General features: G+C 55.7%; 9 protein-coding genes and 1 long non-coding RNA gene across 20 annotated transcripts; 5 read left to right on the plus strand and 5 right to left on the minus strand.

Annotated features, from left to right (window-relative positions):
• Positions 1-13,299: 13,299 nt before the first annotated feature.
• On the minus strand, positions 13,300-23,732 carry CASP9 (caspase 9). The gene is made up of 10 exons (XM_068915880.1): positions 23,573-23,732; positions 21,872-22,085; positions 21,233-21,313; positions 20,470-20,507; positions 18,841-19,017; positions 17,791-17,880; positions 16,808-16,955; positions 16,025-16,204; positions 15,347-15,456; positions 13,300-13,784 (listed from the first exon to the last, which is right to left on the minus strand). Exons 1-10 carry the CDS (start codon positions 23,702-23,704, stop codon positions 13,692-13,694), a joined length of 1,263 nt encoding a protein of 420 aa, XP_068771981.1. The 5' UTR covers positions 23,705-23,732; the 3' UTR covers positions 13,300-13,691.
• A 44-nt stretch (positions 23,733-23,776) lies between these two features.
• DNAJC16 (DnaJ heat shock protein family (Hsp40) member C16) lies at positions 23,777-37,335 on the plus strand. Of its 4 annotated transcripts, none has more exons than XR_011135858.1 (15): positions 23,794-24,074; positions 25,064-25,130; positions 26,091-26,427; positions 27,322-27,506; positions 28,837-28,941; positions 29,585-29,743; positions 30,138-30,268; positions 30,545-30,728; positions 31,041-31,223; positions 31,503-31,579; positions 32,079-32,159; positions 32,262-32,360; positions 33,005-33,175; positions 33,625-34,532; positions 36,257-37,335. XR_011135858.1 is itself a non-coding variant. In XM_068916397.1 (14 exons), the coding sequence occupies exons 1-14, from the start codon at positions 23,905-23,907 to the stop codon at positions 34,019-34,021; spliced, it is 2,343 nt and encodes a 780-aa protein (XP_068772498.1). In that variant the 5' UTR covers positions 23,777-23,904; the 3' UTR covers positions 34,022-37,335. The 4 variants fall into 4 exon arrangements, 2 of the variants coding, with proteins under 2 accessions (XP_068772498.1, XP_068772497.1); XR_011135859.1 differs by having other exon boundaries at positions 23,795-24,074; positions 33,008-33,175; XM_068916397.1 differs by having other exon boundaries at positions 23,777-24,074; positions 33,008-33,175; positions 33,625-37,335.
• On the minus strand, positions 37,328-42,075 carry AGMAT (agmatinase (putative)). Its single transcript, XM_068916399.1, has 7 exons — positions 41,550-42,075; positions 41,130-41,332; positions 40,508-40,556; positions 39,870-40,065; positions 39,500-39,679; positions 39,171-39,255; positions 37,328-38,265 (listed from the first exon to the last, which is right to left on the minus strand). The coding sequence occupies exons 1-7, from the start codon at positions 41,918-41,920 to the stop codon at positions 38,192-38,194; spliced, it is 1,158 nt and encodes a 385-aa protein (XP_068772500.1). The 5' UTR covers positions 41,921-42,075; the 3' UTR covers positions 37,328-38,191.
• A 377-nt stretch (positions 42,076-42,452) lies between these two features.
• On the minus strand, positions 42,453-59,062 carry PINK1 (PTEN induced kinase 1). The gene is made up of 8 exons (XM_068916398.1): positions 58,749-59,062; positions 52,444-52,755; positions 51,183-51,286; positions 49,142-49,324; positions 48,075-48,238; positions 46,672-46,799; positions 45,253-45,489; positions 42,453-44,892 (listed from the first exon to the last, which is right to left on the minus strand). Exons 1-8 carry the CDS (start codon positions 59,025-59,027, stop codon positions 44,632-44,634), a joined length of 1,668 nt encoding a protein of 555 aa, XP_068772499.1. The 5' UTR covers positions 59,028-59,062; the 3' UTR covers positions 42,453-44,631.
• Positions 59,063-59,443: 381 nt separating this feature from the next.
• On the minus strand, positions 59,444-60,796 carry CDA (cytidine deaminase). Of its 2 annotated transcripts, XM_068916402.1 has the most exons (4): positions 60,340-60,796; positions 60,088-60,199; positions 59,859-59,916; positions 59,444-59,710 (listed from the first exon to the last, which is right to left on the minus strand). In XM_068916402.1, exons 1-4 carry the CDS (start codon positions 60,485-60,487, stop codon positions 59,597-59,599), a joined length of 432 nt encoding a protein of 143 aa, XP_068772503.1. In that variant the 5' UTR covers positions 60,488-60,796; the 3' UTR covers positions 59,444-59,596. The 2 variants fall into 2 exon arrangements, with proteins under 2 accessions (XP_068772503.1, XP_068772502.1); XM_068916401.1 differs by having other exon boundaries at positions 59,680-59,916.
• Positions 59,527-61,896, plus strand: LOC138061873 (uncharacterized). Of its 2 annotated transcripts, none has more exons than XR_011135861.1 (3): positions 59,527-59,662; positions 59,881-60,362; positions 60,793-61,896. It is a non-coding gene; the product is annotated as an uncharacterized lncRNA (long non-coding RNA). The 2 variants fall into 2 exon arrangements; XR_011135862.1 differs by having other exon boundaries at positions 59,549-59,686.
• Positions 61,897-63,593: 1,697 nt separating this feature from the next.
• Positions 63,594-64,715, plus strand: FAM43B (family with sequence similarity 43 member B). The gene has a single exon (XM_068916400.1). It carries the CDS (start codon positions 63,724-63,726, stop codon positions 64,618-64,620), a length of 897 nt encoding a protein of 298 aa, XP_068772501.1. The 5' UTR covers positions 63,594-63,723; the 3' UTR covers positions 64,621-64,715.
• Positions 64,716-66,609: 1,894 nt separating this feature from the next.
• Positions 66,610-71,266, plus strand: MUL1 (mitochondrial E3 ubiquitin protein ligase 1). Of its 2 annotated transcripts, XM_068916404.1 has the most exons (4): positions 66,766-66,984; positions 67,073-67,160; positions 67,313-67,433; positions 69,105-71,266. In XM_068916404.1, the coding sequence occupies exons 1-4, from the start codon at positions 66,868-66,870 to the stop codon at positions 69,832-69,834; spliced, it is 1,056 nt and encodes a 351-aa protein (XP_068772505.1). In that variant the 5' UTR covers positions 66,766-66,867; the 3' UTR covers positions 69,835-71,266. The 2 variants fall into 2 exon arrangements, with proteins under 2 accessions (XP_068772504.1, XP_068772505.1); XM_068916403.1 differs by lacking the exon at positions 67,073-67,160 and having other exon boundaries at positions 66,610-66,984.
• Positions 71,267-75,106: 3,840 nt separating this feature from the next.
• CAMK2N1 (calcium/calmodulin dependent protein kinase II inhibitor 1) lies at positions 75,107-77,155 on the plus strand. The gene is made up of 2 exons (XM_068916149.1): positions 75,107-75,310; positions 76,293-77,155. The coding sequence occupies exons 1-2, from the start codon at positions 75,142-75,144 to the stop codon at positions 76,361-76,363; spliced, it is 240 nt and encodes a 79-aa protein (XP_068772250.1). The 5' UTR covers positions 75,107-75,141; the 3' UTR covers positions 76,364-77,155.
• A 4,629-nt stretch (positions 77,156-81,784) lies between these two features.
• On the minus strand, positions 81,785-118,278 carry VWA5B1 (von Willebrand factor A domain containing 5B1). 5 transcript variants are annotated; one of them, XR_011135810.1, is made up of 26 exons: positions 117,932-118,278; positions 117,661-117,842; positions 117,023-117,131; positions 113,216-113,395; positions 107,861-108,046; positions 107,338-107,499; positions 106,823-107,045; positions 106,219-106,361; positions 105,692-105,823; positions 105,287-105,411; positions 101,924-102,100; positions 98,762-98,872; positions 98,475-98,677; positions 96,864-96,978; positions 95,235-95,420; positions 94,697-94,892; positions 93,422-93,579; positions 90,533-90,758; positions 90,041-90,355; positions 89,486-89,623; positions 88,980-89,105; positions 87,470-87,544; positions 86,758-86,827; positions 86,356-86,479; positions 83,525-85,971; positions 81,785-82,581 (listed from the first exon to the last, which is right to left on the minus strand). XR_011135810.1 is itself a non-coding variant. In XM_068916134.1 (22 exons), exons 1-22 carry the CDS (start codon positions 111,017-111,019, stop codon positions 85,213-85,215), a joined length of 4,140 nt encoding a protein of 1,379 aa, XP_068772235.1. In that variant the 5' UTR covers positions 111,020-111,127; the 3' UTR covers positions 81,785-85,212. The 5 variants fall into 5 exon arrangements, 1 of the variants encoding a protein (XP_068772235.1); XR_011135809.1 differs by having other exon boundaries at positions 117,661-117,758; positions 117,833-118,278; XR_011135808.1 differs by having other exon boundaries at positions 117,661-118,278.
• Positions 118,279-119,061: the final 783 nt, after the last annotated feature.

The raw sequence follows: 119,061 nt of genomic DNA on the forward strand, positions 1-119,061 counted from the left end.
CAAGGCCCAGTGCCCAAGATCTTCCTCTTTCCTGCATGTGTCTTCTTCCGGAAAAGCATCTCTGAGAAGGTACATCCCAAGCAGGTGGAAACAAGAGCTGTGGTTGGGGCCTCTTGTGCCCTTCCCAGCACTGGGGTTGTGTGTACTCACCTTCCTAAGATATGTGCTGACCACATGCTGTCTTCTGCTTTGGCAGACCAGAGGCTTGACAGCAGCTCTCCACTCTCCCCGTGACCAGCTGCTTAGTGGAGGCTGCAAGAGCCTGTGCTGCCCCTTCTCGAAACCGCTGTCTCCTGCTTGTTTCCAGGTTTGTGCATACGGATGCCACCTCCGAGAAAGAAGTGGCTGCGGAGGCTGGCAGAAAAGGTACTCTCTTGCTGCCCAGAGCAATGCAGGGAGCCAAGGGCCCCTCCGTGTGTTCCCCTCATAGCACTTCATGCCTCCCGTGACAAAGAGCCTCTCCCCGGTGAACAAAGTGTCCCAGCTGGCTCCCTTTGCAGAAGGTGGCCCCCAGAAAGGGGTGGCACACGAAGCCCCCAGGGAGCACTGTCTCTCTCGAAAGGGAGGGTTGGACAAGACCAGGTGTCTGAAAGGACCGAGGAGCGCGTAAAAAGCTGGACGTGGAGGTTGTAGGAGTCCAGGCTCAGCCCGCAGTAGACCCCGGGGTGAGGAGGTGTCCTTCCTCTGGGAGCTGTTGCGGGGATGCAGGTGTGAAGAGCTTCTTCCTTTTGGGCTTCCAGGGTGTCTCGCTGGCAGGCATCTCCTTCCCTGCGGGAGGCCACCAAAGCCGAGCCGTGATGCGGAGGTGACGGGAGAGGGGAGGGCAAAGGCGCGGGCTGGAGTGCGCAGAGTGAGGTGGGACTTTGGGGGAAGTGGCTTTGGGAAACGCTGCGCTCTTGGACGGGTGCGAGGGAGGCGTTTCCCTTGGTGATGTTGCCTGTATCGCTGCTGGGAGGTTCTGAGCGTGTTCTCCAAGCACTTAAGTCTTCTGGTCTGGGGGAGGAAGTGCAGAGCAGGGTTTGGTGAGCCTCCGCCGTGAGGTTTCATTGCTGTGTCCTTCTGGTTTGCAGGTTTGCAAGTGAGCAAGACCTGCGCAATGCAGAGCAGCAAGCTGCCACCAGAGCTGTCCAGCACGCACAGATAAATGTGTGGGGAGAAGGCAGCTCTGGGGAGCCAAGAGGCATAAGAGGTAATGTAAGAGCTGACCTCACTTTTCAGCCTCTGGAGCCGAGAAAGCAGTGGGACAAGATGCCTCCGTGGAGCACTGTGGCCCTCTAGAAAGGGTGGGTTGGACAAAATGGGGAGTGGGAAAGGGCCAAGGACCTTCTTGACAGGCTGCCTGGGGGGGAGGAGATGTGTAGTAAGGCAGGCGTGAGCATCCTTCTCGTGGGAAGTTCCCCCGAGAGGCAGGTGTGGAGGGCTTCCTTGCTTTGTAGTTGCCGGTGGTCTTGCTGGTGAGCGCCTCCTCTCCCAAGGGAGTCTTCCTGCCCAGCAGAGGCGTGACGGGGAGGGCTCGAGTGCGTCGAGCGAGGTGAGACCCTTGGAGAAGTGGTTTGGGGTGAGCCCGTGCTCTTGGACATGTGCGAGGGAGCTGTCTGCCTTGGCCTCATTGCCTTTTTTCAGGTGGAGAGATGAGGAGCCCCTGGCCCGAGGCGGCTAGGTCTTCTGGCTGTCTGGGAAGCACGTAGCAGTTTTCAGGGAGGCTGCTGGAGGGGGGTTTCATTGGTGTGTGCTCCTGGCTTGCAGGCGGGCAGCTGAGCAGGTCCTGGGCAACGCCGAGGCAGAACCACCTGCGTCCTTGCGGAGGCAGAGGCAGGGAGAAACCCCGCTCAGAGCCGTTGGTGCCGCTGGGAGGCGCTTTCCCCATGAACCCCACTGCTTGTCCGCAGCTGCAGTCTGCGGTGCTGTGTGAGGGGTGTGTTTGTGCCCCCTCCTCCTTGTGGAGGAAAGAGCTGGGCCCATCCCTGCGCACTCTGCAGTGCAAGCGTGAAGAGCTTCCTCGTTTTGTGCTTCCAGGGCGCCTTGTTGGCGGGCACCTCCTTTCGCGCAGCAGTCTTCATCGAACGCCCGCCAGTGAGGTTGGGGAGACAGGATAGGCACGACCTGGAGCGCATAGAGTGAGGTGAGAGCCTTGGGGAAGCAGCTTTGGGCAACCCTGTGCTCTCAGACGCTTGCCCGCCCTGGGGTAAGCGAAGAACGAAAAGGGCGAAAACGAAGCTCTTCTGCTTACCCAAAGGCCAGCGCTGGCAGCCGCCCCCCAACAAGTGCCCGTGCCGGGGCTGCCTCCCTCCCCTGTCCCCTGCAGGCTCTGTGCCCACAGCCACAAGCGTTGGTGCGCAGCACCGGAGCAGGAGGCTCCCCCAAACCTCCACCTCGGCTCTTCCCCTCTTTCCCTTCGCTGGTTGGCAGCAGCTGAGGTTAGGTAGGTTATTCCTAGTGCTTTGGTTTCCCCGCAGCCATGAGCACGGAAGCGATGCTGGGAGAAGCTGCTGCCCCTTGAATGGCCTTTTCCCAGCGGAGCCGTGCCCTGGGAGCGCAGCCCCTTCAGCAAGAGCAGGTTGCTGCCTGTTGCCCTCCCGCTTTGGAGGCCCAGCGCGCCAGAGCCAGCGGCTGAGCCTGCGGCGGGGTGCCGGGGCACCCGTTGGAGCGGGGCTGCCCAAGGAAGGGGTGCGGGCTGCAAAAGGATGTCTCCTTTGAGGCCTTTCCCCTGTGTGCTTTGGAAAGGGCGTCTGAGCTGTGGCTCAGTGCATGAGCAAGGTCTAGAGTTAGGGTTGGGAGATGGAGAAACATCCCCCGGAGCCCACGGTTTGCCTTTCGGGGCACCCAGAGCCCTCTGCTGCTGCCCGGCAAGTCATTTTGGGGAGCTGCCGTGATGCCTGGCTCCTCCACGGCAGAGAGCCAGGTCCCGGCCAGCGTTGGTTAGGCTGGAGTTTGCAGGGCAGGAGCCCGGGCTGGGAAGTGGGGCGCTGGGGAGAGCCGTGATGGTCTCCTCTCAATTTTGCTCTCATTTACTCATGAAAACCTTTGTTTTCAGCACGAGCAATGCCTTGTTGATGCGCTGAAGCACCAGAAGGCCCCAGCGAGCAGCACAGCGCTGCCGATAACAGGGAGCGAGGGAGGTTCCCTGCGCAGGAGATGTCGGGAGAGCGCCCCAAAGCGGCGAGTGACCAAAGCTAAACCCCGAGGTGGCTCTGGGGACCCTCCAGTCCCCGTGAGGTGGGGGGAGTTTTACCGCCGATGCCCTGCGCTTTTTGGCAGGGCCGGGAGCGCTTTTGGCCGGCCGGGCGTGACTTGTGCTGCCCCAGGTTAGCCAGCGCGAGGAAGGGACTCCCTGGGCCCTACCAGCGCGGCGCGCCTGCCCTGCGGGGGGAAACACAGGGCTGAGCCATAGTGCTGAGAGCGGGAAAGTGCCTGGAGTTTCCAGGCCTGCTCTTTATTAAAATACATATTGTATTTTCCTAGGTGCTCATTGCTGGGAAGAACTGGTATTTCATCTCTTGCCCATGCCTCCTCCAGCTCTTTGCAGCCACCATTTCAGACTCCAGCTGCAACGAGGAAGTGACCTTTTTTTCCAGGGAACTCGCCCAAAGGAGGAAGAACTGGATTTTGCCTTCATTTTCCCCTCAAGGAGCTACCACACTAGAGCGTTTTGGCTCTCAGAAATAAAAATTGGAGCAAGTACAGCTGAGCCAAGGTGACATGTGATTTATTCTGCATGCAGTGTATTTTAATCCCTGCTAACAGCTTGCAGAAGGATGCATGCCCTTCCCGCCTCGGGAAAGAGCTCATTGCTGCAGCGCTGGAGCTAAGACGGGGCAGGTAGCAGCCGTCACCGTCTCACAGCAGCTCTTCTCCTGCGCAGTAGGTGAGAGCTCATGTCCAAAGGGGCTGTTTCTCCTCCCGCACCGATTTGTGCTTTATTCTAGCGTGGGTCCTGCCAGCACAGCTCCAGCCCTGCCCTAACCACTTCCCTTCCGCGCAAGAGGCAGCGGGGAAGGTCACGACGCCAAGGGAGCAGCGAGCGCTTCCCAGCCGAAGCACTTTGTTTCCGGCAGACACCGCGCAGGGCTTTTTTTTTTTTTTTTGTCCTCAAAAAAGGACAAAGGTGGTGGATTGAGAACTGGCTGGATGGCCGAGCTCAGAGGGTTGTGGTCAGTGCCACAGAGTCCGGTTGGAAGCCTGTAGCTAGCGGTGTCCCCCAGGGGTTGATGCTAGGTCCAGTCTTGTTCAATGTATTCCTTGATGACCTGGAGGAAGGGACAGAGTGCACTCTCAGCAAGTTCGCTGATGATACGAAACTGGGAGGAGTGGCTGACACAGCAGAAGGCTGTGCTGCCATTCAGGGGGACCTGGACAGGCTGGAGAGGTGGGCGGAGAGGAACCTCCTGAAGTTCAACAAAGGCAAGTGCAGGGTCCTGCACCTAGGGAGGAAGAACCCCACGCAGCAGGACAGGCTCGGGGTTGACCTGCTGGAAAGTAGCTCTGCAGAGAAGGACCTGGGAGTGCTGGTGGGCAACAAGTTAAGCATGAGCCAGCAATGGGCCCTTGTGGCCAAGAAGGCCAATGGTCTCCTGGGCTGCATTAGGCAGAGTGTTGCCAGCAGGTGGAGGGAGGTGATCCTGCCCCTCTCCTCAGCCCTGGGGAGGCCTCACCTGGAGTACTGTGTCCAGTTCTGGGCTCCCCAGTACAAGAGAGACATGGCACTACTGGAGAGAGTCCAGCGGAGGGCTACGAAGATCATGAGGGGACTGGAGCATGTCTCCTGTGAAGAAAGGCTGCGAGAGCTGGGCCTGTTCAGTCTGGAGAAGAGAAGACTGAGAGGGGATCTCATCAGTGTATACAAATATCTGAAGAGAGGGTGTCAAAAGCATGGGGCCAGTCTCTTCTCCGTGGTGCCCAGTGACAGGACAAGAGGCAACGGGCACAAACTGAACCACAGGCAGTTCCATCTGAACATGAGGAAAAACATCTTGACTGTGAGGGTGACAGAGCACTGGAACAGGTTGCCCAGAGAGGTGGTGGAGTCTCCTTCGCTGGAGATATTCAAAACCCGTCTGGACATGATCCTGGACAATGTACTCTAGAGGACCCTGCTTGAGCAGGATGGTTGGACTAGATGTTCTCCAGAGGTCCCTTCCAACCTCAACCGTTCTGTTGATTCTGTGAAAGACTGAGGCGGGGGAGCGCGGGGGCCTGGGCCAGGCTGGCCCACCGCTCCCTGGGGGAGCTGGTCAGGTGGAGGCTTGGCCCTGCGGCCCACCACTGCCCTTAAAGGCAGGGTTTAGAGACTGCAAGAGTCTTCAAGTCTCTGGGTACTCTTAAAGTAACTTTGAGTTGCTTCACTTCTTCCTAAGCTACGCAAAGTAACTTCAAGAGTAACTTAAGTGACTCCGATTAACTCCAAGAACTTCACTGTTAAGTTCTTAAGGTTAGTCTGAGTCCCTTGGTTTATTCTTAAAATAATCTTAAGAGTATTTTTAGAATACTCTTAAAGCAGGAGGCTGCTCTCCCGCCCCGGCTCCGGGATTGTGTCCCTGGGGCAGGTCCCGGCAGTCTCGCTGACTCTGCCTTACGTACCCCTCCCCTGCACCCTCCTCCGAATGCACCCCCTCTCCCTGACGCCCCCCCCGCCACCCAAAGTACCTCCTCCCTGGCGCGCCGGAGAGGCTGCGCCCTGACATAGCCCCTCTTCCCTTCCGGTTAACAGCCTTTCCCAGCCCGCCTGCGCTCAGCTTTGCTGCCGCCCATCGCCGGCGGCTCCCGCGGGCCAGCCGAAGCGCCGGGAAAAAAAGCCGAAAAGGGCCACGCGCCGCCGCCTCTCATGCCTTGAAACTGTGGCTTGTCCCCGGCTCTGCAGCACCGCTTCCCTCTCTGAACCCCTCCGCTCCCCGCCGCGCACCCCAGCGCTCCTTCCTCTTCCTTCTGGGCCTGGTCTCGGCAGGGAGAGGTGGGGATCAGAGAACGCGTAGGGGAACTTGTCCGTTTTTTATGCACAGAGAGGGTACTTTTAGGAATTAGGAGGCATCGGAACATGTTCTTCACCCCCTCCCCTCCTCTCTCTTACTGAACTGAGCTGTGAGTTTCCACCACCGAGGTGGATGTGTGAGGACACACCCCCCCTACAGCTGGGTAAAGTCAAAAACAGCCATTGAAGAATTCAGTTGGAAAACATCACCAAAAATCACTGCACAGGTCATCTGGCAGTTCTTGGCATCCTGTGGCAAGGAAAGGCCAGCCCTTGCAGACAAGGGTCTTCCCCGCTTAGAAGTTCTCAGAGCTGATGCTCTCACTCTCCTCCTGCGCTTGGGAGGCTCCGGGGTCCCCGGGTGAAGTTGCGCTTAAGCACCCGATCTCCAAAGGTTGATAAGGAGATAAGCAAAAGGAGGACTCCTGGCTTTCAGCTCCTCAGATATCATCTGCTTACTTCCAGGCATGGCAGATCCCTTCCATTTCCCATGGTGACACCTCAGGGCTCCTCCCTTGCCCTCCCCGCACGCTCGCATCTCCTCCCTTTCCAGGGCCTCGGCCTCGGCTCTCCTCCATCGCCCCTTCGCTGCACTCACCTAGCCCCAATTCCCCTCGGGGCATGCGCTGACCCTTCATTCCCACCCCTGGACACTCGCATGTCCACCCTCTCCTCTCTTCCCCTCATGCCCACTCAAAGCCCCTTTTGGGCAAGAAAGGGGTGAGCTGTGTGTGCTCACGGGGCGGGTGCTGGGGGCAGGCGGGGGAGCACACGCTGCGCTGCGTCTGCGTTAGGGTCAGACCTCCCTTTCCAAACTCCTGCGGGCGGACGCACCGCGAGGCCCAGCGTGGTCCCTCCAGCTGGGAGCGGGCACCAGGGCTCTTTAACTTTGCGTCTCCAAGGGCACGGCAGCACCTGCAAAGGTCCTGCTCTGCTAAGGGCGCTCCGGCCCAGAGGAAGCAACGGTGGCAGCGGCGGTGGCAGCTCAGGCACCAACACGCCTGCACTCGTCAGCGCAGACCGTGGGGTTTCTCCAGGCCCCCTCGGGCTTCCCCCTTCTCGGGGGCGGCACAGGTCTACGCAGCCCGCCGTCCTGCCGGCTCATCTGCCGCCCCACCACGACGGCCCCGTGCTCTCGGAGCTCCACCTTCTTCCCAACACCACGGGGAAAGCAAAAGCTGTTCAGCCTCGAGAGCCCGCTGGCCGTCATCCCACGCGGCTCAGCAAGACAGTCTCGCCCCGGGCGCTGCTGTCTGGGCAAGCAAGGAACGTGCCGCACGGGGGGAAACGCCACCCCAAGGTGGAGACATTTACCAGAGGAATGGCTGCTGGCCCATTCTCCACCAGCCGTTAACCTCCAACCACCTCCACTCCTCCCGGCAGGCTCCCGTTACCTTTGCAGACGCCGGCTGGCTCGTGATGACAGGATGCTCCAACGGCGGGGACTAACTCCTCCTCGCGCCCTGGCCGAGTCCCTGCCGGCCCCTGCCCTCCCCCAGCCCCTGCATACACACTCCCGCAGCCACCCACCGTCTCCTTCAGCGCGGCACCCGCGTCAGGCCCTCGCTGGGGGCTGCCCAGAGACCCCACAGCACGCCGGTCCCTGCCGCTCGACTCCCTCGGGCCTCGGTGGCAGCTCGCACACGCTTACTCTTGCCGCGGGAGAGAGAAATCGGAGTTTCTGCCAGCTGGTCCCGTGGCTTCTTTCGCTGGCTTTCCACCTTGCCACCAGCTTTCTCCGGCTTTCGGCCTTCTGCCTCCGGTCACAACTGGAGCACAAGGCTGACAGAGAGGAGGCACTTCAGATGGACGTGAGCCCAGAGGCAACACCGCTCAACAGTCCGCGAGGCATCTCCTGACTGTACAGCTAGGAGCATGACATTCAACTCCAAGGCCGCCTTCTTCCAACCATGGCTACTTTCAAGGCTCCAAAAGTCCTTCTGACTCCTGTCTTGCTTCCTCTTGAGGGTAGCGTGCTTGCGAGTCAATCCTAATGCTTCAAATACAAATCTAGACTTCCAAAAATGTGTCTAATTTATCAAGAGAACGTTACTACTCCTGCTGAGAGAGGTACAGCAAGTAAGACCAGCACCGGGAGCTCCTGGCTACAACTAGCTCCAGCCACTGCACTCAAACAGCCCAGCTCCAACTCCAGGGCAGGCACTGCCGCCAAAGTTGGGCTGAGCTACAGGACTTAGGGGGAATCAATCTATGCCCACCCCATGGCACCGCACTCGCTTCTTCTCTCCTTTGGCTTTCAGGAGCTCTCTCCCTCATGATACCGAGCAGGCAAGCAGGAAAGACAAGTTTAAAGATCGGGAGTCTGAAAGGTGCAGCAAAAGAAGCAAACGAAGGAACGCATCTGAAGGGATCCGTCAAGCAGTCGTGGCCATCCAGCCATGCTCTGCTACACTGAAGGAGGACACCATCACGTTCTCTCACCTGCCCATCCAGAGTGGGCAGTCTGACACCAGGAGAGTCCTTCAGATCCAGTTCTCCTGCTTCACCTGAAGAGCTCTCTGCAACTGGGGGCAGCTCACTGCAAACGCACCACATGAGGAGCTTGTATGAGCTTGCTGCCAGTTTGCGCTCAGGGGCCAAGCCCAAGGGGAGCCCAGGAGCACGGCGTTACACAAGTGCCTTGCTCCAAGAGCCTCACCTCACCGCATGCTCTGCTAACCCCGATTTCCCAAGCCTCTTTCCCCTCCACGTCATTGGTGACGACTGGAGAAACACGTGCTTGAGTGAGCAGGCGCGTGCCAGGAGGACCTTCTGCAAGTACAGAAAAGGGAAGCTCTTCCCACCGCCATCTCTACAACAGCTTCCACCAGAAGCACAGGCCAGCCTGCTCACGCATGGGCTACTAGGGACTGAGCCTGCACTCCTCCTGGCCCTTGCAGATTCTCCTTAGTGTCCAACTCTCCCTTTCTAGGGCATCACGTTGCTCCCTAAGGTCTGCCGGTCCCACTGCTTTCTCGGCTCCAGACGCTAAAAAGCGGGTGTAGCTGTTACGTTACCTCTTATGCCTCTTGGCTCCCCAGAGCTGCCTTCTCCCCACACATTTATCTGTGCGTGCTGGACAGCTCTGGTGGCAGCTTGCTGCTCTGCATTGCGCAGGTCTTGCTCACTTGCAAACCTGCAAACCAGAAGGACACAGCAATGAAACCTCACGGCGGAGGCTCACCAAACCCTGCTCTGCACTTCCTCCCCCAGACCAGAAGACTTAAGTGCTTGGAGAACACGCTCAGAACCTCCCAGCAGCGATACAGGCAACATCACCAAGGGAAACGCCTCCCTCGCACCCGTCCAAGAGCGCAGCGTTACCCAAAGCCACTTCCCCCAAAGTCCCACCTCACTCTGCGCACTCCAGCCCGCGCCTTTGCCCTCCCCTCTCCCGTCACCTCCGCATCACGGCTCGGCTTTGGTGGCCTCCCGCAGGGAAGGAGATGCCTGCCAGCGAGACACCCTGGAAGCCCAAAAGGAAGAAGCTCTTCACACCTGCATCCCTGCAACAGCTCCCAGAGGAAGGACACGATCCATCCCTAACGATCCATCCTAAGTGCATTTCTGGCAGGCTCTCTAGAGCCCAGCGGGAGCAGCAGGGCACCTCTTACACCACCCACAGCCACAACACCCAGGAAGACAGCCACACTGCTAATTCCACCCCGCAAAAACAACCCATCTCATTAGGCTGCTCGGGCATCTCCTCCCCCTCACCACCACAGGAGACCTCAAACACCCAGGTCTTCACCTCAATCGTGAAGAAGGTCCCCCCCGCACGCTGATGTTCTCGCCTCCGCCGCTGCACCGCACAGGCCCGGGGCACCCTCGGGAGCCACTCGCTGCCACCTCAAAAAGCAGAGGAGCAAGGCCATCAGCAGGTGCTGCCAGGTCCAACCCCTCAAACAACTCCCAACACCTCCCTCTACCCCGACGCTCAGAGACATTTTGGGACACCCCACGCCACCCTGGGCCACGACAGCACTGGGCCCGCACCAGCACCCAGGACACAAACCCAAGCCGGGGGGCCTCCCTCCGTGGCCACCATGACGCAGACCTCGGTTGTCAACCCAGGCAACAGCCACAAACGCCCGAACCACGGGGACTAACTTCCCGGCAAGAAGGACAAACATCCCGGCCTCAAACTCACCCAACACGGCGCAGGGATGTCAACGGGCATGAGACAAAGGCCACAGGCAGGCAAAAGCCCTTGCTTGGAAACCTCGACAGCACTCCGGCCATGGATGCGGCTGGCAATTCCTCTCCGAAGTCAGTCTCTCAAAGTCTCCGTAGCAGAAGGACACCTCAAGAAGAACCCTGGGATGGAGGTTACTCAACGTGCATGAATAAAACAACATAAAACCACCACCCAGCCTCTCCCCCCTGAGGACGGGCACCACCAGATCGGCCCCTGCTCGCAGGCACCTTGGGCCACCCCATCACGGCCCTGGGATGATGATGACACTCGGCCCCGCGCCAGTACCAGCTCCCTCGGGTGCTCGATGGCCTCCTGCCCTGGCCACCCACGGGCACGGCAAACCCTCCCGCCGGGGAGCAGCCCCCTCGGCTGCTTTGCAGACAGCTTGGCGCAATGTTGCCGCGTGGGGCGAAACAACCCAGGTCTGTCGGACCTGTATGTAACCAGACCCCAGACGCGGGCGCTCCACGGGCTCGGGGACGGGTTCGGCTCTCCCTCGCCAACGAGGGGGCTTCCAGCCCTCGGGAACGCTATTGCTGAAGAATTCCTTGTGAAGAGGGACAGGGCAGAGGCTTCAGCCTTGTTTCACCTTCTCAGTTTCCATGTTTGCCTTTTTCTCTTAGGTCCTTTTTCACATTTCTGTTTCTTTGCTTCTTTCTCACACGTCCTCCTTGGAGCCAAATAATTAATTTCTACATACCTCTCGTTTCTTTGTTGTTTTTTTTCCTCTATAATTCACGTTTTTTCTATTCAGTTTTCTCTTCCTCCTGTTCCGGTTTCTGACAGCTGGGCTACGGAAAGCTCTCAGACAGTACGTGCCGTTTGGAGCGTGCCAAAAGGCACAGATTCACTTACCGTGTTCACCAGACAGCGACAGCGCAACCGCTAGATGAGCCTCTTGGCCAAGCTGTCAGGGCGAACCCCTGAGGCATGCAACGCTCTGGCTCCGGGGCCGTCAGTGACTTCAGCATCCACAGGGCCCTCAGCAAAGATGCGGTCCTCGCTGGGATTTCGTCTGGCTTCCCTGCTCCGCTCAGGTAGCGCCTGCACGTCTCCTCCGTCGGCAGCTGAGCTGCTGCTGCCAAACCGCGGCCCCAGCTCCTGGGATGGTTGTCTTTGCGCTTGCTTCTCCCTTTAAGCCCCTTCCCAGCGCAGCTCAGCCTGAGCTGGTGTCCAGCGCAAACACGCTCCCTTCTTCCTCAAGGCTTTCCTGTTCCCTTTGTGACGAGTCCTTGCTGTGAGCCATCCCTTCGCCCTTCTCAGCACAGCTCCCGAGCCCCCTCGGTCCCTGCCAGGCCTGCCCCGGCCCTCCTCCTCCCTTCTCTCAGGGGGGTTTTTGCTCGGTCCACCCACATCGCCTATCACACCCCTCCTGCCCTGCCAAGTCTCTGCTGGAGGAGGGCACTTCCACTCCCCCTCGCCCTGCGCATACACCGCTTCGGTGTTTGGCACGCTGGTTGGGCGCGTGTCCCAGCCCCAGCTCTGGGAAAGGAGATCCTGCTGTCACCCTGCTACCCCTCCAGCCCGGGAAGGGCGCTCCCACGATCCTCATTTCTAAGACCATCGCCAAGGCAAAGCACAGCCAAACGGGGCGCTCCTGCTGCCCCCAGTGCCACCTCCCCAGCCCCGAGCTGCTCCTGCTTCAGGGTACCCGGGGGGGGGGGGGGGGCCGAGCCCCTCTCCAGCTCTCTGGGGCCCTGGGGAGCCCTGCCTCGAGTTCGCACCCCTTTGGGGCCTCGCAAGTGATCCTCGCTCCCCCGTCTCCAGCTTTTCAGCCATGCCCTTCTCCCAAGATTACCGCTGTCCCAGTGGGTCCTTTTACCAAGCGGGGAGCTCAGGCAGGGTGAATGCCACAGCTACCCAAGAGAGATAAAAACCTCTGGGGGAAATGAGCTCCCTATTTTTCTCTTGCCCTACTTTTTTATTACTTATTTCCAGTCATCTCCTCCCTTTTGCCAAGGATCAAATGCTAGCATGCTCAGAAAACCGACGAAGCCCAAACCGCCGGCTGAGGATCACGCTGCCAGCAATGCTGAACTGCCTCTAAGCACTTGAAATATGAGGGGACTTTTTTTTTTTTTTTTCCCCCTCTAGGTAGCCCAAGTGTCATTTCTAATGCTTTTACATCCTTTTAGTATGGCTAGAGCCCAGAATACTTCTCATCAGCTCAAAATCTTAATCTGAGAGGAGTTACTTCCGTCAGGACGGCCAGAGCAAGGACAAAGCCCATGTTTGTTTCCCTCCTGCTACTGTTCTCCACAATCGCACGGGGGTCTGTGAAACAGGGCAAAGATATAAAATCATCCTCTCTGCCTTGAGCTTTTGGACCTAACAACTTGCCAGCAAAAACCTGCAGCATGGGAAGCAACCACGTACAGCCACAACCCTTAAATCAAACGCTCCTGACCAAGGAGCTTGGAAATACCTAGTGACTGTAAGGTAGATTTGTGATTTGCAAGTTCCCTGATTAACTGCAAGCATCCCTTGCCTAGCAGGGCAAAGGGAAAGGTCACAGAACAAGCAGTATTCGTAGTGCTGAAAAACTTGCACGGTCTCTTAAGAGAATAAAATGCCCCAGGCAAAGGGAATGAGCTGTGAAGAACAGCCTAAGTGCTCCAGCTGCGCAGTTGCCTGCACAGCTGTCTAACTTTTCCTTACTCCGCCACAAAGATCGCACAGAGAGCGCGACAGCTAATCAGTATTTCCCTTCGACAGCTACTCTAACGCAGCTCCGTTTCCTGAAAACAAGACCTCAGCTTCGCAGTCTCCAAGGATGCGTCACCCACGCAGTCTCAAATACATCCAGAATGCCTAAAGTAAAAATGTCATCAGTTGCACATAACATTTTATAAGGGCAAACACTAACTCAGCTCTAACTGATGTTCAAAGAAATCCTAATTGGTTCTTTGCTAAAACTCATGTTTAGCAGCTGATCGATTCTTTCGTAACCTTTCAGATGTGATCTGTGCTCCCAATATGCTTCAAAAACTGCATGAGAAGTACTACTGGTAACAATAGAAAATAACAAATATTTGAGAGATTTTTTTTGTCGCTCTTCTCTTTACAGAGAGGCCCTTTACAGATCCTGTAATAGAATTCATGAGATGGAACAGATGAGGAAATAAAAAACACAAGGCATTTTCTTTTTTCTGTTTTATTGAAAAAGAAATATTTGTTACAAACGATTTCTTCCCCCCCAGGCACTAGACTTTGATTCAGTTACCCAGGCTAGAGGTGCTCTCCTCTGCAAACAGGGAGAGAGGCTCCAGGCCAGCACATACCCTAGCACAAGGGATTCCTCCAAACGTCCCTTATCTGTCCTTAAGATTTCCCAGCAGGACGCTGACAGTCCTCACCTTATTGCTATTTCACAGGAATAACAGCGTTCACAAATCACATTACTCAGGACAAACATCTCCATAGACAAAGGCCACCAGAAGCATTGATTCTGAGTTATGGCAGGTGCAAGTTTCATCCGGCCTCGGGGAAGTAATTCTCATATTTGGCAGGGACCTCAAAGCCCAAAAGTCATTTGCACATGAAGAAGAATTTTTTACGGAGGAAGTTGAAACAGCCCGGGATCTGCTTGTACTTCCCCTTGGCAGATACGGCATGTGCCACCTGAGAACAGAGGACAGCAGTTGAAGAGCTGGCTGCTTTTCCAAATCATGAATTCTGGTGCAACCTTTTGGAGGAAGGACAGTGAATAGGACCATCCATCTTAATGGGGACGGGACAGCAAGCAGCTCTTCCGAAATGAGATCATTTTCGCCAGCAAGAACAAAGGAGACTTGAGAAAGGGGGGGGGGACTTACAGGACAAGAGACAGCTGCAGATCAGATCTGGCAAGAGTCCTCTTGCACTTCTCCTCCACAGAGGATGTGCTACAGGTTGACAAGAAGGTATGCACGACAAGCCTACTTCTACCCTGCTCCCTATCAAACGCTCATCAGGGGAAACGGCCTTTAAAGCAACCCTGCCTGTACCAGCTACTGCTGCCTCCAGCGGACGCTTCTCTGCATGAGCCACAACAGCCTCTCCTCTGCTTAGGAGGGATCGTTTCCTCTGGGTCCCACTACATGCAAATTCCCCCTTCTACCCATTTTCTTCCAGGAGTGCCTGTCATTTCCCCAAGATTCCTTCATTTGCACTGAACAATTTCCAACCATTCCCTTTTCAAACAAGCCATTTAATGAGAGTGAGTCAGACTCTACCTCTTTTGAATCGGTGGCTGCTTTGCCACCAGATGCCCAAGTAGAACAGTTACAGTGGGAAAACTAGGGGGAGGAGGGACTCCTCTATCTCCACCTTCACCTAAGAGTTTCTTCCTACCTTTGGGTAAAAGTCTGTTAAACTAAAAGTAGCTAGGCCTAGTTCTGCAAGGGGAAACAGGCTAAACATTTTCAGCTCAGTACTTAAACTCTGTCAGGCCCAGGAGCACTGTCCAACGCCAGAGAGACAGCAGGAGTGCGATGTTTGATCACAGCCCATTCTTGGGTGCTGTGTCCTTACAGACCAACACATCCGCAGCTCTGAAGGATAATTCTCTACATTCTCCAAGTTTAACAATCTTCCCTACTTAACAGAGCATGCTAATCAAACAATTTACTAACTCGTTGAGGAAGCGTTCCCTACACGCCGCTTGCCTCGCTCACCAGCAAACGTGAACACAAACATTGGTCCTATCACCCCAATTGCAAGACGCTCCTCGAGACTTACCGTGGTGTCACAGTAGCAGCAGAAGATGCAAAACCCAAACAGAAAAACATTTGTGGAGATCTCTACATTTTAGGGACCCAGCAGGTCTTCCCTGGCAGCGCTATCTGCCTGGACGTGCAGTAGCATGCTTACCGCGGTGTCTGCAGCCCTGCGCTCTGACAGCTTGGTAGGTAGAGCATAGGACAGACAACCTACACCTTGGTCTTGGGTAACTTTATAGCAATTTCTTAGGGAAAGATTAAAGTGCCTATTTCCAGGACTAATTCTCATCAGAGAAATCTCTAAGTGATTTTTGGCAGACAATTTCTTAACCCAACGAGCATCTGCAAACTGAACGCTCAAAGTCATTACCCTTTTTAAATGTAGGCCTGAACACCTCGACCGAATGCAGCTCAGAATACTTCCTTCATCACATTTGTCTCTAAAACAAAAATAAATAAATAAAAAGGAAAAAAGATATTTACCCGCAGTAACATGTTTAGCAGGTCTTCAGAATGGGCGTACTGGTCCAGTACGCTGTCCAGCGTTTCCACATACCATGAGCCACTCAGTCTGTCCCTCCAAGAGACAAAACCTTTGGAGAAAGACCGAGAAAATTATTCCTGAAGTCAGTTTTCTGAATTAGTGAAACTCCCTCCAGTGCAATCTCCAACAGAGACAGTCCCATAACTTTTCCTGCAGAGCACGGCCTTTTCTACTCAATTACCAAGTCATCTAGAATAAGTCAAAGGCTCTTTAAGCCTCAATTGCTTTTATCTCTAGAATAACATTAAAAACCTCCATTAAAAACACAAGAAGGGACTCACTGTTAACATAGGGCTACCAAAAGCACAGCGAGCGTGCAGAACACCACTCCCCTTGTAGTATGACTAGCAATGCCTAATAGCAACACATAAAATCACAATACAGTTGTTCAGCTGCAGCTGTCTCCTACAGCTCTGCACATCATTTACAAGCAGAAGACATCTTAACTCACATTTCACGGGCAAGGTGGGAAAAACTGAGGTACAGCAAGGTAGTTCTTACATTACCCAACACACTAGGGGCAGAACGAGGAAGATAGCCCAAGCGCAAGTCTAGCGCCACTGCTTATGGCACAAATTACTCTTTACCAGGCAAGTGATTTGCACAGCATATCTCACCTGGAAAAGTTGAATAGGATACCAAGATGTCACTGGGTGTGGGCAAACTGGCTATGGCATCCGGCTCGTCTAAAGCGCCTGACGGAGCCTGAAAAGGAGTTGCGTCTGATTCCATGGAAAGTCTATGAGCTTCGTCTCCAGGTGAATCGGATTCCACTTCAAATCCTTGATCTTTTTGCTCTGCAAAAAGTGGCAAAAGGAAAATCCCACAAATTCATCTTACCCAAATATTCAACAGTCATAAATCCTTCATTCAAAAAAAAAAAAAAAACAAAACCACACACACAAAGAAAGAAAAGGAAAGAAAAGAAAATCCCTCCAATGAAACAAAGCTTTTCTGCTCTTTGGCTGCGCTGGTTGAGTCAGAGCCATCAAGCAAGCCAGCATTCACATGAATGCCCTCAGTCCGTTCTTCATAACTAACCTCATGGCTAAATACCTGGAACAGACAATCAGCGTGGTCAGTCTGGACATCTGCTGCAACTGCTCCCTGCCTCCTGTCCCACATCCCCTACAATGCAATCAAATTGTTCCAACACACGACAATCAGTAATATCCTCCCATCAGACGCTTATGCGTCAGTGTTTAGACTGAAATCGTGTTAGCAGTAACAATATGTGGCCAAGAATAAGAGAAGACAGCTGGAGAGAAAAAAACAAAGAACAGCAGAAGAAGAACATGCCAAAGCCTAACCAAATCTCAAAAACCTGCTCGGACCTTCGTGGCTACACCGTTGCTTACACTGACAGCTTAAGCACTACCAGAGCTAAAACAAAGATTCACCTCCACCACAGGCCTGGATGAAGAAGAGTTTGGGTTTTCCTCTCAGACTCGGGCAATGGGACCCATTGAAATAGTTCACAATCTTTTCAACTGGAATGGCTTTTCCATCTGTTCCATAAATCCCTCCAGGAAACTGAATATGGCTTGTCTGCAAGAGCAAAATCCAATACCTATTAATGCAACAGGACAGGTGAGTTCTGAGGGAACCAGTTTCTGATCGAGTGCTCTTTCCTCTGTCTCCTTTTAGCATAGTTACCAGAGAAAAATCTCAACTCCCGATATTTGCGAGGATTCAGGGATCAAATCAAGGCAAAGGGATGCACAGGAGACATTTAAAATACATTACATCCCAGAAATCCAAGTTCCCTCGTTATCCAACTCCTATTCCACCTCCTCCTAAAAAAACGCCCTCCTCTCTTGTACTACAAGGCCTCCAACTTGTGATAAATATTCTTGACTGCTACTGATGACTTCTTCATGTCACAAATCAGGAAAGTCAGAGTTGGAGAAAGAGGAAGGACTCAATGACTATGCTATGAAGGTTAGCGCTAGCCCTATTTGCTGTTTTGGTCATCATTCGGTTCCAAATAATATAGCCCAACTCTGAAAACGTACAATGTTTGTCCATAGGGCACGAGATCCTCAGAAAGGCAATACTGGACCAGACTACAGTGGAAGAGCATGCGTTTCCTTTCACCCAGATAAGAAAATATATCTCACTGCAGCAGCAAAAAAAGCCACCCCCTCAGTCAGGACAGAGCACGTGCCTCCCATCTTGCTCTCCGGTGCCGCTACGGCACGCCGTGCCTTCGTGCCAGGATGCCCACTGACGCAGCACTGCTGCCGGCAGAGGCTTTCTCCTTCACCTCAGCATGCAATTGAAGCACCTGACAAATAACTCCTGCCCACCCGGGCAGTCTCTCCAAGCACACCATATCCTGCAGAGCACAGCGACAGAGGAGGGAGAGCTGCGACAAGCCCACCTGACAACCATGGGAAAGGATCACCACAAGGCAGCAGTCCAAGGCGCTGTGGTCCAGCCTGGCCAGCTTTTGCAGCTCCCAAACGATTTCCTACATGCAAAACATCCCGTTAGGAGTTTTCAAACGGTACATCAGCCATAGACTACTTCCAGGCACTGCCCTTATCACTCGCCCTCTATCATGGCTGCGCTGCTCAGAGGGATCCAGCTGATCTCCCTGGACATCAGCAAATACCATGCTTGCGTGAGTACTTGCTAGCTCTGCACGCTGCTCGAGCCTGACATAAGAAAACTGGTTCTGGAGATGAAAAGGGCTCTTCACGCCTGTCTGTTTGCACCTGCCTCGCTTGCCCCACCTTTTTAGCCAACAAAGCTATTCAAATCAATAGTCAGGACAGGCAACAGGTTGTTTATGCTGCTACCTGTCCAGCAGCAGTGGGATAAGATGCACCCTAATTACGGGCAGCAAAACTCACCATCAGACAGTAAGTACTTCTGCAGCTCTGCTCTCATTTAGCTTTGGTTGCGTTACCAAAACAGATTTCCTTCATCACAGCATCCTTCACAACAGAGCAACATGCGCGTAACGTATTTATACTTGATTTATCAATTGAAATGTACTGTTTCTGATTAAGGGGGTGGGGGCAAATAACTTGGTTTCAGTTTCAGTGGCTGTTCCAGGTGACTAACTGCCCTGCTTAAATTCAAGTAACAGATGAGTCACGTACAGCCAGACGAATCAAACCCTTGGCTACACATGAAACAGAGGCTGCGTCAGAGCTATCAAATAAATACAGCCTGGCAGATTTCCCCATAAATCACATTCAGGAATCGAAACTCAACCAGAAGGGTGAAAACTTGTAAAGTTCTTTTCCCTTCTGTAACTGCAGCACGAAAGAGAATAGGACGTGACAGCTGGATTATTTCTTTGTGCACCGCAGGTTGGGGTTTCCAGTGCGCTGTTAACGCGGAGGTACGCTCTGTAACACGTTCTCATTGCTTTCAGATGCTCTTCTCACGCTCTGGGCAAGCTAGAGGCTGCCAGCCTCACCTGAGCTTTGAGATCCTTCCGAGTCAGGACATTGAAGTGCAATGACTTGAAACGCTTCTCCAGTTTCTCACAGTCTATGTTTGAGCCAGCTCGAGTCGACAGATCGGAATCTCTACTGAAGTTGACGTTGTTGAGGATCAGGCAGTATCCGCAAGGATCCGCTTTCAGATCATAAACCTGGCACATATAAGCCCACAGGAGAACTTTTAGCAGAGGCTCAATTAAACATCCTCTTATTCAGAGCATTGCCTACCTGATCCAGAGGAATGCGACACAAAATTGAACCAAAGCCTTTACAGTAGCTCATTTCACAGCTTTTTCACCTCTCCAAGCCTAGGGATGGATAAAAGGTTCTGTTCTCCACATATACATTATTATAAGCAACTGGGGAACACAAAATCTGCCAAATCAGGGACAATCTTTGCAGAGAACTGGCTGCTTCTTTATGTACAGCATCTCCAAAGGCAGGTTCAGATTTGGGGGTGTTTTACAGGCATTTTCAGTAAACCTCACCATGGGAGCCCGCGGTGGGGCCCATTACCAAGGAGTCAAGAGAATAGGTAGGTAAGGCTCATGAAGACTCAGATTTAGTCTCCATCAACTAGAGCACAGTAACTTTGAGAGGACTTTCCAAACACTTGCACCGTCAGGGCCTTGAGCCTAACGCATACAGCCAGACTATTCGTTCAACATCAGACACAAACGAGCTGCGCACTGCTGGAAGGCGATTCTATAAATACTCATCTGCATTACGATACTTGCTTCACTCCAAGCCCCCTAACGCACAAAAGCGTGCGGCACATTATTGTTCATTATTGTTTTTCTTATTTATGTTTTTCAACACTGATTACCAAGTCGAAACACCACTTTACAGACAACACGCGATTTGTTGCATTGGGTAATTACCACTTGTCTTGCTAGAAACTGTTCAAGCAAAATATTCAGCTCTATATTATGTTATTTGGGTTACAGCAACTGTAAACCTAAAGGGGAGTTAGCTAATGACTGACCCGCTCCGAGCTGATCCACCCAGTTAAAGCAGGATCAGCCTCAGAGCACTTGTTCCGATAACAGGAAGCAAGAACTGGCTGTCACAAGGCTATTTCCTAGTAGTCACCCGCAGGGCAGAAATTCTTTACATAATACAGAACGCTTTGAGCCAAACGGACCAGAAATAAACTCAGCGCTGTTTACTCATCAGCGAACAAAGCTTCCCACTGCATTACCTGGGGCACATAGGACCCAAATATACACCTGGCCCCCAGTTTCACCCTTGTGACAGCACCAGCTGAGCTGAACGAGTGACAGAAGAAAACAGCCACCCCATTTTTACCTGCTGTAGCTGCCTGGTAAAAACCTCTCCCAAGCAGCCACAGCAGCTAAGAGCTCTGCACTGTGGGACTTTGCTGGTCTGAGTAGCGTTTTAGGCCATAGTAAGCCTTTTTTGACAGTAAACACTCTGCCCCATGAAGAAGAACACCCAGCACTAGCTCCTAAATACCTCTGTCACCTTTGCCAATAGGACCTCAAGAGGAAGGGTGACAGAGGAAAAAACTCTGATACAATGAAAGATTAAGAACAAAAAGAAATAGCCCCGCCCCGTCCCCCTCAAAACACTAGCGGACTAACCAAATCAGAGTTCCTCTTCAATCTGTCAACAGCTGAACCTACAACACATGAAAGAAAAATTATTGTTTAGCTCCCCACCCTCGTTAATGAGATGTTCTTCCCGGAATTAACGTCAATCCTGCGCTGTCATCTGTGACATGGTGGCCACAAGTACAAATTCCCCCTTCCCTCCCTGCCACACGCTGGAAAGAAGCATTTGGCTACGTGTCTCTCTAATCAGACAGCGACAGAGCCTGCAGCTGGAGGCTGAACCTCGGGGGACCGGCTCGCCACAGCTGAGGACGCTGCCCGTCAGAGGCAGCGCGACCCATGGTGCGCTGATGTCACTCCACCATCCATCTTGGCATTCTCCTCTCTCTCGCTGCCTTTCCTTGACACTATTATTACCTGACGCAGAACCGCTGTCTACCCGCTTCAGGAGGGGACGCCAGGCAGCATTGACACCTAGGCACTACGCACCAGGGGAAAAAAAAATCGCTCTTTGGGAGACAGCTGCCCAGGCCAAGACACATTGGCAGAGCGTGGACAGCTAGAGCTGCGGAAGGGCTGTAGGGAGAAAGCCTCGGTCCTCCCCGAGACCAGCCAGGAAGGCGCAATCCTGCTGTTATCTGGCGCGTGCTGCCTTTAGGCCCGGCAAATTTCAGAGCTGGCCCAAAACTCCCAGAGAGGAAGCGGTAAAGAGACTTCCACAGGCACGTAAGGACAAAGACAGAAGGGAAACCGAGAGGTAGCCAAGACCTGTGACCGACAGGAGACCACTTACCCCTGGCTTCTGCAGGATGCAATCGAAATTTGTCGCTCGTGTCTTGAACCGGAACGGGGACACTTTCCAAAGCGCTCACACCTGTAACGGCACAGGGCAGTCAGGTCTCACATTGTCCCTTGCCCAATTTTGTGCAAGAGGTAAACGTACGTGACAACCCCAGATTTTCAGAAGAACCTGAACCAACTGCTTCAAGCTGAAGATACGTTTTTGCAAGGAGGTGATATGGCATCACTTAGTTTTTTTTTTCCCCCTCTCCTTTCCACAGGGTTCAACAGACTAAGTTTCTCATTACAACTGTACAAGCTGCAAACACATTCAGCAGAGCAGGAGACAGGAATAGCGAGGACACGGCAAAATCCATTCTCACCAAGATACCACGGAGGTTACATGCAAAGAGAAGGAGAATAAAGTTCTGGCCACCAGCAGCACACAGCTGGAGCTTAAAAGCTTCCACTGCGGGATAGCATGGCTTTCTCCCAATAGCTTTGCATAGCCATCCCTACAATTCGTGATCTGAGGCAATAAAAATCAAGACTTTGCTGGCCAGCCTGTTGTTTTTCTTCAGAAACAGGGTTTCCAGCTGCTACATCCCAATCTGCTGTTTGTTAGGAAAACAGCCATTGCCCCAACACTTACTTTTATCACGCGTTTCTCCCCCTAAGTCCAGTTCAATGGGCTTCACGTCTACCGGTTGCAACGGCGGGGACTCGCACGCCTCGCTCAGCAGGTCTGCGAGGTCACCCTGCCCGGTGTCCCGCAGGATGGAGACGAAGATAGGAAACGCCTGCTTCCCTCGAGTCTCCAGGTCGATGACCAGCTGCCTGGCTTGCTCCCTTGGGGTGCCGGCACTCTGCAGAGGGGCAAAGCCAGGACAAGGGGCGTTCGCCCCGGGACAAGGCACGCCCTCCCAGGCCAACCCTCGGGACTGGTAGGGGGGGTGACAGCGAGCCCCGGGCTTGTCACTGGGGGGGGGGAACCCCAGGCCCATCACTGGGATGGGGGGGGGGGGATGACAGGGAACCCCGTCACCAGGATTGGGGGGGGAACAGGGACCCCCAGGCCCATCGCTGGGATTGGGAGGGGGGGGTGACAGGGACCCCTGTCACTGAGATTGGGGGGGGATGGGGACCCCCAGACTTATCACTGGGAATGGGGGGGGCCACAAGGACCCCTCCGTCACCAGGACTAGGGGGGTTACAGGTACCCCCAAGCCCATCACTGGGATTGGGGGGGGGGGAGGCCACAGGGGCCCCCACCGTTGGGATTTGGGAGGGGGGGATGACCCAGTGCCCAGGGCCCGTCACTGGGATTTTAGGGGGGGGATGCCACAGGGAGCCCTATCGCCAGGACTGGGGGGGGATAGGGACCCCCAGACCCATCACTAGGATTGGGGGGGCCAAGGGGACCCCCAGGGGCTGGGATTGGGGGGGATGGGGACCCCCAGGACCATCACTGGGATTGGGGGGGACCACAGGGACCCCCGTCTCCAGGATTTTGGGGGAGGGATGATGGGACACCCAGGGCCCGTCACCAGGATTTTGGCTGGGGGGGGGGGCCACAGGGAGCCCTGTCACTGGGACTGGGGGACAGGGACCCCCAGGCCCATCACCAGGAATGGGGGGGGACCCCTGGCCTGTCACCACGATTGGGGGAGGCCACAGGGACCCCCTTTAATGGGATTATGGGGGGAGAGGGACCCCCATACCCATCACTGAGACTGGGGGGGAAGGGGGACCCCCCCATCACTGAGATTGGGGGGGGGACAGGGACCCCCAGACCCATCACTGAGATTGGGGGGGGACAGGGGACCCCTCATCACCAGGAATGGGGGGGGAGGGGGACCCCCAGGCCCATCACCAGATTGGGGGGGGGCCACAGGGACCCCCTTTAATGGGATTATGGGGGGACAGGGACCCCCAGACCCATCACTGAGATTGGGGGGGAAGGGGGACCCCCCCATCACTGAGATTGGGGGGGGACAGGGACCCCCAGACCCATCACTGAGACTGGGGGGGGGGCAGGGACCCCCAGACCCATCACTGAGATTGGGGGGGGGGGGAAAGAGTGACCCCTCATCACCAGGATTGGGGGGGGAGGGGGACCCCCAGGCCCATCACTGGGATTGGGGGGGGGGACAGAGGCCCCCCCATAGCCCACATTGGGGGGGGGGACAAGGGGGACCCCCAGGCCCATCACTGGGATTGGGGGGGGGCGGGGAGCGGGATTTTGAGGGAGGGGGACGATGGGACGCCCCGTCGCCGGGATTTTGGGGGGGACGACGACGACGACGACGATGGGGAGCCCCAGGCCCGTCCGCCCCCCCCCCCGGGCCTGCACCTGCAGCTCCTGGAGCATGGCGCGGGTGAAGACGCCCCGCGCCTCCAGCGGGCCCCACAGCGGCGCCACCCGCAGCGCCGCCACCAGCCGCACCCGGCACCGCCGCAGCGCCCGCCGCCGCCCCTCCTCCATGGCCGCCGCCGCCGCCACGATCCCGGCGGCCCCCGCGCCGCCGCCGCCGGAAGCCGGCCGCGCGCCGTCTCTATGGTGACGCCGAAGGGGCGGGCGCGCATGCGCGGGGCGGCGGCCGTTGGAAGGCCGTTAACGGTCGCCGGTGAGCCGTTAGCGGGGCGAGGCCGGTCTCCCCCTCCCCCGCCCCGGCCGGGCCGGAGATGGCGCCGCGGAAGCTGAGCCTGGGCTGGGTGGCGGCCGCCTTAGGGCTGCTGTGGGCCTTGCAGGCCTCGTCCGCGGGGGATTTCGACCCGTACCGCGTCCTGGGGGTGGGCAGGGCCTGCGGCCCGGCGGAGATCAAGAAGGCGTACAAGCGGCTGGCCCGGCAATGGTACGTGCCCCCCCCCCCCCCGACACCCCCGGCTTTTGGCGGCCTCTCCTCCGGGCAGACGAAGCCGCCAGCGCCGGCCGAGTGAAGCGAGAGCTCCGCGACCGAGCAGGCGCGCTCGGTCCCGTGTGTTGTTAAAAACCCGCCCAGGGCCCGTTTGGGGGGGGGGGGAGAAAGTCAGGAGTTCGCTCGGGTTTCGGTGGAAACCCTAACATGGACAACTCTTTAAGTTTCAGGATATTTATATACGTGCTCAGTAGCTAGGTGCCGGAGCTGACTCAACATCAACTCGGCTTCTGCATGCCTATTCCGGGAATTTTTAAATAATATTTAAAAACCCTAAGGATACGGACTTCGGATACCGCAGCAACAGTCACGCTAGGCAGCTTTTATCACACACGTTCAAAGGCACTGAACCCCGTGCCTTTGAAAAGGAAGGCGTTGGCCGCCCGAGTGTTGTACCCTGCACTTCAGTGGCATAAGCTGAAGAGCAGGCCTGATGTGTTACGTTGGCAGACGTCCTCATCTGCAGCTTTTACAGCCTTCGTAGTTTCGATTGAAAGGTTATCTAATGCTATGGCAGGAGATATTTTACAGGAAGAGCTTCGTAGCTGCGCTGCCTGATGTATGTAGGGCAGCAGCTAAGGGATGCATCACTGGAATTGGTAGGGAAGGACCATGTTGCCTAATGACAGGATAAACCCTTTTGTCTGTGACTTGTGCCATTTATCAGGAACCTGAGCACGGGGATAGGTTTGCGCAGACACCGCTTACGTCCTCTGTGGGTCTTCGTGCATCAGTTTGGCCAGGGAAAGCAGGTGCTCAGACTAAAATCTGATTTAAGGAGAGGCAACTAAAGGTCCTTACTGTCTGCATCTTGCTTACCACTGAAATGAGACTGACAACTCTTGTGACTTGCTGTGCCTGCCTGTGAGAAATTGCTGACTCCTTCGGAAAGAGAAAATACCTTCTCCTTTGGTTCTGCATTTTAGGCATCCTGACAAAAATAAGGACCCAGGAGCTGAAGATAAATTCATCCAGATTAGCAAGGCCTATGAGGTAATGCTCTCTTCTTGCTAAACTTGTGCTGTTTTTAAGATCAAAGTTAAATAACTTTTTTTTTTTAAATATGGCTTCATTCTTTGTCTGTTTATGTCTACTTGGAAGAAGTACTCAGCTCTATGAAGGCAGATGGAGAAGAGAAGAAAGTTTTTGTCTACAGAGACCTCTGTATGGCCTCTGTGCATATAAAGTTTCCGAGTTTCAGAACAACTATTGGAAATATTTTGCTAGAGCAGATGGACAGGTCTGCCTTGTTCTTGCTGAAAAGCATCAAACCAAGCTTGAGAGGGTATTCACTGCGCGCTGCAAAGCTGGATGGCTGTCTTTTCCATATCCTACCTATGTGTATTCTGGGGATGATATAAGCAACTTTAGTCACTTCTGCATATTATTTGCAAAAGTAGTTATTTGCAGGTCACTTATCAAGGCTCTTTAAATCAACTGCTCCGTTTTGTGGCACCTTACCTGATACTTCCTAGGCAAGCAAGCTAAGCCCCTGAAAATAAAACAAAGTCATCCCTTCCCCCTTGTACCCTCCCCAAAATGTAGTTTCTGTATAGCGCTTCCTGTTCAATAACGCTTCTATCGTTTTGTGATGTTACAAAAGCCCTCAGATGTTCAAGCAGACCAGTGAAAATCACTCCAGAAAACAGCATTGCTGTTCAGAAGTATGAAATTCGGGCTCTAGGAACAGTATTTGTCAGAAACTTGTACAGAGCTCTTGAATGAAATGCTCTTTTTCTTTTGGTGTTATCTTTTTTTGCACTTGTTTACCACAGTGAGGCTGGAGGTGACGTGACAGTTCACTTTTCTGCAGATCAGAGGGTAAAAGGCAGCGCTTTCCCTTCTATCCAGTCTTTATGCAGCTTCAGTTATTTCATAAGGGATTGTTGTCATTGCAGTTTCCTCTTACCACAGTCCAGATTTTGCTTGTCAACCATTCTTACTGCTTCACAGATTCTCTCCAATGAGGAAAAGAGGGCAAACTTTGATCGCTATGGAGATGCCGGGGAGAGCCAGGGGTACTCTCAGCATCAGCACCAGCATCGCCAGTTCCATCATTTCCACGAAGGCTTCTATTTTGACGAGTCCTTCTTCCATTTCCCCTTTAATTCGGAGAGACGCGACACCTCCGATGAGAAGTATTTGCTGCATTTCTCACACTACATCAATGAAATCGTGCCAGATAGCTTCAAGAAACCTTACCTCATTAAAATAACCTCAGACTGGTGTTTCAGCTGTATCCACATTGAGCCTGTGTGGAAGGAAGTTGCTCAGGAATTGGAGGCACTGGGTAAGCCTTTTAAGACGGGCACGCTGTCTTTGCAGAATGACACTATGCTAAAGGTGTGTGTTGTCAACTGCAGCAATTGCTCTCAGCTTGGGAGGACTGAGTTTAGCCAGTCGAATTCCTCAGGGATTTATCAAAGATCTTTATGCTTTCTTGTGTCCTAATAACAACGTTACTGATGAGGCTGGATGTTAGAAATGAGAAAAAGCTAGAGTTTTCTTCATCACCATCTTGATGTGGTGTGAAAACACCATCTTTCTAACAGTGGTGTTTTCATCGGCATTCCCTCAGGTTGACGGGTTCTGTGGATCACAGGATGTCTTCTCTCCTGTCTGTACAGCTAGTGGTTTAGCGCTAAGGGCTAATCGCACTGCTAAGTAGTAAAGATATCTAAGTAAAGATGCCTACAGAATATGCAATCTAATTTAAGGCTACTCTCATACAAGGCTGCAAGCAAAGTTTTAAGATCCAAGTACTGCATTGGAAACATATTTGGATTTGAAGGAAATATTTTCTACCTTCCTCCGCCTCCCCAGAGGGCAACTTTTTGTTTTGTTGCAAATCTTAGCTGACCCAGAGTCATCATTCGAGCAGAAGGAGAGAAAGGCATTCTAGTCCCTGCTTTCTAAGACTTTCGGCCTTGGAGTTTTAATGTACCGCATGAAATATCTGCAGGCAGAACGAAAGAGGACAGCTTGTTCTCTCTCTGCCTTGATAAATCTGAGATTTTTAAATGCAATTTTCGGGGGATTGCAAAAGGAGGAAAGCGCAGAGTTGAGAGGGAATATAACATGAATAACTCCCAAGCAGGGTGCCAGACAAGGGAACATACCTTCGCACTCAAAGAAGTTTTGGGTCATGTGTGACCTTTTATGTGAACTTGCTTTCTGTTTTCAGGAGTGGGAATTGGAGTCGTTCATGCTGGGTATGAGAGACGCCTTGCCCATCACCTAGGTGCACATAGTACACCATCAATTCTGGGACTGATTAATGGGAAAATAACATTCTTCCACAACGCTGTTATTCGAGAGAACCTGCGGCAATTTGTGGAGAACCTTCTGCCAGGGAATCTCGTAGAAAAGGTACGTGCTGGTAGGAGTATCACTTGATCGTTTTGTTACTTATCATGTTTGCTGAATATGCAGGTCTCTTTAGCTCTTTTGGCAGCTGATTCGTTTAATTCAGCATCCAGGTTGACCAGCGTCACAAATTTGAGAAGGTGCAACTGAAATGATTTGCATTTGGGGCACTGAGACGTTTTGAGAGGGACATAATTCCTGCTACAACCCCTAGAACTGGTTTTAAAGCAATTGCACAACAGGGCTTCCTAACGCTTTTCTTTGTGAAAAGGCTCTCGGTGTACCAGGGTTGCCCCTACGCCCCAATGCTGTCTGCTGCTCTCCCAGCTGCAGCACTCTGTGGCAACAAGAGCTGTAAGAAAGCTGTGCACTTCCTCATGTTTGGGGTTGTAACCCAGTGGGTGCTCGCTCACGCCTGTTCCGACTTAGGCTTAGTACAGCCCTTGAAGCCTAGATGCAAGCTGCACGCTTGACCTAGGCTGAGAATATTCTACTGTGATGATGCCTGACATACTTGCTAGATTTCTCTTCCCTTCCCGTTTGTTTGGGTTTCACCCAGCACCTTAAGGACCCCCTACGAACTTCTCAGCATTATCATCTGTTGCACCAAATCTCACTGATACAAAGACCTCTTGTTTGTTTCAGCAAATTTTGAATTAGACTTTTGAAACTGGAGCTGGGAATGCTAGCCCTTTTCAAAGGAATAGTGTTCACCTCACCTTGGTTTTCCTTTGGGTCTTCAGCAATGGCTGCTATTCCCCAAAGGATCTAAAACTGCCATCTTTTGTCACATCACATCTCTCCTTGTATTCTAGCCCTAACCCCAAAAGAGAGGGTCTGCCATCCCACTCCGTGACCTTTTTTTTTTTTTTTTTTAAAAAACCTCTGGCTCATCAATGAGTTGTGATCTCCCTTTTATCTCCTCCCTCCAGATCCAAATGCTATTGCAGCTGAAACAGAGCAGGTTTGATTGAGCCCAAAAGTGCCTTTAACCCTTGTCTTTCCAGTGTAGAACTTGCCCAGTGAGCAGTTGTGTGTGCAGAATGAGTGTAGCATCAACATTGACTTGAAACGGCATTGACAGAGGATGGACTAATTAGTAGAGTGGGTGCAGGTTGAGAGTGATTTTTTTTTTTCTCTAAATCTCCTGAGTCAAAAAAGCACAGGTCCTTGGCATACCTGTGACCCCTTAAAAGAAAAATCCGCAATCAGCTCTTCTGTGACACCTGGAGAGCTTTCTCAAACTCGGTTGTGATTCAGACACCTAATCATATAGCAATATATGTGTTTAACTGTTCTGAAGCCGAAACTAATGCTCTGATTCTGTTTAAAGATTACAGATAAAAACTACATCCGCTTTCTGTCTAACTGGAAGAAAGAAAATAAGCCCCACGTCCTTTTATTTGATCATATGCCACATGTGCCGTTATTATACAAGGTAATGTGATTTCTGTCTGTGGCTTTTTGACTTACTAATAAATCACCTGTTCCAAAAGAGAACACAATATTGCTGCGAGTAGAGGTTGAGTGATGCCTCTAAGTAGTATTGACTAGTTTAAGGGGAGCAAGTTAATTTGCGCTCTTTGGAAATGGCATGGTCCGATGACTGACCTTACTGAGGGAAGAGCACTTCAGATCTGACCCCGAGATTGTTTCTTTGTCTCGTCACCGACATATCCTTAGTGGAAGTAAAGGTGTGGGTGGGTTTTGAAGTTAGTGGTGGAAGAGGGATGTACCAGCCTTTATTTATAATGAGAGAATTTTGCAGCAGATCTCATTTTGAGTTATTGGAAAGCCTGTTTCCAAAGAAACCCCCGCTACAATGCAGAATATCAGGTTGTAAAATAAAGCTGTGCGTCCGTCGAGGCTTTCTATATGATGACTAAGAACACGCAAACTGTGTAATTCAGCTAGGGAAGGGAAAGGCTTTTACCTTTCACAGTGCATGCCCAGTGACATTTAAACAGTGGGAGGTGTTTTTGCAGCAAAGGAGAAGTAGGTACCACAGGCACTTGGGGGGGAAAATGTTGTTTGATCTGTAATGTAAACACACACTGCACTGGTGCTTTCTTCCCATCTAGCTGACTGCCTTTGCATACAGAGATTACTTGTCCTTTGGTTATGTGTACGTTGGACTCAGAGGGACCGAAGAGTTGTCCAGTCAGTACAACATCAACGTTTATACTCCGACCATGATGATCTTCAAGGAACAGATCGACAGGCCTGCGGATGTTGTGCAGGTATTGCTCTGAGTTCTATCTGAGAACTTATATAAACTGGACATAGAGGATTTTCTGACCAGGCTTTTTATCAGAAGATGGTCAGTGGAGCAGTTCAAAGTAACCATCGTTCATTCGCAGCAAAAACTCGGGCTCTAGCAAAGGGAGTGAGCAAACACTGGGAGAGAAGGTAGTTCCGTAGGCCTCGGTTATGATGTCTGACCTCTCGTGGAGGATAACTGCAGGTAACTCTTTGGTGTGAGAATCTCAAAACGTCTCGGGGTTTTCCTGTGAGCGCAGTGATGCCTGGCAGCCCTCTCTAGGCTTTGGAGGAGAGTTTTAGAACAGCCCTACTCGAGAGGCTCTTCCCCTTGTCCTGCTCAGTACTGATTTCTGCTTTCTTTGTCCTCCCTAGGCACGCGATATGAAGAAGCAGCTCATTGACGACTTCCTTTCCCAGAATAAGTTCCTCATGGCAGCCAGGCTCACCAACCAGAAGCTGTTCCAGGAGCTGTGTCCTGTGAAGAAGTCTCATCGTCAGCGAAAGTAAGGCTCCTTGGACTGACCATTTAATAGTTTATGTGCTTTTACTAGGTATATCCTGGGAGAGAGCCTGTTTAAAGTTACAGGCAGAAGGGATGAGGAACAGGAGGCCAGACTGGAAAGCTGATCACACAGAAGGCAGGAGAAGGCATTCACAAGTATGCCTGAAAATGACAGATCAGGTTTCTGGCTCTTCAGGATGAGTTCTGGCTAGTAGAAAGATGATTTTCTCTAGTGTCTAGAATGGCTCTTAATCCTCCATGTTATTGTGTTGGCTAGGCACTGTGTGGTCCTACTTACTGGAGAAGGCGATAAGTTCGCAGAGACTTATGAGGCATTTTTGACTTTTGCTGTGGCCAACACAAAAGACACCCTGAGGTTTGTGCATATCTATAATGATCGTCAGCCAGAATTTGCAGACGCCTTGCTGAGGGATGAGGAGAAGTATCGGGGAAAATCAGCTGTGAGTACTGCCTTTTTCTTGTTCTGCTGCTGCTTCTCATCTGTCATTCAGACTTATGTTAGCTGCCTGTTTGGTTTACTTTGAAAATGCTTCCTATTACTTATGAGCGGTTCCTACACGAGTCACTGCTTCAATTTGTAGGCTTGTTATTTTTTCTGCCACTACAGGCTTCTCTTCCAAAAATGCTCTTATTAAAGAGTGGTTATATCTTAATCTGACACCTATTTCTGGACAGTGATTTGAAACATAAAATCTTTCCTGAAAAAAAAGTACCTTCTTGTTTGAGCTCTGCGGTGTTATTGGCTTGTCCAGGTGGTCATTCTGGAAAGGCGCAATAATGCAGGGAAAGTTGCCTATAAAACCTTGGAGGAGGCCTGGCAAGGCAGCAAAGAAGATAACTTCATCCTTCTGGATCTTCTGGATCAGTTGAGGACAGACCCTGGTCTTCTCTCATCAGACGCTGTCCTGACAGACTTGAATGATGAACTTGCTCCCGTAAGTGCGTTGCATTTCCAGATGTGTAATGACTGCGTTACCTTCTTGGACAGTTTCATAATTGTCATCAGCTGATATTGTCATCGTAATTGTCATCAGCTGATAAAATACTGAGACAGGATTCTTAAATTTCTTCATCCATGGAAGGAAGAGTTCTTGGCATGCTCTGATGCTGATTTGGGCCCAGGGTACCGATTTGGGGGTGAAGGGCATATCAATGCTATGGATAGCAGTTTTGTCATTGGCTTTTTTTTTTTTTTTTTTCTTAAATCTTAACAGATGTTCCTTATCCGATGGTTTTACTCCATGCTGGATTACATTTCAGACTGCTGGGACAGTTTGTTTCATAATAACTGGTACGGATTGGATGTTAACTAGTCCTGATATACAGCGGGATTGCTGTTGTCTTGTTCTGATGCATAATAGACCCAGGTTCATACTAAGAGGATTTAAGAACTTATCAAAATACCCAGGGGCCTGCCTTCTCTTGAGATTAAGGTGAAGAGTAGTAATACCATAGCGTCATTAACTTCTGCTTCACCTACTGGGTACTTTGGCCTTGAAGTTGAGGTCAGTCGTATGCCCATAGACATTACGCTCCTGAAAACACACCAGCCCTACTGATCATTGTTTTTCCTTTTTTCCCCCTTAGTGTTATTTTCAAGTGTATCCATTTTTGTCCTTTTGGGTGGGAGCAACACTGCGGCCAAAATCCTGATGATGTTTAAGGCCCCAGAAAATGAGCCAAGTTTCTAGAGAAACTGCATGGTATTATTTAAGGCAGAAAGGAACTGAAATCCACGCAGAAACTATGCAACTCTCAGAACTGATTACTGTTTGCAAATCTCTTCTCAGGCGAGAAATGATGCCCCTGCTATCCTTGCTCTTCTCTGCGCTCTTCATTCTTTTTGGCACCGTTATTGTTCAGGCTTTCAGGTAAGTGCACGCCAAAATGTCTGAGGGGATCTTACAGTCCAACCCATAGCATCTGAATCCAAACTTATCCTTTAAACAAAAAAAAAATGTATTCTTTTGCAGTGACTCAAGTGATGCAAGAGACTCTCCTCCGCCTGAGAAAGAAGAAACAACCACAAAAACTGAAAAGAACGACACGAGCTTCAGCAAAGAGAGTAGCAGGTTACCCTTCTAACTTCCCCAAATATATCTTCTGCTGAAGTATTGTTTGGGGGTCATGCATGAAGAGTGAGAGCGGTATTAGGTGGACAGTAGAGAATGATCTGAGTTGCGTGGACATAGTGTAGTCATGACAAGGGCATTACGCGGATGGAAAGGCGGGAAACAGTAGCGTTTAGCCAGGACCCAAGTCGGCAAGGACGTGGGTGCAGAAACATACTTATTGTTTGTGTCCCACTGACACAGGAGAGAAAGCAGCTATTCTAAGTTGGGCTTTGGACTCTGAGAGTCCAGGGAAAGCTGTGACTTTTTAAGACAAGTCTCTTTCCACCCAGCTACTCCTTCATCTCTTGTATTTAGAAGGAATATATATATATTTTTTTTTTTTTATCTGTGCTGACCCCCTATAAGCTTGTGTGCTTGCCCTAAACTGTCATTCCTTGATGGAATGACAAAGGACTGACTTGTTGAGGAAGGTCCAACTCCAGCTTTTGCAGGTTCAGGCTGAACTGATTAAATTGTCTTTAACTGCAGGGCATAGGAATGGATCAGTTTAAGGGAGGGATGAGTTATTGTTCAGTGTTCCTCTGTACTCAGTTACTGTGGTTCCTTTGTTCCCCTTTCACTCGGTCATTGTTTCATTGCAGCAGGATCCCTAAAAAGGGCTTTGTCGAGGTGACCGAGCTAACGGACATTAACTATAACAGTAACTTGGTACGCCTGAGGCCAGGTCATATGAACGTGGTCTTGATCCTTTCTAACCCTACCAAAACCACCCTGCTCCAGAAGTTTGCCCTGGAAGTCTACACATTCACAGGGTAGGTGGAGGCCCTTTCCTGGGCTTCTGTTACTCTTTTAACAACCTGTGTAATCCTACTCAGATGAAAGGTTGGGAGTGGTTTTAGCTTGATTGCCGGGAGGGAACATTTCTAGCGAGCAAAGCAGACTCTGCACTTGTTAGCTGCGGTGAGCAGCCACAAACGGAGTGGCCTGCGGTGACTGCGCTCCCTTTGCTGGCTGTACTTGGTGAAGGACGCAGGAAGGGTCTGGCGCTGCCGCCGCTTCCACCGTACCTGTATTTCACCAAATACAGAGTGTGAGAGTGCTGCACACCAGGAGATTGCCACCTGTGCTGAACTCGGTTAAAAGGCGCTATGGAAACACGGCTTTGCATCTGCCCTCGTTTACAAACGCTAACCTGTCCTGTAGGAATCCAGCCTGGCTTGGGAGGCGTGCTAATCCAGCTTCCCCTATGTTCTTCCCGCAGGAGCAGCTCTCTTCATTTCTCCTTCCTCAGCCTGGACAAGCACCGAGAATGGCTGGAGTACCTGTTAGAGTTCGCGCAGGATGCTGCCCCCATCCCAAATCAGTACGACAAGCACTTCCTGGAGCGTGATTACACGGGCTACGTCCTAGCTCTGAACGGCCACAAGAAATACTTCTGCCTCTTTAAGCCTCACAGATCAGGGGATGAGGGGGGAACGCTAGGAACGTGCGAGGATTACGATTCCTCGCTACATACAGAAGCCAGAGGGAAATCCTCCTGCAGTCCAGGATCTAGATCAATTAAAAACAAATTACACAAATTGTCCTTTTGGATGGAACGCCTTCTGGAGGGTTCCTTACAGAGGTTCTATATCCCCTCGTGGCCTGCGCTAGACTGAGGGATTTTAAAGAGATTCTAACACACAAACTTTTTATGGAGATGACAAGGAACAGTTCTTTCCAGGAATAAACAATCACAATGAATGGACCTTAGGTTTTAGATGACCTCTCCTATGGCCAGCGAGTAGAAATATCTCCCCATGTCTCAAACCTTGGAGTGCAATGAAGCGCACTGAAATTCCCTCGACCAAATTGTTCTTGCATTTGGATGCTGTACTATCAAAGACAAAAGAAGTCTGTTTTCCCTTCTTGTCCTGCCACATCTGCTTCCTGAGTCACCTCTGTTCCATCTCACCTTAGCTGACGAAAACCTGCGACTTCTCTGCTGCGGTGACTCCGTCCGGACTGAACGTAGCCTGTTAGGCAGGTCAGGTTGCGGTTTCTCTCCTTTTCCCCATGCTTAGCCCATGGTGCATGGTGTAACACTGGCGAGACCCCACAGACCCTCCCAGGCTCTGCAGTTCTGAAAGGCCTCCTACCAGGTGTTCCTTCTTATCGGCTTTCCCTGTGGTAAGTGATCTAGAATATGGTTGGGAGCATCTCCCTTGTAGCAAACCTGTAGCTGGGACTTACCTGTGGTGCGGGCTAGTAGGCGATCTGCATGTTTCATGCTCCTTGTGTAGTAGTTCCACGTGCAGCTTCACCAGCTAAAGCGTAACCAGGGAGGGAAGGGGTTTTGCACAGCCCTAAATACTGTAAAGGTGTTGAGCCATTTAAATGTCACATTGTTTTTCAGATGCCTTTCTGCTTCTGTCAATTTTAGACTATGTATCTTAGAGCCATAACTTTAACTGTGTCCTCAGATTGTAGGCATAAGCTGCTACCAGCCAGTAGATATGTAAAAGAAACTTTAAATAGCTGCTAGGGAGTCAGTTTGGACTCCTTTCAAACAATGTTACATCTGTAGTACAAACCAACCTTTCTTTGTATCAAGGAACTTAATTTTTCAATGATTGTATTCTCGAAATGTTGCCCCAGAAGTGCTGTATCATCAGACCGTCTCTTATGTGTGAAACTAGTTTTGTTTTAGGCGTGGGTTTTAGATGCTTGGTTTCAGCATCTCAGCTATTTCATTCTTGCCACAAACCTTTGTTTCTCAACATGCGGGCTGCCTTGTGTTTTGTTTTTGTTTTTTTTTCTTTTTAAACACTTTGTCTGCGTAAGGTTAGAACAGTTCTAGAGCTGGGTTTAGGCTTTGCTCAAACAGTGCTCCAGAGGCTGTTTTGAACGCTGCCGGGGGGGAAAGGGTGGCCTTCTCTACAGGTAGGAAGCAGCAGGCTGTGTCACAGCCGGGACTGTAATCCTGTGGTGCTTTTACTTCCTTGTCCTTGGCTCCTGTGGAGACACCGTTTCCTTAGCTGCTACTTGCTGCGTCTCTCTGTATAAAACTCTTCCAAGCACTCTGCGTAGGAGCGAAAGACTTCCACAATAGTAAGTTGCCGTTAGGCTACGTGACTGCTAAATTAGGAAATTCTCTGCTGGGTGGACTTTACATTAGGGCTCTGAACCTTATTGTAAAGCACTTCTTCCAAGCAGGCGGTGTTAATTGCAAGCTCACTCTACCCTTGCCGCCTTATTTACCATCATACCAGAGCAGCCAGTTATTATGGATAAATATGCCCTTCTCTGAGATACCTGCTGACCCCAATTGAGATCCAGGAATGCTCAAGTCATTGCACTGCCCAAATTACCTAGTCGCTCACAAAATCGTGGCTTGTTGCATTCCGCCCTGCGCTGGCAGCAGATTGGCATGCTTCGACCACCAGTAGATATCTCAAACGACATGTATAATGTACTTATAAATAAAGGCTAAGATACTACCAACGGACCTTACGTGAGGCTACTTAAATTAGGTCAGTGGACTCTGGGCTGCAGCTTGTGTTGCTGCATGAAAGAAGCACTAAGATAACGGCAAGGAAGGATAGGTCTTCTCCTGGCCAAGGCTACCCCCAGAATGAGAGCAATGAGGCACATGCCTATTGCTGAAGTTAGAGAGGGAGGAGGGATGAAATGTCAGCCTGGCTTTGCTAGACTTTATTTCATTTGGCTTGAACAATTACTGTAGCGCTCTTGTGCTTTTCCCGAAGCTTGCTTTGTAGGACATGGCTAGAATAAGGCTGTAGCTGAGTGGAAAACCATCAAGTGGAAGACTCCATATAACTGTTAGATGTTTGTAAAAGCAAGAAACTGTTCTTTGGTAGTGAGTGAGGATCACCCATTTGCTGTCTCTTCAGCTAATCAGGAACCAGGAGAAAACTCAACAATCAAAGAAGTGCCTAGTTGTGCTGCAGCAAGGGAATTCACTCCTGCCCAGGGTAAGAAGATAAGGCCTTATGGCCTTCAAAATACAATTTGTGGTGCCCAGGTGTTGGAATCCATTTCTATTTTTAGTACAGTGAACTTCCCTTTTAGACTGAGTTCTGTTTAAGAAGCACTTGCAGCAATCCCGCCCTTGCCAGTTGTGGCTGGATGGGACTCTAGCTCCCATTTAGTTGTGATTGCTGATGTAAATGGTTTTTAACCAGGTCAGGCTAACTCAGCTGTAGAAGTACAGCACCCTCATATCACTGTTCTGTGGGAAAAATTTCTTTCATGGGCTGAAGCAAATGGCAAACTGTTCTAAAACCATCAGTTTGCTAGCTGTGCTGCCCATCACGTGGCGTCGGGTGCTTTATTTGTCGTAAAAGAGCATGGTCAGAGGCCCTTCAGCTGCTGCTTACGACCGAGATCTCGCTGCCTTCTCCCAGCGGTTGCAAGCCATGAACCCCCCCCCCCCCCAAATTTTCTAACCTGCCTTCAGCAGCCTTCATGCTCAACCCGTTATCATAATATATCATCGTGAAATGCACTTGCTACTCTGTTATGCACATGGTGGTTCGTAATCCAAAGATTGAGGAAATTCAGTCCTAATGCACTATTCTATTGAAAAACCAAGCAAACATGCACGCGCAGCTTAGAAGCTGAAACAAAACATCCTTACAACAAAGGGATACAGGCCTAGAGTTTAAAGGTTGTACTAAAACCCTTCCCTTTATGAAGGGTGGTAGGCAGCAGCCTTCCGTGGCTGGCTGACTCCACGCTCTTCTGTTCACTGAAAGCCTGCCAGGAACTAATACGCTCATACAGCCTGAGAAATTGGACTGAAAACAAGGTACATATTTTGCACTTTTGATACTGGGGGGGGGGGGATTAACTTATTTGGCAAACTTGTCTTTTTTATTTTTGTTTTTTGTATTTGTGAACAGGCACTGATGTCATTTTGTTTTAAGACTATTATAGATTCGCAACCAAAATAAACTATTTTAATGTGTGATGAGCTGGCTTTGTGTTTTAATATACAAACTGGTAACATCTCAATGTGAGTTCAGAAACCCAGGGACTGTTAAACGATTCCTTGAACACAAGAAGTCAGATGAGGGAAGGGCCTGGTTATCCCCATCATCCCCATCAGGAAAACAGGCTGCTACGTTTATTAAAATACCCTCTGCTCTCCTAAGGATCGTTCCTGGGGTTCCTGAATGAATCCTGTAGAGCCAGGACGCGAAGGCCCCAGGTGATGCAGCGCGCAGGCTCGAGTCATTGCTTACGGTGAGATCTGAACTCGATCCGCTCAGCTTCAGTCCTCAGCCCTGACTTGGAGGTAACGCTGCCATTTTTGTCATTTAACAAGGACCCAAGATTTTTCCCCTTCCGCAACATCGAACTATCCACAGAACACATCCAGCTACCCGGCGTTACCCTACGTCAGTCCTGCTTCTGTATCTGCTCTTAATGGGAAAAAAACTTCTACTGATGGCAGTTGCCTAAAGATCATCTATGAGCACTGGCTGCTGGGTGAGTAATTCAGATGGGGAAAGCAGAGGCAAAGCGCCATTAGCCCTCCCCCCCCCCTCCCCCAAACTGAGCAAGCCCAAAACAACCCTACTCACACCAGTAAATGGGTTGTTCAACCCATCTGCTACCTACAGCATATAAGCTTGAAATCACTTCTTCTAGCGGTAAATGACATTTATTCCTTACTGGAAAGCGCTCATTAACTGCAGCTGGCTGTGGAGGACAGGACACTGATGGCTGATCGCCTCGACCAAGGTCCATTACGGCATCTTTGTCCGTTCTGTGTTTTACCGCGACGGGTCGCAAAGAAGTCTGGGGTGAGGCAGCCACTGGCCTTACACGGTTTTCACTTTGGGAAGAACGCACAACATTTCGAAGAGCAGATTGGCTCCCAAGAGGGCCGTGTTACCTACAAAAAGAAGAAGAAGAAAAAAAACCAAGTGATGAATGCCCTGCTGCTTGCACCTATGCGTTCAGCCAGTTACTCTTGGCTTGTTCTCACACGTGACGAGAGTCCTACTGCTGGCAGGCGTTTCCCGTGCTCGTCCACCGAGCCCCACGGCTGTCACCAAGATGACCGTTATGTGGCAGTGAAGCCTCTTTACCTCCCCACCCTGCCGGGGTTTTGCGCAGAGCCGCGGCAATCTCAGCCTCTAATTTTTCAGTCTACGTGGTGCTAACGCCTGGCCTTGGCCAAGCCCTCGGGATGGACTACAGGGAGCCATGAGCCGGAGAACAAGGTTAAAAGAAAAAAGCTCCCGCCTTGCCCTGGATGGACCCTGCATGTCTCCGAATACGCGTGACAAAGCCAATTCCCTTAGTGGCGCTGAGCGCTTGGCTGTGCTTCCCGCAGTACGTGAGCCCCGTGCAGGATTACGCAGCAGCCATCGCCTGGTAGAAGCGCTTTCTCCACCAGCCTGATATGATGAATTAGTTTAAATTAATTGGGTTTTCTTTTGGTCCATTTAACTGGCACTTTTTTTCGCCCCCCCACTTTGAGGCTCCTGAAGCTCCACACCGCTGCCAGCTCCCAACCCTCGCGCTGGCTGAGGTCTCCTGAGAAAGTGTTTCTCTGCGCCCGGAGAAATGCTCCACAGCGGCAGCTGCTGTATTGCTAAGCGCTGCTTTTCATTTCCTTAAATATCCTCCCAGCGCAATCCCCGCCACGACATCTGTCACAGACAGCAATTTAGGGCTGCTGGTTTGCTTTTGACGCTAGATGGCATCTCCCCAGGGTAACAGCTTGGGATGCCGTCGCCTACCAGCGCACAAGGCAGCTTGCACCCTCCCGGAGGAGCGTTTCGTTGGACTCACCGGAGGCATCGTATATTGGTGCCACTTCAACGAGGTCACATCCCACTACATTCAGGCCTTTGCAGCCACGAATAATCTCCAAAGCCTGGGAAGGAAATCGATTTGGGATCAAGGAACGTATCGGATGCAGCAAACCGCTTCAGGTTCTTCTTTCCCCTTGAAGCGAAGGCTGCGATGACGCAGCCTGTACAGCCCAAATTACATCAGTTCAGTGTTTTCTTTCCTGAGATCTCTGGCTAATGGTCCCTGACCTCCTCAGCCCCCGGCTTTGGGAGGAGCAAGGTCACCCTTAGGTGCAGAAACGAAGCCGCGACCCCCCCCCCCCTTACCTGGGCGGGCGTGAGCCCAGCTATCTCGGGCGTCCCCGTTCCCGGGGCGTACGCAGGGTCGAGGCCGTCGATGTCAAAACTGATGTAAACAGGCTTGTCCCCCATTTGCTTCCTCACCTCCTGCATCAGCGGCACCAGCGACTTCATCCAGCAGTCTTCAGCCAGGACGACTCGGAAACCCTGCGGATGCGCCAACAGGCAGCCGCCCCGCGTTACTGACCCCCGCACCGGGGCGGCCTCTGAGCTCAGCCCGGAGGCGAGCTGCCGAGAGGCGCCCGGCTGCATCCTCCTCGCCCTCTCGCTCGCTCATTCGCAGGCCGACTTCGGGCTCGGCGTGCTCTGGCTGACGTTCACCCGCCCCCCAAGTTACCTGGTCCCGGCTGTACTTGTACGGATCGGGGGTGTAGGAAGAGCCCCGGAGGCCGATCTGCACCACCCGCCCGCAGTCCAGCAGCCCTTCCTCCACGCAGCGCCGGAACGGGGTGCCGTGGTAGATCCGCTCCCCCAGGGCCACGTCGCCGGTGTCGGCGTGAGCATCCACGTGCACCAGCCCCACGGGGCCGTGCCTGGCCGAGGCAGGGCAGGACGTTAGCGCGACCCCCGGCGCCTTCCCAAGGGCAGGTTTAAAGCCCAAAGAGCAGCTCATTTGCTGCACAGTCCCATCCCTCCCTGTCAAGAGCTGCTGCGTTGTTAATACTGTGGGCTCAGGAAGGTAACGAGCAGTTCGTACACCACCAATTACCTCTGCAGCGACGAGAACAAGAGACAGAGCAGGGAAAGCTGCTTGCAATATTCAAAAAAAAAAAAAAAGAGGATTTTAACTTAAGATGCCAGCAGGGACCACGCAGGTGGGTCAGCAACACGGGGACAGGAGCGTTGGCCACCGGCCCCTAAAAGCCCAGGAGAGCGGAGCTGCTGCAGCTCCAGGGTGACGTTGCTGCTGTCCCCGCACGGGCTCGGTTGCTCTCAGGCACCTCCTTATTCCGCGTTTTCATGGCTGAGACTTACTTTTCCGCCACGGCCTGCAGGATGGGGTATGTTACGGTGTGATCTCCACCTGCAACAGGACAGGGTACAGGTGACACGCGTTGCTCAGCACCCGTTAACTCTTTGCGGGCAATTTTTTCCCCCTGCGCTTGTGTCCGTGCCACGGAGCGGCAAGGATGCGCTCACTAATGAAAGCTTGCGGCTGCTCGGCGCGGCTTCCTTCCTCGCTCCTCTTTCTCCCTCAGGTAAACGAGAGGGCTAAAAACGGACGCGAGATCCAACCCCACTGGCGAGGGCGGCGGTCGCCGGGCACCTCGAGAGAAGCCCTTGGCAAGGGTTATAAATAGAGGCGTGATGCATGGAAGCAAAACATCGCAGAGCACCGTTCCTGGGAATTCCCCCTCGTTGCTGCAGACACTTGCTTCGATTAGCTACGCGAAGCTGTGACCGCTGGAAACGCGACCGCACATGTCCAAACCTCGTCCCCTGCAGAACAGCGCTCTGCGGGGAGCTCACTGAAGCCTGAAACTTTGCCGAGGGACATAAACCGCTCTTGTTTTGGCTCCTAGGGTACCAAAAGCACGCTGCTGATGGCACCGGTGTTTGAACGAGCAGCGGAGACCGCGCCGGCGCGGCGCCTTACCCAGGGTGAGGGGAACGCAGCCAGAGGCCACTATCTTCCCGTAGCACTCGCGGATGCGCCGGCAGCTGTCGGGCAGGTTGTAGAGGTTCACGTTCACGTCCCCGACGTCGGCGACCAGGAGGGAATCGAAAGGGGCGGCCCCGGTGCTGAGGTTGTACCGCCGCAGCATCACCGACTCGGCCCGGATGTGGCGAGGACCAAACCTGGGGAGAGACCGAGCCCCGACGCCGCCGGGAGCAAACCCCTCCGGAAGCTGCCGTGGAGGAAGAGCCGCCGGGCAGGGCGCTCCCACGCTCCTCGCCCGGGAGGAGACGTCCCACGTGGGGCGGTGGGATGGAGACGGGCCTCGTCCCTGGGGGGCAGGACCGAAGCGCCGGCTCCCCTCGCCGCCAGGGTCCCCGGACCGCGGCTGGTGCTCACCTGGCTCCCGGCCGGTTGGAGGTGCCGGTGTCTAGAGGGACGCCGACAAAAGCTGCGTCCAGCCCCTCCGCCGAGGCCTGAACGGGGAGTTTCAGCATGGAGCAGACCCCTGCGGGCCGGGCCACAAACTCGGCGCTGGGCGGGACGTTGAAGCCGGAGCCCGAGAGGCAGCGGCGAGGGGCCCCGTGCCCCGGGAGCCGGCTCCGGAGACCTCCCGCATTCGCGGCGGGGAGAGCCACGGGCCCGAGGCGGGGGCCAGCCCCGGCGCAGTGCGGCCACGGCCACGGTCGCTGGGCGGTCGCAGAAAGCTCACGAGCGCCGAGCCCGGCTTCCCGCAGCGTGCGGCAACCGGCCCGCAGCAGGCGCTTCATCCTGCCCCTTCCCTCAGACCCTCTTCCCGGCGCGGAGCAGAGCGAGACACTGCGGCTCGGGCTCAGCTACAGACACCAGGTAAAGAGCCAGCCGCCTCCGAGGGTTCAAAGTGCAGCCAGATGTCCAGCCTCCCCCGGCGCTCACGAGCAAGGGCAGAGCTCCGGCTCGGCCTTCCCCCCCCCCCCCCCTCAACCAGCCCTGTCTTTCTCATCTCCTCCTTTTCCCACCTGGTTCCCAGCAAACACTGGGAAGTGATGCCTGGGACCAAGTGTCCGACAGTTGAGAGACTGCCTCTGGTTTAGAGACGAAGAGGGACACGCTGGAAAACGTTCAGGCTTTGCCACCTTAAGCATCTTCAGAAAGTCAGGCAGCATTTGTTGCATTAACAGCGCATATTTTTAAACTGCCCTTTAACAAGGCATCCAGAATGCTGAAGAACCACACAAATGTCCCATTAACCAAAGAAAAACCACAGGGAAACAAATAAAAAACACCTCGCTTCAGCAAAACTGCAGACAAAACACAGGCAAATGAGAACCAGTAATAGCAATTTTAAAACATGGGGCAGTGCAGGGGGACAGGTACTTCAGGCTATTTTTAAGACTAGATAGATGAAGTGAGATAATTTCAAGGGTAAGGAAGTTTCCAGTGTCTGGAGTTAACGCAGCAAACACGTGATAAACAGCAAAGGTCAAACCCCGGTTGGTGTAATAACAGTACGCTTGAGATCAGAGTAGGCCTTGAGTATGTTACATCGGAAAGCCTATTCCACCCAATTTGTTTTTATATTAAATACGTCTATATTCCAGGCCTGGTACACCAGTTACGAGAAAAGCCTCAGCACGTAAACAAGCGGGAGCTATGCCTTGCTTCGCTAGTCGGCTCTTGCTGACTCGGAGAAAACTAGAAAAACAGAGAGGTCAGAGTTGAGATTTACCAGAAAAGTGACAGTATTTACTCTTCAGAAAGCTGCGCGCTCCAGAGGCAGCAAAGGCTCCGACTCTGCAGCTCTGATGCAACTTCCAGCTACCCCTCGTGCAAGGTTACTTCCCACATCTCGCACACGTGTCCCTGCCGATTACGGTTCCTGTAACTTTTCCCGCAACAAACTCATTTTCCATGATTTTCCAGGCTCCGTGCTCTTGGCTGATCCGTTTACAGCCCTGCTAGCATGCTACGTTCACGCAGTATTTCTAAAAGAATTAGGTGGCTGTTTATTATGCAGTCAACTGACTTCCTGGCTTGTCGGCTAGGACAACGCAGGGCTCCGAGGTGCTACACCGTGCAAGTAATAGGGCTGTTCCCTGGTAGGTAGTTTTACTCCGCTGCTGAACTAGAAAGCACTTCAACGTGTGAGATCCTGACAGCACGTTGCTGTGTGATGATTTGCTCGGCGATATCAGCCATCTGACACACAATTTCAACCATCTGGAAATTGCAAGAGCAGCAACTGAATTAGCAATCATGAGGGTAAGAACTAAGTACGCTGACGACGCAAACTCCGCTCTTCAAACAGGAGTGGGCTTATCCTTCGGGAAACCGCAGCTGGTGGAATAATGCGTTCCGGAAGCACAACTGGAAAGGGCTGAATGATCTTGTAAGATGTCGCTGAACTAGCGCTTCAGGGACTCATAGGCCACCACAGCCTAAAATCTGAATACGATGAACCGAGATGAACTAGATGCAGAGAATCCACGCAGTATCAGAGCATAATCTCCAATTTATTGTGCAACAAGCATAAATAACTTTCTCCCCAGGTTCCTCCAAACACCAGTAATTATACAATTTAATGATATTTTCATTAATAGGAGGGTTATTGTTTTAAAACTGATGTCTCCTACCCTCCCCAAGCAAAGGATATCACTGCATTGTTTAAACAGAAAACCCAGCTATGTAAGAGAGAATGGAGCTGGAGTAAACTCCTCAGACAGGCGCTGCTCTTTAGCCTTCTTTTTAACTTTCATTATTATCCCCACCTGGGCACAACTTGACTCGGCCTTGGGTCTGTCGGCAGCAGCTACTGCAGAATTACAACGCTCCACAAACGGACATCAGTGGGCTTTTGTATTCAGCGTGCTTCTGCCATTTTGCATACAGCTAGCTGGGTATTTAATTGTGCACGTCACGAGAAGCAAACAGCTCCCGATGCTTACCTCATGGGTCAGCCTCTCAACAAGAAGGCCTCTGGGCTGCCGTATTATAACGAGATATTTTTGCGTCTTAACAAGAGCAGGGTTCACGATTCCCCTAAGAAAAGGAAGGCTGCGCCTACTTTTGTCAGCTCAGCTTTCTCCATGTATTGTTTAAATCTGCGATGCTTCTGTGTAAAGAGCGGCTGTACAACACCTCCTTCCACACACACCCTCTTTGAAAAGGAACTTGCTTCATTCAGCGAGTGACTTAGAAGTCAAGTATAGATTCCCACCTGTGAGTAAAACCAAACCACATACCTCGAGACACCTGCAAGTTCTGCAACCCCCCCCACCAAACCAGTAACGATGCAAGGGCGTTTCTTCTAACAGGAAGAGAAAAACAGCGTGTAATAACACTTGCTACAGGTAACCTCAACCCCTTACACACACATACACAGGCCTGCAGACTTTTTCCCTAAAGTATTTAAGGATTCCAGGCAGACAGAAAAGACGAATTCCTACATGCATTGAGAAAGTGCCGTTTATCGACTGCATGGTCATGCCCCACATTGTACCCTTCACCCAGTCTGGTGCCTCCAGGACAGCAACAAGAACATTGCTGCCCACAGATCTTCATATTCAAGGTTTGCCAAAAAGCACATCTTCATTTTTGTTTCTACCCTGCTTTTATCCACCAGTCCATCCATGAGCAAAGCAGCCGCAGACTGGCAGAGAAGCCAGGCAATCATCTGGTCAAGCTTGAGGGCCTTGGAGGCTAGAACACTTTCACCCCACAGGCTTAAGTGAAGCACATTAGCGGCGACTCTAGCAGATAATCTCTGAAAAAAGAGGGAGAGGGAAAATTAGCTGATCCTGCTGAACTCCTGTTAACTCATGTTGCTAGCATGTAGGATATATGCTGCTAAAAGGCCTCCAGGCCTCCTCTAAGGCACTGTCCAATCCCTGTGAACAGAAAAGCTCTCCACGAATGTTATTATCAGGCAACTGCACTTAACTCCTCAACTCAAGGTCTGTTCAGTGGCTCCCTTTGACGCAAATCTGTAGGCTATTTAGCAATACATGTGAGATGCAACACCATATTTCAGCAAAGATCTAGGCTTGTCTTCAATCATTACATGATCTACAAACAATACTCTAGAAGAGTGGTTAGACTTCTGCTTCAAGGCAGAGTCTCTCACCTTGTTGGGATCCCTCTGAAGTAGCATTTTTATCACTTGCTTCACCTCAAGGGGCACGTGATCAGGCAGGCTTGGCAGCTGGTCTTCACGGTAACTTCTGCTTTCCAGAGTCGAATCCCCACGGCTGTAGAAAGGATTGACCAGGCCCAGGATTTCATAGGCAATTGCTCCAACAGCCCACGCATCAGCTTTACCGTAGTCAATCACCATGCCTGGACCAGGCGATGCTGTGACCACCTGCAGCAAAAAATACACAGAGATGGGGAAGATGCCACAAACAGCTCTAACCAGGGGTTTTATTAAAACAATTTAGTAAGGATCAACTCAGCATTTCCACTGTAATAAAGTGGAATAAACCGTAATAAACTGAAACTGTTTCATCTAAATCTCCAGTGTAAATATTTCCTATTGGTATGCTCTAGGCCTTCGGCGCTGCTTAGCCCACCAGGACACACAGAAGATCCTGAACATCTGATTCAAGGCTTTAGTTCCTACCTTTGACTAGCGTTCATACAGTGTTTAGGAGTCTCGAGGGATATTTTACTTGGGGGTTTAAGATATACATAGGCGATATATGGACCAACAACCAATATTGCACCTGCATGGTAAGCAATGCAAGAAGAGGCGCTCCAGTTAGACAGTTACGGATGCTTTGCCTCTTATTGGTGTTATCATCAGAGAAATAAAAAGGAACCATACATACTTTCACAACCACCTTGAACTTAATTTAAAAAATCAGGAGCGTCACAACACAAAGACTCCTGCACAAACTTCTTTAACAGCTACGTAGAACAAGGCCTGAGAAAAGACTAAGGAACAAACTTTTTATTGGTAAGGTCAACACTGCCTCGAAACACTGATCGATGACATTTCATTTTTTTAGTGTTCAAGGTCGTACAAGTTCGACAACTGTCCAGCGCAGTTCCAAAGAAGACTTTTGTTTTAACTTATTAATGCAGAGACATTTGACAGCCATAACTCAAGTTAGAACATGCACCTCCTACACCGCTTTATGGGAGATGATCCTCCACGACAGACTGTAGGGTGAGAACAGTTAAGCAGCAACTAACTACGGGCAATGCATTGCGTGAACGAGCAGGTCACGAAGCAAGAATGGTTAGAAAATGATTGATCCAATCACAGAGGCTTTCAGCAGGTACTAATGTGGACACCTATCAGCAGAGACCATATAAGCCAGTATTTGCATTTCTTGGTGTGTGCACGGAGGTAAGGTTCACGGACAAAGCGATGTACACTCATCCCCTCCACGGTTCGTTGCTTCTAGACCAATCCTACCCTTTTTTAAGTTCACAACACAGCTCCCACAGCCTGCACCGCAACTGGGGCTGAAACTCTTATTCTCACCAGCAGCACGAGCGTGCAACTATCAACACAAACAGTTACTACAGGTGGATTTACCTCAGGTGCCATAAGACAGCCATTGCCTCCTCGATCCACGTAAGAGCTGGTGAAAGGCAGTCTCAAGCCAATATTTTCGTCTGCCAAACAGCAACCAAAGTCTGTGATCACCAGCCAAGGACAGCCAGCTGCAAATGACACAGGGACAGCAGAGTTAGCAGTCAGTTCAGGAGTACCTGCCCATACCAAATACCACATCATATCAACATCAAAGACAGTCTTCAGGAACAATCTCAATATCCCTGAGAATCAGTATAGCCATAGACTGTTTTCCTGCTTCTCCTCTGCACTATTAGGTGGAAAATCGTTTTTCTTAACAAAAAACAAAAGCTGTTCTTCCAGTTCCTCTTTAAAGAACATTACTTCTCCCCATGGAGCATGTGTCTGACAAAACTTCGCTGACATCACAGAAATGAAGATTCATAAGGTTAGGAATTCATAAAGGATGGAGGAATTTTTTAATTTTTTTGTCTTTATCTATAGCAAAGGCAGGCTGGAAAATGTTTGCACTAGTTAATAGCTATTGTCTGATGACAAGTCAAACACTGCAAAGTAGAATCGTTCTTCTCCAGGCTCTGATATTGAAAAATGGATGTCTTAAATCATTCTTAACTGCATCCAACACAGCCTCAGAGAAGCTTTTCCTTCAAGAAAAGAAAGAAAGAATCTCTGAAAATCTTCCATAGCTCCTCTACCAAGACCTTTAATTACACAGATCTGGCTGCCTGCTATTGTTTCCTGTCCATTTGAATCTCAATCATGCTGAAAAAGAGCTCAGGTAATTAAAATCTCAGTTAAAGAGGCTGACAGGAGAATAAGAAGATGAAAATGCTTCTGGCTTTAACACTCTGTCAGTTCTCTCGCCCATCAGCTGATGTTTAATGATCCCAAGGTGCAGCATTATTAACCTGACCGTGAGATGGGACTTTAAAAACTGCTCTCTGCTATTGTGCCAATGAGAGAGGACAGAGCCAAGAGCTTGGAGCAAAGGCACCTCCAGCATCATAAACACAGCATTAATGTATGCCCATCTGTTCAGCCCAACGTTCACTTAACTAGTACAACTCATCTTCTTAATAGGACTCTGCATCTTTCCACCTGATTACAGCAAAATGTTTCTTCAACTGCAAAACAAGTAGCTCAAGAGTCCTTCCAAGTCCGTTTTAACGATACAAAACCTGAGGCACAGACAGGATAAATGACTTCCAAAGCGCTGCAAGGACAGCAGGTGGTAGGCTAAAAATCAAAACTGAGATTCCTGAATGGGTTTGATGCTTGTTTTTTCCCAAACGCATACCTGGGTAGGGCTTCCCCAAGTATCCACACGACTGCATGACTTCTGTGCATGACTTAACTTTATCAGCTCCCTACTCTTTGCCATTCATACTTAGCAATCTACATACCAGAATCAAACTCAACTAGGATGTTGTCAGACTTCAAGTCTCTGTGGGCTATTCCATGTCGAACAAGATGGTCCACACCTTCCAACAGCTGTAAAATCATCATTGTGGAGAGACAAGCATCTGGACTGTTCTCCCTCAGATACTGGCGCAGGGTGCAAGGATAACTAGCCAGCACAAGGAAAACAGCTGAATTAGTATCCCGGAAGCTTACTGCTTACAGTTCAACCTTAACGGTGTCTGGCTGGGCATACAGCACACTTGTATGTACCAAATTCTTTCTGAACTTCGCAATGCCTTCCCACCTCCCAGCCTCAACTTGACAACACTCCCCTCTCCACTATTCTCAAATCCTTTGTTTTGCAACAGCATCCATCATCTAAATCTGGTGCTTTCACAGGAGTGTGTAACTTAGATAACATAATCCTCTTAAACAGCATGATGAGGGTCTCAGGGTACACCATGATAAATTCCTACAGGTTTTTATGTACAGATTTTACATTTTGCATGAAAGACGAGATAGATTACTAATGTGGAGCAAGATGAGGAGATCTGAAGCAGGGGAAAGAATATATTCTGCAAATAAATACAGGATAGAGCACTCCTCCAGATACAGGTGGGAAAAAAGCGTGGGAAATAGAAGGTGGTTGTGCCTCCGTGCCACCGCCACACCCATTCAAAACCAAAACCAAATTGAAAAAGCCAGAGATACTGAGCGTTAGTAAATCTCATTATTGATCCTGCTCTCTCTAATCACATATTAAGAAAGGGGGTGGGGGGGCAAAGTTCTGAATTAGAAGAGTGGACACATGGGGACGAGTTCAGCATTTTTTAAATTCATTTTAAGTAATTCTTAAAAAATAATAGCTTGTCTTCATAGTTTAACAAGAGTTAAAATCTCAGGGATTTGGAACAGGTCTTAGGAGGTGTGTTTCCAAGAGCACGCTCTGCTTTTTGGCAGCAAGCCAGGCTAGATCTTTACAAGGACCCATGTAGCAGCAGAATACACAGCCCCACTGGGCAGTCTCACGGAAAGCCTTAAGTAAAGTAACAAGCTTCTCTCCACCTACTTCTTCATCACTAAAAAGAGCGTGCGGCTGTGACCAATCCCTCTGGGATTCAAGCTTAACGGAAGAACATCAGGATAGTCCGTGAAGGCTCCAGGCAGCAAAGGGACAGAGGATGTGAAGGCTCGGATCACCTGGATTATATTTGGATGAGGTTGCAACTTCTTCCTCCCAAAGACAGGTTTTCTGTGCCAAAATATCGACACCACAAATTAGATCAACTACCATTCAGTTTTGATTTATCACAGACACATACCTTATTTTTGAATTCATTATTCATTAATATGGCCTGTCCTCCCACTGCAGGACTCCAAAGCCATCTTCAAGTATGTTTATTCTGAAGTGAAAGCCTTACTACACATAGCATTAAGGCTGCTGAACACAGTTTAAAAGACAAACCATTATGCAAAGACCCAAATGTTCACAACCCTGGAAACTGTGGGATTATAAACAATGCTGATCGCAAACTCGATGTGCTCACTCCCAACTTCCTAACCATCGCTCAGACCAGCGATTTCCATGTTGATGCAAAGCACCCTCAGCAGCGGGCAGGTCCCAGCACTTTCCCCAGAAATAAAAATGTACTGTGGCTCTTCCTAAAGGAAACACTGAATTGTCATCATCAACACAGTGCCGTCTACTGTTGCACCAGCAGAGGGTACTCAGACTATGACTTTACCTACGCTTGTTAGGACTGTGTGGCAACTGCATTTTCCAGAATATGATGGCTGAACAGGAAATACTTGTGCTTTACCTGCATTACAAACCAAGCTTTGCTGGAAATGCTTGTGCTCAAATTGCAATCTTTAATTTTATTCAAACACTACTAGCCTTTATGTACTACTGTACCTATCACTAACAAAGGCACGGTTACTCACAGGCTGCTTCTCAGTTCAAAAAGAACTGCAACAACTTTAAAGAAAAACAAACAAACAAACTAGTTACTCTGTTAGACATAAACCAAAGGTCAAATTCACACTAGGCATGCCAATTTAAACCCTCTAGTGCATGGCACAAGCAGGAAGCGTTCACTGAAACAAAGGCAAGTTACCTACATGTATCTGCAAAACAGACCTTTTCCCTCTCATCCTTTGAATGCCAAATATGTGTTTGTCTTGTCTGTTGCATTCTCAGGCTAGCAACATACCAAACAGCATTTATTATTCCTTTGTATTGGCAGCTGAGATGTATTTGAAATTTAAATCAGACAGTCTGGACTGTGGACTCCATTGTTTCAAGTTGTAAAAAAAAATACATTAAAAAAAAAAAAGCAGCATTCTGGAACAAAAAGATAACTTCAAAACTCAGGATAATTTAAGTTTCAATGCAATTATCCACATATATGCTGTTTGCTTACTTCTCATTCAGGTGAAAGTGTGAAAACTAAGGCATTTTCCACTTTCTTTCTCATCAGTTTCATACGTGCAGTGACCTGCACTAGAACAGAATTTCCATCTCCCTCTCTGCACCCCGGGCTTCAGGGAATAAAAGTGGCTTGCCACAGTCACCCATGAGACCCCTTACAGGATCCAAAGCAGATCCTACATTTTTGGAATATCTTTTCATACCCTTCCAGACTAAGCTCTCGATCCCAGGAGGAGGAGTTCGGCTTAGCTATCTTTATTCCCTGTACACCAACAAACAGTGCCACAGTACCGCTCCTCGAAGTAAACAAGTTAGTGTTAAATTAGTATCTGAACAGCAGTATTACTAAGCAATCTCCTGACAGTGCTAGAGAGGAGCACATCAGAGAAAAATCTCTAAGTCAGACAGAAGCACACCCCTGTGTCATACTTAAGGTATACTGCACTTCCGAAGGCACTATTGTTTAGACAAAACATACACACAAGCTCCTGAGTCTAGTCATTAATAACCCCAAGACTTAAGTTTTCTTTATTTTCAAGAACTATTGCAGAAACCTCAGGCCCCCTCCTTTACAGTAAAGGTGTGCTGCGAAATGAATCGCTGGATAAAGGCGGATAAAGCCAGCGCATCACAAATGCTAGTGCCTTTCGGCACCGCTGCGTTGTCATTGTTACTATACCTGTGGCGAGAGACAGCTCCATATTCTCCAGCTAAGGCAACTCCCGTGGCTGGAACAAGCTCTTGCCCCATAGCATTGAGGATGGCTGCACTTGAAGAACCAGCCTACAACAGCAGTTACACAGAACATCGATTTGAAAGCCTTAAGAGCTCTAAAATCATCCAATCTCAATACAAACTGAAAGCAGATAATCCTGAAACTGGCCGTATAGCTCAAGGAAGCTGAAGTTAGATCAATTTAGACTAGATATAAGAGACACGCTTCTCTAATTTGAAAAAGAAAACAGTGAAGGCAATTAACTACTTGAACAATTTCCCAAGGAATGCAGCAAGTCCTTTATTTCAAGAAAGAAATCCATTTGTCTCTTTAAACTTGCCCTCTAATTCACCCCATCCACCCTCTAATTCATCTCCTTGTTGCAGAAATTACTAATTGATATTCTCTGGTGCGTTACAGAACAGGTTGAGCTATATACTAGCAGTCCTTTTCAACTTAAAACCTAACTGAAAAAGCCCACAGCTAAATGCCAGTATATTTATCAAACCCAAGAGATTTCAGATGCTGGTGTTTTGCAGGATGGGAGCTATTGTTTCCATTTCCACTTCCAAGTATCCACTTGCCCCATCAAACAATACAAAAAACTTTTCATGGGAAAAAACATATAGAACGGTGTGTGGGAGTGTGGGGGGGTGGGTGTAATATTAATTTTTAGAATATGGATTACCATGGAGTCACTTGGGCTGAAAAAGACTTACTAAGACTGATCTCGCCTGCTTATTTCACTGTAAGGGGACCTGGCAGGTAAGTTAACTACCACCCATCGTAGAAGCAATGCTGACCATTTCACCCCTAAGCCACGCTCCACAAAAGAAAACCTATTTTTATCCTATGCCTTCTCAGAACACTGATTCCTAAACCACTGTTAGGAGTGTTTTTCCATTTCCTTCTAGTTCTTAAAGTTTGTCATTACAGGTAACGACAACAAAACTTCTTCCAGAAACGTCTCCTCCATAACCGACAACTCCACCAACAGTAGCGCTCCAGCATCACGGTGGTGCTGACTCCAAAGAACGAGGAATGTTAATTACCTTGCTCCGCGACTCTTTGCTAGCAATCTACGGCTCCAATGTCATATACCAACAGCTTTGTTTTGACATACTCATCGCACGCTAAATAATTAGAGCTTTCAGCACTTAAGTGTTAAACATTTCACCCAGACTTTCCAAATGATAGACAAGTAGATTAAGAACCATCTCCTTACCGAAATGTTCCACATCATTTTGATAGCCAACGGAAAAGCCTCTTTTTGCTGGTGCTTGTGCACGAGCTCCTCTTCTGCACCCTGTAAAGCTGAGCCATGATTCTGCTGTATGGTTGACCCTCTTCCTGCGAGATGGTTGCTCTCCACACTCCCTTGACAATTGGAAGACAAAGGAATAGCTGCTTCATACACAGCTGCACTGCAGCCCTTCCCAATGGGTTGGCCAATGAGATATTCTTCTAGTTTGAAGCCCTGCCAGCGGAAGGAGCTCAGTGGATCTTTCAGTGGCTTGTTCTTTCCAACAAACACTGTCTGCAAGGAACAAAAAAAAAGCAAAAAAACCCCCCAAGCATTCAATACTTTAAAATGAAGAACTTTTTTTTACTGTTTAAGCAATATTATATGATCACACATTCCACAGGGCCAACAACTGTCTGGAGAAAGAGAAACCCCTTCCGCTGCCCGCAGCTATGTTATCGACGGTGAACCACACTCCAAAGAAAGGCATTGAAAACTTGCACGCAGATACTCCAAACGAGGACGTGGTTTGATCCAGCATAGAGTAGCCTGCCACCAAACGGCTGGTCCTGTTCTCCCGCGTGGACATCCCTACCCCTTCCAGGGTGCCTGCGTTAACATTCGCGTGGCTGCACAGTGAGTCAGGCAAGGAAACTATTTAGCTGAAGACTAATCTTAACAGCCAGCTACATAAAGTAGCGCTGGCACCAGAGGACGATAATATACAGCCAGGGCTAGAGGTGCTCCTTTCAGCGGCAGCCTGCACTTAGATCAGATTAAAGCAATTGCAGAAATAGATCCTTAGTATTATAGTACAAAGCAAGCATTTAATAATACTTTGTGCTTAATCTGCGGAGCCCAAGATTCTGCAAGAACACTAAGCCTAGCAATAACATGGTGAATCAGATAAATTGTTATCTGCGTCTGAGGAGTGAAGAGACTACAAGCTGGTCTATACCAGAAAGGGCTTATGGGCAGAACATCTACTGAGGTTTTTTTAGCATGTTCACATACTGACAAAGCCCTAGTATAGATGCAGCTACATTGCCCAAGAGGTACTTATGCTACACTTGACTCACTTAAAATAGCTAAACACACTTATTTTTTTTCTGGTGGAAATTGATTCTACAGTAAGGCAACTTGTAATAACTATAAAGTGGCAAAACCTCTATGCTTGTTAGGCCTGCATAACAGAGGTCCCAGTATTTTTGTAAGCCTCATGTCGTCCCTAGGAAGGAGCGAGCAGAACCCATTTAAGTGACAGTACACTTCAGAGAGCTGTCCAAACACAGGTTATAGATGCCCTATTGGGCTGATCCTTTTTGAAAGCTACAACCAAGGTCTAAACATTAAGACTCAAATCCCTGTAACTCTAGCAAAAATATTTTGTGGGCAATATGTCCTAGGTCAGAAACAAATTATCCCCTTAAAGAAGTCTTTACCAAAGGCACCCCTTCCAAGGGTACTGGAGATGCATGGATAGGAAAGGGCTAGGAAAGGGGAGTCATTTGCTAATCTACAAAATAAACAATATATAAATATAAAAATAAACACTTTTCTCCCCTACCACTAATATATAAAAATGAACACTTTCCGCCTCCTCTATAAATAATCCAGCAAAATAACATTTAAAAGAAAATCCAATTAAGAGCAACAACAGATGGGAAAAACAAGGCCCCAAGCTTTTGCAGCAGCTGAATATGACAGTTGGTTAGTTAGAAGAGTGAGTCAGTGAGGTGAGAATGAACTGGGGGAGGAATCCAAAAGAGACATGAGAAAACAAAGCAAAAGAAGCAGAGTTCAGAGTCAAAAGCTATAGAGCAAGCAGCATCACTCTCAGAAGAAGAATAAAGGCACCCATTCCACAAGCATAACCGTACAGGCAAGGGGAACGGCACTATGGATACGAGCATGGACCGAGGCCCAGAAGCTGCCTTACAAAGTCACAGCAATGTAAATGAACCTCTGGAGTTTAACCCGAAAGTACATCTGGAGGCATCCTCAGTTCTGGCATATGTTACAGCTATATCAACGCGACAGTTACCTCCTACACACACAAACAAGCTCACTTCTGCGTGAGTTACAACCTCAGCATATCGCTGACTGCCCAAAGGCAAAGAGAAACAGCCTCAGAGACGGCTAAGGGAGGGGAGAAGGAGGACGACAGAAAATTTAATCGCCCAGCAAGGGGGCTGAAAGCAGAGAAAAAGGCAGGGGGAGAGAAAGCATCTTGAGAAACCACAGCGAAAGGCAGAACATTTGCAGGAATGTATTTTCTCCCATATAACGGGGCAGGCGACAGCCTGCTCTGAAGACCCAAAGCTGATTTTTATCCAGTACATCCATGGAGCGCCCCGTCAGCGCGCCCTGGCCCGGGCTAACAGAGAGGCTGCTCGGCGCGGCGAGAGAGGGCGGGATCTTGGAGCCCTGCGACAGGGAAAAGCCTGCTCACAGGCGTGGTGGACGAGATAGGCTGGCAGAAGGCCCACCGCGTCGCAGGCTCGCTCTCCGCCACGCGTTACAGCGCATAAACAACTCAGCTGGGAGCCGGCGTCAACCGCCTCTGCCTTGGCTGCAGCCCGCCTCAGGGCCAGCCTGCCAAACCACCATGGTCCTGACCCTGAAACGTCCCTGTCCCGCCGCAGGCCCTGACAACAGCCGAGCGACCCGCTTAGGAGCCGCAAGCGGTCCCTGATGGGGTGGCGGGCGCGCGAGGGGCTTGCCCATGCAAGGGTGCTGCCCTGCAACCCCCTGGAGGGGCTTAACTGCAGCCAGGGCCCTCAGGTGCCCCATAGCAGGGAGGGCTGTCTGAGGAGCCCCCCACAGCCCCCCTCCTCCCCGCAGGGCACCTGAGGGGGTCCCCGGCAGTGGGGGGCTCCCTGGCGAGGCCCCCCCAGGGCAGCTGTTTGAGGAGCTGCTGCAGGGAGGTCCCCGATAATCACTTCCACTGGTCTCCGAGGAGCTGCCGTGGCCGAGGTACCCCCCCCGGGGCCCCCTCGGGCTGTACCCAGGACAGGGGACACCCCCGGACCCCCTTCAGGCTGTACCCACAGCAGGGGACACCCCCCGGGCCCCCCTCACACTGTACCCAGGGCAGGGGACACCCCTGGGGCCTCCCTCGGGCTGTACCCAGGGCAGGAGACACCCCTGGGGCCCCCTCGGGCTGTACCCAGGACAGGGGACACCCCCGGACTCCCTTCACACTGTACCCCCGGCAGGGGACACCCCCCAGGGCCTCCTCGGGCTGTACCCAGGACAGGAGACTCCCCCCGGGCCCTCCTTGGGCTGTACCCACAGCAGGCGATACTGCCGGGGCCCTCCTCGGGCTGTACTCAGGACAGGGGACACCCCCGAACCCCCTTCACACTGTACCCCCGGCAGGGGACACCTCCGGCACCTCCTCGGGCTGTACCCAGGACAGGGCACACCCTCGAGCCCCCCTCCTCGGGCTGTACCCAGGACAGGGGACACCCCCGGACCCCCTTCACACTGTACCCCCGGCAGGGGACACCCCCGGAACCTCCTCGGGCTGTACCCAGGACAGGGCACACCCTCGAGCCCCCCTCCTCGGGCTGTACCCAGGACAGGGGACACCCCCGGACCCCCTTCACACTGTACCCCCGGCAGGGGACACCCCCGGAACCTCCTTGGGCTGTACCCAGGACAGGGGACACCCCTGGACCCCCTTCACACTGTACCCCCGGCAGGGGACACCCCCAGAACCTCCTTGGGCTGTACCCAGGACAGGGCACACCCTCGAGCCCCCCTCCTCGGGCTGTACCCAGGACAGGGGACACCCCCGGACCCCCTTCACACTGTACCCCCGGCAGGGGACACCCCCGGAACCTCCTCGGGCTGTACCCAGGACAGGGGACACCCTCGAGCCCCCCTCCTCGGGCTGTACCCAGGACAGGGGACACCCCCGGACCCCCTTCACACTGTACCCCTGGCAGGGGACACCCCCGGGCTCCCCCGGGGCTGTACCCAGGACAGGGGACACCCCTGGACCCCCTTCACACTGTACCCCCGGCAGGGGACACCCCCAGAACCTCCTTGGGCTGTACCCAGGACAGGGCACACCCTCGAGCCCCCCTCCTCGGGCTGTACCCAGGACAGGGGACACCCCTGGACCCCCTTCACACTGTACCCCCGGCAGGGGTCACCCCCGGAACGTCCTTGGGCTGTACCCAGGACAGGGCACACCCTCGAGCCCCCCTCCTCGGGCTGTACCCAGGACAGGGGACACCCCCGAACCCCCTTCACACTGTACCCCCGGCAGGGGACACCCCCGGAACCTCCTCAGGCTGTACCCAGGACAGGGCACACCCTCGAGCCCCCCTCCTCGGGCTGTACCCAGGACAGGGGACACCCCCGAACCCCCTTCACACTGTACCCCCGGCAGGGGACACCCCCGGAACCTCCTCAGGCTGTACCCAGGACAGGGCACACCCTCGAGCCCCCCTCCTCGGGCTGTACCCAGGACAGGGGACACCCCCGGACCCCCTTCACACTGTACCCCCGGCAGGGGACACCCCCGGAACCTCCTCGGGCTGTACCCAGGACAGGGCACACCCTCGAGCCCCCCTCCTCGGGCTGTACCCAGGACAGGGGACACCCCCGGACCCCCTTCACACTGTACCCCCGGCAGGGGACACCCCCCAGGGCCTCCTCGGGCTGTACCCAGGACAGGGCACACCCTCGAGCCCCCCTCCTCGGGCTGTACCCAGGACAGGGGACACCCCCGGACCCCCTTCACACTGTACCCCCGGCAGGGGACACCCCCGGAACCTCCTCGGGCTGTACCCAGGACAGGGCACACCCTCGAGCCCCCCTCCTCGGGCTGTACCCAGGACAGGGGACACCCCCGGACCCCCTTCACACTGTACCCCCGGCAGGGGACACCCCCGGAACCTCCTCGGGCTGTACCCAGGACAGGGGACACCCCTGGACCCCCTTCACACTGTACCCCCGGCAGGGGACACCCCCAGAACCTCCTTGGGCTGTACCCAGGACAGGGCACACCCTCGAGCCCCCCTCCTCGGGCTGTACCCAGGACAGGGGACACCCCTGGACCCCCTTGGGCTGTACCCAGGACAGGGGACACCCCCAGGTCCTCCTCGGGCTATACCAATGGCAGGGGACACCCCTGGGACCTCCTTGGGCTGAGCTCACAGCAGGAGACACCCCCAGGGCCTCCCTTGGTCTGTGCCCACGGCAGGGGACACCCCCGGGCTCCCCCGGGGCTGTACCCAGGGCAGGGGACACCCCCGAGGCACCCCTCAGGCTGTACCTGCAACAGGGGACACCCCCGGGCCCTCCTCGGGCTGTACCCAGGGCAGGGGACACCCCCGGACCCCCCTCACACTGTACCCACGGCAGAAGACACCCCCAGGGCACTCCTCAGGCTGTACCCAGGACAGAGGACACCCCCGGGCCCCCCTCGGGCTGTACCTGCCACAGGGGACATCCCCCAGGCCCCCCTCGGGATGTACCCAGGGCAGGGGACACCCCCCGGGACCTTCCTCGGGCTCTGCTCACAGCAGGGGACATCCCCCAGGCCCCCCTCGGGCTGTACCCAGGGCAGGGGACACCCCCGGGACCTTCCTTGGGCTGTGCTCACAGCAGGAGACGCCCCACCCCGGGCCCTCTCAGGCTCCACCAACGGCAGGGGACACCTCCGGGGCCCTCCTCGGGCTGTACCCAGGACAGGGGACACCCCCGGGCTGTACCCAGGACAGGGGACACCTCTGGGCCCTCCTCAGGCTGTACCCAGGACAGCGGACATCCCCCGGCCCTCCTCAGGCTGTATCTTCGGCAGGGGACACCCTCCCTCAGGCCTTCCTCGGGCTGTACCCAGGACAGGGGACACCCCTCGGGACCCTCCTCGGGCTGTACCTAGGACAGGGGACACCCCTCGGGACCCTCCTCGGGCTGTAGCAGGACAGAGGACACCCCCGGGCCCCTCTCGGGCTGTACCCAGGACAGGGGACACCCCCGGGCTGTACCCAGGACAGGGGACACCTCTGGGCCCTCCTCGGGCTGTATCTTCGGCAGGGGACACCCCCCCTCAGGCCCTCCTCGGGCTGTACCCAGGACAGGGGACACCCCTCGGGACCCTCCTCGGGCTGTAGCAGGAGAGAGGACACCCCCGGGACCCTCCTCGGGCTGTACTCTCGGCAGGGGACCCCCCCCGGGCCCCTCTCGGGCTGTACCTACGGCAGGGGACCACCCCCCCCCCCACCTCGGGGGCCGGCAGGGGTGCCAGGACGGGCCGGGCCGCACCGCACCTGGATGCGGCGGCACGCCGCCTCGGCCCGTCGCTGCTCCTCCAGGCGCGGCTCCAGCAGGGCCAGCGCCAGCGCCAGCGCCAGGCTGCGGCCTCCCCCCCCCGCCGCGCCGCCGACCCGCCGCGCCAGCCCGGCCGCCGCCCCGCCGAGGAGCCAGGACCCCCGCGGAGGGCGGCAGGAGGAGGAGGAGGAGGAGGAAGGCGGCGGGCGGGCGGCGCGGGGCAGCCGCCAGCGCGGCAGCAGCCGCAGGGCGCGGGCCAGCATCAGCCGCAGCGCCATGGCGGCGCCCAACGGCTCTAACGGCTCCAACCGCCGCCGCCGCGCGCGCTGACGTCACCCCGCGCGCGCCGCCCCCTCCCGCGCGCGCGCTGACGTCACCCCGCGCGCCCCCGCCGGGCGACGGTTACACCCTTAACACCGCCCCCCCCCTCCCCTTTTATTCGGTTTTTTCGGGTTTTTTCCGGGTTTTTTCCCCCCCCCACCACCACCGCGCGTTATTTAATCAACGGTTCTGCCGCCGAGCTGCCGTTGGCCCGGGAACGGTGACCCCCCCCCCCCCCCCCGGTTCAGGCCCCTGAGAGGAAGACGCGGAGGCCGCGGTGGGGCCGCAGGCCGCCCGCCCGGCAGCGCCGGCGGAGCGCTCCCCTTTCGCCTTCCCTCCCTCCACAACCGAAGGACCCAGCCCTTTTTTTTTTCCCCCCCGCCCCGCCGGCGTGGCGGGTTTTGTGTTATTCGGCGCGTTTTACACCTTCCGCGACACCGCGGCTGACCGGCCTCCGCCGCCTCGGCCCTCGGCTCCCGTCGCGTTACCCGCAGGCGCCCTTCGGCCTCCCGCCCCCTCCCCAAAATCACAGCTTCCTCAGGTCCTCCGGCCCGAAGGAGAGCGGCAAAAGCTCCTCCAGGCTCTTGACGACGTAGGTGCCGTCGGGTTTGGTGAGGTACACGTCCCAGTCCCGGCCGAACTGCGGGGCGAGAAGAGGATCAACGGGCGCCCGGCGCCGCGGGAATCCCGCCAAGAGTCTTCCCGCGGGCCGGCGTGTGGGGGGTGGGGGGGGACACCGGGAAGGGCCGAGCCGGGGAGCGAAGAGGGGGGAGAAAAAAGCCCTTTACCTCCCGCATGACTTGTCTGCAGGCGCCGCAGGGCACGATGAAGTCGCCCTCGAGGTCGCTGCCGGAGAAGAGGAGGCAAAGCTGAGGGCGGCCGGCGAACCCCCCGGGGGGGGGGGGGCGAAGGCACCTGAAGAAACGCTCTTTCGGGCAGCCCCCTCCTTGTTTGTGTCCCCCCGCCGCCACCTCCTTGCTGCCCTCGACCAGGCGAACCCGCCGCGCGGCGCCTCACCTGGCGATGGCCATGGCCTTGAAGCTGGTGTGACCCTCGGAGACGGCTTTCTGGATGGCTGTGCGCTCGGCGCACACCCCCAGGCTGTGGCAGGCGTTTTCCACATTGCAGCCTAGGGGAAGGGCGCGCGCCGTCACCCCGGGGCTGCTGCCAGCCCCCGAGAGGACGCGGACCCCCCACCCACCCACTTCGCCGTTCACCCTGGCGGATGTTTCCCGGCTGTTGGCCCAAAGCTACAGGCGGGGCGCTTACCGGAGAAGACGTGGCCGCTGGCGGTGAGGAGCGCGGCGCCCACGGGGAAGCGGCTGTAGGGGCAGTAGGCGGCCGCCTTGGCCTCCCGGCTGCGCTGCAGCAGCAGCGCCCGGAGGCGCTCGGCCTCCGGCGAGGAGCCCCGCTCCATCGCTCCGCCGGCCCTGCGGTTAAATATTTCCCCGGCGGCGTGGCCCTCGTCCTCCCCCGCCGCGGGGCCGAGCCCGGAGGACGCCCCCGCGGGCGTGGGAAACGGGGCCGAGACCGCGCGAACGCCGCCGAGACCCGGCCCTTCCGCCCCTCGTTTTCCCCCCTGCGCCGCTTATTTCCCTTTCTTTTTTCTTTTCCCCCCTCCCTCTCTTTAGGCCCCGCGTTTCTAAAGGCTCCGGCGCCGTCCCGATGGGATCGGCAGAATATTTTCCATCACTGCTTTCTTTTTTTTTTTCTCCCCGGCAGCAAAGCTGTTTTATGACTCAATGGGAAAACGTCGTAAAATGTACTCGGGAGGGAAAACACCGGTTCCTCGGCAGCGAGATAAGACGATACGGTTGAAAGCAGGGAAAAAGCAAGAGAAATCAGCTTTTCCGGGCCTTGTAATGAAGAGTTAAAATTCCACGTTGAAGATCCGGATTGAAAACGTGTTTTTGCACTGAGATTTCGGCATCTGCCTGAGGCGGGGGGGCGCGGGAAGAATATGCTGCCGCCTGCAAGGCCGATGGAAAATAGGCGATTTAAAAGCCGGGAGCTTTCTTTAGCGAAGAAATCGAAGCTGAGCCGCTGGAAGAAATGCCACAAACTCCACGCGCTCGACGCCGGCTGCGTGCTCGCCCGCTGATTTAAGCGCGGGGAAGTCCCAAGCTTTTAGGAGCTCCGGTTTTCCCTGCCTGGGATGCGGGGAGAGTCGGACAAACCACCTTCCTCATGCAACATGTTATATCACCCGCCAGAGCTTTAGGGCTGCCAAGGCGCAGCGCGGGAGCGAATTGCCGGTGCAGGGGGTAAAGTGCGATTGCAGGGGGTAAAGTGCAGCTGCAGGGGATAAATTGCAGCTGCGAAGGGCAAATTGCAGCTGCGGGGGGAATATTGCAGCTGCAGGGGATGTATCGCGGTTGCAGGGGGCATATTGCAGTCGAGAGGGGTAAACTGCGGCCGCTGCGGGGAGCGACCCCCAACGCCGGGGCCGGCAGCTCTCGCTCCAGTTCGGCGCTGCTCGGTGCCCTCGCAGCTCCAGAAAGCCTGTTTGTGAGGGAAATAATCGGCTCAGAGGAGCAGGGCAGGAAAACGAGGGAGGAAGCAAACGCCAGGTCCCCGGAGAAGCCGAGCCGGCAGCGATCCCCGACGCTCGCCGCATTGACAGCGGGACCTGAATAACGCAGGAGCTATAAATAACCGGGCTGACAAACACCCCCAAACCCCCAAATCTGCATTCTTGCCCTAGAAATCCTGTCCCTGAAACCATCCTTTACGCTGAGAGCCGGGAAGCAAAGCAGCACAGAGCAAACCGCGTCCTTTGCTGGAAAACAAAACCAAAACACAACCGAATAAAGAGATCGAAAGAAAGGCTTGCATCTTTTATTATTTTGGTTGCCAGTGCTGCGGAGCTGCGCTGCACCAGCGCCGGCTCGAGGTCGTCGGAGAGAGGAGGGGTTGTCCGCCGCCGTCGGGTTTGCAGCACGCGCAGCGGCGTGGAGCGCCGGGGCGAAGAACCGCCGAGGAGGGGCGCGTTCGCTGCGCCGACGGGGGTCTCCCTGGGCGGCTCGGCGGCGGAGCCGACGCCGGAGCAAGCCTCGGATTCGGCAGGAGGCTAAAAGCTAAAATTTCCACCCAAGAGGGGCATCCTTGAAGGCCTGCAAATATGGCAAAAAAAAACAAAAAAAAACGGGGGTGGGGGGGAACTGAGTGAAAACCACCTGCGAGAAGGCAGCAGCGTTTGCAAGCCGGGCCGACGCGAGCGCCGCCGGGGGCGGCCGGCAGCAAACGCCTCGAGGAGCGCCCCGATTTGAAGAGAAAGCCTCGTCGCTGGCGCTAGGGCTGTGCGGGGCGAGCAGCTGCCGTGGTCCGAGCCTTCGGGGAAAAGGGGGGGAAAAAAATCACTGCCACCTCACTCCGCCCTTAATTTCCCCTGCGGGGAGCAGGGGGGGGGGGGGCTCCGCTCGGCGGGCTTGCCGGCGTGGCTAACGTTTGCCGAGGGCTCCCCGCGCGCTGCCTGATGCCGCGTCCCGGGGAGGTGGAGCAGCCCACGGAGGGCTGAGTCCCCGCTGCCGCCGCTCACGCAGCAGGAGCGGGCAGGCGAGCGGCTGCGCCTCGCTCCGCCGCCGGCTCCTCTGCGGCAGCTCAGCGGCTCCGCATCCCCCCGCGCCGAGGCCAGCGGCATCCTGCCGCAGCATCCGCCTCCCGCCGCGCTGGGGTAGGGAGCCGGCAGCGGGGGGGCGGCACCGCCGGGGGACCCCTCCGCGGCAGGTCAGCCTCCCAAAGCGGAGCGGGGCGGAGGGGCAGCTCGGCCGCGGGAGCATCACAGCGGCGTGGGAACGGTGAGACCCACGGGAGCATCGCGGCGGTGCGGGAACAGTGAGACCCGCGGGAGCATCGCGGCGGCGTGGGAACGGTGAGACCCGCGGGAGCATCGCGGCGGTGCGGGAACGGTGAGACCCGCGGGAGCATCGCGGCGGTGTGGGAACGGTGAGACCCGCGGGAGCATCGCGGCGGTGCGGGAACGGTGAGACCCGCGGGAGCATCGCGGCGGTGTGGGAACGGTGAGACCCGCGGGAGCATCGCGGCGGTGCGGGAACGGTGAGACCCGCGGGAGCATCGCGGCGGTGCGGGAACAGTGAGACCCGTGGGAGCATCGCGGCGGTGCGGGAACGGTGAGACCCGCGGGAGCATCGCGGCGGTGCGGGAACAGTGAGACCCGCGGGAGCATCGCGGCAGTGCGGGAACAGTGAGACCCGTGGGAGCATCGCGGCAGTGCGGGAACAGTGAGACCCGCGGGAGCATCGCGGCGGTGCGGGAACGGTGAGACCCGCGGGAGCATCACAGCAATGCGGGAACAGTGAGACCCGTGGGAGCATCGCGGCAGTGCGGGAACAGTGAGACCCGCGGGAGCATCGCGGCGGTGCGGGAACGGTGAGACCCGCGGGAGCATCGCGACGGTGCGGGAACAGTGAGACCCGCGGGAGCATCGCGGCGGTGCGGGAACGGTGAGACCCGTGGGAGCATCACAGCGGCGTGGGAACAGTGAGACCCGCGGGAGCATCGCGGCGGTGCGGGAACGGTGAGACCCGCGGGAGCATCGCGGCGGTGCGGGAACGGTGAGACCCGCGGGAGGACTGCGGTGAGGCGGAAACGCCGAGCCCCGCGGGCGGCAGAGGAGCCCTCGGCGCAGCCGCGATGCTGCCCTGGCGCCGCAGCAAGTTCGTGCTGGTGGAAGAGGAGCGCGAGGGCAAGGGGAAGAGCTTGGGCCCGGGGCTGGGCTACGGCTCGCTGCTGGCCGCCCTGGCGCGCGCCTGGCCCGGCGCGCTGGCCGAGTGCCCGCTGCGGCGCCTGGGCCGCCTCTTCGGGGGCAAGCGCCGGACGGCGGAGCTCAGCCGGGAGGCGCCCACGTACACCGTGCGCTACCTGGGCCACGCGGCCACGCTGCGGGCCAAGGGCGAGGGCTGCACCGACGAGGCCGTGGGCAAGATCTGGGCCAAGAGCGGCGGCGGCGCCAAGATGCGGCTGACGCTGGGGCCGCACGGCATCCGCCTGACGCCCTGCGAAGCCGGCGCCCGGCGCCCGGGCCAGTGCTACCTGCTGCGCCGCATCACCCACTGCGCCGCCGACGCTCGCCGGCCCGACCTCTTCGCCTGGGTCTACCGGCACCGGGCGAAGAACAAGGCGGTGGCGCTGCGCTGCCACGCGGCGCTGGCGCCCGAGGCCGGGGTGGCGGGCGCCGTGGCTCGCCTGCTGGCTCAGGCGGCGGCGGGCGCCCTGGCCGAGTTCGGGCGGCTGCAGCGGCAGAGCGACGGGCGGCACGGGCGGCAGCAGCGCCTGGGGGCCGCCGCCGTGCCCCCGGCCCCGCTGCGGCGCCTCCTCAAGGCGCCCCGTCCCTACGGCCCGCCGGCGGCCGAGCGGGGCCGCGGCGCCCCCGGCCTCGGCTCCATCCTGGAGGAGGAGGAGGAGGAGGAGGAGGAGGAGGAGGAGGGCGAGGAGGAGGAAGGCTCGGGCCGGCGGCGGGCCGACGTGCTGCGGCTGGCCGGCGAGCTGCGGGGCTGCAGCCTGCGGGGCGCCCTGCCGCCGGGGTGCTGAGCGCCCGCTGAACCCCCCCCCCAAAGGCCCTGGGGGTGGGATGGGGTTGAAACCCCCCTCTCTAAGGCCCTGGGGGGGTGGGATGGGGTTGAACCCCCCCCTCCAAAGGCCCTGGGGGTGGGATGGGGTTGAACCCCCCCCCAAAGACCCTGGGGGGTGGGATGGGGTTGAACCCCCCCCTCCAAAGGCCCTGGGGGGTGGGATAGGGTTGAACCCCCCCGCCCCAAAGCCCTGGGGGTGGGATGGGGGCTGAATCCCCCTCCAAGGCCCTGGGGGGGGTGGGATGGGGCTGAACCCCCCCCTCCAAAGGCCCTGGGGGGTGGGATGGGGGCTGAATCCCCCCCTCCAAAGGCCCTGGGGGGTGGGATGGGGTTGAACCCCCCCGCCCCAAAGCCCTGGGGGTGGGATGGGGGCTGAATCCCCCTCCAAGGCCCTGGGGGGGGGTGGGATGGGGCTGAACCCCCCCCTCCAAAGGCCCTGGGGGGTGGGATGGGGCTGAACCCCCCCCTCCAAGGCCCTGGGGGGTGGGATGGGGGCTGAATCCCCCTCCAAGGCCCTGGGGGGGGTGGGATGGGGGCTGAACCCCCCCTCCAAAGCCCTGGGGGTGGGATGGGGCTGAACCCCGCTCCAAAGGCCCTGAGGGAGTGGGATGGGATTGAAACCCCCCCTCAAAGACCCTGGGGGGTGGGATGGGGCTGAACCCCCCACTCAAAGGCCCTGGGGTGGGATGGGGTCTGAACCCCCCTCCAAGGCCCTGGGGGGTGGGATGGGGTTGAACCCCCCCCCCCCCAAAGGCCCTGGGGGCGGGATGGGGTTGAAACCTCCCACTCAAAGGCCCTGGGAGGTGGGATGGGGGCTGAATCTCCCTCCAAGGACCCTGGGGGGGTGGGATGGGGCTGAACCCCCCTCCAAGGACCCTGGGGGTGGGATGGGGCTGAACCCCCCCTTTAAAGGCTCTGGGGGGTGGGATGGGGCTGAACCCCCCACTCAAAGGCCCTGAGGGAGTGGGATGGGATTGAAACCCCCCCTCAAAGACCCTGGGGGGTGGGAAGGGGGTGAACCCCCTCCCCAAAGGCCCTGGGGTGGAATGGGGTTGAAACCTCCCTCTCCAAGGCCCTGGGGGGGTGGGATGGGGGCTGAACCCCCCACTCAAAGGCCCTGAGGGAGTGGGATGGGATTGAAACCCCCCCTCAAAGACCCTGGGGGGTGGGAAGGGGGTGAACCCCCTCCCCAAAGGCCCTGGGGTGGAATGGGGTTGAAACCTCCCTCTCCAAGGCCCTGGGGGGGTGGGATGGGGGCTGAACCCCCCCCCAAAGACCCTGGGGGGTGGGATGGGGGCTGAAGCCCCCCTCCAAGGCCCTGGGAGGTGGATGGGGCTGAACCCCCCCCCAAAGACCTTGGGGGGGTGGGATGGGGCTGAACCCCTCTCCAAGGACCCTGGGAGGTGGGATGGGGCTGAACCCCCCCTTTAAAGGCTCTGGGGGGTGGGATGGGGCTGAACCCCCTCCCCAAAGGCCCTGGGGGTGGGATGGGGCTGAACCCCCCCCTCCAAGGCCCTGGGGGGTGGGATGGGGGCTGAACCCCCCCTCCAAGGCCCTGGTGGTGGGATGGGGCTGAACCCCCCCTCCAAGGCCCTGGGGGGTGGGATGGGGGCTGAACCCCCCCTCCAAGGCCCTGGGGGGTGGGATGGGGCTGAACCCCCCCTCCAAGGCCCTGGGGGTGGGATGGGGCTGAACCCCGCTCCAAAGGCCCTGGGGGGTGGGATGGGGGCTGAACCCCCCTCCAAGGCCCTGGGGGGTGGGATGGGGGCTGAACCCCCCCTCCCAAAGGCCCTGGGGGCGGGATGGGGTTGAAACCTCCCTCTCCAAGGCCCTGGGGGGGTGGGATGGGGGCTGAATCTCCCTCCAAGGCCCTGGGGGGGTGGGATGGGGGCTGAACCACCCCCAAAGACCCTGGGGGTGGGATGGGGCTGAACCCCCCCTAAAGACCCTGGGGGTGGGATGGGGCTGAACCCCCCCCGGGGGGGGGGCGCTGAGCTTGGCGCCGACACGGCCCCCCCCCCCCCCGCCCCCCGCAACACACCCCTCCCTGGAGGACCGCCCCGCCCGGCCAGAGAGGCAGCTCCTCCCCGCCATCCTCTATGGTTACCATCGAGCCCGCGGCCAGAGCGCCGCGGCGGCGGCATCGACGTCATCACGGGTGCGCCGGCGCGGCCGTTGCCGCGGCAACGAGCGGGGCCGGGCGGCCATGGAGGGCGGGCGGCCGTCGGCGGTGCAGGCCGCGCTGCTGGCCGCCGGCGCCGCCCTCACGGCCCTGCTCTACTCGACCTACCGGCACAAGGCCCGCGCCGCCCGCCGCCTCCAGGTGCCCGGGGGAAGGGAAGGGAGGGGGAGGAGAAGGGGGCGGCCGGGGGAGGCCCCCGCGGCCTGAGCCGCGTCGTCTGTGTGCGCAGGGCGCCCGGAGGCTGCGGCTGGACGGGGAGCTGCGCGCCGCCCTGCGGGAGGCGCCGGGCCGCTGCCTGCCCTACGCCGTCGTCCAGGGTACCGGCACCCCCCCCCCCACCCCACCCCCCGCTCAACCCGCCCCCCCCAAGGGGGGGGAGCGCGTCGAAACACCCCTTTGGGGGGTTATTTTGGCTTGTTTGTTTGTGTGTTTGTTTTCTCTTCCCCCCCCCCCCCAACCCCTCTGGCAGGTGCCGTGCGGTCGGCGAAGGAGACGCTGAGCAGCCAGTTCGTGGAGGGCTGCCGAGGCGTCGTGCAGCGCCTGACGCTGCAGGAGCACAAGATGGTGTGGAACCGCACCACCCACCTCTGGTAAACGGCCTCGCTTCGCCTCGCCTCGCCCCGGCGGGGAGGGGATGGGGAAAAAGACGCCCCCCCCCCCCCGGTGCCCCCCTCCTCCTGCCGCCTTCACTGCGGAGGAGACGAGGAAGCAGCTCTCGGGCAGCGCCTGAAGCCCCGACAGCCGAACCCCTCCCGCGGCTGCTTTCGGCGCCCTTCCTTAGCCCTTGCGCGTTAGCGTGTCCGCCTGCCCACAAAACCTCCGCGCCCCCCCCCCCCGAAGAGGTGGTCTGCCAGGTTGAGTAGCAGCTCCCCAAGTCGACTTACGTAGCGGCTAACGTGCCGTGCTCGGCTCTGGATTCTGCCCGCCCTTCCTTTACGTGCTGGCGGACGTGGGGATTGGAAGTAAACAGCTCGGTGGCTCGTTAAGCAGACGTAAATCATGTCCCACCAGCCTCTTCCTGGGCCGCCGCATGGTTTTGAATCAATAAAGTTGGGGTTTTTGCTCATGTTGCTGTAAAATCAGCCCTTGTGTGTACATGGAGACGAGTTCTCTTCTGTAGGACCCTTCCTTTCCAACATCTGCGCTCGGAAATCGGTGTACGAGTTGGTTACCGTCCTCATTTATATCCTTTTTATGGGGTGGGAAAGTCATACAGCTGAGTGCCAGCCATCCGTGGGAGAGCCTTGCACGTTGACATGACTTCAGACGTTGGCAAATTGACGGAGGGGCTAGACGGAGAGTCCGGAGTACAACGCGACCGCGTTATAGCTGCTGAAACGGAGCGTGTTTTGCTGTTTTCAGAGCTGTGTCCTCTCAGAGTTTATATAGGGACTGTAGGAAATGAGCGCTGTTGCTCCAAGCGCTCAGGCAGAGCGCTTGTCAGCCGCTCTACGTTACTGCTGCTGAGCGCTGGTCGCAGTGTAACGTTTCCCCGGCAAAACGGGGCCTTAGTAAAAGTCTGAATTCGGATGACAGACGCTTGTGCTAGCGTCGTACCTGACCGCGGAAGCGGGAGCAGCCTTGTCGAAGGCAGTTGTTGACGCTAGAGCATCGGCGCGCTCTCCGAGCCTAAACAAAGCCCCAGCTAATCGGATTACATTTATTAAACTTGCCCGTGTGACACGCGGCGCTGCTCGCCGCACAGTGGTTTGTCGGAGCCGGGAACGCATCTGGGAGATTAGATGGAATTAGATATGCCTGAGCGCTACCCTCAGGACGGCGGACGTCCTTTTTACCTTACCAGGGAGGTTGCAAATGCGTGGAGATAAGAGAAGAGGGCCTAGCGCAGAGCCGGATAACCCCAGGGAGAGAAACCACTCCGGCATCGTTCTTGGCTAGATGAATTCCAGTTAGGGCAGGCGACAGTGCGGGTGCGAGCGATCCCCGAGCAAAGCAAATCCCCTGATCTAAGCAAATTCGAGACAGGCTGCTGGTGCGGCACCGAATCCTGCTGCAAGTTCCTGGAGCTGCAGCAGTATCGCGTGCCGGTGGGCAGGCGGGGCCAGCAGGCAGCTTGTTTGTTTCCTTGCAGTAGTTGTAGCTCCTTTTTTTCCCCCACCTAACTCGAAGAGGGATGGGTGTTGCTCTTACCCTGCAGACCGTACTGCGTTTCCCTACTGCACTTCATCTGGGGGAAGCGCTAGCGCAAAACTCCTCCTTATGCTTGCGTTTGTTGTAGTCGGTAATCCCTCCTTCCCCAGGAACGACTGTGAGAAGATCATTCACCAGAGGACCAACACGACTCCCTTTGACCTGGTGCCTCCCGAGGACGGGGCCGACGTGAGCGTGAGGGTGATGAAACCCCTGGAGGCCGCCGAGCTCAGCCTGGAGACGGTGTACGAGAAGTTCCACCCCTCCGTCCAGTCCTTCACCGATGTCATCGGCCACTACATCAGCGGCGAGCGTCCCAAAGGCATTCAGGAAACGGAACAGATGCTGAAGGTGGGAACCACGCTGACGGGGGTGGGAGAGCTGGTGCTGGACAACAACACGATCAAACTGCAGCCCCCGAAGCAGGGAATGCAGTACTATCTCAGCAGCATGGATTTCGACGCCTTGCTGCAGAAGCAAGAATCCAACGTCAGACTCTGGAAAATCCTGACAATCATTTTTGGCTTCGCTACTTGCGCCACTCTCTTCTTCCTCCTGAGAAAGCAATACCGGCACCATCGAGAGAAGCAGCGCCTCAAGCAAATGCAAGATGAATTCAGGCAAGCCCAGGAACGACTAACGCGCGAAGTGAACACGGAGGGCGGGGAGGCTCTCAAAAACGCTTGCGTCGTCTGTTTGACCAACACCAAGTCTTGCGTCTTTCTGGAGTGTGGCCACGTTTGCTCTTGCAACGAATGCTACCAAGCTCTTCCAGAGCCCAAAAAGTGCCCCATTTGCAGGCAGGCAATCTCTAGGGTGGTTCCCTTGTACAACAGTTAAATTTCTGTGGCCGGGGAGCTTTTTTGCATCGAGGTCCCCTGTCTTCAGGGCTTTTTCTTCAAGTCCTGCTTTGGCCAGCCTGTCTCACTGTTTGGGCAGTTTCTTTTGATGGGAATGAAATGTAACTGGGGAAGCCCGAGAGGGCTAAGGTGCTTTAATTGGGGTGCAAAGCCATGTCTTAAAAGGATTAGGTCCAGCTGATATAAGTGCGTAAGGCTTATATGACGGTCCAAAGGTTTTAAGGATGATCTGAGTGAGCAGTTCTCAGAAACGGCGCCTACGTTAAGTTAGTAAACGAGCGCTCTTCTTAGTTTCCCTGTAGTTTCCGGCTGTCGGGTTTGTCAAAGTTGAACTCTCCTCGTTTGTTTGCGTTTTGGCTTACTGAGCCTGCAGTCCCTGCACGTGTGGGATCACCCCGATTTGTTTCCCCGTGAGCAAAATACCTGGGTTACAAAAAGCCCAGTGAAAAGCAGTATCTTTCCTACTCAGAGGCTGCAGGATTTAGGCGACACTGCCATCTAGCTCCTAGGACTTTCATTTAGCAGGATGGCCTTTAAAAGAGCTTTTATAGGGTTTTGCGTGACCACAAATGTTTTGGGGGAAAATCCGTGGTTAATTCAAGCAGGGAGCAGAATTTCCATTGTCTCTTCCTCGGTCTCTTACTAATATCGCAAAAAAGCCGTTTTTTTTTTTTTTTTTCCTTTAAACTTCCCCCTACAGCGTTGAAAATCAATTTCAGTCCAAAAAAATAAATCAAAATCAATCTTGCTGTAAGATGAGAATCGGGACACGAAAAATGCTGCAGTCGGTTTCTGCGTCTAGGCTTGAGCCAGGATATAAAATGCTCCGGTAGTATGAAAAGCATGTTTGTCTTGGGTTATTAAATCTAAATGACCCCGAAGGTGGCAACAGGAGCGAGACGAGCCATTTCCCCATCTCCCAGCCTACTTGTATTTTTAAAGTTTGGCCCCATTCCTTGTTTTAGCGAGGGAGACTGTCCTAGCTGCTGTCCGGAGCAGGAGCTCAGGGCTTGCCCGGAGCCCTCGTAGGCAGCGGCGTAGCGCTGCTGCGCGGGGCTGGGCACATCTGCGATGGGTGAACAGCTTGGCCGGGCAGCGTCCCGGTACTGGACACGAGATTAGAGTTTGGGAATTTTTTTTTTTTCCTTTTGATGTCTTTTGAAATTTGCCAGTCTGCTGCTTCTCTTTGTTCTTCCCGGGTTTTACAAGCCGCGCTAAGCTATCGAGTGCTGAAGGAACGTCAGTCACCTTCTCTTGCCGCCGGCCGCGATCTGTGTGACAGAGGGGAACTGTATCCCCGCGTGCTGAATCCAGCGTAACCCGAGTCCTTATGGATACTGCTGTCCTCCTTTTTGTGCTGTAGATGGTGCAAAATAAACCTCCACGTGGAAAAGGAGAACGCCCTTCTCCGACTTGCCTGGGTTTTTTTCTTTTTTTGGTAAATCACAGGCCATAGCTGTACCCAAGAGTATTAACAAACCCACAGTGACGCTTCGGTTGACAGTCGCTGTGGAGGACACCGACTTTCCACTTAGGGAAACACAAGGTTGGGGGAGGTTTCTCCCGCTCCTCTTTTAGGAGCCTGAAGCAGGAACAACAGAAAACGTGCGGTGCTGAAGCACCCCTCTGGATCGGGGGAAGACTCCCGTTTTCCATCCATAAGGGATAGCGGGGAAGGGATAGCGGCTCAGCGACTGCTCGAGGCTCCGGCGTCACCAACCGCCCCCGTCCGCAGGACTGTGCTTTGTTCCCGGGGAGGTTGTGAACCTTTTTGTCCCTCTCGGACGCACCTGCTCGCGCCCTCGCAGCTCCCAGAGGTGTCGGCTGCCGCACGTCCCCGCGTTTCCTTGTTAAACGTTAACTAGTGCGGCCCTGACGCCGCTTTGCTCAGTGGCGTCCGCAGTCACGGCAGTGGCAGGACGAGCTGGGGCGGCTCCAGCAAACTCACACCCGGCTGTCGTTTAAATTGGGGGTAATTGGGGTCCGGCATCTCGGGCCGTGGATGGCAGCGGGCGCCCACTGCCGCGCAGCAGGCTCCTGCGCTCGCCGCTGGCTCCAGCAGTGACGGGAGAAAACACAAACCCGGCTCGCTGCTTTCCTTCAGGGGAGGCCGCGCTCCCCCATCGAGGTCTCTCTGCAGCCCCCTCCCCTTTCCTTCACCCCCTCCTGCTCCTTGCACCCCGTTTCTCTGCAGGGCTGTTTTAAAGCTTCTTCAAGTTCAGTCTCCTCACTTTGCCCTTTGCATGATTGGGGTTTTTTTTTTATGGCACCGTAATAAAAAAAGCCATTTTGTCCATAGTGCAAAGTGCTCTTTGGGAAAAGCAAAGCAAGAAATGTCCCCGGGCTCACCCCGGAGGCTTAGGCCTGCCTGCAGCTCACAAGCAGTTTTGGCACCTGAGCCCTGCGGGGCAGCGAGCCGGGGGCTTTACGGCAGCAAACAGCAGGATCTGCCCCGAGCTCTCTGCGGGGGCGGGATTCGGAGACGGCGTTTGGGCAACCTAAAAACACGAATGGGCCCCGGGGGTTGCTTCTCCCGCAGCGGCACCTTTCTGCCTCTCCTTTTCCTCCGTCCTGCCGCTCCTTTTTTCCCTGCTCTGGGAGGACGGGACCTAGGACGAGGCGCTATAACCGCGCGAGGCGGGACAGGCGGCGGCGGCGGCGCGCGCTGGCCGCGAAGCTTCCCGCGCCCCGTTCCCGCGCCCCGTTCCCGCGCCGCCTTGGGAATAGAGCAGGTGGAGAAACTCCCTTTCCAGAGGCAGGATACGTTATCCCACGCTGCGGTCAACCACAGGCGGCTTTTTCTCCCCGGCTGCCTGATCCGTTACTGCTGATTTCTCCCCGCGCCGTGCGCTTTTCCCGGGCGGGGGCCTTGCTATCAGGCAAAGTTTCAAACGCCGCTCCTGGCGAGCTGGGTTTTGCCCGTTACGTCGCGTTTGCCAGCTTTTCCCTGCGCTATCTCGGGCGCAGACACAACCTTATGTAAGCGAATGACAGCTCGGGGGTGTGCGTGCGGCGGCGGGGGGCGAGAGGGAGGGAGGGAGGTTTCCACATGACTCTGGGAGCGGAGGATTTCGGCAAAAACCCGAGCGACGGGGTGAGACCAGTAAAACCGCAAGGAGCAGCGGCGCGGGCCGAGGAGCGGGGCCGGCGAGCCGGGGCCCCGGCGCACCGTCCCGCACCTGCCCCCCGGCGCGCTCGGGCCCGAAACACGCCGGCTTCTCGCCCCCGCCGCTGCCAGCGTGAGGCGGGCGCTTTATTAAGAAAGCGATTTGCAGAGCCGCGCGCGCGGCAGCCTTGTGCAAACTGGGTTTTTGTGCAAGGGATGCTCGAGGGATGCGAAGGGCTGCAGAAGGGACGCGCAGGGGATGTGCAAGGGGCGCCCGAGGAGGGTGACAGGTCCATCCCCACCCATGGCCCTGGTGGAAACCCGGCTGGATTTTGGGGGGGGGGGTCAGCTCTGCCCTTGCAGCAGTTTCCTGATGTAAGACTCAGTAAAGTGGCCCCGACGCCCTGCGCTCCCTTCAGGGCTCGCCACGAGCGCTAAGAAAATATTCCTCCCGGGGTTAAAAACCTGCGGCGGCAGCGACGAGGCGGCTGCAGAGCGGCCGGGGTGGACTTTGGCCCCGGGCGGAGGCTCCGGGGCAGGGAGGCCGCGGCAGACGCCGGGGTTGGGGGGCCAGGTGGGGCCTGGGCTCCCGGGGGGGGGATGTGGGGCTCCTGGAGGGGATATGGGGCTCCTGGGGTGGGGGGTATGTGGGGCTCCGGAGAGGGATGTGGGGCAGCTCGGGGCTCCCGGAGGGGGGATGTGGGGCAGCCTGGGAGGGGATGTGGGGCTTTCGGAGGGGGGGGATGTGGGGCAGCCTGGGGCTTTGGGAGGGGATATGAGGCTCCCGGGGGGATGTGGAGCTCCGGGAAGGGGGGAGATGTGGGGCAGCCTGGGAGGGGATATGGGGCTCCAGGGGGAAGCGGGGCAGCCCGGGGGGGGAATGCGGGGCTCCCGGGGCTCTGGAGGGGACATGGGGCTCCCGGGGGGGATGTGGGGCTCCGGGAGGAGGATGTGGGGCTCCGGGGGGGGGATGTGGGGCTCCGGGAGGAGGATGTGGGGCTCCGGGGGGGGGATGTGGGGCTCTGGGGGGGGATGCGGGGCTCCGGGAGGAGGATGCGGGGCTCCGGGGGGATGTGGGGCTTCGGGGGGATGTGGGGCTTCGGGGGGGGGGGCAGATGCGGGGCTCCTGGGGCTTTGGGAGGGGATATGGGGCTCCGGGAGGATGCAGGGCTCCAGGAGGAGGATGTGGGGCTCCTAGGGCTCCTGGGGGGATGTGGGGCTCTGGGGGGATGTGGGGCTTCGGGGGGGGCAGATGTGGGGCTCCCGGGGCTCTGGGAGGGGACATGGGGCTCCCGGGGGGAATGTGGGACTCCGGGAGGAGGATGTGAGGCTCCGGGGGGGGGATGTGGGGCTCGGGGGGGGGGGCAGATGCGGGGCTCCCGGGGCTCTGAGAGGGGATGTGGGGCTCCAGGGGGGGGGGGCAGATGTGGGGCAGCCCAGAGCTCCGGGAGGAGGATGTGGGGCTCCGGGGGGGGGATGCGGGGCTCCGGGGGGGGGATGCGAGGGGATGCGGGGCTCCGGGGGGGGGGATGCGGGGCTCCGGGAGGAGGATGTGGGGCTCCGGGGGGGGGGATGCGGGGCTCCGGGGGGGGGATGCGAGGGGATGCGGGGCTCCGGGGGGGGGATGCGGGGCTCCGGGAGGAGGATGTGGGGCTCCGGGGGGGGGGGCAGATGTGGGGCAGCCCAGAGCTCCGGGAGGAGGATGTGGGGCTCCGGGGGGGGGGGATGCGGGGCTCCGGGGGGGGGGATGCGGGGGGATGCGGGGCTCCGGGGGGGGGGGCAGATGCGGGGCAGCCCGGAGCCCCGGGGGGAGCCGCCGGGGAGGAGCCCGGCCGCGCAGCGGGCTGACGTCGCGGCCGCCGGGCTGCCCGCCGCCCGCCTTCCTCCCGCAGCCCTGCTGCTGCTGCTGCTCCTCCTCCTCCTCCTCCTCCTGCCGCTCCTCCGCCCCCCGCGCTAGGTATCCCCGGCCGCGGCCGCCCCTCGGCAGCCGGCGCCGGGCCGGGGAGGCGGCAGCAGCGCTCGGAGCCGGCGGCGGCGATGTGAGCGGCGGCTCCGCGCTCGGCTCCGCTCGGCTGCGCTCGGCTCCGCGCCCGCCGGGGGCCGCGGGCCCCGCGCCCGGCGAGGCTGTCGGGGGGCGGCGGTGCCGGCTCCCCCCCCCCCGCCGCCGCCGCCGCCGCCGCCATGTCGCAGGTGCTGCCCTACGGCGAGGACAAGCTGGGCGGCTTCGCGGCGGGCGGCGCGGTGGGGCAGCTGCCCTTCACCTGCCGCCTCCAGGACGGCGGCGGCTTCTTCGCCGGCGGCCAGGCCAAGCGGCCGCCCAAGCTCGGCCAGATCGGCCGCAGCAAGCGAGGTGAGCGCCGGCTGCCGGCCCCTCCCGGCCGCGGGGACCGGGGCTTTTGCGGGGCGCTGGGCACCCTCCCGCCGCACCGGGCACCGGGGATTTTTTGGGTTTTTGTTTTGTTTTTTTTTCCCCCGCGACAACCGGGCATTTCCCGGGTGGTAGGATCCCCGGGCACCGGGGCTTTTTCCGGGACAACCGGGTATTTTTCCCGGGACAACCGGGCATTTCCCGGCTGTAGGGCTCCGGGCATCGGGTATTTTCCCGGGACAACCGGGCATTTCCCGGGTGTAGGGCTCCGGGGACCGGATATTTCCCGGGACAACCGGGTATTTTTCCTGGACAACCGGGCATTTCCCGGCTGTAGGGCTCCGGGCATCGGGTATTTTTTGCGGGACAACCGGGCATTTCCCGGGTGTAGGACCGCGGGGACCGGGTATTTTTTCCGGGACAACCGGGCATTTCCCGGGTGTAGGACTCCGGGGACCGGGTATTTTCCCGGGACAACCGGGCATTTCCCGGATGTAGGACCGCTGGGACCGGGTATTTTTTCCGGGACAACCGGGCATTTCCCGGGTGTAGGACTCCGGGGACCGGGTATTTTTCCGGGACAACCGGGCATTTCCCGGGTGTAGGACTCCGGGGACCGGGTATTTTTCCGGGACAACCGGGCATTTTCCCGGATGTAGGACCGCGGGCACCGGGTATTTTCCAGGGCTCCGGGCACCCTCCCGGGGCACCGGGTATTTTCCGGGGCTCCGGGCACTTCCTAGGCTGTAGGACCCCGGGGACCGGGCACCTCGCCAAGGCACCGGGTATTTTCCGGGGCAGCGGGCGTTTCCCAGGGTGCAGGACCGCGGGCACCGGGTATTTTCCCGGGACAACCGGGCATTTCCCGGGCGAGCGGGTATTTGCCGGGGCAAGAGGCCGCGGTGTCCCCGGGGTGCCCTTGGCCGCCGCCGTTGGTTCACCGCTGCGTTTCTCCGCTTTCCAGTGGTTATCGAAGACGACAGAATTGACGATGTGCTGAAAAACCTCTCGGAAAAGCCCCCCCCCGGGGTCTAGAGCCTCCCCGGGGACCCCCGGATGCAGCCGGCGGGTAGGTTGGGGGGGGCGATGGCACTGGGTATGGGCAAAAAGGGAAAAAAAAAAAAGAAAAAGAAAAAAATACGAAAAATAAATAATAATTTAAAAAAAACCGGACACGAACCCGCCGGGCCAGCACTTTGAGCCGGCCGCTCGCCGGCAAACGGCGGCGCCGATCGGCCAAGCGCGTCCGGACGTCGAGCCGGGAGACGCGGGAGGAGCAAGACGGTTTCGGCGCCGGGCGGCATCCCAAAGCGGGGAACAAGGGAAAAAACGAAAAAAAAATTGGAAAAATAATTTACACCACCCGCCACAGAAACCTGCCCTGGACCCGACCGGCGGCAGCGCGAGCGCGCCGGCTCCGCGCGGCGTCCGGCCTGCTCGCGGCGTCTCGGCTCCGGGCGACGCACGTCGGGGCGTGAAGGGCCTCGAAGCGGCGGCGGCGGCGGCGGCGTCTGGTCGCCGTTGGGCCTCGGGGCACCGTGTTTACATTAGTTCATCTTGCAAAAATGATGCCGTGCCCTTGGCTGTAACACGCTGCGGGGTTTCCGTATGGCTGTTGTTATTTTTTAACGTTGATGTCTTTGGATGTTGGGAAAAATGGTATGGGGGAAAAAATATATCTCTATCTCTATATATATATATATATATATTTCATTTTAGTCACATTTTGAGGTTATCGATGGCGTGTGTGCAAAACGAAACTTTTATAAAGGAATGAACTGTAGCAAGAATTACGGTTTTCTTTTTGACGGCTTGTGTTTCTCCGTCGCTGTGAGCAAACGGCTCGGGTTCGCGCGACCGCAGAGTTTATATGTACGGCTTTTCCTACCGACCGTGCAGTCCGCGGGGTGGGTATACGCCGTTTGCGGGGGGGGGTTGTTGTTGTTGCTTTCCTTACCTTGTGGCAGTTTATTCTCCTGAAGCGACTGTATTAAAAAGAAGGGGGGGGCGAGGACGCCAACGCTCTGCTGCGCCCCGCGCCGGGTGCTGCCCGCCGGCGGCCTCGGGTCAGCGCTGCCGGCGGCCTCGGGACATCGCCGCGACCCCTCGGGGAGGGCGGGATTTTTTCTTTGACTTCTCTTTTCTAATTTTTTTTTTTTTAAATATTTTGCATGAAGTGCAGGGGGGGGGGGGACAAACCCAAGCGCAGCCGGCGCCGGCGGCTCTCGCGTGAGCCACCCGCTCGGCGTTGCTCCCTGCGCGCCTCGCGGCAAGCGGCGGGCTGCGGGTTGGTTCTTTCTTTTTTTTCCCCCCCCCTTTCCTTTCTTTTCGCCTTTTCTGAAATATTGTGTCTGTTGCACTTTGATCCACTACACAGGGCTATTTCTGCAATGTGCAAATAAAAAAAAAAAAAAAAGAGACGTGAAACGCGAAGGAAAAAGAAGTGTTTTCCCGCGGGATTGGGGGCGGCAGGCGCCCGGAGGGAGGGCTGGGGCGGATGAACCACTGCGGCTGGGGAAAATACCCGAACCGCCGGGTATATACCCTCGCTGCTCCCTTCAGCTGCCGAAAGGCCGGAGCCGGGGGGGGGAGGGGGCGGGGGCTGAAGACAAAACCGCTGATAAATTATAAAGTGAGCTTTTATCCCCGGGCTCCAGCGAGCTAAATAAATCATGGGGGGGGGGGGCTAATAAATAATAAACAATGCAATAAATGCAATAACAACTAGATAATAAAATCAATAAAATGAACCCCACTGGGCACCCCAAAAGCCCGCTTGGTGCCCCCCCAACCCCGGTTCGGCACCTCGACCTCTCCCAACTCGTTAATAAACGATGGCGGCGGCGAAAGGCGAGCGCTGCGGCGGCCCGGGAAGCTGAGCCGGCCGCCGCGCGGCTCCCGGCCCCCTTCTGCTCCGGTTACCGGCGCGACGCCCGCGCCGGAGCAGAGGGGCCTGGAGCGGCTGCAGCCGGGAAACCTCCTTTCCCGGCGCTTCGGGCATCGCCCGAGAGGCCCAAACTCCCGGCGGACCCTCGCCGGGGCAAAAACTGCAAAAAAAAAGAAAAAGAAAAAAAAAAAAAGGTTTTTTCGGGCGGCAAATAACAGCCACTTTTTACAAAAAGAAAAGGGGGGGACGGGGTTGGGGGGGGGGGGGGGCGTGGGATTTCGCACCTTCCGCCAGGAGGCGGCTAGTCACGGCGCCGGGTCGGCGCCGGCGCTATTCCCAGCCGCTGAGTCAACCCGGCGGGCGCCGGCGGCCGGCGGGGGCCGCGCGGGGGCCCCTCGCCTGCCTCCCGCTTTCCCATTTCGGCACCGAGCCGGCGGGCTGACTCAGAGGCACGCGGCGCACCCCCCCCCCCCCCCAATTCCCGCGTTGACCCTGGGGGAAAAAAACAAAATAATTAAAAAAAAAAAAACCCTGAAAATATTTTAATACATTTTAGGGGAGCAGAGCAGGAAGCGCTTTAGGATTTTTTTTTTCCCATCGGCTCCAACGAACGCGCCGGCAGGGAGGTGACGTAGGGGGTGAGGAGGGGCTGCCGCCAGGCCGGGTGTAGCCAGGTGGGTGCTGGATAGAGCTAGGTGCTGGGTCCAGCGGCGTGCAAGGTCTTGCCACGTGCAAGGTCTGGTGGCGTGCAAGGGCTTGCTGCCTGCAAGGTCTTTTGACATGCAGAAGATCTTGCCGCATGCAAGGTCTAGTGCCACAGGAGGTCTTGCCACACGCGCGCTCTTGCCACTTGCAAGGTCTAGTGGCGTGCAAGGCCTTGACGCATGCACGGTCAAGCCATGTACAAGGTCGTCTTGTTCGTGAGGTCTTACCACGTGCAAGCTCTTGCCCGCGTGCAAGGTCTAGTGGCACGGAGGGTCTTGCCGTGTGCAGGTCTAGCAGCATGGAAGGGCTCGACACATGCAAGCTCTTGCCACGTGCAACATCTACTGGCATGGAGGGTCTAGCCACATGCAAGGTCTCGCCCGCGTGCAAGGATAAACCGTGCTCTGGGTTTAACCACAGGCTGGGTCTAACTGTGCGCAGGGTTTAGCCTGCCGCGATCCTCCTGGTTCAGCTCGTTCTGAGTTTCGCCGCCCGGTGTGAAGCGCCGTCCCCGTAAGACGGGTGAACGAAACGCAGCAGACGAGCAGCCCCTTGCGCGCCCGATGCGGGCAGCGCCGCCAGCCTGCCCGGTTTCCATAGCGACGGTTTCAGCCCCAAATCGGCTGCGGGTGCCGGGGAAGGCGGAGGAGAGGTGGAGGGGGTGAGCGGGGCCAGGCAGCGCAGGGGAAGGCGCTGCAAAGCAGTCGCGGACGCTCCCTGGCTGCAGCGTTGCATCCCAGGCTGCAGCACTACCTCCCTGCAGCATCACTTACCAGCCTGCAGCACCGCATCCCGGCTGGGCACGCGGATGCCGCCAGGTTGCAGCATCACATCCCAGCTGGGTGCGTGGATGCTCCCGGGTTGCAGCGTCGCATCCCGGCTGGGTGCGTGGATGCTCCCGGGTTGCAGCGTCGCATCCCGGCTGGGGGTGTGGATGCTCCCGGGTTGCAGCATCGCATCCCGGCTGGGTGCGTGGATGCTCCCGGGTTGCAGCATCGCATCCTGGCTGGGGGTGTGGATGCTCCCGGGTTGCAGCATCGCATCCCGGCTGGGTGCGTGGATGCTCCCGGGTTGCAGCATCGCATCCCAGCTGGGTGTGTGGATGCTCCCGGGTTGCAGCATTGTGAAGAACGGAGTATGGGCTGCGGAAACCCCCACTCATACCTTTTGCAGGCTGTCTGCCGGCACCAGAGCCAGGGACCCGCTTTCAGCCCCTCTGGCCCCCTTTCGGGCAGGGGGACCAGCCAGGCCGCACGTGCCTGCCTGCGTGTTCCTTGCTCTCCTGTCTCGTGCACGGCAGCTGCAAACCCTCCCTTGGCTCAAAGCTGCTTGTATTTCTCCCCAGTTTTCCCTTTCTGCTCCTTATGTGAGTATTTATGCAGAAATAGAAGCCATCTTCCCCGGAATCGCTCGCTTAACCATCGCCAGGCTGGATCGAGGGGTCGCCGCCACGTTCCCGCGGCCCCTGGGGGAGCCAGCCAAGCCAGCCAAGCCAGCGCCTGGCCCAAACCTTCGGCGGCTCGGTCCCAGCTCGGGCCATGGGTGAACCGTGTGCCACAGCAGGCCTTTTTTTTCCAGGAAAAAAAGCCCTTAATAACATAGGTGGCAACGGAGCTGGGAAAGAGTTGGGGGGTCCCGAAGACGGAGCATCCCTCTGAGCCAATTGCAAGGCCCTGGAAAACGATCCCAGTCCGAACTTTTACCCGGTGGCAAGGGCCTGGGCGCTCCCTCCCGGCCCCCCAAAATAAATCTTCATCCCGGGGCTGTCAATCCTCTCAAGAGCTGCTCCCGGCCCGGCCTCGAGCCTTGCATAACGGCCGCGTGACTTCGCCGCGCCGCCCCACGCGCTATTTCGGGAGCGCCCGAGCCCACGGCGACGAGCCCGAGGGCTGCCCGCCGTCGCCCTCCCGCCACCACCGCCTTCGCCAGCGAAAAGCGGCCGGCACCGATCCCCTTCCCCCCCCACCCCAAATTGCCGTGTTTTACCACCGTAAATATAGCAGGGAGGGGGGCAAAGCCGGGAGGGGGGCTTTCAAAAAGCTCGCCAGCAGCGGGTTGGCGGCAGGACGGGGGCAGAGGCGCGATCCGCGCCGGGAGCGCTGCCGGCACATTTCCAGCCCTTGCGGCAGGCGATCTGTGTGTGTGCGCGCGCGTGGGGGGGAAACGACTCTTTTCAAGCTCTTTTTTAAGCTCTCCTGTCCTCCCCCTCTCCCGCGGGTTTCATAACCCTGCGGAGCGAGCAAAAGGCTCCGCCGCCGTGCACCGTGCAAGGTAAGTACCTCCGAGCCACGCTGGGACGGGATCGTCTCCGGCGGAGCCGAGCGCCTTCCCCGCCGGCGAAGCATCTCTCTTGCCCAGCGCGGCGGCTGGCTGCAAATATTTATTTACCTGGCGGAAAGGGGGTTGTTTATTAAGCCATGGCCGAGAACTGTATCCAAACTGATTTCGCTTAACATGACACTCGCGAGCACCCTAGGAGTTGCCGTTCCTGCGCTCCGGCCCCGTCTGACGACAGGTTAGGCAGCCGAAAGGCACCTCGGCTGCGGCAGGGAGCAAGGGGGATGAGGGGATTGGGAAGGGAAAAGCGCCTGGAGAAGGCAGCCGGGGGCTGTTTTCCACCCGCGGGGCTTTGCGGGAGAATTTGGGAAGGGGAATAAGGTTGGAAACCAATTACTCACGTGACCATCCTGGGAGCCGGGGCCTTTCTTGCTGGCCCCATCTAAAAATATGCAACTGTCTGGCCTGAGAGGGGTCCGGACATGGCCACCGAAACCGGGGCATCAGAGCAAGTCTTTGCTTGCTAGGAGCAAAAATCAGAGCTTTTACCTAGTGCTTCGGGCTGGAAAAACGCTTGGCAAACGGCACCATGGAGACAGCTGCTTTATTAATACCTGCACTAACAACACGATAATTAAGGGGCTGCGAAGGAAGGTGCGGGATGGAGGCGGGAGAACGTCGGCATCCTTCAGCCGGCCCCGTTTTGGTTGTCGGCTAACGGCGCGGGGAAGCTGGGGGGGGCCGGGCACCGAGGGGCAACAGGGTAAACCGCCAACTGCTAGAGACGGAGAAGGGTTTCTCCTCTCTGCTTCCGCCCCACAAGATTTCAAAACGGTTCGTTAAAACCCGCATTTGTCCCTTCTCACGGTGCTGTGCTAAATGCAATCCCCCGGGAAGGTTGAAGATGCCTTCCCCTCTGAAAGCCAGTCCTGAATTCAAACACAAAGTCAGTTTTCTTTTTTTCCCCCCCTCCGTTTTTGGATAAACCACACAATGTCCCAGCCAGCTCGGGCGATGCCGGGGGAGAGGCTGGGCCCAGCTCCGGGACACCCACACCAAACCAAAGCACTCAGGAAGGGCAGTGAAGCAGGCTTGGATTTACTGGGATAACAACACTTGTGCAACAGAGGACACGACCGCTCTGAGGAAGCCAACCCGTGCCGTCTCGCCCGGAGGCGTCCCCGACATCACGGGGAGGCGACAGCGAGAGCAGAGCACCCGCGGGCCGCTCTGCGTCCCGGATGCCCGATTCCCTCCCGTCCGCCCTACCTGGACACGCGCGCACAGACAAAACCGAAAGCTGCTGCGAGACGGCGAGGCTGCTGTAGAGCCAGGCGAGCGAGCCGAAGGTCTCCGGCGAGCAGCAGGGCTCCGCGGGCGCCGCCTGCAAAAGGGAGACGGTCAGAGCTCGCTCATCGCGCGGGGAAAAAGCTTTCACCTAAGGGCTGTCCCCGGCTGGAGGGCTGAGATTCGCGGGGCCGAGCCCCAAGGCTCTGCAGGAAACGCGCGGCGGGGTTTCGCTCACGGGCGAAAACGTTGCCGCCAGGCACACACGGCTTCACCCCGGGGCCGCCCGGCGGGCGGTGGGGGCAAAGCCTTGCGAGAGGCGCTGCGCCGCCGCCCCGGGTGGCCAACGCTTGGGTTGATGCCCCAGGGACGGGGCTGTTTCCTCACTGTGGTTTCTGATGCTTTTTTGGAACAAGAATTGGGCTGGAACGGGGACTCGCTGCCTCCGCCAGCGCCGAGGCACGCATCTCCACCGAATCCGAAAGCCTCCAGCGGAGGAGAGTATCTTGCAGCTTATTCCCTGGCTAAAAACAAGCTTTGAGGTTCCTCATCTCGACCAGCTCCGGTCAGGAAAAGCGAAAGATGTTGTGCAAAGCAAATTCCTGCTCGCTGCGGTTTGCTGGGTGACAGAGGGGACACTTTTCCCCACGGGAAGGTTTCAAAGAAGAGAGGCTTTGTTGCAGAAGGAACCACCCTTCTGCACATTTCTACACTTTCCCACTGTTCCCCAACTCTCTCCAGCTGGACAGCTTTCATCTCTTATGCTCACGCTCCCCTTTCTCACCCACCCTTCCCCAGCAGAGGAGCCAAACTCGTGTGCCTGTACATCAGCAATTGCACTTTCTTTGATTTTTCTAAGCCCCCGGATAAAACGAGTTGAAGTCCAAACAAAACGAGGGCCTTCTTCCATAAGAAGATCAAAGATTAAAAATAAAAAAAAAAAACTGGAAGGCGTATTTCCCACTGGGGAGAGCTAGCAATGAGTGAGCGTTGGGTTGAAAAACCTTCCCCTCCACCCGCCCCATCTCCTCCTCTCCTACCCAGCCTGACGCCGGCACGGCCGATGCCCTGCGCACGCGGTGTCCCCGTGCTGCTCCCATCACTGTGAGCCCTAGGACTGGCTCCGAGGGCTAAATCCAGCCTTCGCTGTGTTTTAGTACCCTCAGTCTGCTACGAATTACAGAGGATATCGCAGAAGCTCACGACAATTTCCTGCCGATGCACGTCGGCGGGCTGCGCTGGAGACGGCGGGACGGGCTAAGCGACTTTGCTGAGTACCGGCGTGCCGGGATTAAAGCTGCCTGTCGCAGAGAATAACCGACTCGGAAGGAGCCGAGAAGCCCACGAAGGGCCTGTCAATACGGTCGGCGGCCGGTCACCTCTTCGCTCTGCGCAGAGCGAGCGCGGGAAGCGGAGACGGCGCCCATCGGCGCAGCCGCCGAGCCTCACGGCAGCGTCGAGAGGAGGACGAGAGCAGCAGCGGTGCGAGGAGGGCTCTGGGACGCTCTCGAGACGCACGGCTCCGGATGAAGGAGCCGAGCTCTCCCCGTCTCTTCCGTTCAAGAGGGCTGCGGCAGGGACAGGCCCGTCCTCGGCTCGCAGCGGGCGCCCTGGCTGCGTGGTAAAGAGGGGGAAGGCAGCCAGCCTGCCAGCCAAGAGCGAGCTTTAGAGAGTCAGGCCCCTAGGGGGAGAAAACAGTCAGAAAACCTAAAAAGAACAAGTGTCCGAGCTGTTGGATTCAAAGGCGGGTCCCTGCGGTTCAGATCCAACAGGTCAGCACAGGGGAGACTCCCGTGTGTAGAAGGAAGGATGCAGCATTTTGGCAGGAGATAAAAATCCCCCGTTTCTCTACCGTAGGGCATCTCTGCTCCGTTAGGCTTCGAGTGCAAGGGGGGGCTGGTTCCCTTCGCCTGTCCCTGCTCAGCCGGCAAAGCTCCTAAGGCACACTGTCCGCTGCAAAGGGTCTGCGAGGGCTCCTGGAAACCCGAGCTGGGGATGTCAGAGGGGCTGAGGCAGCTCAGCACCACCTGGAATTGCAACGGGGGTTTGGTCGCAGCTTCTGGCTGTCCGGTGCTTCACTGGGCTCGAGAGAAGGTGGCATGTCCCTCCCTCCCAGCCAGGACAAGAGGGTTGCTCTTTAGACGGTCACTCCCAGCCTGGATTTCCTTTGACCCACAAGATAAGCAAGTTGTGCAACAAGCAATGCGGGTTCACCTTTGCAAAGAACATCAGAGATGGACAGCAGGAGCCAGGCAGGAGCTTTGGGAGAGTAGTGACTCATGGCTGGAAATAGCCGGCAGGGGGGACCGTGGTGGAGGCTTGACGGTGATTCAGGGCTGGGGACGGGCAGCCAAGCAAGGATGGGCCAAGCTGAGCAGTCACTGTGGAGATCTGGTCTGGGAACAGGGCTGGTAACCAGAAGAAACCAGGATCAAAGGGAGCTGCTGTACCTGGAGGTGCTGCTCCGATTAAAAAATAAAGAGCATCCTACTGTGGCAAGTACCAGCAGGTAGACTCCCTCCTGGGGCAAAATACCAATCGTTAAGCGCAGGATTTTGCCTGGGCTGCTTCCGTTTGCCAATCAGCTCAAGGGCTTATTCCAATAAACGCACTGTCCCTGCAGCAGAGGAAATGAGCTCCTTGAACATGTTTCCTTAAGGATGGGTCCCTGTTCCTGCGCCCTCAGAGAGCCGTCCAAGCCTCTTTCCTCATCCACTCTCTCCTCTCTTTACATGCTGTTTGGGTTGTAGCACAGCAGGTTGAACTCCAGGTTTTCGTCCCAGTGCCTGAGCAAGACAAACAGCTGCTGGGCTGCAGCCTTCACCGTAGCCAGGCTGTATCCCTCCGGGAAGTCCTGCTCGCTCAGCCACAGGCTGGCCTTGGCGGCCACCAGCTCCCACTCGATGAAGTAGGAAGCGGAGCTGTTCTCCAGCCAGGCCAGGGCTACAGCCGTGGCCCACAGCATCCCCTCCGGCTCCGTCTGCTGCTGCAGCTCGATGTCGAAGAGCAGTGCCTGGATCGCAGAGCCGTCCACCTCAGAGTCGCTGTCAGCCTGCGCCTTGGCGGCTGCGGGCACGCTCTCCGGGGAGGAGAAGCGGCGGATGGTGATAGCCGGCGGGGAGAGTTCGTTCTCGGCTTTGAGGGCTTTGGAGATGCTTTCCACAGCGCTACCTGAGAAGTGGCGAAGGCGACCTGCATCTTCTGTGCGGCTGCCAGGTCCGTCGGGCACCGAGCCCGGAGCAGGATCTCTGTCAGAGGGACTCTGCCCAAGCGTGCCGTCGGGAACCAGGAGCTGCTGGCCGTACGTAAGGCTCTTGTGCTCCCCGGAGGGGCTGGTCTTCTTGGCGCTGCAGGAGCTCGAGGGGCTGAGCGCCAGGCGGTGGCAAGCAAAAGGAGATGTCCACTTCAGCTTCTCCATGGGGATGTTGACTGCTTCGCAGAAGGCCGAGTTCATGAGGAAGGCACCGCAGGCCAGCTGCAGAGACACCTGTATGGAGCGACAGGCACAGAGAAGCTCTGAGATGCCAACCTCTTCTGGGAAATTCAGGAAAAGGGGATGCGTCTCTCCTTAGGACCTGGCCGGGACTTATCAGGTGGCACTGCCAGGTAACAGGAAACCTTGGTGCTTCAGCATATAGCACAAACACCAGCACTAGGAAGACCTCCTTGCCCGCTCATTGCCTTTGCTCTCAGGGATGGCTGGAGCCCTTCTCCATCTCTGAGCAGGCTTGTCAGGCCATGTCAGACACATGGCTGCCAGAAGAAAGTAAGAGGCAGCCCTGGACAATCCAGGATGATCCTTCAGGTCTCTGCTCTCCTGCAGTGACCATACAGCTCCGGCAAGACTCAGGGGCCTTGACCAGTTGCTTACCAGGGGAAGGTAGTCTATGTTCTCGTTGTCAGTCTCAGAGTTGGGTTCATTCACTCTGTTTGGAGATTTACTCATGAAACCTTTGGCAGCTCGGGTCAGCAGTCTGGTTCTGTTGAGCGTCAGCCTGCAGGAGGATGAAAAGGCGGTTGTTGCCTACGTGCCCCTCCTGATGCCTGTCCTCTCCTCTGAGGAACTGTCCCAGGTCCTCAGCAACTGGCATCACACTCGGCCTGGGAGCGACACAGCTCTCAGAGCCCGGCTGGGCTGCTACCCTGCACCCGGGGCTGTCCCTCCTCTCCCTCTCGCTTGTGTTTGTGTCACACCTACTGAGGTGCAAGACTGGGCTGCTGCCTCAGGACCCGCAGGGCTGCTAACATCAGAGAAGGTCAAGCTGGTCCATACCTTGCAGTGAAGAGGCTCTCGAGGGATTTCTGGGAATGAGCAGGCGAAGCAGACAGGCTCTGTAACGGCACTGGAAGAAACACAAACGCAAGGGAAAAAAATGAACGAAACCTCCAGTGTAACAGGAGAGCGAATATCAGAGTTCAGGGAACAAAGCTTATGCACTGGGATGTGGGGTGCCTTGTTTTGCTGCTAAAATACACCAAGCCTTTGACCAAATCCTTCTTCTCCCTTTGCCTCATTTTCCTTCCATGAGGAATTGCATAATGATGTTCCTGCATACCTCAAAAATGAGCCTGGGGAGGTTTATACTCAAGGCCCCATAGGGGGGTCTCTCCTTTCTACCTCTGGAAAGAGTCAGATCTTGTTCTCACAGGCCTAATTTCAGTTAACAAGTTAAAAAAAAAAGCACTCAGTGGAAATATTTGGTAAAGATCCCAAATCACCAACTGGATTTCCCAGCTATTATGTGCAAACACGCAACAGTTCCAAGTCATTTTCTCCCAAGCTCCCTTGCCCAGGCCTAACTCCAGAGCCTGGCGTTCCCACCAGGAATGCAGCCAGGTGGAGACCACGTGCAGTGGGAGGAGCAGAGGTCTGAAACGCAGGGCCCAGCAGGTGACAATCACAGCTTGTGAATGCAGGCTGAACCAACATTTGGGCACAACGGTGTGTCTGCACCCCAGGAAATCACATGAGTGTCTTCCCCTACCTTCTGGGAAACTGCAGCGCTCCCGGCTAGAGGAGGAAGGGGTGCTGCAGGGTGACAGGCTGCTCTCGTCCACACCTGCAACGAAGGGAACCACGTTGGCAACACCACCAACCTGAAATCACCATGTGCGAGCGGCGCACGGCCACGCCGACTGGCGACACAGCTGCTCTCCCTCTCCACCGTGTTATCAGATTAATGAGCCAGCTCTGCCCTTTGGATAGCGCAAACAGCCTGAGCAGTCTCTGCCCACCTCCTAATTGCTGGCTTTCACCTGCTGCCTGGCAGCTACCCACATGGCTTTCACCCTGCCCATGACCTCCTGTTTGGTTTAAGCGGCCTCAGTTACACACATCTCCAATTCCCGGTCTCTGTTCCCGAACACAGAAGTAGTTTCAATTCAACAGCAGACCTGACAACGCGAGACAAGGTCCAGTCCAACGTATCCTCATTAGCAGAGGATTTGGTGACAGGCAAGTGTCTCTCACCCCCTTGCCTCTACTTACACCCTGTTTAGTCCCTCATGTTGCCTGTGTTACGGTTGCCAATTAACTTCCAAGCATCAGCAGCAGCCATCACTGCCTGTGATTTGGGAGTTTCAGGGTAAACTGGAGTTTGTTCCCCATTTCAGGAGACTGATTCCAGTCAGATACATGGTTAATTGTTCAGACCACAGGCCAGGTCCTTCTTCAGGTCCTGCATATGACAGCAGCAGTGATGGAAATCCTGTCTCCAAGGCTTGGAGGAGGCCCACCACTGGCCTAGGTGGGCCCCTCCGATCGTCTGAGAGTCCAGCACAACTCAGATTTGTGCTACTGGCTTGAACTGTCATAGCTGAGGTGAAACTTCCCCCCAAACGAACCTCAGTGGCTTCACTGAGACCAGGATTTCATGTCTGGCCCACAGCAAGCCTGCTTTGGGCAGCCATGGGAGGCAGCATCTCCTCCACGGTTGGAGGAACCTGTTTCCTGGCTCTGTACTTCCTTACATGGTTGGATGTTTCCCACTGCCTGCCAGGAGCTGGTGCGGGACTACCTCCAATTTTCCAGGCAGGGTGCAACAAGCGGCCAGACATCAGACGCGGTATCAGCAGACCAACCACCTCCAAACACAGCAACACTCAAACCTTCACTGGAAACTCACAGACTCTTCTGAGATGGATAAATGCCTGTGTAGTTTCCCTTCTGTCCCCAGCCTTTTCTACTTATCATTTTCCTGGCCACCTTTGAAATGTGGCAGGCTTCAAGTTCCTCTAGTTACCACTCAAAAAGTAGGTTCAGACATGCCCGTTTTATGCAGACATTATGCCACTGTCCTCACTAGAGTGACGACACTCCTGCCACGCATCTCACCACATTCATACCGCCCTTCTAAAATGGAGCATCCTACTAAAAGATGAAGGTAGAAGAAAAAAGACCAGGTGCGTCCCTAAAAAAAAAATAATCACACTTTCATGGACTAAACTACTGAGGTCTGTAAGAGTGCAGAGACCAAAGAAATCAAGGAGTCTTACTCATGCCATAAAATCCCTCATCTCCGTTCTGGCCACAGGCTGACTGGGGACGTCCAACAGAAAAGCCACGATGCCTTCTGCTTTCGGAGCTCCGACTCCTCTGGCTGCCTTGCTTGGATGCTGCCCCTTTGCACAAGTGAAGGGAATCGCAAGCATTAGAGAGGGTCCGGCACACACAACGTCAGCAAATCCCACAGCTTAATGAGTCTGGGTGTTTCCAGGCATCCAGACCCAGCAGGGGCACCGTCCTAGGATTAGATGCTTTGCTTGACTGCAGTGGAATAGGTTCTTGCCTCAAGAGCAGCAGGCATGCCTTTAGGCCCTGGCAGCGGCCTTGGATATACAGGTCTGGTGTTGATTTGAACCTTGGCTTCGTAGGCTGCTCTCTGAACTAGGTCTCTCGGGCAAAACCCTCTCCCTGAGAAGAATGTTTCACCCCCCTGCCAGCGTACAAGCCATCCCCACCGACTGGCCTCGCACGGCCACACGCCAGAGCGCCACGTTACCCGTGTTGGTGTACTCAACGATGGTCGGCAGGTAGGTGTTGGCGCTCAGGTCCACCGGCATGAACGCCGTGTACTTGCTGATGACGTTGCAGGCCTTGCTGGTGTGGACGGCGTTGACCTGGTACCGCCGCCCAGACCCTGCCACATGAGAGACACCAGGGTTACAGTGCTCTGTGGGCTCTGTCCACCTCTCACACCCAGGTCCCAGACCTATCTGCATGCCTGGGCCTTCTCACAGGCCCTCCCAGTAGAGCCTGCGTCCCTCTAGAGTCTGCCCAGCGCTTCCTCTGCTGTTGTGTTTTATGTATCTAGTCTTTTTTTTGCCCATTACAGCTGCGTTTCATGGAGCAGGAGAAATGTTCGATAAGCCATGAGACAGACTGTTGTTAGGTACCTGCACATGATGTTCCCGGATGCATCACCACTGCCTGCCCTTGCACTAACTCAAGAGAGACTCAAGAGACTGCTGAAGCTGCTGGAAAGCCACCCCCGAGCCAAGCCAGGGTCTGTCCTGCCCCCAGCCAGCTCGCAGGCTGCTCAGGAGGTGGGTATTACCGTGCTCGATTTCACACTCCTTCTCCGCAAGCTGTTCAAAGTCCCGGATGATGGACTTGGCTGCCAGGTGGTGGAAGGTCTCACTCCACAGGTCCGTGTCACCATCCTCCTGGCTCTTTCGCTCTCGGAAAAGAGGGCGGATATCGAAGGCGATTTCCCACTGGACGGGCTCGTTGCTCCTTAGCCCCTTCACCACTGCCTTGCAGAAGGCCCTGGGGCAGTGCAGGGAGCCCCGGGCAGAGCTGAGATCAAAGTCCTGCAGCTCCCAGTCGGAGGAGGTCTCCGTTTCAAACGTGAAGGAAGGATGGGCAGATTCTGCAGAGAGGTGAAACATATATAATTAATCACATCTGTGTGAACCGAATTCCCAGCTGTCACTGAGAAGCCTTAACTAATAATTCCTAATTTTGATATGGTGGCACAGAATAACGCCACTGAAACCCCAGCACGGACCGATGAGGTCGGCCTTGCCTCCCCCTTGGCCCCAGTTACCCAGATCCCCAGGGCTTCGGCTGTCCGACGAAGATCGCAGGCAAGTGCTGGTGTCGAGCGGCCCCAGGCCCCTTCCCGGAGCCGTCTGCTGCAGCCCGTCCTGCACCGGCGGGGGGTCGGCATCGTGGCAAAAGGATGCGCAGCGTTGGTGGAGCAGGGACGGCCGCCTGGTGCCCGTGCTGCAGCTCCTCGTGGGGGAGACGTGGGAACTGGCGGCTGCGAAGGGCTGAGAGCAGAGCGTGATGGCGATGGCAGCAGCGCGAGGGGGCCCGGCGGTCTCGCCGGCTGGGCCCCCGCACCTGCAATCGCGCCAACCTGCCTGCGAGTGCTGCTCTGTCCCTGCTGATCCCATTCGTTCCCTGCCTTATCGTGGTGCGCGGCAGCGAAACGGGCTTTTCCCGGCACGCGCGCAAGCACACCGCCCTCCGCACCCACCTCGAAGCCCAGACAGGGCGCCGCGGCCGTCTGCCAGATCTGTGGCGCGTCCCGGAGGGACCCAAGCCCCCAGGGCTCTTTCCCCAGACATACAGAAGGTGAAATATGAGTTTCATCCCTCCAGACGTTTTAGTGACCTCACTTGGGAACCAAAGGAAAGAAAAGAGATGAGAGATCCAGGACCAGTTGCTTAGTAACCAGCGGAGAGAGGCACAAGGGTTTGGGAAGAAAGGGATCCCGGCTCACAAGAGACTGCTGCCGCTGCTTTCAGCGGACGTGAAACCCCTCCCCAGCCTCTCCAGCGCCACGTCCCGCAGGGACATCTCCCTCGGCGGCTAGCAGAGACGCAGAGCTCTGGCTGTTTCTACCTCCATCCCTGGGGCTGCGGGAGGGTCCCCCAAAGACTGACGGACCCCGTATCTCCACGGCACAACAGCAGCAAGGGACGATGGTGGGAAAAGGCCACGGATCTCAGTGCCATACTGAAAGAGACCTCCTCCAGGTGGCAGGTAGGAGCTCAGCCTCCTTCACCACCAAGTTTTCGATGCTGTGTTAAACCACCAGCAAAAATGGGAGGCAGGCCCATCTGTGTGACTAAACTGAAGGAGGGACCACTCACCAAGCTTGAACTGAGCCTTTTTCATGGCAAGCTGGTCCCTGACGGACCCTTTCCATTCAAAACCTGCCCCTTCCCCTTCCTGAGCTCTCTCCCGAGCCAGGCGAAGCAGGCCGGGAACAGAGCTGGGGGGTTAAAGCTGCCCATCGCAAGCGCTGACCTTTCCTTCCCAGAACAGCGTGTGTGGAGGTGAGCTGAAGGCTCACGTTCACAGCTCCGAAAATGTCAAGCCCTGGCAGCTGGAGTCGGAGCTGGGAGAGCCACCGGGAGCCCTCGCAGCACGAGGGATGGGAAAACCAGGCTGCAATTAATTACAAGCGGGACGCACGCTGTCAACGGTTCGTTACCCTCCAGAGGGAAGTCACTTCCCTCTCTGCCTTCACGCCAAGTGTCCTGTGCACAGGCGTGATGCTCTGTGGACCTCGGCAACGCAGGTAAGGCCACGGGCACCCCGAAAACCTACCCCGTCCGCGATGAAGTGCCCTTTGTCAAGGGAGCCAGTTCACTACCCTCTCTGCCACAGCTAGAGGACAGAGGCCCCGTTGCTCTCTGCTGAGCGTTGGCCCTCTCTTCCCCTCCACCCTCCCATCTCACCTTCAGCCCCACTTCGCCCGGCCAATCTCTAACACAAGGCAGATGAGAAATCAAAGCCCCAGAGATCTTGCTGCAAGTTTCCATAGGAACAGAAGTGCAGCGGCAGCTGCTGCTGCTGCTGCTGCTGCTGCTGATCCTCCCAGCCTTGCAGGTGCTGCTCGCAAAGCGAGGCACTGCAGCGATGCTGAGGATGGGAGAAAGCCGTTCCAAGCCTTCCCCAGATCGGCCTAAAAATCTGGAATTTGTAATGCGTCCCCTGCATTGTGGGCCTTGGAAACCACCTCTGGGTTGCAGTTTCAAGAGGGGGAGATCAGCGAACACTGAGCGCTTCTCACTCGCTCTTGCAGGGCGTTTCCTAGGCCTCCTCCTTTAAAAAGCAACAGTCCCTAGCTCACCCAGGGACCAGCAACAGCGCTGGACAAGATTTCTATAGGTCTGCTCTGGCCAGCACGATTAAAGCAACTTCCACATCACTCTGGGCAGTGGGCTGGACAAATTAGCACTCAAGACCTGTCAGAGGGGCAGCTCAGAGTTAGTACACAGCAGCCAAGCTGGAGCAGCCTACATGCCCTCCCAGAAAGTCGGGGCGCACAGTCCTTGGGCTGAGGCTCCTCCACTTGGGTTCAAGCTGCTGCATTTCACCTTGTACTTGCTGCCGGGGGCAGCGTTAGGGTACCTAACACTGTTAGCGGCCTCGGCTCAGCAGGCGCGTTACCCCTCGCGTCCACATCTCAGCCCAAAGCTGCCCGTGGCTCAGCAGGCGCGTTACCCCTCGCGTCCACATCTCAGCCCAAAGCTGCCCGTGGCCTGTGGGTTCCAGATACAATGGGGGAATCTGCTTTGAGACTGACTTTTCATTCTGCTGCACGGCCAAACTCTACGGCAATATTCAGCTGAGAAGAAGGAAGCCTGTGGCTCAGATGAACAGTGAAGCACAGGCAACCTCAGCAGGGGAAAAGGAGAGGAGAGGTGCAAAAAGACATTTAGAAAAGAAAAGCAGGGCTCCTATGGGGATGCATTGCTCCATGGCACAAGGACGGGATCTTGCTCCCCACTTGGCTTGTTTCCTCCACATTTGTGACATGCTGCAGCACAAGCACATATATTGGGACACGTAGGACTAGCACTTGTGCCCTTAAACATCTGAGCTCTTCCTGCTGCTCTACGCTGGCCTCCCCCTGCATGCAAAGCACAAGGGCTGTGGCACATGCCTGGAAGTCTGCCTGCCGTGGCTCCGGACTGACCTGGTACAGATCCTGCAGGTGGGTTTTCCGAAGGGGGTTCTTCACTAGGGTGTTGCTGCCCGGATCGCTGGCCGTGGGCACCTTTTTGAAAGGCTCGTGGTCGGCGATTTGGTTGGTGCTATACGCCCGTCTCCGGGTGGAGGTCTTCACATCCGGTCCTGCACCAAGGGAAAGAGGATCAGCTCTGATCCCAAACAGTACCGGCCAGCGCTACCCAACCTTGGCTACCAGCGGGCAGCAGGGAGCCCGTCGCCCTGGTCCTGCCCAGGGCTGAGGGGGCTGCGCTCAGCCCTGTTTGGTTTTAAGTGAGGCAATGAAACCCCTGGGGACGTCAGGAGAGCAGGTAGGAGAGGTTTTGTCTGAGCGTTTTTCAGCCAGCAAAACATAAAAACCCAACTGCACTTACTCAAATCTCCCTGGAGAAGACAAACAAACGGTTTGCTAATGAAATTTCATTAGCGTAGACACTTCTCTGTCAGAGCAAGAGTAAAATTTCATGCGGAAGTGCCTGATTTCTCATTGTTTTTTGACAAGCTTGGGAGGATGTGCCACACAAGAGTAGTTAAACTTATGCTCAGGGAGGAAAGGGCTTGGACAAATCCCCCCCGGGTCCCGTTTGGCCCTGGGATTCTTTTCTTTTACAAGAGTTTACGACAAAGATAGTTGCTCTCTGAATATAAGCAAAGAGCAGCAAGAGATTTCCCTCCTGCCATGGAAATGTAACCAGTTTTGGGGTTGAACCGGCTGCTTTATGCTGCATGCTGTTGACACAAGCATCACAGTTGATGGTGAGGGGGGACATCCCGAGGCCAGGACTCTGGATCCATTCCCCCACCCCAGACGCCTCTCTCCCAGCCTCTAACTGCCACTCCAGGGCTGCTGGGAGAAGCGACTGCTTTGTAGATAGATGCAGCGACTGTCTAGCCGGACTGCTTATTTACTCCCTCTTCTCCTCCACTGCACGCTGGAGGGCAGTTTGAGATGCTTGTAAATAATTATGTGACCAAAACTAGAGTTGCTTTAGAAATCTCAGGGGAAGCCAGTTCTCCAAGGCTTCCCTTGATTTCCTGACAGGTTAGCATAAAACATCCAAACCAAATAGACTCGCTCAAGCCTCGGGAGATCTGTCATCGCGCCTGCAAAACCCTCTGACACTTTGCAGAGATACAGCTGAAGGGACTTATCTGTCAGACAAGCCAATTGCCAGAGCAGAGACGAAAGCTGATTAGAAAGACAGGAGCATCACACCCACGCTTATACAGAGGAAAATCTGACCGGTGTCTGTGTCCGACTCTCCGCTGGGCTCTCTGCCCACCAGCAGGTGATCAGCGGTGCGCTCGGAGGGGCAGCAGCCCTCCGAGTCCCTGGAGTAGTTCCAGCTCTCTGTGCCCACTCCCTCTTCCTGGGAGTGAAAGAAAACAGAGCTGCCCGACTCCTGGGAACGCATCATGCTGTAACGCCGCCTCTTGTCCTGGGGGGAAGGAGAGGGAGGAATAGGACCTACCACTGCATCCATCAGCCGGCTCTCGCCGGCTGTCATTTGCACGCCGCTGCCTTTTTAGCCTCTCTCCGTTATCCATCGATTAGCCATTGAGCGGCGACCTTTCTCTGCTCCCGTCACCCTGATGACTCCCCCACCGCTTCCCTTCTCATCAGGTTTGCAAGCCTGCTGGCTCACACCACCGCCAGGAGGGAGGAGGGGAAAAAAAAAAAGAACCGGAGGACAGGAATCCTCCCACTGCTCGGCGGGGCCGATGGGCATGTGGAAGTGGCGAGCTTCCCCGCGTACGGCTGGGAGAGGTTCAGGACTCACAGATCTGGGGTTGGAGATGTACAGGGAAGTGTCACAGACGATGCCATAGCCCACCAGGCGGTCACCAGGGAAGAGGCAGCGGGCGCTGACGGGGGAAACCAAGACCTCGGTGCTTTCGGGAAAGACCCACTCCACGGACACGTCGCTCAGGACTGGCGCCATCGCCTTCTTCAGTGACTTGATCATCTGAAGGAGGAAGCACAGGGGAGTAATTACTGGGCGCGCAGGCACCCAGCGCGTTGCAGTGCACACACGGTGCGTTGCAGGGGAAAGGAAAAAAAGGCCCTCGACAAAAATCTGTCAGCTGATTAGGAGCCTCTGACGCCCTTGCGCCGGGCTGAGCCTCAACCCCAAGCCCCAACACCCACACACTGACAGCTCGGCTATTTGGGGTGCAGGTCCTTGTTGGTGTAAAGCACTGCCGGAGATCAGCGAAGCCCTGCCAATTACACAGGCGGACAAGACCAACATCCGTGAATATCGCACGGACGAGCCTATTAGGGAGCCGTCTAGCAGAGCTTCCCTGCCCACAGGAGAAGTTAACACCAGATTTAGACACCAGGACCTCTTAAATGTTCTCTGTTGCTCACCGCTTTTTCACAGGGCGCGGAAGACACGCCAGGCTGTTTCACGAGGCCACGAATCGATGCCTCAAACCACTGAAGGCGCTGAGCTGTGCAGCTCGCAAAGCTCTTTATTAATAGCTCTCTTAAAAAAAAAAAACAAAACACAAACCCTCCCATCTTTGCTCTTCATTTACAAGAGAAATGCTGGCGCTTTTCTGTCTTTGTGTGCTACGGGTTGCAGGAGAGGGGGGCAACCTGATGAAGCCCTTTGGAGATCAAGAACACAGGAGCCAGCTTTTTAAAGATATTTAGGAGCAAAAGACCTAATTCTTGCTGGATTTAGTCATTTCAGCTGATGATGGGCCACTCGCGTCCTTTTACCAGGGGATAGAGAGTAGGGGCAGTCTTAGGTATATTTGAGGCATGTCCATTTACTCACTCTTCAGGGGGAGAGTGGGAAGGAAGAGGCTCCCCCGCTTTGCTTTCAAGTTGCCTTAATAAGCAAAGCTACCGCAGCTTATTCCTCTCCTTCCAACCCTGGGTACTTCTCGCCCGAGCAACACAGGGGCCGAGTCTGACTTCAAAACTAATTGGCTGCTTTGACGCCAGCTCTCGTGCCCTCGTCCGCGTCTGAGGCAGCCGCTACCTTTTGAAGCCGAAGCTGCCGGATTGCGACTACCGCTTCTCCCCGTCCCTCCGACAGCTGCAGCTGAAGATGCTCTTTCCTCCCCCGCCGCTCACCTGCCTGCTGCCGAGTGGGAGCTGCAAAGGCAGCAGCAGAGCCGGGAATCGGACTCGCTCGCTGAAACCAGAGCGCCCTTAGAGCCTCTAGGAAGGGACTCCGCAGTCTGCCGGGGCCAGCGAGGCCGGACGGCACTTCCCCAGGGAGATGGGCTCCAGTAGCTGTGCCCAGGGCTGTCTCAAACCCGAACCCAAGAGTGCACCACCAGCCCAGGGCTTTCCACTGCTGGCCCTGCAACAGCCTCGCCTCCGAGCGGGGCTCACAGGTCTGCCTTCCCCGTCGCGTGCAGCGCGGCGTGAAGCAGGCGGCAGGCGGCCGTACCTTGGGCTGCAGCCTCTCGCCCTCCGCCAGGAACTCGGCGGTGCCCTCGGACACGGCAGCCAGGCCGCGGACCAGCCTCCTGCAGGCCTTCTGCCCAATGCCGAAGCTGTAGCACCTGCAAAGGGACAGAGAGCGTCACGATCCTGGGCGAAAAACCTGGGCACAGGCTGTTCCCACGCTCCCGGACTCGTTGCAAGCCGCAGAAGCCACCTTTTTGCTCATCCCCCTCCGCTCTCCCCCTTGGCTGCTATGCAGTTGTCCAGCGTGTCTGGAGAAAAAAAATATCAGCTCCTCCAGGAATTGCCAGCCTCCTCTGCTCAAAAAGACCTCAAATCCTTTCCCCAAAGAGCAGCCTGCAGCTGCAACATTCGAGGGCTTCCTAGCAGGCCCTTCAACCCCCACCAACAGGCTGCTTTACTGCCAGTTCAGCTCTTCTCCCTGCTGAGTCTGTGGTCAATAGCATTAAAGACCTAGTAATTATCTCGGCTCACAATTAAAATAAACGTTTTCTCAAGGAATGAGGAACCGGCCAGGCAGGATCGCTCCCCTAAGTCCCTGCTCAATGACTCAGGATTTGCTTTTGGCTGAAGGCTGCAAAGTTAGAGCCAACCTCAAAGCAGGGAAGGGAAGGCAGGAGGAGCAGGCAGCTGCTGGCAGCCAGGGCGCAGGTGGATGGGGTAGGATGCCAGCAGGGCTAGCGATGGGCAGTTTACGGCGTATGGTCAGGGCAGTGGTTAGACCAGGCAGAAAACCCCTTTTCACCAGCAAACTGCATCTCCACGAGGAGCTTTTCTCATAGAGGTTTTTAATCGCCAGATGGCTGCAAATCTTAGGTTAGCCTCATACCTTCTTAAATAAGGCTCTGATCTTCTTTGAGGCATGGACAGGACACACGACTCAAAGATGCACTGTGCAATGCCTTCCAGTGGCAGCCAAGACCACACGTTACCTTTGCATTTAGCCCGCTAGCAGACCTCCCTAAGAGGCAGGGCCCAGGGTTGGGTTGCCCTATACAGCCGAGAAGCAGCCAGACCTCCACAGAGTAGAAAAGGGACAGCCCAGCTTCCCCGGTGGGCCCTGAAGTCTGAGGGATTAAAAAGGAACAAGGTTTTCTTACATTTTTCTTATGTTCAAGGTTTTCTTAGAGTCTTCTTATGTTGCCTGCCCTTAAAGAGGTAGGAGGAGAACCCAGAGCAGCCCGGCCCTCCAGCCTGGGGAACCAGGCGAGGAGCTTGATGTACAAATCCGCTGCTTTTCACATTGCTCTTTTTTCAGCCTATTGGGTTCTCTGCAGCCCCAACCCAGAACCGGCTGGGACCAAACCCAGATGGGCTTTAGGAAAACAGGTCGTGCGCCACTCTCTCCTAGCAGGAAGCATCGGACGAGGGGACCCTGTGAAGTTTGTCAGCCCAATTATCCTGTTTAAAAAGCATCTGAACAGCTGGGATCTGTTCCAAGCCCTTGGAGGCTCTCCCACAGCTACCACAGGCAGTCCCTCCTGCTTCGGTTTCTGAAGGAGGCCCGCGGTCCACGCTGCGTTCAAGGAGAAGCGAGTGCCCCACCGCGCCAGGCTTTTGCCCCTGCAGGGAAGAGCCCTGCTGCTCTCTGTACCTGGTGGAGCACGAGTGGTTTCGCAGCAGCTCAAGGACCTTGCCCGTGTTGCCGACGGCCCCGTCGGTCAGCAGGAAGAGCAGCCTGGGATGGCCCCTGTGGATCGGCTGCCGAATGATCCACTTCAAGGGTGATAAGATGTCAGTGCCGCCCATATCAGCCCGGATCCTCTTGATGCTCTCGCAGGCGACGGCCAGGCTCTCCTGCAAAAGGAGCAGCAGGATCGTCCGCCTCTGCTCCAGCATCCTCTTCCGAACGCCAGCTCTCTCGGCTGCCTCCTCACCTACCTCGCAGTAAGTCCGACTGGCGGGGAACAGGGCCTTAAAGGTCGATCCAAACCCGACGACGTTGAAGAGACACGCCGGCATCAGGCTCTTGAGAATGACCAGCAGGGCATCCTGCAAGGGTGGGAAGCAAGAAGACATCAGGCAGGTCGGACGCTGGATCTCTCTCTGACTGCCTCGGCTTCGGCCGTAAGAGCACCGCCCAGGCCCTCCCTTACCATGGTACCTTACTCCTACCCGTGCTTGGCTGCATTTATTCGATAATATTTGGTAATTGCTTCTTTCGCATGATTTCCCGCAGTGAAAAAAGCCCTGCATATCCCACTGTCCTTTAAGAAGTTCCTTAATGATACTTGGGTCCCGAAACAGTGAGGAAGAGGGAGAGCTTTCAAAAAAAACAGCTGACCAAAAATCTTTTTTAACTGTTAAACTCGTGTCAGCAATACAGCCCTGCAGCGCAGAGCTCGTGCACGGGAAGCGGAGCGTGAAACTGGGAACTGCTCCACGTAACGCGTTTCCATGTCCGAAAACAAACGGCGTCAAGTTAAACAACAGAAAAAGCCCCCCCACCACCACTACACACATAAACACTTTGCTTCGTATTCATAGCTGACTTCACTTAAAATAACAGGGAAAGCTTATTTTAAGCAATTTTCTTTACCAGCAGTGGTTATCTAACTCGCCTGTGCTACCTGGTCTGTATATAAGGGAAGGGAAATTCGGCTTGTTGCAGACGTACGGGGTGGCCACGGATTGCTGCGAGATGGAGCCCGCGTGAGCAGCAAATGGGAGACAGCTATTAAGGAGCTCCTGGGCTCGCAGCACGAGCGATTAGAGTTGCAAACGAATTACAAGGAGAAAAACAGATTTCCAAGCATTTCTCTTTGAGCATTTCCCGAAGTGGGTTCCCGACGCACACCGCCTGTTTCATCAGGCAGAAGGATTTATTGCTTCTTGTGGTAAATATTGATCTTGAGCCCGTTGCACTCGATATCTATCTGGCAGCTCAGTAAGCGGAGGTGTTTGCTTGCAGCGAAGTCGACTCCCAGTTAGCATTCGAGTTCTGCGGCGAGCCTTCCCGGGCCCAGCTCGGGGCTAAAAGCCATCGCGATGGGGGTTCCCGAGCGCCTTTGAAATGGGAGCGCGGTGGCAGGAAAGCAACCAGCTGCATAAAATTTAAACGTAAATCCACCCAAACCCGCCGAGAACGGCGGCGGGGGCGGCGAGGTCCTGCCACGTGCACGTGACGGCGGAGGGCAGGGGACCCAAAAGGAGGGAGACTCATCTGAAAACAGATTTTGCAGAAAGGGGGACAGCTTTTTCCCTTCTTTTTCCTTCCAGCCCTCTGGCAAACGGGAGATCGAGGGAAGGGGGTGGCCCGCCCAGGCCAACGCAGCCGCCTCCGGCACGTCCGGGCCCCCGCTTCGGTTGACGCGGGGCGGGGGGCGGCCGTCCACTTCCCACGCGCTGGCCGGGGGGCCGGTGGGCGCCATCCGTCGGCGTGCCGCGCTCGGCTCTGCCGGAGGTGGCCGGCCCGCAGCCCGTTCCCATGGAAACGAGAGGGAGATCGGCAAGGAGATGGGCTAGAAAAGGCTCCCCGCCGGCTTGCCGGGGGGCTGCGAGTCCCGCAGGCAAAGCTGCCAAAGAAGGGGACGCAGCGGTACCCAGCGGAGCGCTCTGGCCCAAATCCGGGCAGCGCTCGAGTTAGGCAAGGACGTGACCAGGGCGTTCGGGGACCCACCAGTTCAGTGAATCTCTCAGGTGCGCAGCGCGGCATCCAAATGCAATCAAAACCCGAAGGGGGAAGCCTGGCTCTGCAATTCCCGTTCACCTTCGCTGGCCCCGAGGAGGACGCGTGGGAGCAACGCAGCCCCGTACCCTGTTCAGGAAGATGTAACCTTCATTAAGGTATTGGAGTTCAACTGGCCCCAAAAATGTAAACGGAAACTTTCCGAAGACTGCCTTTGCCACCAACTGCAGCTGCACGCAGAGACCTGCCAGCTGGCAGACATCGGACACAGACCTGGCCTCTGAAGTGCATTAGGCAGCGATAACCATAATTAAATAGTTACTGGCGTGATTTCCCCTTGAGGGATGGAGCGGTTTCTTGCAGGCTCAGTGCAGGAGCCTCTCCAGGCCCGCTGGGCAGCGGCACAAAGCCAAGCCCTGCTCTCCCAGGTGGCCCTGCAGCTCCTTTAGGGGAACCGGGGTCCTGCAAGACCCTGAAGGGCCTGGTCCTGCAGCAGCCGGGGAAGACGTGGCCCCACTGTACCCTCTACAGACTCATCTGAGCAAGAGCAGCAGGTTTCAGCTGAGGGCAGCTCGCCTAGAGGCCACCGAAGGACTCCTGTTGCCCAGGTGTGGAAGGGCCACAGCTGAGTCTCCTGCGTGCGTCTGCGGATGTGCACTGGTCCAGCTCCTCTGGCCCGTCGGAGGCACGTGGCCTTATTCTTTACCACTCTCTGCCCCTCAGCACCACCCCCGAGAGAAAGACGGTCACTGTGTGCAAGGCAGGAGCTCTTAGAGCTGCAAAGTCGCCGAACAGCGCAGCACAGGCAGCAAAGAGGAACTCTTCCATCGCCCGGAATTGCTCCAGGGGAACCTCAGACCTGGCAAAACATCAGGACGAGGGGCCTTTTTGCGGCCCCTTTTTTCCCCAGAGCCCTCAGCGCACCTCTTGCAACGCTCCACTGGTCTGCAGGCATTTGTGTTTAAAACAGGGATGCATTTCTCTCAATGACTTATTCAGGTGCACAGAGCCGCTCATCAGCAAAATGTGTCCCAGCACATGGTCAGCACGTCTCCCTGAAGCGTCCCTTGGAGTTCTCCAGAGGTTTCCGATCTAGGCAGCGATCTGCCCCAAGCCCTCCGTGGAAACGGGGAGAACTGGAGAAGGGTTACAGAAGATGTGCAAGCCAGCTAGAGGGGCAAAGCAAACTGTGCATTTGATCCACTGATGGGAAGGAGAGGAACAGGAACAGAATGGGGGAGAGTCAGCTGCGCTGCAGGTACCAAACAAGCAACGTGGTTAAGATGACTAAAGTCACAGCCTATAATTACTCCCCATCCCTTCATAATGAACACTCATCAGCACTTAACAACCCCCACGGCTCTCTAATATTCATCCCTTGTTCATACGCAGGCACTTCCCCTCCTGTGTGGTACCTTGACGCGGTTGATGTTAACACCACTCATACTTCCGCTGCGGTCTACAAGGAAAATAAATTCTCCTTGGGCTTTCCGGAGGTCTGGCTGGACAGTCCTCAAGTCAGGGCAGAAGTTCAGCATGATGACAGGGTGGTGGGGGATATCCTTGTTCAGACGCTTCCTGATGATTTCAGTCTGCAAGAAAAGAAGGAGAGAGCTCAAGAGTGACAGCACTGCGGTTGCTTTTGCTGCCCCTTGCAGCCACAGGGGAATAATAGCAGGGCTGTGTGATTGAGGATATAAGTATGTGGTCTCTTGTGGGCAGGTAGCAGCTCGTTCTGGCCTCAATGATGAGCTCTGCTTGTGCTGCAGCTTCTTCTGTCCATCTCCCCTGCAGACCTGCTCCACTGGTGGATTCTTGTCTCTGTCCAGCCAGAGGAAGGCTTTGTCCAGAGGACAAAGGCTGCCAGAACGCCTCAATGGGAGAACACAGCACACATGGAGTGGCTGCAAGGACAGATGAGAAGCTGGAGAACAAAAGAAAAGATCTGGCCCTATGAAGCACCTTGCAAAATTGATTTGCCAAACATTTCATTAGCTCCCTCCTGAAAACACGATTCATTAGCACAGTTTAGTATTACACCGAGGCAGTGAACCACTGAAGGTTTTGTCCATGGCCACTCAATAATGAAGTGCAAGATACAGCGCTCAGCGTGTTGCATTCACTGGTTCGATTCATTCCCGTTGAATCTGGTGTGCTGCTTTTTCTGCCCATTTCTTTTATCATTTTTCTTTGCATGGAACGAAATGCTTTAGAAAGCCTAACCCATCATTCAGGATATATTTTCAATAGGAACCCACATGATACATGTTTCTTTTCCGCACATATCTCAGCTCCAATGGCTTTCTGCATTTTGTCTAATTTTATTTCACGTATCCATTTTCATTAAAAAAGCAATAAAATTAAACTAGGAAAAAAACCTCCTGCGATGGTTTTATAATCTCCTTCTCTGTGTGTATAAAGCGGTCCTTGGTACCTGGTCTCAGCTGAAGTGAAACAGCAGCGCATTGCTGCTTTCGAGGGAGCACCGTGACTCCACATCATCAGAGCCCGTGGCCTTTCATTCCTGGGCCCGCAGCGCTGAAACACACTTCACACCGAGCAGCTTGGTCCTTGGAGGCTTTGTTTGCCTTTCTTTAAAAAGGCTGCTGGTTCTGGCTTATTGCAGGAGAAACAAGCCAGACCCCAAACAACTGAACTTGTTTTCTCCAGCCAGTGAGTCATATTCTTGATCTTGCTATGAGCTAACTACCAATCTTTATCTTACGTAACTCCGCTCTCTCAAGAGTCCCTGCCGATCAACACATGCATACAGGCTTCGCTTCCAGCTACGCTGCCGAGTGTTTCTGCTCTGACCCCTGCAAAAAGACTTCTTATATTCACAGGAATAAACTGTCACCTCAGCCAGGCTAGAAGTGACAAGGGCTATCAACTCGTATGCCTTGGAGTATAAATTAGTCAGTCCCTGGGAATTAAAAAGGCTTTTTCCATCTCCATCTTCATCCAGGCATATGGCATTCCTTGGTTTAAGATCTTTCCCAGCATGGCTTCCTATCAAATTTCAGACTAGCGAGATCTTTGCTCTCTTTCTGCCCGAGAACTGAATCGCAGCCCCTGGACCTAACCGCAGCGCTCCCTGGGCTGTCTTTGGGGACCCAAGACCTAAAACTCCCTGGCTGATTGGGCTGAGCCCAAAACACAGATTCCCCTTCGCCTTCCAAGGGGATTCCACAGGCAACTCTTCAATAAACACCAGCCTCAGAGCTGCTGCTACAAGTCAGCCAGAAAAGAAAGCATTTCGTCTGCTCTGCCTCTTCTCCCCACCTCCCCTCCATTCCCCTTCACCCCTTATCCAATTACGGTAAGCTAATAAGATCTTGTCAACTGACAGTTGATTTCAGCGTGTGTTTGTCCCCACACTCCTGCCAGCTGATGAGCATCTGAGGCTTTTGCATAACAAACCGAGGGGTGGAAATTAATTAGCATTTACTGCTGATATTTCTGAGCTAATTCAGTTAAGGCAAAAGGAGCCTAGTGTCACGCTCTGAGCGGCAGCGGTTTTAGCCCATCATCTCCCCCAGACATCGAGGGGCTAAGGTTCATTTTCAAGGTGGGGAGAGTCCTGGGTATCCACCTCCCTGCTGTGGCACTCTCTCTGCTCGGTGCTTTTCTCCATGCAACCACTTTCCAGTTCTCCTGGGGCACAGAGGTGGGTTTCCTGCAGGGAAACATCTCCGGAATGATCCCCACCAGATAATTTGACGTGCTAAAGACACAGAAATAATTAGAGAGCCATCTCAGCCAGAGCGTGGGAGTTTCATTTCGTTCCACCTGCCGCACGCTGAACACAATTAAAAGAGATGCCTGCCGTGCAGGCAAGCACAGTCCTAATCCCTGCCTCAAGCTGCAAGAGAAAGCGAAGGGCAGAAGAAAACGAGAAAATGGTTGACGCGTCTCCAGTGAGATGAGAAATCACAACAGCGCAGGGAGGCACCTCTGCAGCAGGTTCGGGAAGTCCGCCAAGCAGAGCCCTGGGCTCCTCTGCAAGCCCAAGCTGCCACTCAGGCTACCCTCAGCTTTAGGCATCCAGCCTCAGACACACGGAGACCGCGTTTTAGGGGAAAATGAGCTTCCCCAGTTGCAAATGAGAACAATTGCAGGGAACGAACACAAGAACCCCAGGGCTGCACTTGCACAAGCGTGATGTGTGCATTAGGTCAAGTCTCCCACCCTTGAGTTTCTGCCAGCTCTGACCAGTCACCTCCTCTTTACTGGTCTCAGACACACTGATACGGTAGCTTAGAGAAGGCTCATTCATTGCTTCCAAATTGCTGAAATATGAAGCACAAATCCCACGGCAGATCTTTTTCTATTTGCTGATCAAGAGAATAAAGAGAAATTTCCATTACCTTGCCTTCAGCTCATCATTCCAAGCAAAATCGCTCACATCTTTCTGACAGCTATCCAGAAATGGTAAACATTTACTGAGCAATTAAAGGAATATTTTATTCTAAGTCATTGCAATAATTACAATACCCTTAATGCTATAATAACGTACCTATCTAATTATGCTATGCTAGACTAGTACTAATTATACACACAATAACTATCTCTGAGCTCTTTCCACACTCAGTTTATCAGGAGCATTGCAGAACTTTCCCTTCTTCCTCCGCATAAGCCCCTCTCCGAGGGAGGATGCTGCAGAGATTATTGGGCCAGCATGATGTGTGGTACTGCAAGCAAACCAGCAATCATTTACTTGCACAGCTCCAGCTTCAAGGAAAGCTTCAGCTAATGCTTGACAGCTTTTCAGTTCTCACCTTTTTCTCAGCACTGGGGTCCTTCTTAGTGCCTTTAATGAAATCATTCTTCCCCTTCAAGTGTTGCTCGTACTCTGCAGGTGTCATATCACCATCTTCCATTAAAATATGAGGCATATGGGGCTCTGGAAATGCAGAGGATCGAGTGAAGAACAGCCTCGTTTAAACTTTAGATTTGCAAGAGATGCAGACACCCTCAATTGCAAAGGTACAGCAATAACACTGGGCTTGGGGCCAGCACGGGTAAGCTGGAGAGGGTCTGGTTTATCTCCCAAAAGGCCTAACCACAGACAATATTTGCCTGACTTCTCCAAACCAGAAGTAATTCCACCTGTCTCCACAGCACGATGGGACAGGGTCCCAGAAAGGGGCAAGAACAGCAGAGAGAAAGCAGAGCCCACCTACCGCTTGGATGGATCAGGATCTCCACCGGTCTATCAAAAGTGTGCTTATTGGCCAGTGTGATCACAATGCTCTTTGCGGAGCGAGCAGCGGGGTCAGCATCTGCTCGGATCTCGTGCGTAGGGCTCTCAACACCTGGCCCGGGGAAACCGAGGTGCAGTTAGAGGCTGAGGGCAGGGACGATCAGAGAGAGGAGACAGCAAGGGAAGATGGCAAAGGACAGATGCCTGAGGACAGGAACCAAGCGGGCTGTGCAATGCTTCTGGAGTATCAACAGCCCGATTGCAGGTTGCCCACATTAACCTCTGCCTGGAGGGTGTATGAGAGCATCGGTAGCAGGCAAGCAATGGCCAGAGAAGTGCAACCAGTGTGGGGAGGGGCAAGATGCCACCAGCACTGTACTGGTGAATCCTCCACAGCGTAGTTAACCTGCCAAAACAGGCTCCACAGAGAAGGAGGAAGAGTGTGGAGATTGCCTGGAGGTGGTGGTGATACAGCCAGGCTCAGCAGAAGAGCCCCAGCCCTCCTACCTGCCAGCAAGCACGGCCCCCGGATCTCCAGGTGGAAGTTGAACTCGTACTCAGAGGGGTTGGTGGCCTCGTTCTCCAGCAGCTGAGCCAGGCAGAACCTGCTCCCATGCTCCGGGCTCCCCGATCCACAGTAGTGCCTGTCACTGCCAGCGAGACGAACCCCAGTCAACACTGTGCATGTGTTACATCCACCCCCCAGGGCTTGTACATCTGCTGGAGATAAAGCCTGCGACAGCTCTACCGCCTCCCGCAGCAGCAGCCCGTTCAACAGGGCTGTGGGTCTGCAAGGCCTCTGCTCTGCCAGTCCTACGTGCTCAACTCAGCAGGACTGGTCTTCTGGGGAGCTGGGGATGGGCGAGGAAAACACCAAAAGATCAAAAGGGACAAGGAAGGGAAAATCAGAGTTGGGAAAGGGCACGACACAAAGGAGACAGGAAGGGGAAACGGTGTTCCTTCAGGGCCAGCCGCGCTTTTAGATACAATGGTAAGGTAATTCCTAAAGATTTAGATCCCGATCTGGGATCCCAAGGATTTGGAAGCATGGTGGTACATGGGCCATCCCCCCAAATCCGTCCCACCCAGAGCCCATCCCATGGCTTCGTACATTCGGAGCTGGTGCCCAGAAAAGCTGCTGACACTCTCCAGGCCAGTCTGGGGGACCCTGGGGACGCACACAGCCGGCAGAAGGACTCTCACAGCCCCACTGGGCAGCGTCTGCAGCTCAGAGGAGGTGCCGATGAAGATGGACACATTTTGCAAGGGAGGAATCATGCCCAGGTTAGCCACAAAAACAATCCTCTCCAAGTCCTCATCCAGCGTGATCCTTCCTGCACAGAGAGATGGTCGCACTGGGAAGATGTGCTGCATCACAACCATAGAAAATGCTCCTCCCCAGGTCTCCTATGACCACCCCAGCCCAGGATCAGCTGCTCAAACCAGCCCTCGCTGGTTTGAGCCCAACCTGCCCTCCAGATGGGGCAGGAAGAGAGAACTGCAGCCGTTCAGCCCTGCTGCTCTAGGAGTGGTGGGTGGGAGTAGCCTTTGCCCCTCAGCACTTCCGTGCTCCTCTTCCCTTGCTTTTCTTCCCCACGTTCACTAAAATGCCCTGAACCCTCTTACCACTCCCACTGTGAGCTCTTCCATCAAGGAGGCTGCAGCAGTTGAAATAACAGTCGTCTATCTTGGCTTTGTCCTTGATCTGCACCGTTACAGCACGCCGGGCAACAGCCGCTTCGAACCCAATGACCGTGGTACACTCGTCCAAGGGATAGACAAAGAGACCTGCCAGCCAGAAGGTTTTTAGCGACATTGCGCGCTCGACCTGGCCCACCAGCTAGGACTGCAGGAGGTCAGCTCCCCCTTCACATAGCCCTACACGCTCCCGGGATTTTTCAGGAAATCACTCTTCCAAAACCGTATCCCCCTTAGGCCTGTTTAGCCTCACTGTTATAACCCCTGAGGATACAATTAAGGAAACACCACACTTGGCTATTCTTCCTGCAAGTACCTAAAGATTTAAGACGTGCACAGAAGCACAGCCCACCATGCGGTAGCAGAGCTGCGATATGCTTGGCTTTCAAGCTCCTACGTAGCTTCTGCAGCAGTTCCTGCACTGGGAACTTCACCCCGCGCTGAAACTTGCCTTCGAAAGGCTGGGTCTCTGGATTGCCGTAGGTGAGCGAGGCTGTCATCCCAAAGGCATAGCCGCTGACACACGATTTCACCTCGGAGGCGGTGAGCGGGAGTGGCGAGCGGGTTGTCCGGTTAATCAGCCCCGGCATCTTCCCCGAGATCGGTCGGTCACGGTGGCTTTGTGGCTCACGATGAGCTGGAAATGGGCAGAAGGACGTGAGGAAACGAGGAGCCTCCCGAGCTCAAAACACTCCCACGCACACCCACCACCTCATTTTGGCTCCCAGAGGCCGGAAAGCAGAGAGACAACTCCTAACCACCCAGGCCCCTGGAAGCGGTTACTGCCAACAGCTTTCCTCTGCTTGTTCCCTGCACCGGCCCCAGCCTCGCAGGGCGCTTCACTGCTCTCCAGGGGACAACATGCAGGATGGAGTTGCTCAGCAAGGAGTTACTCCAAAGAAAACACCAACAGCAAAAGCTGAGACGCTGATCCAGCCACTCACGTCCACCAGTTTCATCACTTCCATCCTCTCTCGCCCTCTTCCCAGGGCGTTGCAAGGCTCGGGCCAGGCAGCACAGAGGAGGAAAAGGGTGCCCGTGTGGGCACCCAAGCGGCACCTCCAAAGGGTCTCCTCCTCCAGGAGCTGGAGGAGGCCTCCACGGGGCTCAGCATCGCTCTGCTGGCCCCCAGCAACCCCAGAGGCGTGAGCTGATGGGCAGGCCCAAGGCAAACATGTGCCCCAAATCCTCTCCCACGCTACGGAGCAGGTTCAGATGACATCTGCATGGCTGAGCACAGGCAGTGCCAGACCAGAGGCTGCCCTTTCCATGGTGGGCACCCATCTATTGCCCAAGTTTGGGCAGAACTTTTTTTTTGGCCTTCTCCACTTCTCATTTCCCTCTGAAGCGACAACATTTCTCCAGGACAAGAATACAACTATACAAGTTTTCCTTTACTCTCCGGGCAGAAAGACCCCATAGGGAGAGACAGGCATCCTTCCTGCCCTCTCGTGGCCCTGCCCATCGCGGGGTGACAGTGGCACCATGCTGCCCACAGGGACACAGCCGTGGCGGTGGCATGACTCTCCTCCTGCTCTGGTGTCCCATATCTCCAGATCATTTCTGCAAAGGATGACTCATCCCTCCGGGCTCGCTTAGCAGAGACATTCAGATGCAAAGCGGCTACTTCTGCCAATTATATTTCAACTCTTTGCCTGAGCAGGTTTTCCTCTGTTCCAGCCAATCTCCCCCATAGACCAGGGCTTCAAAGGAGACCTTTTGGGGAGCTTTCAGGCCACAGCCAGCTCCCCGGGGGGATCTGGAGAAGTTGCTAGGCAGCAGTTCTCCCTGGCTGGCTCGGTAATGCTTTATGCAATGATTTACAAGGCCCAGGAGGAGCCGGCAGCAATGAAATGCATCAGTCTCATTTCCTAGCGGCTCGGCGTTATTAAAACCACCTTTACATGCAAATGTCACGAAGACGCAAACAACAGACGCGGAGGCTGTGAGGCAGGAAAACCTGCACTAACGGGGTGGGGGGGGGGAAAGGGAAAGCAAGGGAGAGCAAGCAGGGCTGGCCGAGACGGGGGAGGCCAGCCAGGGCAATCCGCAGGGGCGCCGGAGCAAGGGCGGAAACGAGGACCGTAGCAGGATCCTCCAAGGGATGCTACCAGGGCCGGTAAAGCCAGAAGCCGGCGAGAGTTCACCTGGCGAAGGGCATCTTGCTGCTGAGACGTGGCAGAGGCCAGCAGGATATGGTGAAGGGATTAAATGCCAGATGGAGGGGGGGGAAGAAGGATGCCTTAGGGAAGAAGGAGAAAGGGAGAAATAACAAGAAGATGCTCCGTCTATCTGCCAAAGGGAGTGCATCACTGCGTTACCCCGCAGCGAGCGACCGGCAGGGAAAGGCCGCCTGGCAGGGCTTAAATCCCGTCACCGGCTCGGAAGAGCCCCTTGCCAGCAGGAAAAACTGCAAATGCAGCAAAAGAGACAGCTCGGAGGGCTCTTCCCAGCTGCTTCCCCCTCAAAGGCCCTTAACGCCGCAAAGAGGAAAGGGCTGGAAAGCGGCGCAGGGCTGCTCGGCGCAGATCGTGCTGCCGACGCCATCAAGTGACCGTGGCGCAGGGTCCGGCCAGCTCGCTGCACCATCGAAGCCACGCTGCGCCTGCGATGCCGTCTGCCGCGGGAGCTGCTCTGGGCTGGGTGCGGTAAACGGGCCTTCGGCTGGCCGCGCTCAGGCCCCGGCCCGCCGCGGGCGCTGCCGGCTCGCTTTCCTGGCTTTGGAAACGATGCTTGCCGCCAACCCGTCCCTCTTTACGGCCGCGGAGGAGGGAATCACGCTGCTAACGGGCTCTCCACGTCGGGGGTTACGCCCCGGGCCAGGTCGCGTGCAGGACTGGTGCTGCGTCGGCATCCGAGGATGGTCCCCTCAAATGCCGTGGCTTTTCAGGGCGGGCAGAGAGCTTTTGCCAGCCGCTTCGCTTGGCTGTGGGCACCTGCCCCAAAACGCATTTGAGACCTGGGGTTGGATTTTAAATGCCCACAAGCGGGGAGCAGCGCCTAAAGAGCACTTCAGAGCTGTCTGGCTGCCTACCAGCATCTCTAAACATGCAGGTGCCTTCAAAAACCCTGGCTCTTGCCTATGTCCAGTAAAGAGACAATCAGAATAATGCTCTTTTCAGGTGCATTTTCACACATTGAAAAGAAGAACGGAGCAAACCCTGATAGCAACAGGGTCCCCGACACCCACAAGCAGGTCAGTAAGACCCAAAAAGGGCGTGTGGTGCCTGAGAGAAGAGAAAGGACGTGCGCAGGCCAGCTCTTCACCCCGGAGTCTCGCTCTAAGCTGAACAGTGGCGTCCATAAGCATGCAGGAAACATCCCCCCGGCCCCAGCTGGCCACAAAGCAACTGCTCCACTTGGTGAAATGCTCTGAAGTTTCAGCATGTGTTCCCTTCCACACTGGAACAAAAAACAGACCTTTCCTCTTTCCTGGGACACGAAACAGCGACAGCGAGGGCTGAAGGTCCTGCCCTGCCTCCGTGGGGACTTTCACATCCATCTCCCTGGCATATGCAGAGGAGAGAAGAGACCTTGGAGGAAGAGACCGCTTTTGTACAACTGGGGAAAATGTTCCTGCAGCTTCATTTGTATCAATCAACACTGACATCCAGTGGCTTGTCAGGATGACTACAGTCAGCCTTCCTTGCGGAGACGGGAGTGCACGCAGATCTGCAAGCTCCGGAGGCAGAGCGCCCGTTGCACCACCACCGTTCGTTGTTGCCGCTGTTTCAACGTGAAGCCGGTGCCTCCGAAAGCCGCTTGGCAGCAGCAAAGCAAACTCCCACCTGGTTGCAGAAGCGATGCAATAAACAGCCCTGCCCTTCCCTAGCTTCAGACTCCAAAACCGCAGTCACACTTCAGGGTTTCTTGGGGCCTTGTAGGGGCAGGGCGGCTCCCGAGCATGAGCGGCGATGGCACTGCAGCACCGTGGGCTTCAGTGTGCATACCTGACCCGCAGCACTGTCCCAGCAGTGCCAAAAGCTCCGCTCTCGATACGGGAATCAGTGGGAGAGAAGGTCAGTTTCTGAGACACGTGCACCTTTGCTACACCGTCGAGCTGACGGCTGTCACCCTCCCAGCCGAGCTGGCTTTTCCTGAGCGACTGTACTGGGCCGGGAGGGGAGAGATGCAGATGGCACCGTGAGAGCCTGCCAGGAAGCTCTCATAAAACAGCACGGGTAATTGTTTCGCCTTCTCCAACTTCAGCCGTCGCCTCAAAATACAGGCACAGTGGCATCCCGCCTGCTGCAAAAAGCGGCTGCTGCAGCTCAGCCTCAAGCTGCCTGTGTGCGGAGTGACAACACGGCAACCTGCTGCCAAGGCAGTGATGACGATTTCCAGCCAGAGCCACCCCACGGCCTTGCAGGGTGGAGAGCGGCTCCCCGCTGGTGGAGGGGGAGGCGGGAGGGAGCACACTCCTGCCTTCCCGCTCCGCTTCCCAGCCGAGGAGTCCCCGGCAGCGCCGTTCCCATGGGCAGTGGGCTCCGTCCCTCTCCGCACACACACATCCTCATCGAACACAGCCAGCACCAGGCTCTCACTTGGGAGGGGAGTGACGAAGCACCGGGTTGGTTTTGAGCCTCACCTGAATAGGCAGGAGACCTGGTCCCGGCAGGGGACACCTTGGAGCACCCTGCCAAGAGAGACCCCCGGGAATACAACCGGGTCCACCCTTCCTGGGGTGCCCCAGGGGGGCGCAGTGTTAGGTTGCTGGGGCTGTCAATCACTTCGCAGAGCCAGACTTTTGGGATTGACAATCAGAGCCGTAGCAGGTCTCTCAGACTGTCAGTCAAGCCCCAGCGCTGGGTCTCCAGGACTGCGACTCACATCCCAAGCCGGGTTCCAGAGCTGTCAACCATGTCCCCATGCAGACAACATTTCTGAAGCGAGGATTTAGTTAACCCTTGCCTCACGGGGCTCGCTGCTGCACCAGCACCGGTAGGATCTCTGTGTTGAGCTGGGGAGGGATGTTTTAGCCCCCCAAAAACCCTTCAGCTCGCAGGGGCCAGCAGAAGGGCACGAAGGCACGTTTTCTGTGTTTGTTTCCCAAAATGCCTCCTCTGCAGCTGAACTTTCCAAGCCACCATCATGCAAAGCCAGCTGAGTCAGAAGGGAGCTCCCGACGCCCCAGGACAGGCTGCCAGCCCCAGGGATGCGTCCGTGGCCAAGGAGGCACGCGGGACCCCCAGGAGCAGCGCAGCCCTGCTCCATCCACCCCCGTCCTAGCAAGGAAAGCCGCCCTGCCCAAGCCGAGCGCAGGGAGCACAAGCCAAACCCTTGGGGCTTAGACCCTTTTTTGCAGGGGGATCAACATCCCCCCATCACCCTGCCAAAGTCACTGGGTTTAGCTCAGTCCTCCCTTCCCCCAAATGAGTGGGTGCACTGCTGTCATATCCCACCTGGCCGCCCAGGAGAGCCAAATGCTAGCACCCAGCATCGCCACCACCATCCAGCCTCCTTTGACTTGCCTGTCCCCTGCCCGCAGGCAGATGAGGACAGTCACTGTTAACATCTGTATAATTTTGGGGGTGGGGGGATGCTCAGGGGCTCACCATTCAGCTAGGAAAGGCAAGGCAGGGAAGCGGCTGCTTGCAAAGTGTGGGTTTGTGCCTGCAGAAATATTATGACAGGGATCTCTTCACAGAGCGGCTTTGTGCTGAGATTGTGCACAGCCTTGGAAAGTAACAGCCCGCGCACACACACACGCATACACACACTGCACACACATCCCTGCAGAGCGCACACAGCCCAGCCTGCTAAAAAGGTGCAGGAGCACCTGGAGAGTAGCCACTGCTTTTCTTACCTTTCCTGGAAGAAGAGGCAGGAGGAGGAGGAGGAGGAGGAGGAGGAAGGGGGTGGGGGGATTGGAGCAACTTCACCCTCTCCTGCCAGCTCCTGCAACTGCTAGCGGCGGGGCTTGGGGGGGCAGGAAGGCAGAAGAAATCCTGGAGGCAGCAGGCACCGCTTCAGACTGCTTTTGTCTCTGAAAGACACGGAGAGACGGAGATAAGGAGAGAGAGCGAGCGCGAGGGAGAGCGAGCGTGCCAGGGCTCGGCGTGGGGGGGGAGCTCTGCACAGCCGCCACCTCGGCAACCTGTGGCATTGGCCCCCCTCCGCAGCCCTCTCCGCCGGGGGCTTGCGGAGGGTCCCCGGGGGCTGGCGTGGGGAAGGGGGCTTACCCAGCCGGCTGCAGCAACATGTGTCTGGGCGGCCGAGCGCTGCCCGTGTCCCCTCCCGAGCTGTCTGGGAGCCGGGGAAGGCTGCTGCTTCCCCCAGCGAGGACCCAGCTGATTTAACACACACTTCCCAAAGCTGTTTGGGTGACCATCATTAAGTGGAGCCATTTGTTTTGTCAGGGAGGTAACCATGACAATCACCCCGCTCGCAGCCTGCACAGGCTGGCTTCTCCTCCCCTCGGCCCCCTCCTGCTCCCGGCTCTGCCGCAGGGAGCAGGGGAGCGGCGCCGCCGCGGGGGGGCTGCCAGGGCCGCGAAGCCCTCCTGGAGAGGGCGAGGGGCATCGCCCTTGAGAGGGTCAAGTTAAAAGAGAAATTGCAACGCAAGCCGGCATCCCAACTAGCAACTACGGATCGCTGCAACTTCCCTCCCTCGGGTGAGATTTCTGCACAGCGGTTGCTGGCAGGGGGAGAGTCCTCCTCTCCTTCATTGCGTTTCACTTTGGCTTTCCCCTCGTCCTTTTCAAAAGGAGAGAGGCCGGAGCCCTCCGGAGCAGGACGTGCCAGCAGTCAACACTGGCCTCCTCTGGAGTCCTAGGCCACGTCTCCCCTCGCTGCTACCCGAACTTGGTGCTAGCAGCGCTGCTGCCGACGAGCAGTCCGCTAGCACCGAGAATATCGCTTTCCCTGGAGAGTGAAAGCTCTCAACTGCAGCAACAATAAGCACAAGGACAGAGGTTTCCCCCTCCCCACCCTCATACTACACCGAAACACAGATTTGCCAGCAAATCTGTCTGGTTTAGCTGTCCTACTGCAGACCCATCCTTGGCAGGGCAATCACACCAATAGCAAACGGAGCCCTTAGACGCGTCCGCTGGGCCACGCTCTGGCCCAGTGATCCTCACGTCTCTTTGTCCCGCTGTGCTGAGATGAATCCAGAGCTTTCTGCTCACGTCCGTGTTGCAGGAAAGCTGGAGTGAGCAGGATGCATGGGATCTATAGTGTAGCGAATGCACTGCCGTGGCTTTACCTAGGATATACTTCAGGAGAAACTGCAAGAAACTCTGCAACATTCACTAAAGGCAAACAGACACCTGGTCTAGAGTCTTCTCCCTACCTTTGTCCCTTTGAGGCTGCCTTATGCCCTGAAGCTCGAGAATGTATAGTTCTTACTAGACAAATAAGCAAACCCTGGAAAAAGCCCACCTTCTGCGTTTCCAACGCTTGTTAAACGTTTGCTTACTATGGCTTTTGGCTCAAACGAAGAAAATAACATATGCCAGCAAAAATCCTGGGATTCATCCCAACAAGTCTAGTAGCTGAGGCACATTTATTTATAAAACAGAACGGGATCTAGCATGGAGGCTGGGGCAGGTGTAAGACCTTGGGAGAACAGAAACAGTGAAATCTGCCAGACACAAGGGGAACGTGGAGCTGGGAAGGACGCCGAATCTGCTGCAGAAGTATTATCTGTCACCTCCCAGGGCCAGGGCAAAGAAATTTGCAGGGACTGGAAAGGGCTGTGATGAAGAGAATGGCTCCTGCAAATGTCCCAAAAAAACTTGAAGAAACCTGAGGCTGGGACCACCCTACTGGGCCTTGATCAGCTTGGAGAGCAGAGTCTCCAAAACTAACTCGAGCTTTGAGCGAAGCACCGAGAAACGCGCACGACACACCAGAGCGGGACCTGTCTGCGACCCAGGCAGAGGAAGGCTGGTACCTGCTGCACAGAGCACGGTTCCCCTCTGCAATTCCTTGACGAGGACGAGCCGTGCTGGATGCAAGCTGGCGGGCTAATGCTCAGCGACCCAGCTGCATTTTCCTATGCAGCTGGCTGGTTTTCCTTACACATAAAATGCATAAAGAAGGTTGGGTTTCTGATATAGGGGGAAACGTTCTTTTACGGGGAACAAATATTTAACGCTGAAGGTGAGACTTAGCATCATCAAAGGCAGCACCATAACGTTCAAAAGCGCTGCCACAGGCAAAAGTAGCTCACACGGTCCTTCGGCCAGCATTTATTACTCCCTAATCCTTTCCGGACTGGCAATGCCTAGGAAATCTCACCAGCGATAAGGGCCCTATACTGGCAGCTTTGTCCCAGGGAGTTATGGTTGAGTTATCAGACAATGCAGCAAGAGCATGAATGAAATACAGATTTTTGGGGGAGAACGAGCAAAAAGTAGAATTTGGTTTCATCAGAAATGCACCGTCTTAGCCTGCAGCTTATCGAACCAGGGTCAGTCAACAGCTGGCAGCAGGCAGCATGTCTAGAAGTCACGACATGGGCAGAGGAGGGGTATTTCCAGGCCCGTTTCATGAATGGGAACGGGGCAGCTCTGCTAAGTTATGTGACCAGCTCAAGGGCGTCCAGGGAGCGAGCGGTGAAGCACCACGCAGGCTTTCCTGGCTCCCGGCCCACTCATTATTCAGTTCACTCATGCTTCAATGTTACATGACTGCGCACCGGGGCTCTCTAATGTTTGCACACTCTGAATGCAGCCTGCGTCAAGGCGCTGGGAGGCCTGGGAAAGCAAAAAAAAGCAGGAAAAAAAACCTCCCACCTAAACCCAATCTGCCAGATGGAGAGCAATGAGCACTTCTGGATCTCCATGTGCTGCTCTGTATGTAAATGCGGGGTGGGGGGGGAGGAATCACCCTGCCAGGAGATGGTGGTGATAAGAAGGGATAACACGGTGATAAATAGGGATTGCCTCCTCCCTCTGAGCAGGTAAGAGCATGGACAAGGAGCCTCTAACCTGTAAGGATGAGTAAGGACCACAGTTAATTGAAATGAAATTCTACGATGCCACACCTGCCCTCCCTAGATCTCTAGTGCTGGCATGACCAAAGTCAGCTGAGGAGGGGGATAATCATTTATTGAATATTAATCTGAATATTTAAAATAATAGATATTTAATTATATTACAGCAGTGTCCCTAGCAAAATTCAGGGCCCAGTTCGAGCAGCTCAGCACATCCTCCAGGAAACCACCGCTTCTCCATCCGTTCGCGATGGACATGAGAACACGCCACGCAGAAACGCCCACCGCCGGCAGCGCTACCACTTCTCCCTGGCCGTCCCCAGAGCTTTGAAAAACCCAAGCGATTATCACAGCCAACACAGAGGAGGAGAAATCAGGGCTCTGAAAGGTCTCGGATCTCCCTCCAGCTAACACAGCGTAACCCTGCGCAATTTCCCTTGTTTCTTATGCCTCAGTTTTCCCACCTCTGAAATGGGGAGAGGCCCATTTCTTTACCTGTCTTTACAGAAGGAGCGACTCTCGGCAAGAAAACATTAAAATGGGAAGCACAAACATCTTAGCTCAGGCTCTCTTTACGCAGGCAAAGTGCTTATCAGCCTCTGGGATACCCTGTCTACCCCTTGTTCCCTTTTATTTTTTCCCTCAATTCATTAATTAATGTATTGGACTTGCCTGTGGCTGCTTGCTCAGCTCCAGCTGAAAACCTTGCGCTCTGCTCTTGCGTTCAGCATCCTCCCGGGCAGCACGGTGAGTTGCCATGGAAAAAGCCATGATGTCACATCTACAAATAAAACGGCAAGACCCCAAAGTTCACGCGCCTTGCCGGGCAGGCATCCCACCACGCGGAAGGACACGAGGCTATCGTCTCCAAAGGGGAATCCGAACTAGGGGAGAAAGTATTAGCCTACAGCACTCGCTAATCGCCATGCTCTCTTCACACCTTGTAATACATATTGCCTTGCAGGCAGGTGCTGGGAAAATGGTTTACAGAGCAAAGGGCAAGGCAAGGACAAGGAAAGGGCGTTAAAGACGACCTGACGCCCAGAGAGTTGGTACCCTCAGCACCCCTGGGACTGGGTGTCAGGCTGCGGGAGGGAGCGAAGCAGCTCCATCCCTGCATTAAAAGGGCGGGTAGAGAGCAAGACAAGGAAGCGACTGGCATCGCAGAAACATCCCGCTGACGCCTGCGCGCTCAGGCACGTTACTGCATATAGTAAAAACACAAATTAAAGCCCCTGCCCGAGGGCTGCTCCTTCCACACGAGGCCCAAAGGAGGCACCAGCTCTGCAGGTTCTTCCCCCGGTTTCTACCTGCCGTTTCTCATCCTTCTTTATCCCGGGAGCGGTAAAGAGCAGGTTTGATGCACAGCCCTGGCTCAGCCGGCTGCTGCCCTGAAGCGAAAGACGGGCTGCAAGGACTTCTCCGTGTTCCTGCCACTTTTACACCTCCGGGACGCATCCTCCAACCGCGTTTTTCACCTACATCTCTATTTCTGCGACAGAAAGAGCTGCCCTTCCCTCGCCAACGGCGCGGCCTCTGCGCGGCGGGCCCGAGCCTCAGCTCCCGGCGGGAGTCGCTCACGCGGGGGGGAATCCAGCTTCCAGCTTTAAGCAGCAGCTCCGGACCTCGCCGCCTGCGGGGCAAAACCGCGCAGCTGTGAAACACGGAGGCGCAGCAACACGGCGACAAGGAAAAAAAAGGCTCCCAAAGCGGCGAAAACTCGCACGGTTTTGGCCTCTCGAGCCTCCGGCGCGCTGCACCAGTTCAGCAGGCGGCTCCTCGGCCCCATAGCCCGGCCCCTGCCCCACAGCTGGACCCGGCCCCAGCTCCATAGCCAGGTCTGACCCCAACCACACAGCCAGGCCCAACACCAGCCCCATAGTCAGGCCTGGCCCTGGCCCCACAGCCCAGCCCCAGCCCCACAGCCAGGCCCCACAGCCAGGCCCCCACACCTCAAAGCCAGACCAGGCCCCACAGCCAGGCCCAGGCCCCACACCCCACAGCCCGGCTCAACGCCAGCCCCATAGCCAAGCTTCTCAGCCAGGCCCCGGCCCCACACCCCACAGCCCGGCTCAACGCCAGCCCCATAGACAGGCCCTGGCCCCACACCCCAATGCCAAGCCCAGCCCCATAGCCGGGCCCCATACCCCAAAGCCTGGCTCAATGCCAGCCCCATAGCCAGGCCCCAGCCCCACACCCCACAGCCAGGCCCAGGCCCATAGCCCAGCCCCACACCCCACAGTCAAGCTCAACACCAGCCCCACTGCCAGGCCCAGCCCCACTGTCAGGCCCAACCCCACTGCCAGGCCCCACACCTCATAGCCAGGCCTGGCCCCACAGCCCAGCCCCACACCCCACAGCCTGGCTCAATACCAGCACCACAGCCCAGCCCCACACCCCACAGCCAGGCCCAGGCCCAGGCCCAGAGCCCAGCCCCACGCCCCACAGCCAGGCCCAGGTCCAGTCCCACAGCCCACAGCCAGGCCCCACACCCTACAGCCAGGCCCGGCCCCACACCCCACAGCCAGGCCTGGCCCCACAGCCCAGCCCAGCCCCACACCCCACAGCCAGGCCCAGGCCCAGAGCCCAGCCCCACACCCCACAGCCAGGCCTGGCCCCACACCCCACAGCCCAGCCCCACAGCCAGGCCCAGCCCCACAGCCCAGCCCCACACACCACAGCCAGGCTTGGCCCCACACCCCACAGCCCAG

The sequence above is a fragment of the Struthio camelus genome, chromosome 21 (genome assembly GCF_040807025.1).
Source record: "Struthio camelus isolate bStrCam1 chromosome 21, bStrCam1.hap1, whole genome shotgun sequence".
NCBI lineage: Eukaryota > Metazoa > Chordata > Aves > Struthioniformes > Struthionidae > Struthio > Struthio camelus.

What these genes read in the sequence shown, in the direction of transcription:
- AGMAT (XM_068916399.1), bottom strand. Translation starts at nt 41,920, where the DNA reads ATGAAGCGCCTGCTGCGGGCCGGTTGCCGCACGCTGCGGGAAGCCGGG. An exon ending in CTGCGTTCCCCTCACCCTGG is followed by an intron (nt 40,557 to 41,129) that starts GTAAGGCGCCGC and finishes GTCCTGTTGCAG; the next exon opens with GTGGAGATCACACCGTAACA. An exon ending in CTGGGCTCACGCCCGCCCAG is followed by an intron (nt 39,256 to 39,499) that starts GTAAGGGGGGGG and finishes TTTCCTTCCCAG; the next exon opens with GCTTTGGAGATTATTCGTGG.
- CDA (XM_068916401.1), bottom strand. Translation starts at nt 60,487, where the DNA reads ATGGAGCGGGGCTCCTCGCCGGAGGCCGAGCGCCTCCGGGCGCTGCTG. An exon ending in CAGCGGCCACGTCTTCTCCG is followed by an intron (nt 60,200 to 60,339) that starts GTAAGCGCCCCG and finishes CCCTTCCCCTAG; the next exon opens with GCTGCAATGTGGAAAACGCC. An exon ending in AAGGCCATGGCCATCGCCAG is followed by an intron (nt 59,917 to 60,087) that starts GTGAGGCGCCGC and finishes CTTCTCCGGCAG; the next exon opens with CGACCTCGAGGGCGACTTCA.
- CAMK2N1 (XM_068916149.1), top strand. Translation starts at nt 75,142, where the DNA reads ATGTCGCAGGTGCTGCCCTACGGCGAGGACAAGCTGGGCGGCTTCGCG. An exon ending in GATCGGCCGCAGCAAGCGAG is followed by an intron (nt 75,311 to 76,292) that starts GTGAGCGCCGGC and finishes TCCGCTTTCCAG; the next exon opens with TGGTTATCGAAGACGACAGA.
- VWA5B1 (XM_068916134.1), bottom strand. Translation starts at nt 111,019, where the DNA reads ATGTCAGTGTTGATTGATACAAATGAAGCTGCAGGAACATTTTCCCCA. An exon ending in ACCTGCAGGATCTGTACCAG is followed by an intron (nt 90,759 to 93,421) that starts GTCAGTCCGGAG and finishes CTCTGCTCTCAG; the next exon opens with CCCTTCGCAGCCGCCAGTTC. An exon ending in CCGAAGCCCTGGGGATCTGG is followed by an intron (nt 90,356 to 90,532) that starts GTAACTGGGGCC and finishes ACCTCTCTGCAG; the next exon opens with AATCTGCCCATCCTTCCTTC.
- FAM43B (XM_068916400.1), top strand. Translation starts at nt 63,724, where the DNA reads ATGCTGCCCTGGCGCCGCAGCAAGTTCGTGCTGGTGGAAGAGGAGCGC.
- DNAJC16 (XM_068916396.1), top strand. Translation starts at nt 23,905, where the DNA reads ATGGCGCCGCGGAAGCTGAGCCTGGGCTGGGTGGCGGCCGCCTTAGGG. An exon ending in ATGTGCCGTTATTATACAAG is followed by an intron (nt 28,942 to 29,584) that starts GTAATGTGATTT and finishes CTTCCCATCTAG; the next exon opens with CTGACTGCCTTTGCATACAG. An exon ending in TTCAGCAAAGAGAGTAGCAG is followed by an intron (nt 32,361 to 33,004) that starts GTTACCCTTCTA and finishes GTTTCATTGCAG; the next exon opens with CAGGATCCCTAAAAAGGGCT.
- CASP9 (XM_068915880.1), bottom strand. Translation starts at nt 23,704, where the DNA reads ATGGAGGAGGGGCGGCGGCGGGCGCTGCGGCGGTGCCGGGTGCGGCTG. An exon ending in CCATGCTCCAGGAGCTGCAG is followed by an intron (nt 22,086 to 23,572) that starts GTGCAGGCCCGG and finishes GCCCCTCTGCAG; the next exon opens with AGTGCCGGCACCCCAAGGGA. An exon ending in GGAAGGATCTCAAAGCTCAG is followed by an intron (nt 17,881 to 18,840) that starts GTGAGGCTGGCA and finishes TTTTGCATGTAG; the next exon opens with GAAATCGTTTGGGAGCTGCA.
- MUL1 (XM_068916403.1), top strand. Translation starts at nt 66,621, where the DNA reads ATGGGGCTGAACCCCCCCCGGGGGGGGGGCGCTGAGCTTGGCGCCGAC. An exon ending in GCGCCGCCCGCCGCCTCCAG is followed by an intron (nt 66,985 to 67,312) that starts GTGCCCGGGGGA and finishes CCCCTCTGGCAG; the next exon opens with GTGCCGTGCGGTCGGCGAAG. An exon ending in AACCGCACCACCCACCTCTG is followed by an intron (nt 67,434 to 69,104) that starts GTAAACGGCCTC and finishes CTCCTTCCCCAG; the next exon opens with GAACGACTGTGAGAAGATCA.
- PINK1 (XM_068916398.1), bottom strand. Translation starts at nt 59,027, where the DNA reads ATGGCGCTGCGGCTGATGCTGGCCCGCGCCCTGCGGCTGCTGCCGCGC. An exon ending in GGAGCTGTCTCTCGCCACAG is followed by an intron (nt 49,325 to 51,182) that starts GTATAGTAACAA and finishes ATTTTGGCACAG; the next exon opens with AAAACCTGTCTTTGGGAGGA. An exon ending in CTCTTTTTAGTGATGAAGAA is followed by an intron (nt 48,239 to 49,141) that starts GTAGGTGGAGAG and finishes TGTGCTGGCTAG; the next exon opens with TTATCCTTGCACCCTGCGCC.